A 144,179-nucleotide genomic window follows, 5' to 3' on the forward strand; every position below is an offset into this window, starting at 1 on the left:
AGCAAATCAGTACTTGCGCGGCGCAAATCACACTTGTTCCCGCGCAAGTGCTTCTTGAATCTGGGCCAGTATGTGTTCCTATATTCTTTTTTTTTTTTAAGGTTCTCAAATTCCTTTCAATATATCTCTTCCCGCATGGACAATGAATTAAATGTATAGCTCCACAGTGATCCCTCAGGACATAATGGCCTCAGGATTGGTCTTTTCTGACCCATCGTAAGTTGAAACTTGACTTAACAATGGTCATCCTGGAACCAATTAATGTTGTAATTTGAGGGGACCACCGTACTGGTGCAGGTAAGTTGCTGTTCTATCTTCTATTCAGATTCAGTGTGTGTGTGTGTGGGGGGGGGGGGGGGGGGGGGCAGTGGGATTTTGAAAATAGCCAATCAGGAAGGAGAGAGGAGTATACTTCAAAATACTTTTGGTGTATGTTGGTATTTAGACTGGAACGGGTCTGTACCTGAGCAAGAGTCCAATATTCCAGATCATATTACATCTATGGGAGTGTAGATGTAATGTGACAACCACCCACCCGCCAATCCCGTTGTACTATGCCACAGTTGCCATACAGGTCTCGTCCATTAGAGACTTCTGGAGGCGAAGCCACTGTGAGCACAGTAAACATTTATGATTGGTTGGTGTGCCCTTACATGATACAATCGTGATTGTATGTACAATCGGTAAAATAAAATTATCGATTTTGTGCGGGTAACCAACTTAATTTGCTGCCACCACTCTTCGTATTAAATCGGGGTGAAGAGACCCCGGCTAGCTATTCCTAAAGGGAAGAAATGGTTATTTGCAACCTAGCTAACAAATCAACAATTTATAAAAATAAGACAATGCGGTAGTATGTCTCTTCTGAGGACAGAGTTCTTAGCGTAAACCAAATAATCAGGCAACAAGGGCAAAACTGGAACTATTAAATCATTCGTTTTATTATAAAAACTACACACAGAAATATACATTAAAACTGACAGGTAAATATACTTGCCATTCGAACAGATTGGTTGGATAGAAATAAGTAAGAGATGAAAGGGAATAGAATGTCTGTAAGTTCAGAATTACCGTGGTAAAGTCCAGTAAAAGATAAAGTCTTTGCAAGGAATAATCCAAGATGGCGGGGTGCCCGTGTCCAGTGGGTGGTCGTGATGTTATTGGACTTCAGATGGTAGATGAAGGACCAGGACCTGAGTCGGACACGGTGTTTTACCCACTCTGGAGCTGGGAGTGACACGCACAAGTCCAGCCTTGGGTAATTGGAACATGGGGCAGTTTCTGCCTCAGAGAGAGAATATCTGGCAGAATCCTTGCTTTGCCAGTTTATCTGTACCCGTAGGTCAAATTAAGAAATAGAATTCATATTTATAATCAGTTGAACTTTACGAATCATCTGATACCAAATACGACTGGAAGACAATATCCTGTGCCTGAGAACCTTTATATCTCGAAGTGGGAATCTCCAATTTGCTTGCGGATTTCCTGGAAGGTGTGTTATAATAACCTCAGCCATTTCGGAAGAGATTGTTGCGTCAATTTGTACGATAAACTGACGGGAGAAGTCGGGAGCTTGAAGGACAGGAGTGCTGTCCAGCGCTTCCTTCAAGGCCCAAAATGCCTCTTCTAGTTCTGGGTTACACATGACCTTGTTGCGTTGTTTTTTACACGTTGCATCGGTCAGTGGTTTAGCCAGAGTACTATAGGACGCAACAAACTTCCTATAGTATCCTGCCGTTCCCAGAAAAGTCAGTATTTGTTTTTTGGTGACAGGCTGCGGCCATGCCACAATGACATCGACCTTCCCTATCTGAGATGTGACGAATACCACGCCTCGTGCCCGCTTGACGTCACTTACGTCGAGCTCCCGAGACGTAGTATGGTCACTTGTTACCAAAGCGTGATGTTACGCCCTCCAGAGGAGCAGGTAAGGTCAGCTTGGTACAGTTTACACAGACACCTCTTGTTCACACGGAGGAAACAAGCTGAGAGAGCCTTTTCACTGCCGCAGTGAAAACAGCGCTGTCTGAGCCCGGGTATCTGCCACCAGCTTCTCATTTGATATAAGCCCGGTCCGCTAATGGGATTAAATAGGGTGAGAAACCAACCCGCAGTAGCGTATAACTAGGCCGAAACACGTGGGGATTCGTGATCGAGATACAAGACAGCACAAGAATAAATTATATATTTAATCGCCTTAAGGGCACACTGGATATACCACAATATACACACAGAATATATACAGTGGTCTGAGGTTACAGATACAAGTGATATAGGTACAACAGGGTTAAGCAGAACAATAAGTCAGTTTACCAGATATATGAGTCCTTTGGGTAGTGATGAGTTCTTAGCTGTATTCATGTCAGAGGCAGTGATGTCAGCTGGTTGCAGGTCCCTCCAAACACATTGCACGATGTGACCCCCTTTCAGAGAAAGACACTCCCGCTTGCTGGCACAAGCCTTTTAACCTGTAGCCGGCCCCTCCCCTCCCAGGCTTTGGGAGGGGTCCACCCCCCCTCTGCTGGACTGGCAGCAAATGACCCACAAAACCCTTTAGGGTTCATAGCTCCAGACCAGAAGGTCACATGGAGATGGTTCTGGGACCAACGGATCCGCCTGGGTTTTGGATACCAGTAGAGTCCAAGCATGGTACTGTTATTTGGTTTCTGTGGGGAGATATGTATATCTCCCTTCCCTGGCCTCCCACCACCACACTAAGACCACGGGCCTGTTCAATATGGCTACAGGGACACAAATATGTATCTGGTTTGTGCTTGTGATGGCCGGGCAATTCAAAAATTTCTTATAAATCGCTGGTTCCATGCTGTCTGCTAGATTTGATTGAACTGGGGAATGGACTAGACCTCATGCTGAGAGATTCTTCCTGTCACATCATCTTGGTTCCTTGCTGACTAGTTGAGGTGTGAATTCGTACGCATGTAGCCTCCTTGAAGCCAGAACCCCTGTGGAGTTCACTACCTCCGCTATCTGACAAGCAGAGGGTTGAAGTGAGAACTTATTTTGCATGTACACTGACAAAGGTGAATCAGATGAAAATCATGGCTGCCAGTAAATAATGATCCATATTCCTCACAGGCGGGCATTATGGAGGTTACTGTTAAGGGGGCAGGGGACTGTGGAGGTCACTATTTAAGGGACAGCCCCTGTGGGGGTCATGGTTAAGGCAGTGTGGTACTGTAGAGGTCACTGTTAAGGGAGCGGGGCACTGTGGAAGTCACTGTTAAGGGAGCAGGGTACTGTGGAAGTCACTGTTAAATGGTGATGGAGAACACTGTAGATATTTTTTAACCGCAAATGGATAACTTCAAAGTCAAAAACAGGCACTCACCTGTTGACTGTATACTAACTACTAACCATCATTAATCACCAGCAACTTCAATTTGATATGTGGTGGAATTGACGTATGCTTACAAATTCCTCAATTTTATTTGTCTGTGAAGGTTCTCATTTATCCAGGTCATGGTGTATCTGTAAATAGAGTTGAGCGAACACCTGGATGTTCGGGTTCGAGAAGTTCGGCCGAACTTCCCGGAAATGTTCGGGTTCGGGATCCGAACCCGATCCGAACTTCGTCCCGAACCCGAACCCCATTGAAGTCAATGGGGACCCGAACTTTTCGGTACTAAAAAGGCTGTAAAACAGCCCAGGAAAGGGCTAGAGGGCTGCAAAAGGCAGCAACATGTAGGTAAATCCCCTGCAAACAAATGTGGATAGGGAAATGAATTAAAATAAAAATTAAATAAATAAAAATTAACCAAAATCAATTGGAGAGAGGTCCCATAGCAGAGAATCTGGCTTCACGTCACCCACCACTGGAACAGTCCATTCTCAGATATTTAGGCCCCGGCACCCAGGCAGAGGAGAGAGGTCCCGTAACAGAGAATCTGTCTTTATGTCAGCAGAGAATCAGTCTGCATGTCATAGCAGAGAATCAGGCTTCACGTCAGCCACCACTGCAACAGTCCATTGTCATAAATTTAGGCCCAGCACCCAGGCAGAGGAGAGAGGTCCCGTAACAGACAATCTGGCTTCATGTCAGCAGAGAATCAGTCTTCATATCATAGCAGAGAATCAGGCTTCACGTCACCCACCACTGTAAGAGTCCATTTTCATAAATTTAGGCCCAGCACATAGGCAGAGGAGAGAGGTCCCGTAACAGACAATCTGGCTTCATGTCAGCAGAGAATCAGTCTGCATGTCATAGCAGAGAATCAGGCTTCACGTCAGCCACCACTGCAACAGTCCATTGTCATAAATTTAGGCCCAGCACCCAGGCAGAGGAGAGAGGTCCCGTAACAGACAATCTGGCTTCATGTCAGCAGAGAATCAGTCTTCATATCATAGCAGAGAATCAGGCTTCACGTCACCCACCACTGTAAGAGTCCATTTTCATAAATTTAGGCCCAGCACCCAGGCAGAGGAGAGAGGTCCCGTAACAGACAATCTGGCTTCATGTCAGCAGAGAATCAGTCTGCATGTCATAGCAGAGCATCAGGCTTCACGTCAGCCACCACTGCAACAGTCCATTGTCATAAATTTAGGCCCAGCACCCAGGCAGAGGAGAGAGGTCCCGTAACAGACAATCTGGCTTCATGTCAGCAGAGAATCAGTCTTCATATCATAGCAGAGAATCAGGCTTCACGTCACCCACCACTGTAAGAGTCCATTTTCATAAATTTAAGCCCAGCACCCAGGCAGAGGAGAGAGGTCCCGTAACAGACAATCTGGCTTCATGTCAGCAGAGAATCAGTCTTCATATCATAGCAGAGAATCAGGCTTCACGTCAGCCACCAATGCAACAGTCCATTGTCAGATATTTAGGCCCAGCACCCAGGCAGAGGAGAGAGGTCCCGTAACAGACAATCAGGCTTCACGTCAGCCACCAGTGCAACAGTCTATTGGCATATATTTAGGCCCAGCACCCAGGCAGAGGAGAGAGGTCCCGTAACAGAGAATCTGGCTTCATGTCAGCAGAGAATCAGTCTGCATGTCATAGCAGAGAATCAGGCTTCACGTCACCCAACATTGGAACAGTCCATTGGCATATATTTAGGCCCCGGCACTCAGACAGAGGAGAGGTTCATTCAAATTTGGGTAGCCTCGCAATATAATGGTAAAATGAAAATAAAAATAGGATTGAATGAGGAAGTGCCCTGGAGTACAATAATATATGGTTAAGGGGAGGTAGTTAATGTCTAATCTGGACAAGGGACGGACAGGTCCTGTGGGATCCATGCCTGGTTCATTTTTATGAACGTCAGCTTGTCCACATTGGCTGTAGACAGGCGGCTGCGTTTGTCTGTAATGACACCCCCTGCCGTGCTGAATACACGTTCAGACAAAACGCTGGCCGCCGGGCAGGCCAGCACCTCCAAGGCATAAAAGGCTAGCTCTGGCCACGTGGACAATTTAAAGACCCAGTAGTTGAATGGGGCCGAACCATCAGTCAGTACGTGGAGGGGTGTGCACACGTACTGTTCCACCATGTTAGTGAAATGTTGCCTCCTGCTAACACGTTGCGTATCAGGTGGTGGTGCAGTTAGCTGTGGCGTGTTGACAAAACTTTTCCACATCTCTGCCATGCTAACCCTGCCCTCAGAGGAGCTGGCCGTGACACAGCTGCCTTGGCGACCTCTTGCTCCTCCTCTGCCTTGGCCTTGGGCTTCCACTTGTTCCCCTGTGACATTTGGGAATTCTCTCAGTAGCGCGTCTACCAACGTGCGCTTGTACTCGCGCATCTTCCTATCACGCTCCAGTGCAGGAAGTAAGGTGGGCACATTGTCTTTGTAGCGTGGATCCAGCAGGGTGGCAACCCAGTAGTCCGCACAGGTTAAAATGTGGGCAACTCTGCTGTCGTTGCGCAGGCACTGCAGCATGTAGTCGCTCATGTGTGCCAGGCTGCCCAGGGGTAAGGACAAGCTGTCCTCTGTGGGAGGCGTATCGTCATCGTCCTGCCTTTCCCCCCAGCCACGCACCAGTGATGGACCCGAGCTGCGTTGGGTGCCACCCCGCTGTGACCATGCTTCATCCTCATCCTCCTCCACCTCCTCCTCATCCTCGTCCTCCTCGTCCTCCAGTAGTGGGCCCTGGCTGGCCACATTTGTACCTGGCCTCTGCTGTTGCCAAAAACCTCCCTCTGAGTCACTTCGAAGAGACTGGCCTGAAAGTGCTAAAAATGACCCCTCTTCCTCCTCCTCCTCCTCCTCCTCCTCCTGGGCCACCTCCTCTTCCATCATCGCCCTAAGTGTTTTCTCAAGGAGACATAGAAGTGGTATTGTAACGCTGATAACGGCGTCATCGCCACTGGCCATGTTGGTGGAGTACTCGAAACAGCGCAACAGGGCACACAGGTCTCGCATGGAGGCCCAGTCATTGGTGGTGAAGTGGTGCTGTTCTGTAGTGCGACTGACCCGTGCGTGCTGCAGCTGAAACTCCACTATGGCCTGCTGCTGCTCGCACAGTCTGTCCAGCATGTGCAAGGTGGAGTTCCACCTGGTGGGCACGTCGCATATGAGGCGGTGAGCGGGAAGGCCGAAGTTACGCTGTAGCGCAGACAGGCGAGCAGCAGCAGGATGTGAACGCCGGAAGCGCGAACAGACGGCCCGCACTTTATGCAGCAGCTCTGACATGTCGGGGTAGTTGTGAATGAACTTCTGCACCACCAAATTCAGCACATGCGCCAAGCAAGGGATGTGCGTCAAACTGGCTAGTCCCAGAGCTGCAACGAGATTTCGCCCATTATCACACACCACCAGGCCGGGCTTGAGGCTCACCGGCAGCAACCACTCGTCGGTCTGTTGTTCTATACCCCGCCACAACTCCTGTGCGGTGTGGGGCCTGTCCCCCAAACATATGAGTTTCAGAATGGCCTGCTGACGTTTACCCCGGACTGTGCTGAAGTTGGTGGTGAAGGTGTGTGGCTGACTAGATGAGCAGGTGGAAGAAGAGGAGGAGGAAGTCGAGTAGGAGGAGGTGGCAACAGGAGGCAAAGAATGTTGCCCTGTGATCCTTGGCGGCGGAAGGACGTGCGCAAAACAGCTCTCCGCCTGGGGCCCAGCTGCCACTACATTTACCCAGTGTGCAGTTAGGGAGATATAGCGTCCCTGGCCGTGCTTACTGGTCCATGTATCTGTGGTTAGGTGGACCTTGCCACAGATGGCGTTGCGCAGTGCACACTTGATTTTATCGGATACTTGGTTGTGCAGGGAAGGCACGGCTCTCTTGGAGAAGTAGTGCCGGCTGGGAACAACATACTGTGGGACAGCAAGCGACATGAGCTGTTTGAAGCTGTCTGTGTCCACCAGCCTAAATGACAGCATTTCATAGGCCAGTAGTTTAGAAATGCTGGCATTCAGGGCCAGGGATCGAGGGTGGCTAGGTGGGAATTTACGCTTTCTCTCAAATGTTTGTGAGATGGAGAGCTGAACGCTGCCGTGTGACATGGTTGAGATGCTTGGTGACGGAGGTGGTGGTGGTGTTGGTGGTACATCACCTGTTTGCTGGGCGGCAGGTGCCAACGTTCCTCCAGAGGCGGAGGAAGAGGCCGAGGCGGCAGCAGCAGAAGAGGCCGAGGCGGCAGCAGCAGAAGAGGCCGAGGCGGCAGCAGCAGAAGAGGTAGCAGGGGGAGCCTGAGTGACTTCCTTGGTTTTAAGGTGTTTACTCCACTGCAGTTCATGCTTTGCATGCAGGTGCCTGGTCATGCAGGTTGTGCTAAGGTTCAGAACGTTAATGCCTCGCTTCAGGCTCTGATGGCACAGCGTGCAAACCACTCGGGTCTTGTCGTCAGCACATTTTTTGAAGAAGTGCCATGCCAGGGAACTCCTTGAAGCTGCCTTTGGGGTGATCGGTCCAAGATGGCGGCGGTCAGTAGCAGGCGGAGTCTCTTGGCGGCGGGTGTTCTGCTTTTGCCCACTGCTCCCTCTTTTGCTACGCTGATGGCTCGGTCTCACCACTGCCTCTTCCTCCGAACTGTGAAAGTCAGTGGCACGACCTTCATTCCATGTGGGGTCTAGGACCTCATCGTCCCCTGCATCGTCTTCCACCCAGTCTTGATCCCTGACCTCCTGTTCAGTCTGCACACTGCAGAAAGACGCAGCAGTTGGCACCTGTGTTTCGTCATCATCAGAGACATGCTGAGGTGGTATTCCCATGTCCTCATCATCAGGAAACATAAGTGGTTGTGCGTCAGTGCATTCTATGTCTTTCACCGCTGGGGAAGGGCTAGGTGGATGCCCTTGGGAAACCCTGCCAGCGGAGTCTTCAAACAGCATAAGAGACTGCTGCATAACTTGAGGCTGAGACAGTTTCCCTGGTATGCATGGGGGTGATGTGACAGACTGATGGGGTTGGTTTTCAGGCGCCATCTGTGCGCTTTCTGCAGAAGACTGGGTGGGAGATAATGTGAACGTGCTGGATCCACTGTCGGCCACCCAATTGACTAATGCCTGTACCTGCTCAGGCCTTACCATCCTTAGAACGGCATTGGGCCCCACCATATATCGCTGTAAATTCTGGCGGCTACTGGGACCTGAGGTAGTTGGTACACTAGGACGTGTGGATGTGGCAGAACGGCCACGTCCTCTCCCAGCACCAGAGGGTCCACTAACACCACCACGACCATGTCCACGTCCGCGTCCCTTACTAGATGTTTTCCTCATTGTTATCGTTCACCACAACAACAAAAATATTATTTGGCCCAATGTATTGTATTCAAATTCAGCTGAATATAAATTTGAGGCCTAGTATTTAGGCGCTGGGTGACCGGTATAGATTTACTGACAGAATTAGACTTGGAAATGCACAGTAGCGTGTGTGTGAAGTTATTCTGAATGACCCTATGTGCACCTTGAATATTATATACCCTTTTAGGGATAGATTTCAAATAGCTCTGATATAGCAGAAACCACTAAATTATGAAATTGCTAAATTGGGAATTGTATTTCAACCCAGAACAAAAAATGTGCTTTGACGGACACTAAATAACTTGCCCAGCCAGAACAGTACAGCGGTAACGACAGATTTAGCGGGATATAAATTTGAGGCCTAGTATTTAGGCGCTGGGTGACCGGTATGGATTTACTGACAGAATTAAAATTGGAAATGCACAGTAGCGTGTGTGTGAAGTTATTCTGAATGACCCTATGTGCACCTTGAATATTATATACCCTTTTAGGGATAGATTTCAAATAGCTCTGATATAGCAGAAACCACTTAATTATGAAATTGCTAAATTGGGAATTGTATTTCAACCCAGAACAAAAAATGTGCTTTGACGGACACTAAATAACTTGCCCAGCCACAACAGTACAGCGGTAACGACAGATTTAGCGGGATATAAATTTGAGGCCTAGTATTTAGGCGCTGGGTGACCGGTATGGATTTACTGACAGAATTAAAATTGGAAATGCACAGTAGCGTGTGTGTGAAGTTATTCTGAATGACCCTATGTGCACCTTGAATATTATATACCCTTTTAGGGATAGATTTCAAATAGCTCTGATATAGCAGAAACCACTAAATTATGAAATTGCTAAATTGTGAATTGTATTTCAACCCAGAACAAAAAATGTGCTTTGACGGACACTAAATAACTTGCCCAGCAACAACAGTACAGCGGTAACGACAGATTTAGCGGGATATAAATTTGAGGCCTAGTATTTAGGCGCTGGGTGACCGGTATGGATTTACTGACAGAATTAGACTTGGAAATGCACAGTAGCGTGTGTGAAGTTATTCTGAATGACCCTATGTGCACCTTGAATATTATATACCCTTTTAGGGATAGATTTCAAATAGCTCTGATACAGCAGAAACCACTAAATTATGAAATTGCTAAATTGGGAATTGTATTTCAACCCAGAACAAAAAATGTGCTTTGACGGACACTAAATAACTTGCCCAGCCAGAACAGTACAGCGGTAACGACAGATTTAGCGGGATATAAATTTGAGGCCTAGTATTTAGGCGCTGGGTGACCGGTATGGATTTGCTGACAGAATTAGACTGGGATATGGCCAAAAAATAACCACACTATTGCTGGTTAAATGCACTTGGTGTGACAGCTTGACCAACCACACTACTGAGGGTTAAATGCACTTGGTGACAGGCGCAGCTTGCCCCTGATGTAGTATATGGCCAAAAAATGAACACACTATTGCTGGTTAAATGCACTTGGTGTGACAGCTTGACCAACCACACTACTGAGGGTTAAATGCACTTGGTGACGGGCGCAGCTTGCCCCTGATGTAGTATATGGCCAAAAAATGAACAGACTATTGCTGGTTAAATGCACTTGGTGTGACAGCTTGACCAACCACACTACTGAGGGTTAAATGCACTTGGTGACGGGCGCAGCTTGCCCCTGATGTAGAATATGGCCAAAAAATGAACAGACTATTGCTGGTTAAATGCACTTGGTGTGACAGCTTGACCAACCACACTACTGAGGGTTAAATGCACTCGGTGACGGGCGCAGCTTGCCCCTGATGTAGTATATGGCCAAAAAATGAACAGACTATTTGCTGGTTAAATGCACTTGGTGTGACAGCTTCACCCTGATGTAGGCTTTAGCCAAAAAACAACCACACCATTAAGGGTTAAATGCACTTGGTCGCAGCTTGTGCTGGCGCACCACAAGACACAAAATGGCCGCCGATCACCCCAGAAAAAAGTGACTGACAAACGGTCTGGGCAGCCTAAAAACAGTGAGCAATTGAATTTCAGCAGCTCAATGACCCACAGCTGCAGATCGATCAATAATCAAGTCCTTTGGAGGAGTTAATCAGCCTAATCTCGCCCTACTGTCGCAGCCGCAACCTCTCCCTACGCTAATCAGAGCAGAGTGACGGGCGGCGCTATGTGACTCCAGCTTAAATAGAGGCTGGGTCACATGGTGCTCTGGCCAATCACAGCCATGCCAATAGTAGGCATGGCTGTGACGGCCTCTTGGGGCAAGTAGTATGACGCTTGTTGATTGGCTGCTTTGCAGCCTTTCAAAAAGCGCCAAGAAAGCGTCACAAAAGCGCCAAGAAAGCGACGAACACCGAACCCGAACCCGGACTTTTACGAAAATGTCCGGGTTCGGGTCCGTGTCACGGACACCCCAAAATTCGGTACGAACCCGAACTATACAGTTCGAGTTCGCTCATCCCTACCTGTAAAGAATAAATCAAGGCATCTGGACTTACTGTAGATTTCTTGAAAACATTTCACTCGTTCTTCCAACGAGCTTTCTCAATTCTGAGTGTCAATTTTATTTGAACATTTAAAGGGCTATTTTTATATGGTGTTTTATATGATATTTTATTTATACTCGTTTACTTATAATTCTTGTGTACTCTATGTTAATAAATGTGATGTTTTACATACAAATTTTGCTATACAGATGGTGAGTTTTTCACTTTGAATTTATCCATTTTAGTTTCTTTAGTCACAGAAAAAACAGAGCACCTCCACCGTAGTGTAAGGAAGGATGAGCCACTATATACCAATTACCTATCTTTTAACCTCACGCACAAACATTAAAATGAAATAGATGAAATATACCCATGTGAAGCCGGGTCCTTCTGCTAGTATACATATAACTGGCCCTATAGATTCTAGAATAGCTTCCCAGCCTCTTACTCTCTGTATTTCCAAAACTTGGGTGTAAAAACTTTCTCAGCAGAAGTTGAAGATTTTTCAATAAGATGACCTCAAGGAATAGCTATAAAAGTTTATTGGCATATAAAATATCACATTGGATCTCAGCACTAGAGTGAAAATAGAAAAAAGGTGGAGGGGATTTTACAGTTCAGGGCTCTATGAAGAACATCCGTTAATCTCCAGATTTTCAGCAAGTTCAAAGAAATCGTTACACTGATTAAGGTTTTCCCGATTTTGGCATTCTCTCTCGTTTGGCCACCATTCGATCCATGTATCTCTCCCAATAATATAAGAATAGCTGAAAGAAAAGAAAAACGTCATTTATAACATATATATTTATGTGATCGTATTCAAATCTATAGTACATTATAAACCATATGTGTTACAGTCCAGAGCTCCATTCTGTAGGCTTCAGAGCTGTACAGCCTTTGCCTAGAGCTGATCATATGCATGCTAGGAAGTGTTGCCTTTCTGCAGTGACCAGGTGGTTCACTGCTAAATGGGGTTGTGTAACTTTGCTGTGTGTATTATGTCCCATAGGCTGTATAAGGTAGAAATAGTTAGTTTGCCTTGCCTCAACTCAGTTGCTAGATGTGGGCTGGCCCCACCTTTTGAGCTGGGAGCTGTAGCTGAGAATTTACAGCTAGCAGCTGATGTATGAGCAGCAAAGGTTGCAAGCTAGTGCCAGAGAGAAGCATCAGACAGGGTTACAGCAGTCCTGCAAGCTGACAGTGACCAAAAAAGTGAGTGAAGACCAGCGCCAGCCTCTTAGAAAGTAGCACTGAAATTTTCCAAAAACTGAGGGCCATTATAAAGGGCCATTAACTTACATTGTGAGCCCCATTGGAGACAGCTTGATGCTAATGTCTGTAAAGCGCTAGGGAATATAGTACTGCTATATAAGTGCATAAAATACATAATTAATAATAATAATAATAATAATTACAAGGGGACAGTGCATGGACAAAATGTCAGTGAAAGCTAACACATGTAATGAGGTTATGGACTTTACTGCATTTGGTTGTGTAGAAGCTTCAGGCACCCTGCCATACTACTGAGATTAACGGATCATCTTTTGAAGGACTACACCCTGCAGTTATGCTGTGTAGTGCTACACTTAAAGTGAGAAGTTATTGTGAGAGAGACTTTGCACCCCTTATCCGAATTAGGACATTTGCTTGATTAATTGAAGAGACTCAGAGAGGCATTTATTGTAAGGCCTATATCCCCATATACAGCCTTTGGAGAACTCTGCATGTAATCCAGAGAGACTGAGCTTGCTCTGCAGTTGTCTATGTGTATCATCTGCCTCAATTGCTTCAGTAAAGTCCAGTGGAGTGGTTACCGCCAAATCCAGCCTCTTCATTGCCTGCACTCTGTCGTATCATCACTCCTTGTTACTCTGAAGGAGCCCTGCCTTGTACCCCATCACTAAGTGCACCCCACGTACCTCCAAATCAGAGTGTGGCCCGAAGGGAAGAAAAAGTGCACCTCTCCCATTACGGCACAGAGAGCAAGGTGTGCGAGAGTGAGGACTACTACCATACTACTACTTCTATCCTCCCAGGTTTGTTGCATTTATACCAGGCACTAATGTAATCTGATACAGGAAAAAACTAAGGGTCTTTTTATGTAATGCCCTGATGCTCATTTTTACATGGACCATTGCAAACTGAATGTTTGTCTCTCATATAGTTTGCCTTTTGTCTGAAGTACAACCTGGTGTAACAGGGAGATGGTCATTTTTGCCAGAATAAAACATCTGATTAGCTGACAAATTAGCATTTTGCATGGCCCAGTGATCAGGAACACACTTTCCTTTTGGACGATTATTGGCCCATGTAAAAGGCCCCTAACTAATCCATTGCATTATAAAAACTCCATTAAGATGTGAGGGTTGTGTCCAGTACTGTTCCTAATACTAATTGGCAGTATAGTGAGTGCAGCTCTGGAGTATAATACAGGATTTAACTCAGGATCAGTACAGGATAAGTAATGTAATGTATGTACACAGTGACTGCACCAGCAGAATAGTGAGTGCAGCTCTGGAGTATAATACAGGATATAACTCAGGATCAGTACAGGATAAGTAATGTATGTACACAGTGACTGCACCAGCAAAATAGTGAGTGCAGCTCAGGAGTATAATACAGGATGTAACTCAGGATCAGTACAGGATAAGTAATGTAATGTATGTACACAGTGACTCCTCCAGCAGAATAGTGAGTGCAGCTCTGGAGTATAATACAGGATGTAACTCAGGATCAGTACAGGATAAGTAATGTGTGTACACAGCGACTGCACCAGCAGAATAGTGAGTGCAGCTCTGGAGTATAATACAGGATGTAACTCAGGATCAGTACAGGATAAGTAATGTATGTACACAGTGACTCCACCAGCAGAATAGTGAGTGCTGCTCTGGAGTATAATACAGGATGTAACTCAGAATCAGTGCAGGATAAGTAATGTATGTACACAGTGACTGCACCAGCAGAATAGTGAGTGCAGCTCTGGAGTATAATACAGGATGTAACTCAGGATCAGTACAGGATAAGTTATGTAATGTATGTACACAGTGACTCCTCCAGCAGAATAGTGAGTGCAGCTCTGGAGTATAATACAGGATGTAACTCAGGATCAGTACAGGATAAGTAATGTATGTACACAGTGACTCCACCAGCAGAATAGTGGGTGCAGCTCTGGAGTATAATACAGGATGTAACTCAGGATCAATACAGGATAAGTAATATAATGTATGTACATAGTGACTCCACCAGCAGAATAGTGAATGCAGCTCTGGAGTATAATACAGGATGTAACTCAGGATCAATGCAGGATAAGTAATATAATGTATGTACATAGTGACTCCACCAGCAGAATAGTGAATGCAGCTCTGGAGTATAATACAGGATGTAACTCAGGATCAATACAGGATAAGTAATATAATGTATGTACATAGTGACTCCACCAGCAGAATAGTGAATGCAGCTCTGGAGTATAATACAGGATGTAACTCAGGATCAATACTGAATAAGTAATGTATGTACAGAGTGACTCCAACAGCAGAATAGTGAGTGCAGCTCTGGACCAGCTGTTCCTGAGCTGCGATTACCTGTGGGTGTGGTCGCCTGTGGCTGTGTGTAGCTGCTGCTGCTGCTGCTGCTCCTGAGCGTTTGGAGGAAAATCTATCCACCTGAGGCCGGCTCTCTCCTCCCCAGGGGGAGAGTGGGTTCTCAGGCATGAGCGAGGGAAGCAAGCCCCAGGCTCCTGTTCCCAGCGGCAGGCCTTCAGGGGACAGGAGAAGCCAGCGTTTGGCCTGCATGGAGGACTCAGGGGTAAGAAGATCTGGCAGGAGTCGCAGTAATGTGGCTTCTGTCTCCCCTGAGTCTGAGGGTAGTAGGAAGAGCCGCAAGGCTGGATCCGCTAAGGAGGACCCGAATGCCAGCATGGGTGAGAGTGGCCCTTCCGGGGCCCAGCAAAAGCCGAGTGTTCACGGAGGTGAAGCAGATCTTGAGGAGGAAGGCTGGGGCGTACTGAGGGCCCGGGAGTCCATTTCCACCTACGGATCCCGGGTCATGAGCCACCTCCGTGAGTACGAAGACGCGACTAAGACCCTGAGGAGGCTCCGGGAGGAGCTGCGCGGCTTGAGGTCTTGTGTTGGAGTGGCCCCAAAGAGGAAGAAGCAGGGGCTGGAGAGCCAAATAAAGCAGCTACAAGCTGACATTGGCGAGATTGAGCAAAGGCGGACTGTACTCCGAGATAAAAGCGGCCCGTTTAAGGAAAAACTCCTAAACGAGGAACGTTTTCGGAAGATGGCGGAGGAGAAGGGGCAGATAGGGCAGCAGCCTGACAGCCAGGTGGAGAAGGAACCAGTCGTGCAGGAGGAGGATGATGATGATGACCAGCAAGATCCACCTGGCAGCCTGCAGGAGCAGATTCCGTACAGTGGGCCCCCTGCACGCCAAATAGCAAGGTCACCCAGCTGCGGCTCGGGGGATGAGTATGAGACCTGCGGCCCGGGAGGGGCCCTAGTGGAGGAGATCCAGCTCCTGGAGTCCCCAATGCGTTTCCAGGACTTATGCTTTGGTGATGAGTTGCCACCGGAGACGCCTGGGGAAGGAAAGAAAAAGGCTAAGAAGACCAAGCTCCAGGAGCAGGTAAGATATGTATACACCCCCCTCCCTGGGACCCCCGGGTCGACCGCAGGGCCGGCTCACTGTATTAGCCCCTCTTCTCAGCCCAGCCCGTGTCCTGCAGTGGACTCGGTGCAGGAGAGAGGGGAGAGCGAGGTATCCGATATGGTGGTGAGCTCCGTCTCTGTTTGCAGTAACGGGGATGGAGCTGGTGCGACACCGGCTGAAAAGCCGGACAGGAAGGTTACTGCGGAGGATGAGAGAAAAATCTCTGGCGCTGGAGTTTGCTCCCTGATGGGAGGAGGGGGTGGCTCCACGCCACAGATGGCTGCAGGAGCTCCGATGGCTCCAACCGCTGATGACGCTGTTCCCTCGGGCCAGCAGAGGCATGAAGGAGCTGTCGGAGCTATGACGGTTACGCCTCCCAATGAAGGTCAAGAACTGAGGCCAAAGCCTTTGTTTTGTATTGGCGCTGCTGGTCCAGATGAGCGGCGCCATGAAAGAACAGATCAGCAGCGTTTGGATCAGCGGCACCCGGTAATGGATCAGCGGCGCCCAAAAGTTGTAAATGGTGGTACTGAGGAAGCGGAGGGCAATGATAAAAGTGGGGTTGGGGCTGTGGTCTGTCTTTTGGGGGCAGCTCCGACCCCAGGGCCCAGTGATGCTGAGGTACCAATAATTACACCAAAACACACCGGTTCAGCCAGTATGAGTGAGGGAGCAGGTGGGGGGCAGAAAATTATTTTTAATAAAAATATGTCTGGGGGTTTGGATGGTGGAGTGAATGGTGTTAGGAGGGAAGGAAGGGAGGTCGCAGAATCTGTTGTAAGTAAGGCTGGTTTGGGGATGGAAGATATGGAAGTGGGTGGTGGAGGGTCTTTGGTAAGCGGGGAGGGTGTGGAACCTGGTCCGGTTGCCCCCCCGGCTGTGGCAGCCCCTGTGCGCAGTTTTGCTACTGTCACGGCCGGGGTGAGTAGGGGACCCTCCTTGTCCTCTGGCTCTGGGGACGGCGTTTTGCAGCGGCGTCTTCTGGAGGCTCTAAAGAGAGGGGAGAGCACAATCAATGTAGAGGGGAGGGAGGTTGATCTATCCTTTTGGATAGATAGGCATGGCCTCTCAGCCTTCCGAGAGCAAAGGAGCGGGGAGACCACGTGGTCCCTCCCGACAGCTGGGCAGGGTGCTCTCCGTAGGAATGTGGTCTGTCTGAGGTGGAGGGGCAGTGATACATGTCCTTCAAGATCAGAAGTTGTTGAGCTCCTTCTAAAGATGGGCTTCAAGGCGACAGACATCTACGCCTTGATACATCCCTATGGGACCCCTGAGTTCGATGTCAGCTTTGTTCGGCCGGAGGGACTTGAGCTCTTCTGGTCGAACTATGAGATGGCAAAGGACGAGCCCAGCTGGCGAGATTTTGCCGTCCAGGCAGTGTCTCGTCAGAACAATGTGAAGAGGGTGACCGTTCTAACCCGTAACGAGTCACTCTCGTGTATTGACATCATGACGTGGCTCGGCCGATATGGGGAGGTGGTGGAGGTTCCCAAGAAGAACAGGGATGAACATGGCATCTGGTCTGGGGCCTGGACGTTCATGGTAAAACTTAGGCTTTTAGGAAACACAGTTACTCACATACCATCTGCCACCTTCCTTGGAAGGGATCGCATCCAGATTTTCTACCAGGGTCAGCCGAAGCTCTGTCACAGATGCGGCAGCCCCACACACTTCAGTGCTAACTGCACTGTACAGAAGTGCGCGCTGTGTGGGGAGATTGGCCACCTCGCTGCATCATGTGCAGAGATTAGGTGTCACCTGTGTGGTGACTTAGGTCACTCATTCAGTCGCTGCCCTCATTCCTTTGCCAATGCGGTCAATGCCCCGGCGTGAGGAAGCCGTGAGGCCAATTCTACTGGGGCAGGGGCTGGCAGAAGTGAAGGAACAGAGGGGCCAGGGAAGAAAAGTAAGCAAAAGACGCCTGCCCAACTGAGGCGTCAGGAAAATCGCCGAAGGGAGAGGGAGATGGGTGAATCCCGGGAACCTCAGGCAACTGGGGAAGCTGGGATGACCCCTGATCTCACCCCTGAGACTGCTGCTACTGCTGAGGCCCAAAGGGACAGTGAGCTGGATGAGGAAATTAGGAGGATCCAGGAAGAGGAAGGTGCCATCTCCTCATTATCCCCCCATGACGGGGGAAGTGGGGGATGGCAAAAGCAGGGTAATAAACGTACAGGGAAAAAGGGAGATTTAAGATCTTCTCCCACCCGCCAGATGCCAAAGGAAGGTACAACCAACCCCCCTCTGATTAGTCTCTCAAACCGGTTCCAAGCCATTGGTGACACCTCCCCCTCCTCAGGGGAGGGAGCCGGTGGGGAGGTTTCGGGAGTCGCGGTGACACCTGGGCCTGCGGGGGACGCCGAGCCTCCTTCTACTGGGGAAAACATGTCCTCAGGGGTGGGGGCTGGCTTGGAGTCAGAGCACAAGGGCAGAGGTGAAATGGACACATCTGTTTGTTTGAAGAGGGGTAAGCCATCATCTGATGAAAAAGTTGGTGGGGGCAGTGGGAAAAGAAAGCCATCTAATTCAATCACCCATGATGGCGGCACTCACTCCGTTGACGCTGGCGTCCATTAATGTCGCCAGCATTAAGTCAGATACGGCTAGATTTGCGGCCTTTGATTTTTTCAGCCGGGTTGAAGCTGACATTTTGTTTTTGCAGGAGACCAGGCTGCCAGATTTGGCATCTGTATTTAAAGCTAAAAGGGAGTGGCGACGCGGATCCTCCTACTGGTCTCTTGCGGCCGAGCCGTATAGCGGGGTGGCAGTCCTTTTTACTGCACCGGTAGAATGCCGACGGGTTATGGAATTAGAAATGGGGAGGTGCCTGATCCTGGATGTCCTCATGAGGGGACAAGAACTTCGTCTAATTAACATCTATGGTCCCCAGTCCAAGTGGGACCGTAAGTGTCTCTTCATGAGGATCAAGCCCTATCTTTTTACAAGTCGGCAGGTGGTCTTTGGAGGGGACTTCAATACTGTCACGAGGCCCCAGGATAGGGGAGGTTCCAGGGACAAGCTGACTTACGACAGCATTGCGCTTAATAAAATAGCTAGTGAGGCTCGTCTGGTGGATGTCCACATCCGGCACACCCCAGGCCACCCGGGGTTCACCTATCATAGGGCTAGTTGTAGGTCTAGAATAGACAGGTTTTATTTAAAGGAGGAAGCCGTCTCTTCAGCCGTGTCCGCTGTGGAGGTGGAGTTCTCCGACCACTGTATGATTTTGTTTTCTCTGAATGTTGCAGAGACCCCCCGAATGGGAAGGGGCTACTGGAGGCTCAATTCGTCTCTCTTGGAAGAAGCGGAGATAAGACAGTCCTTTGAGGATTTCGTTCAGAGCCAGGTACCATTGCTGGATCTCTGCGGCAGTAAGTCTGAGTGGTGGGAGATCTTCAAGGAAAGGGTGGGGAGATTCTTCCGCCAGCTCTCGAGCCTCAGGAGTCTGAGTAAGTATCGCCTGTATCAGGGCCTGAGGAGGAAACTCGAACGTCTTGTCTCGACTGGGGGTAGCCGTGAGGAAATCTCCAGAGTGAAGTCTTTGCTTATGAGGTGTCAGTACGATAGGCACGCATCTTTGGTTTTTGAGAGGGATTACGGGAAATACCGCTCGCCCGACCCTTACAAAAACTGCAGGATGTCAGTGAGTAGTAAGATTGTGTCAGGACTGATTGATAGTACGGGTTCTCTGAGAAGGTCCAGATCAGGGATCCTGGAGGTTGTCAGATCCTTTTACTCACATCTCATGGCAAGGAGGGATCTTGATCGTGATAAGATATCGGCTTTCCTGACTGAAACTGTCCCTGAACCAGGGGTAGACCCCTCTCTTGACGGTTTGACGGAAATGATCAGTGAAGAGGAAGTCAGTCTGGTGATTGAGGGGCTTGCTCCCAAAAAATCACCTGGTCCGGATGGCTTAACATCTGAGTTTTACAAGACCTTTAAGGACACCTTAGTTCCCCTCTTGACTGAGGTATTAAATGAGTGTCTCTCCTCGGGTACTCTACCAAAGTCAATGAGGAGGTCGGCCCTGATCATCCTGTCAAAGGGTAAAGATCCTTTCCACATTGAGAATTGGCGTCCCATAGCGCTCCTCGGTGTGGACAGAAAGATTTTGGCAAAGGTGCTATTTAATCGGCTGGTGAAGTTTGCACCCCAGCTCCTTTCTGGGGCCCAGCATTGCTCTGTTCCCGGCCACAGTACTTTTAGTGCTGTGCTCAGTGTCCGGGAGGCCGTGGAGCAGGGCAGGGCAGGTCACTGGAAGGGGTACATGCTGTCCTTGGATCAGGCAAAAGCATTTGATCGTGTTAACCACGAGTACCTCTGGTCTGTCCTTCTGAGATATGGCCTGCCCGGGGGGTTTGTTGATTGGCTTAAGACCTTGTATGCAGGGGCAGAGAGTTTCCCGCTTGTGAATGGTTGGATTGGGCGTCCTTTTGGGGTGGGATCTGGGGTTCGCCAGGGTTGTCCTCTGAGCCCGCTTTTGTACGTGTTCGCGATCGATCCCTTTCTTAGAGGGGTTGATTGTGGGCCGTTGGCGGGCATCGGGATGGACCGGGCGGCTCCGGAGACTACACTGAGGGTGGTGGCGTATGCTGATGACGTAACTATCTTTGTGTCTTCGAGAGGGGAGGCAGAGTGGGTACTGTCTGAGGTAGAGCGCTACTCAGAGTCATCTGGGTCCAAGATCAACCGAGATAAGTGTGAGAGTCTCTGGCTGGGAGGTGGAGATCCTGGTTTTGATCTCCCGGACACCCTTCCAGAGCCCCAGGAATCTACAAAAGTCCTCGGCATTGAATTTGGCCAGGGGGATTACCCCCATCAAAACTGGGATAGCAGGCTTAAGATTGCCGCTCAGAAGGTGGACCAGTGGAAGGGTTGGTCTTTAACCCTCAGGGAAAGGGTGAACATTATCAAAACCTACCTGATCCCTTTGCTGTTATATCTGGGCAGTGTGTGCGTCTTGCCGGAACCTTTCTGGACTCGGGTCTACAGTCTGTTCTTCCAGATGTTATGGGGAAACAGACTGAACCTTGTCAAGAGGGAGGTTACTTACCGTACGAGGAGACTAGGAGGGTTGGGTATGGTCAACCCTGTGGTGTTCCTGGTGAACATCTTTATTAAGATTAATCTCTCGAACCTCTGGCAAGAGAGGGCTCCTCTGTGGGTAGCCTCCTGTCGGGGATGGTTTCGGCCTTTCTTCCAGGAATGGGAGACAGGGGGGCAAGTGAAGGATCTCCGCACACCACATGGGCATCTCCCGGCTTATGCTGCCCTGGTTCTGAAGGTATTACGTCGGTGGGGTCTGGGGATGTGGGAAATCAGGACTCAGTCAAGGAGACTCCTTGACCAGAGGGTTCTGTTGACCCATTTCCAGAAACCTCTGGCCCTCAGGGACTGCCCAGGTCGGGATCTGAGGGTTGGGTTACGGCTTTTAAATTCCAATAGGATCCCCTTGAAGTTCTTTGACTTGACTTGGCGCTGCTTCCATGGGAAACTGTGTGTGAGGGACAATCTGAAGTGTAGGAGCTCTGAGGACAGGGGGTGTCCCCGTGAGGAGTGCGGTGGTGTGCTGGAAAGCATGGACCACTTCCTGCTTCATTGTCCCTTTAACACAGAGGTTTACACCAGGGTGGGGACCTCCATTGGCTGGCCTAGGCTGGTCACTCTCTCCTATGCGGAATGGGCCTATGGAGCATTCAGACACCTGGGTGGTAGGGACCTTTGCACTTTATTCCTAGTCAGCTCAGTGGTCAGGTACTACACGTGGCATGCACGGTGTTTAGTTTCGACGCAACGCAAAATCCTCCCCGAGGATGAGGTGGTTAGGAACATTCTCGGAGACCTGGTGAAGGTGCGCTCTCTGGAGTACGAGAGGTTGGGGGCGGGTAGAGCCTCTCTCCTCTGGAGGGGTTTTGCCTTTAGGGTACCCTAGCCTGTTGTCTCCCCTCCCGGTGGTGGGCTGAAGCTGACACTGTAGATTTTTGTTTTGTTTTGGTGGCTGTATGAGGACATAGGGCTTGCAGGCGCCAAACTTGGGCTTTAATGGGTTGTGTGTGGCTGAAAAGCCTCACGGTGGGTGGTGAGGTTAAGGTCTACTATGTAATGTACTATGTAATGTAGTTTATATGTCTTTATGTCTATATATATTTGTATAGGTTGAGTTGTCGGGTGTAGTGTTAGGTTGGGTGGTGGGTAAATGGGGGGAGGGTTCCATGGAACATTGGGGACTTTGGGACATATAAGAAAATCCTGGGCTGGTTCATGGACGTCTATTATCATGTACTGGGGGCATGGGATGCGGGACCAGCTCAGGGACCCAAAAAAAAAAAAAAAAATATATATATATATAATATAAAAAAATAAAATAAATTGTGTGTTGCATTGGGGTGGTGGTGGGTGGGCTTTGTAAGTTTAACTTCTGTATTTGTTAAGTGTAGGTAGGTGCAACCGGATCAGGAAGGTTAGTACATGTACATAGGTATTGTAAATATTGTACATAGCTGGTGTTCTGTGGCGAGTGGGCTGGACCGGTGCTGTCTGCGCCGCGCTGAGGAGCATCATGTCCTGTATGGTTGGTTTGGTCTCTGTTTTATATATTTATTTATCTGTTTGTTTTTAAAATTTTAATAAAAGAAATACAGGATGTAACTCAGGATCAATGCAGGATAAGTAATATAATGTATGTACATAGTGACTCCACCAGCAGAATAGTGAATGCAGCTCTGGAGTATAATACAGGATGTAACTCAGGATCAATACAGGATAAGTAATATAATGTATGTACATAGTGACTCCACCAGCAGAATAGTGAATGCAGCTCTGGAGTATAATACAGGATGTAACTCAGGATCAATACTGAATAAGTAATGTATGTACAGAGTGACTCCAACAGCAGAATAGTGAGTGCAGCTCTGGAGTATAATACAGGATGTAACTCAGGATCAGTACAGGATAAGTAATGTATGTACACAGTGACTGCACCAGCAGAATAGTGAGTGCATCTCTGGAGTATAATACAGGATTTAAGCCCCCTCCTAATCAATAACCAAACACATGTTGCAGTAATATCTGTCTGCAGAAACAAAAAATATATAAAGTATTAAAAACAACATTTAACATTTAAGTGAGTTTGAAACAACCCCGCCTCTCAGTGGGACCTGTCAAGATTGGCCTATTTACTCCCTCCCCGATGCTTGGTTCGAGCTCTGTGGGTCTACCTCTGTCTTCACTGTGCTTTGGTCCCCGCATGTAAACTTACGTCACGGTCGGGGGTCACATGCTCTGCTGCAGCCAATGACTGGCCACAGCAGTGGTGTATCCCCCAAGTGGCATATGACTGCAGTGACAACAGTGTCCACATGGAGCCGGAACCTAGCATCTGCGAGCAGGTAAGTATGCTTTCCTTGACAGGTCCTACACCTAGACATTGGACTACCCCTTTAGGGGATTTTTCAGTTTTATAGCTATGTACTACACAGACTGATCTCTGCTGAATGAACCCTCTGCAGGTTTGTCTGCTCCACGAGAAGAGCTATTCTTTAGATCAATATGGTATTGTTGCCTAGTAGTGCTTGGAGCCTGTGTTCCAATCTGACCAAGAAGAAGTTCTGCATAGAGTTTCTATAGGTTTTTCCAAAGCGCTCTGCTTTCCTTCCACTCTTGAAAACACATACAGATAGGTCAATTTGAAATTTTGATTATGAGTCCCAATTGTGAAGGGACCAATGTGATAACAATGTCTGTACAACGCTGCGGAAAATGTAAGCGCTATCACTCACCCAGATGGCTGGTTCCAAAGGTCAGTTCTTATTCCCCAGATCAGGTAATCTCGACCTTCTTTCAGATCTAAGGCTTTGCGACATTTTATGTGACTGACAAAATTCCTCTGTTTGTCCAAAACATTTTCGTCTGTACCTAATAATGGGAAAAAACATGGAGAATAATACATCAACCCAATGAGGGTATACACCTATGTTTTTGTAGCTCCACCACCAATTCTATCAGATCCGACACAACAACAGAGTTTAGACATTCTCAATTGATGGGCTCCATTTGCATCCGCTATGCAATGGTTCCGGAAGCCATGATACACATGTGACTTGATGTAGATATTAATGCCAGGTTTGGACATAATGATTTTCTTCTTTCATGTGTGGCTGACCGTAGTCTATTTTTGGGTGTGGATCTCCACCAGTCGGTAGAATTAAGGAGCTCATGTAGATACAGTTATGCCTACGTCCTAGTGACTGGTGCTACATCTCAGGCCCCAGCTAAGATTCATTCTCTTGCAACAGAGCATTATAGTTGGTGTTCCAGGAGTCGGACCACTATGATCAGTGTCGGACTAGGATGCTTAGGGCTCACCAGTAAAATTTATTTTGGGGGCCCACTGTACATTCAAACATTACCTGCTCACACAGCAGCAAGATGATACCATATGAATGAATATGGGGGTCACTGTAGCAACTTTGAGAAGGTAGATCTTGGGGAGAAGAGGACACTGGTAGCTTTCCTCAATAGCTAGAAGTCATCTCAGCTCTGATCGTGTCTATAATAATAAACTGGGAAGTTTCTTTAATAATCTATCCAGTTTTTTTATGAACATAGGCTGGTTGAGGTGCTGTACATTGAACGTATGTAGCGCAGTAAGTCTACTGTGTTATGTGCCACTTGTGCAGGGGGTGGGAGAGACTAGGGGCCCACCTTGCTCATGGGCCTACGGGGGGATTCACCTGTACCCCTGTGGGCCAGTCCGAGCCTGACTATGATCACACACTTGTAAGGGTCAGGCTCTGCACACAAACACTGCGAGGAGTATCATCACACCACTGAGACAACACAGAAATAAAAATATCTAAGTTCTGGGTAATGTCAGCCTCTCCAATAAAAAACAACAGCACAAAAGACTCTAAAACACTTGCCAGGAAGGCTGAGTTCTTCTGTCTGTACAAATTCTTACTTTGGGCTATTCTTGCTGGGGCCATATCCAATTTGCTGCAGGTTCCCAAGCCAACGCAACAGCTCAGAGCAGTAGCATCCCAATGGTGGCCACAAAAGCCATCTAGACATGACACTATCTTTCCCTGTCAATAATAGTGGCTGGGGCCATTGCTCCCAAGTGCCATAGTGACTGGACATTTCTCTGTCCTCATTCACTATGGTGATTGGACTCCTTCCAAATATCCCTGACTTCCACGTGATAATAAAGTAAATGAGTGCCATACCGAGCTACTAAAATGTGTCTGGGTGAGCTGCAGTTATCATGATCGTTTGACTCATCTCTACATTGTACTAATTACATACATTTATAGTACATCCTCAGATGTACATTTTTCTCCTGACACTTATCTTCTCCTGGGATTACCTTGCTTGATGATGCTGATTATCTTCATCTCATAGTTATCAAAGTTGTTGTTCTTCTCTATCTTGACCAGGTTAGCCTTGTACACTAGAAATGTTGGAAGTAACATAGAATTAATAGGAGTTTAGATTGATCACCAGACGCCCTCATATTTTTACAAGGAGACAAATCTGTACAGAAGAGAGTATGTGCTCCTCACCATAGTCCACTCCTGGTGTACATGCCATGTTCATTCGTTCTACTGCCCCAATTTTACCTTCCAGCTGCTGTTGCAAGAAACAATTCTCTAAAAGACAAAATCCAGATTAAATCAATGTCAGAAGATCTAGAAGCCAACACTTAAGATTTGGTTTTCCTATATTTTAATCATGTACAGATGTGGCCTATGTATGATGGACTTCACAATGAATGTTTTTTTGAGTTTTGTCTTCTCCACATTTGAAAGTATAAACTTTTTTTTTATTTTGCCATTATCAGTGATCAGTTTTTCACAAGATAAGATGCAGATTTAATTATCATCATTTCGGTGTATAAATTATGTATTGTTTGTATATGCTTTTTTTTTGTTTTAGTGGGGATAATGTGAGTTAGTGACTGTACTGAATTCCACAAAATGTATATATTTTATCTTAATTTGTTTGTCTACTTTTGTACAATAAAACACTTAATGATAAAAATAGTGTATGAGGGCTTGTTTTAGTTAGGACAACTTGTGGTTTTCATTGGTGGCATCTTGGAGTACATACAAATTTTTGATCACTTTTTATTGTGTCGAATAAATAAAAGACAGCCATTTGGATTTTTTTATGTTATTTATAAAAAAAATGTATGACGTTCTCAGTATGGGCTAAATAATGTGTTCAATTTATGGTACAGGTCATTACAGATGCACCAATACCAAATATGTCTAGTTTATTTATTGTTTTATGCCAATTAAAAACATTGTAATTGACAAAAGGATTTTATTTTTAAAAAATCCAAACTTTTTTGTTGTAACTTTTATGTGAAAAGTAATGTGAAAAGCCAATTACCACCCATATATATCCCCTCTCTCACTGATGGCCCTTCTTGGAATCAGTGGGGGACCCATTGATTGCACCTCCATTGTTTACAACAGGGATGCCCAACCTGCGGCTGTCGCAAAACTACAACTCCCAGCATGCCCGGACAGTGTACAGCTATTGGCTTACAGCAGGGCATAATAGGAGTTGTAGTATTACAACAGCTTGAGGGCCGCAGGTTGAGCATCCCTTGTTTAGAATGTTAGAGGTCAATGTCAGAACCATACTGCTGAACCTCATTTGGGTAAATCTACAATGACAAATATATTTTATTGCATAAATGAATTTTATATTTTACAGCTGGTAACATATACAATGTGTCTGTCTATACCATTTTCCTTGGCTCATCTTATCCTTAGATGTTGGTGGGAGATGAACTTCTTTAATTAAAAAAATATGATTCTGCAATACTCTGTCACAAGATGTCTACAGTATATGTGTCTATATGTGGTCACTCAGTGGCTGTGTTGTGAATTGCAGCATGTCAAGAGTTTTGCTAGCTTGCTGAGATGTATTAAATTTTTTTAGTGTGAAAATGGTCCAAATTAACCAAATTGTGGCTGCTTATCATAAATCCTTAGAGTATTTTAACTACCTTATTTTTAGACTGTAAGACATACCTTTTACCAAGAAATGTTCTTGCTAAAAATTTCCGGCATCTTATAGCTCAATGACAGGGGGAATCATTAGCTACTAAGAGCTCTATCTCAGGCTTTATAACAGTTTGAAATGTGAGATATTGTGTTAAGGCTATGAACCTAAGCTTTCAAACAAGAACTGGCTCACATTTCTAGCTGTTATTCAGCCTGAAATAGAACAGGTCAAATTAGTTCCCTATACAGCCCACAAAACCTTAGAAACCATCACTATGATCACACTCTTCTTTTAACGCATAGTTCCTTAGCTTTAAACAAGACTTACATTTCTAGCTGCAATACAGCCTGAGATAGAGCAAGTTGAAATAGCTTCACATTACCCAGCTCCTATGTCAGTCAGCAGAGATGGGGGAAAGGAGGGAAAGTGTAGGTCCCTGTATAACTGTACGTGACCACAGGGGGAGGGGTAAAATATAATCAACCCCTACCATCAATCAGATTTTTCATGTGTGTGGGGTTGCTTTTTTGTGTTTTTTGTAATAGAACATAAAAACCTATACATAGTTGGTATTGATATAATTGTACTAAGCGATAGAATAAAGTTAATATGCTATTTTTTCTGAGCTACTATAAAATATTCTTTTCATTTTTTTGTTGTCTAAAAACTAGGTGAATTCTGTAGTCAGGTGCATCTTATAGTCTGAACACTACAACATTTATAGATCGGGCCTCATCCTATTTGGTAGTATATGCTCACACATTTTTACTGTATGGTGACCTTACTTATTCAATCCTTTTTTCTGTTACGGTTATTTGGGGACTTACCCTCAGAACACCGACATACATCCTTTTGACAGATCATGCCCAACAACTTGCTGTCATTGTCCACGTGGTAAAATTTAGTGCATCGGTTTTCTACAAAGCCATAAGATGTAAAATATGAATATATGCATATGTAAGACTCACATATCAGGTCAGTAGACAATGTATCACCTACCAGGGGTGTAATAGTCATAAACAGTGACAGATGCAGGTTGGATGAGACCAACTTTAAAGATCTGGTGAGCATTGAATATGATGCATTCATTTCGTTCGTGTGAGATCTGTTCAAATTAAGAGAAGAGAAGTTAACAGATTGTTGACAAACTGATAAAAATGAACTGATGTAGAGTTTTATCTATAGTACTAAAGCCATATTTTCCAGGCTGATCACAATTCAATGAGGATCATTGGTTTGGCCACTCAGTCTCAATATCTCATCATCTTCAGAACATTTAGTGAGTATATTCTGCATGAAGCCTATATCTGCCCTTGATAACGTATAATGGCAGCTGCAGCAGTGTTGGACTAAGAGTTCAGCTTAAATCTTTAGAAGCATATGCCTAGCCACCTTAAAGGGGTTTTCTTATTATGCTGATGGGTATACTTCTAGGTCATCAGTATCCGATTGGTGGGGGTCCGCCACTGCACTCTTTCTCCTAGGTCAGTGATGTCACAGTCATCAGTCACATGACCTAGGAGCAGCTCAGTCCCAATTAAGGGTATGGGGCTGAGTTGCGATTTCAAGCACAGCCACAATATAATGTAAGTCTCTGTGCTTAGTAAGTTGTGAGGAACCATCAGCGCTCTCTGGAGCACCACAGTCTCCTCAAACAGCTGGTCCCGGGTGTCGGACCCCTGCTGATCAGATACTGATGACTTATCCTGAGGATAGGTCATCATTAAAAGAGAGTTGGAAAACACCTTTAAATTGCATCAGTATTTGTAAATCAGCCAATAACAATCAAGCAAATTACCAAGTAGGTGGCTCTAAGTCCACCTCCAAATGGGGTTGTCTTATGCTTAACCGTTGGAGCGATTATTGTCTAATTCATGAAGTGTCTTGTTATTCTGGTGGGCCACTGTGACGCTGAATGGTTTTAGAGAAACTTATGATCATTGAAGTTACACTAGTAACATATGGCAGTAGCGGCATGTAGGTCTTGTATCAAGTGTTTCAAGTTTGTCATTTTAATATGGTTTTACTATAACTATTTGTGATAATGATCATTGGATCTCATGGCAAAGTGTTCCCAAATACCTGAAGCTCCATAGCTAAACTGACAAACAAGCATTGAGGACCTGGTTTATATTTTGAAGATGACCTGTGTATGGCTGATCTCAAACCTGACAGTAGCTGATATATCATACCTTATCCAGGTAGATGACAAGTGTACCCTTCTCTGTTGATTCCTTGTTAATCTCAAACTTGGAGATGTACTTGTCCACTCCCTTCATTAGCTGCGAGGAAAAGAATATGTTATTTCTCATTCATAAGGAGTTTATAAAGATGTTTAAGAAATATTTAAATAATCTTACTTTATTAAGACTTTGAACATCGGGGGCAAATCCAGTCATCATTGAAACATCCAAGATAGACATGGTGGCATCAGTGTTTTTCAGATGTCTACAGATAGATTACAATAAGAGGTTGATAGCAGAAAGCAACATCAACATTTAGAAGAGTGCAGATGTTTCCAGGATAGATTTGCTTGAAAGATTGTGAACCGTTAAGAATTTTTTATATTTCTGCATTCATTTTACCTAAAACTACAGTAGATAACATTTTCACACAAGTCCTAAAGGTAGATAAAGATAACAAATCAAACGAGTCAAAGATATGTATGTGAACTTTTGCTTTCAGTATCTGGTGTGACCCCCTTGTCCAGCAATAACTAAGGCCTCTTTCACACTTGCGTTGTCCGGATCCGGCGTGTACTCCACTTGCCAGAATTACACGCCGGATCTGGAAAAACGTGAACTGAAAGCATTTGAAGACAGATCCGTCTTCAAAATGCGTTCAGTGTTACTATGGCAGCCAGGACGCTATTAAAATCCTGGTTGCCATAGTAGTAGTGGGGAGCGGGGGAGCAGTATACTTACAGTCCGTGCGGCTCCCGGGGCGCTCCAGAATGACGTCAGAGCGCCCCATGCACATGGATGACGTACCATGCGATCACGTCATCCATGCGCGTGGGACGCCCTGACGTCACTCTGAAGCGCCCCCGGGAGCCGCACGGACTGTAAGTATACTGCTCCCCCGCTCCCCACTACACTTTACCATGGCTGCCAGGACTTTAGCGTCCCGGCAGCCATGGTAACCATTCAGAAAAAGCTAAACGTCGGATCCGGCAATGCGCCGAAACGACGTTTAGCTTAAGGCCGGATCCGGATCAATGCCTTTCAATGGGCATTCATTCCGGATCCGGCCTTGCGGCAAGTCTTCAGGATTTTTGGCCGGAGCAAAAAGCGCAGCATGCTGCGGTATTTTCTCCGGCCAAAAAACGTTCCGGTCCGGAACTGAAGACATCCTGATGCATCCTGAACGGATTTCTCTCCATTCAGAATGCATTAGGATAAAACTGATCAGGATTCTTCCGGCATAGAGCCCCGACGACGGAACTCTATGCCGGAAGACAAGAACGCAAGTGTGAAAGAGCCCTAAAACTAAACGTTTGATTAGTTCTGCACATCGGCTTGGAGGAGTTTTAGTCTATTCCTCTGCACACAACAGCTTCAGCTCTGTGATATTAGTGGTTTCCTTTCATGAACTGCTCTCTTCAGGTTCTTTCACAACATTTCTATTGGATTAGGTCAGGACTTTAACTTGGCCATTCCAAAACTTTAACTTTATTATCTTTAAACAATCTTTGGTAAAATGAATTGTGTGCTTAGCTTTGTTATCTTACTGCTTGACCCATGTTCTCTTGAGATTCAGCTCATGAACATTTGTCCTGATGATGGCAAGCCCTGCTGAACCAGATCCAGGAAAATAGGCCCAAACGATAATACCATCACTGCTGTGCTTTACAGATGTTATCAGGTTTTTATGCTAGAATGCAGTGTTTTCCTTTCTCTAAACATAATGCTTCTCATTTAAACCTAAATGTTTTAATTTGGTCTCATCCACCCATCATTCTTGCCAAGGTTATCTTTAGCAAACTGCAGATGGGCAGCAATGTTCTTTGTGGAGAGCAGTAGCTAACTCCTTAAAGTCCCCCCATGCACACCAAGTGTCATCTGGATGGTGGACTTGTGAACATTAACATTAGCTAATGTGATAAAGTCTTTTAGTTGATCTTTGTTGGTCAACTACTCTGTCTAAGGGTAATCATGGTCTTGAATTTCCCCCATGTGTATATAATCTGTCTGACTGTGGATTGGTGGAGTCAATAACCATTAGAGATTGCTGTATAAACTTTTCCAGCCTGATGAGCATCAACAACTCTTATTTTGAGGTCCTTGGAATTCTCCTTTGTTCGTGCAAGATACACTTCCCCAAACATGTGCGTGATGACCAGACTTTCATAGATTCTTGTTCTTTAACCCCTTGAATCCTACTGCTATACTTGTAGGGTGGAAGGAGGGGTTTTAAATATGCGCCTCGCGAGCACAGCAGGCGCCATAGCCAGCAGGTCTCTGCTGTTTCAAACAGCAAAGACACAGGGATAATGTCTGTGACTGGCAATAATGCTTATTCCAAGAATTTAACCCTACATGGCAACCCCCCCCAGAAGAGCGCACTTCGTTAGGACCACATGCGGCGATCGGGGGAGTCGTTTCTTTTCTCTGATGCGCTGTGCCTATCTGAAGTGACCCAGCATATCACAGCTGCAGGTAGCAGGCCTCCATAGGAAAACCATAAATGGAGCTTAGACTAAACAAAAATAAATAAATCAAAGTATTGCATATTGTAGCATTCTTGTTTTTCAACATCTAAAAATTTTTAATCACCCCCATTTCCTCAGAATTAGAATAAAAAATAAAAACATAATGATCATGCGCATGTACCAAATGCCTCAACTGTTAAAATATAAAAATATGTATCCTATCTGGCTAATCGCGTAATGGAAAAAAAAAAATGTAAATTTTTCATTGCTTCCCTACCAAAACAAATTTAATAAATTGTAATAAAAAGTCACATACACAACAAAAATGGTATCAATAAAAACTACACATCGTCTACACAGCTCCATAGACACGTGGTGAGAATATGGCGATATAAAGATTTTTTTTCAGTATTAAAACACAAGAAAAACTATATAAATGTGATATCCTTGTAATCATACTGACCCATGGAATGAAGGGCTCAGGTCAGTTTAACCGCATAGTGAACACTGTAGAGACAAAACCTGCCAAACTGTGGTGGAATTCGATTATTTTTTTCAGTATCACCCCATTTAGTATTTTTTTCCAACTTCCCACTACATTGTATGTCATATTAAATGATGGCATTAGAAAGCGCAACTTGTCCCACAAAAAACAAGCCCTCATACGGCTATTTGGACTGAAAAATTATGTCTCCAGGGAGAAAAATAAAAATGCAAAAATAAAAAAACTCCTGTACTGAAGGGATTAAAAAAAATAACTTCCACTCCCACCTAATTGCAATCCCATTGATTGGAAACACCTGACAGTAATTTCACCTTCAAATTATCTCCTATTCCTAAGGGTTCACAGACATGATATTAGATCATTTTCCTCAAAAAAATAAATAAGAAAATGAGCAGGCCTAATATTTTTGGCTCCTTTGTTTGATTTGGTTATCTTTATCTACTTTTAGGACTTGTGTCAGAATTTTAGGTCAAATTTATGCAGAAAATTAGAAAAATTCTGAAGGGTTCACAAACTTTCAAGCACTACTGCATGTGAAAGATGGATATTTATTAGATAGATATGTGATATATAAATTAGATCCATGAGAAACATTTCTTACCTTGCACAGATCTCAATCGATACTCCTGGCAACTCACCTTCTTTAACTGTGAAATACAAAACATATTTAGAAGTGGGATTCTATTTTCAATCTACACTTAGCACCTATGGGGGGAGATATATCCAACTGGTGTAAAGTAGAACTGGCTTGGTTACCCATAGCAACCAATCAGATTCTACGTTTCATTTAGCAAAGGAGCTGTGAAAAATTATAGGTGGAATCTGATTGGTTGCCATGGGCAACTAATCCAGTTCTACTTTACACTAGTTTGATAAATCTACCTCCTAATGCCCAATATGTGTGGTGTATACTTAAAAGTACTAGTCTCCTCCTGCATGCCTATGCTCCAAGTGCTAACCATATTATGACCTAAGATTCCTACAAACCTGCTGTGACAAGTCCATGAACTCTACATTTTAGGTCAGTTTGGGAGAAAGGGGTAGTTGTCCTTGCACTATATACTTACCCTGTGGTAGGTCTTTAACTGTAACTGAAAGATCAAAGTTTTGGCAATCCTTTTCCTTTTCTGACTCAAGAGCATGGTAAATGGACACCACCTAAGAAGCCAGAGGAGAATAAGACAGAAATAATAAAAAAATTAACCCCTTTAATGACCAGGCCTGAAAATGTAAAAGAAGACCTTAATGACCAGACACTTTTTTTTGATTTTGCGCTACCAAAATTGTTTACCAAAATATGTCCCCCAGAAGCTCATTAAAAGATCTCTGGGGTACATTTACAATTTTTTCTGCACTATATCACTGCAACGTGGGCAACCAAAAAACTTCAGGGGAAAACCGCACCTTCTAGGGTGCATTGAACAAAGCAGAGCTGATCAGGGTCTGCTAAGACCCAGCAGCTTTGCTCTGCCCAAGACACCCAGTGATCATGCCCAAGACATCTGGGGATTCGGCCTGCTTCTGCTAGACAGCATTAAAGGGGTTATCCAGTGATAGCTAATGATGACCTATCCTCAGGACAGGTCATCATTTTCAGATCAGCAGGGGTCCGAGTCCTGGCACCCCCATCGATCAGCAGTTTCAGGGAAGTGCTGCGCTCCCTAGAGCTCTGGAAAGTGCAGCCAGCTGCTGGTATCTTTCCAAGCACAGAGCACATAGTACAGTGGCAGTGCTTAATGTTTATGTTCAAGCCATATATATATGATGCTCCAGATTAAAACCCAGCACCAATTTCCATACATGTACAGTGCTTGGTTTTAAAGTTAAAAGGGTTTAAAAAAAAAAAGTAAACCATACTCCTCTTCATAGATTCCCTGCTGGAGACCATGATTTTCCCTCTATACCGGCTGTTGACCACATAGCCATTGGACATGTAAAGGAAAGGGAGCTTGGAGCTGAACCACGAACTCCAACGTGCTGAGTTTTTTGTGACCAGTTCCTTGAGGAGTTGTGTTTTGGATCTACTTCCCTATAGGTGACTGAAACTACCAAATCACTTGTTTTGATTTTGGCATGGGGCCAGCTCTACTCAGCTCTACTCAGTATTCTTCTGTGGATGGACCTTAGGGGTAGTATATGTAAACCTTCTCATTGTAATGATCTCTCTATGGGCTATAAAATGGCAGGGGAGACCATTTTGACTTCTCTCACTCCTCAGATTTTTTGTTTCACAGATAATATGGTTAAATTCTTCAGGGTTGTATTTAGCCAATAGTTAAGATTCAGAAATGGTGTTATGTGACTGAAAGAAAGGACCTTACCGTCATGATACCTTGACCTTTGCCTGTGGCTTTAACAATAAACTCCTTATTCAATCTGGTCTATAAAATAAAATTATAGAATGAAATGTATTAGTAAGTAAAGAAGATGACATGGCAGTACCTTCCAAAGTACTATATGTAGGTGGTGGAACCCGGGATGGAAATTACCAATATCTACTCCATTATTGCATCTGTTATGCATTTTGGGACCACAACAGGTCCCCTTGTCAGATAATATTACAATGTTGTAATATTGTCCAACAAAGGGACCAATAATGGCCCTAAATGCATAACAAATACAACAATAAAGTGGATATTGGTTATTTCCATCCCGGGTGGCTCTTTGAGGTAATGCTGTGGTCAAGTCCTGTTCTTTGCCTATTACACTTTATTTCAGTACTGTACCAACATCGTGCTGTAACAGGAGGACCCGGTGTTGTGTACTATTGAGCACAACATATACAGGTGAGTGGCAATTGCCTTCATATTTACTGACTTTCCTTATGGTTCTGCTATGCTCACAACCCACTTAAAAAATAGCTGAAGTATAAGTCGTTTCGCGTAGAGCGAATAGGGAACCCCTTCATGACCACCTGAAGACTTTTACTAAGGTAAAGGGAACAGCAAGCTAGCTAGCAGTTTTCAGAAATTCTTGCCTATTCTTACCCGAAAACCATCCATGTGTGGCTCAAAGGGGTATTCCCGCCTTAGAAATTAAGGACATATCATATGAATATGTTATAAATGCGTTGTACATGTGGGTCCCACCTCTGGGATCCACACCTATCTTCAGAACACGGGTCCTCTTGTCTGGTGGGCTTTCTCTGTTCGTTTGAGCAGAGTATACTGAACATCTTGAACATCACAATGCTCACCTCAGCAGAACGTGCCAGCATGGCATTATTATGATCTATGCGATAACTTATTGGTTGCTGTCTTTCTGGGAGTCTGAGGGACACATCCATATTTAACTCATTTAGAGATGGGATGTCAATCTGATATTGAGCCAAAGCTTGGAACATCACAATTGTAGCCTACAGAAGACAAGAGCAGGTATGTTTTAGACAATTTTGTACAAAGTTAATGTACAGTATAAAAAAGATTGAAGACATTATACATAATAGGAAGGAATAGCGAAGAAGCATCACATTATTGTCATCACTTACTTGAGTGGAACCATAGACTGCTCCATAATATCTTTGATCGTTTATCCAGCGCACAATTGGTCCAGCTAGATCATACTGTTTCAAGCGCAAGATAGCCAGAAGAGCGTAGGATGTGGCCTCAATAGTTATGAAACGGGACCCTGGTTCCTCCCAATGAACTTTGTCTTGTGAAGGAAAAAAAAGTCAGTTACTCCTAATGAAAGACATATCTAATTTGAACTTTAGTTCCTAAAATCTGTCATTTTAAAACATGAATTTACTGCCAGACATTATTTATGTCTTGTAAGGCCACATATAGACTATCAAAAGCATTAGTTGAGCCTCAGTACCTGTGGTTGCAGAAAGCAGCTTCTCTGCATTGTCTATTGCCCCAGCCATAGCAAGAGCGTATGTGGTAATAGCTATGGTGTATGGTTTTTTGAGACCTGGGAGCTGACCCACCAGGAAGCTGGATGCCTTCTCAATATTCATCTTCAGATTCTATAATGAGTTATTGAAGACATAGATGAATACTGGCATATACTGGATTGTAATTCTATTACAAGATGATCAAGATCATACACTCACGTTCACGTGTGCAGTGCAGGTCTTCTCACTTTCCAGCATAGCAATGAGAACAAAGGCTGTAAGTGCAACATCTTCTGAAGACCCTTTAATTGCTCCCTAGGAGAAAATAAAATGAATACGTTTAAGAAAATTTGACAGAGCAAACTAAAGCTAATCAAGTTACTGTGAAAAAAGTTCTCTGCTGATACATACCACCATCTCCTGATGAATAACTGGGGCATCTTCTTTGAACATTCCATCTGGTTTCTGTTTCTGGAGTGTCAACCATTTGATTGCACCACACAAAACATTGCTTTCAATGTCCACCAGTGGTTGAGCCATTGCAAAGACTTTAGCTACATAAGCAGTTAGCCTGATCACAAAGAAAGGGTATTATCCAAACAGGTACATATTTCCAGTGTGAATTTGAATGTAATCCTAAAGCTAATTTACAATTACTTTTGCAATTTGAGAGCATTACTTACAGTTCAAGGACTACACACCCTGTTTATTGAGATGTAGAGTGCAGTGCCTCTATTTCAATTATAGTATGTTATAGTAGTGGGTGTGGAACCATTGTGTCAACAGATTTGATTTACGGCTAATCATTTACAGATTATCCTAGCAGTACCCTGGTATTCACACTTTAAACCCTATACAGGGATCTCTTCACTGCAGGGGAACCACCAGGCCGCTACCTCCTGGAATAGTCTGTGTGATATTATCAGCTGACCAACGAAGTAAGGCTACTTTCACATCAGCGTTTTGGCATTCCAGTTTTCAGATCCTGTGCATTCTGAATGGCGTATGTTCTGTTTAGGATGCATCAGTATGCATTTCGGCAGCATTCGGTTTTGTGACCGGACACAAAACTGCTGCAAGCCGCGGTTTTGTGTCTGGTTATTAAAACAGAACAAATCAGATCCATCATTATAATCAATTTAAGTCAATGGCGCTGGATCAGTTTTTTTTGGATCCTAAAAAAACATATCCGTCACCCATTGACATGTTGTTTTTAGTGAAGGATCTAGTTTGTTCCATTTTGACTACGTTGTTTTTAGTGAAGGATCTGGTTTGTTCCATTTTGATTTAACACAACCACATTCTAATGGAACGGATGCATCTTGATGTGTTTAATGAAATGGACTTCAAAGATTACGAACAAGACAGCATTACTCACTGAATCCTTCCAGCTTTTCCGTTTCGTGGCAGTGACCACAGTGTTGAGTCCTGGCCTCCAGAACTCCTTAATGGCTTGCAATACTATAGAAAACTGCGGCACTCCAATGTCATAGAAAACTTCACCTTTTATTACACCGAAATCTGTGACGTTTCGACCTGTTTGGTCTTTATGAAGCTTATAAATTCATACCAATAGTGAACATATATATATATTCACCAGATCATAACAATTGGTCAAACTTAGCTCCACCTTAATTAGATATAAATCCCCCCCCCCTTCAAGCTAAAAAGCTTATCCTTTGTGGGTAGAGTGGATTGAAGTACGGGCAGTGGATTCATATAACTGGAAAGTGACCTAACCCTAATAGGGAAAATGGAATATAATTGCATACCTTGTGAAAGGAGGCAGAGGTCATTTAGGTTATATGGACCAAATGAACAGAAGGGCAGATGACTATGACATTGGAGTGCCGCAGTTTTCTATAATATTTAAATCAAATCGAACAATTTTGGTCCGGTTTCGAGATCCTCTGTCAGATCTCAAAACCGGAAACCGAAGCGCAGATGTGAAAGTAGCCTAACTCATCTAACGAATGGTTGAAAGAGAAGATTTGTGTTTTGGAATATGCTATGATAACAGAGGCACATGCATGCATTCACCCATGATATATTGATAAACTGAAGCACATTTGCAGGGAGAAATGGTCCAAGATTCTCCCTCATTATTGTGAAAGTCTTATTCGCAACTACAGGAAAGGTTTTGTAGAAGTGATTGGTGCTAAAGTGTAACCTAATGGTTATTAAACTCAAGTGTTCACATTCTTTTTCTCCCTGTTCTATGGACGTTTACTCGGCATGCTCAATAAAAGACATGGATAGTACAACTGTTTGTGCGTTTTTAGTTTGATTAGATTGTGTTTGTCTGTGTGAAGAATGATATGGTTGCTATGATCTGATATTTTTTCATATAGCACCTAATGTCCACGATAGAATACATTTTTATGGTGATTGAATAACTTTGAATACTCTACACCAACAGAGATGACGCTTACCATGTGCTTGCTGGTCTGTCTTTGAAAGCTGCATAAGAACTATCTGGTTTACGGTAGACTAGTTGCTGTACATAACCTGCAAAATAAAGTTTCTAATTATTCTACAGTACAAATAGTAAATATTTGGGGGCACATTTATTAAGGACAGTATTTTAGGCCGATCTTAATAAACAAAATCACAGAAATAAGATAATAATGCACTTAGTAAAGTAGATGCAAGCATTATATATGGACAAAGTCCTCACTCTGATATGATAATATCTGAGACACTTAGCCAATATATTTTGATCAAAACACATCGGAGCCCGCCTACCAAGCGCCAAGGTGGTCTTAGGTCAGGCGGGTCCTACGCTAAACCTACCTAAGCCATTGGGCTTCTATGTTCAGGAGCGCACACGCCGCACATATGGTGTGCTGCTCCTAGTCACCTCCATGTGCATCAAGCAACCAATGGGAGGAGGAGCAAGCACACCCATATGTACCACCTAATCAAGGCGCTCTATTGGATAGGAAGGGCAAAAGTGCAGAGGAATGCTACTCCCAAGATAAAATAGGTGCGCATTCACACTTGAAGGTGCCACTCCCTCAAGCATATACTACATAGACAAAAAAAAGGTAGGTTTAGCGTAGGACCCGCCTAAGTGCATTATTATCTTATTTCTGTGATTTTCTTCAATATTATGGCCAGGGACATCCGCACATTTGTATATCATACTGTGCAGGATGTTTCTATCTTAGTTTTTTCTGCGATCTTAATAAACCCCTAAACTGGCGGTGGATCCGCTGGAGTTATGAAGAGCCGCCGGCTTCTACATAACTTGAGTGGATCCTCTGTCAGTTCTAAATGCAAGACATCTTCTGTGCTGTCTCATATTTAGACCCTTTTCTATGCCTAAAACAGGTGTAAAAAATGGTTAATGAGATGGGCCCTTCCCCGCCTACGCCATGCCCACTTATTTAGACCTGCCGTGAGTGGGAAGAAGTCGCAGATTGCGGTGCAACTAGCTGTTGCGCCTCAATCTGTGCCTGAAATACACCTGATATAGGCATATTTCTAATTATTTTCATCAGGTAATCATACTATCATATGGTCATGGCCTAGATCATAAATCTGTAATCTTCTGTAAATGACAAATTGTACTTGCTTAATTTACAGATGTAAAAATGTAACTCCCTAATTTTTTATACCATTTATATACTGATAAGCTTACTTTTATGGCTTACTTGAAGATATTTGGGACCGTCAAATAAAAATCAGGATGAAACACTCAAAAACATCGAAGGGTCTAATAATAAAACTTTTCCAAATTAAACTTAAAAAATTCTAATGTCTTTTTTAAGCCTTATCTTTTTTTGTTGTTGTTGTTGCAAATTTACGCCCAATACATTTGTAAATCCTTTCTATAAATTCTTCTTCTTAAACTCTTTAGTCGAAGCAAATATGACCACACCTTTATCTACTGCCAGACATAGACAAACCATTTAATCTAGTCTTATAAATGAGGAAGGATCTATAAACATCTGCCCCTACAGTACGCTACATCTTTCTAAGGAAATAAAGATTAAGATTTCCTTCTTATATTAGTGATTTTATTTTTATTGAAAACAAGCTGTATCATAGAGGCTAAAAATATAAAAAATTTGAATTTCCACAACTTTTGCTATGGAGTTAAGAGTAAGAAGTCTAATAAAAACTAGAACGCTAAAGAAAAAAAAGAAAAAATACAGTTAAAAATACAGAATATCTAACATTTAGAAATTAATATTTAGCTTTTTTTCCCTTTACTTACCCTGCTTTATGTTCTTGATGGCTTCACTTCTTCGGTTCTCTCCAATTCTTTCCCACTGGTTGGTTGCATCAAGGTAAAAGGTTGCAATTACACTGGGAGTCATAGTGATCATATTTTGTTCTCCACAACCACGTGGAATAACAATCAAAGTATTCATATTGGAGCCATCAATCGCATTCTCCACCATTTGGCTAATTGGGTTTCCTAAATGGATTTTTAAAACATCATTTTAGATACAAGATATAATACTCAAATCTAAAAATTATTGAGTTGAAGAATGACACTTAAAAAGGTTATTCGGTAAAAATATAGAGCTGCCATCTGAGATTTTGTCTTCTTTAAGCTGCTCAACCCATTTTAAACAGGTATGAAGATTGTTGTTTCTTTATTTTTATGTTTTTGGTTTTCATTGTTTCAGGCTTTTATTTTAGGAGGCCAGATCTAAAAGTTTAAGCAGGTTAAAGTTGACACACAAGATATTTCACAAGACTGGCCAAACAGTAGATCATGATGTACTGGTAGACCTGTGGAGAATAGTACCTCTTGATGTTAGGTTACCAGGCTATTCTTTTGCTGGCTTCAACCCAATTGGCAGAACTGTCTCCTCATAGGTTTCACCAACATTTGCATGTTATTGGAGCACCATAGGGCACTTTTTAGTTTGACAAAATGCTATGAGCTGGACTAGATTTTACCTACCTCCTTATGGCTAGTGTCCATTTTAGCAGCAGGGCTCTGGGGAAGAGCAGCATGGTCATGCATGCCCCATGGTTGTGGCACAAGTGTAATAAGTGATATGTTTTTTTTTTTTACCTTGGAAAGTCACAATTGTTTCAACATCCGATTTAGGTACAATGTTTTTCTCATTCAGTGGAGACACAAGCACTTCCTGAACACCATCTATTGGAGATAGACAACAGATGGAAAATACATCATGTATAATGCTTCATTTATGAACACAGGGAAGTTTAATGACTTAGGGGGAAGAAACTGGTGTAAAGTTGAACTGGCTTAGTTGCCTATAGCAACCAATCATATTTCACCTTTCATTTTTCACAGCTCCTTTGGAAGCTAGGCCAGTTCTACTTTACACCAGTTTGATAAATCTCCCCCTTAATGTTATCATTGGTAGATTTAAGAATAGAAAAGAGAAAAAAGTGTCTCAGGACTATTATTTCATATGACAATATTTTATTGCGGCCTACAGTATAAAGCAATATTTGCCAGGAGCAATTCAACTTTTGCTCTTAGTAATCTAATGTAACACTAAACATCATAGGCGTGTGCACGGGGTGTGCCGGGTGTGCCTGGGCACACCATAATCATCACCTCCGTGCTGCACTGCCATCTGCCAACTCCTGATGCGATCCTTCACATAGGCTTCAGGCTAGTGGTCTGAAGCCTATGAGACAGTAGAGCGCTAGAATGGAGTTGCTCCAGGGAGGTATGATGTCAGAGGAAGAGGCAGAGTCTCATCATACAGGGGGCAGGGACTCAAGATGTGCAGGAGATTTAACAGAGCACATTGTTGGAGAGAGGAGCAGAAGCTGCAGGTCAGTATGTGAAGGCGAAGATTGACTGTTATGTGTACTTGGGGGCTTTTTGCAGGGGCTGAAGGGAGGAGGAATAATCCTTGTACTGGAGACTGTATGTTAGAGGGGTCTGAAGAGAGGGGGTGAAGTGATACTATTTACATGGGGACTGTATGCTGGAGGGGCTGAAGGCAGAGAAAATGATGTTTTTTACATGGGACTGTATGCTGGAGGGGCTGAAGGCAGGAGGGGTGATATTATTTTACATGGGGACTGTATGCTGGAAGGGCTGAAGGCAGGGGGAGTTTTGTATTTTACATGGGACTGTATGTTGGAGGGGCTAAAGGCAGGGAGTGGTGTATTTTACATGGGACTGTATGCTGGAGGGGCTGAAGGGTACCATCATTATTACTATTAGGGTCCATTCACTTGTCTGTAGTGTTTTGCGGATCCGCAATACACCCGGCCGGCACCCCCATAGAACTGCCTATTCTTGTCAGCAGCAAATGCGGATGCGAAGAGCACAATTGCGGAATGGACGCGGACACATTCTGCGGACGTGTGCATGGAGCCTAATACAGAGGTGGCCATTATAATATTAAGAATAATAATAACACATAGGGGCCAGTATATATTATAATTATACAGAGGGCATTATACTTATGGGCACTACGGGTGGAGGGGAGGTCTGTTATCTGAGCATTATAGTAAAGTGAGAAATCTAAAAAAAATTCTGTGAAACTATGCAGAGACGCGGCTTAACCTCTTCAGGACACATGACGTACCGGTCATGATGTCCTGGTACTTAAATCATTGAGCAGGCACCTAGGCTAAATGCGCCGGGGGGTCCTGTGACCCCCCCATGTCGGCGATCGCAGAAAACCGCAGGTCAATTCAGACCTGCGGTTTTCTGCGTTTCCGGGTTATTCGGGTCTCTAAAGGCCTGATAACCCGGAACAGGATGGTGATGGTGGTGTGATTTCACCCCACCAATCACCATCCAGCGACCCTGAGTGGTGATGGTGACATCACCACTCAGGATCGCTTCTGATTGGTCTGTGGGCGGTCCGGCGGCAGATTCAAAAGAGGCAGGCGCTCCTCTCCTCCTCCTTTTGTGTTCTGGAGCCGAGGAGAGAGGAGCTGCCTGCACGTGTGTCCGCCATCGCTGCCAGCACCCCGATATGTGCCCCCAGGACCCGATCTGTGCCCCTAGCACCCCATCAGGTACATGGGGTGCCCCCATCAGGGACAGCATAGGGAAAGTTTGGGTTAGGCAGGGGAAAAAAAGGGAAAGTTAGTTTCTGAACTTTTAATTGCATCACCCTAAGTTAGGGTGTCTGGGGTCCACAGCACAGCTGTGTGACCCTAGACCCCCCGGGGGTGCTGCCTCTTGCCCCCCCTGCCCTTCCCCCCCACTTTTTTGGGGTGCAGGATTTTTATTTTTTTTGTGTACGCTGACTGTTGCCGGCACTCTTAGCCTCCGGCCACTGTTAGCGCATCGCACACCCCACTGCTAATCAACTTCGGACGGTTGATCAGTGGTTTTTATTTTTTTATTTTTTTTTGGCCTTTTTTTTATTTATTTTTTGTTTTTTTTTAGTTTTAGGGTTAAGTCCGCGAACACACACGCACACAAAATAAAGATTTCCACACACGCACATACACACGCAGACACACACTCCCCTATGGCCCGCTGGACGTTCTCGGCTGAGGAGGCACACGCCCAGCTTGCCTCCGACTCCGAGAGTCCCAGTGAGGACGAGGATGACCCCACATTCCTGTTATCATCAGCATCCTCTTCATCATCTAGCGATGATGATGAGCCCCCAAGGCGGCGGAGACGCCGCCAGGTGGAGCAAGGGGACCGCCATGTTAGGGACCCTGTGGCCCAGCCTAGTACGAGCAGCTCTGGGGCTCGTACTGGTTTCCCAGCCCACCAGTTAAATCCACCGGAGCACCCTGCCGGTGAACTTGTCTGGTGTAGCCCAGAGCGATACAAGCCCGTGATTCCTGATTTTGTAGGCCAATCAGGAATCCAGATTTCCACAGTGGGCTACACTAAATATGACTTTTTTTGTCATTTTTTCAGTGACCCACTGGTAAATCTGATGGTGGAGCAGACTAATCTGTACGCCCAACAGTTTGTCGCTCAACACCCGGGCTCCTTTTTGGCCAGGCCCTGTGGCTGGACGCCGGTCAGTGCAGCCGAAATGAGGAAATTTTGGGGCCTCGTGATGCATATGGGCCTGGTCAAGAAACCCAGTGTCAGGCATTACTGGAGTGGGGACGTCCTCTACCAGACCCCACTTTACAGTACGGCCATGACACGCTCCCGGTTTGAGGCCATCCGTAAATGTCTACATTATTCCGATAATGCAGCATGTCCCCCCCGAGGTGATCCTGCCCATGACCGCCTGTATAAGATACGGCCGGTCATCGATCACTTTGGGGCCAAATTCATGGAGGCCTATGTACCTGGAAGGGAGGTCGTGGTTGATGAGTCTCTCATTGCGTTCAAGGGGAGACTCATTTTCTGCCAGTATGTGCCCTCCAAGCGGGCGAGGTATGGCGTGAAGCTATACAAAATTTGTGAGAGTACCTCAGGGTACACTTACAAATTTCGTATATACAAGGGGCGAGATTCCCGGATTCAACCCCCAGAATGTCCCCCCACTCTGGGTGTTACCGGGAAACTTGTGTATGTACCCACTGCTGGATAAGGGTTACCACCTGTACGTGGATAACTTTTATACCAGTATCCCCTTGTTCCAGTCCCTTGCCGCCAGATCCACGTTCGCTTGTGGGACCGTGCGGAAAAATCTACGCGGCCTACCTGCCCTCCCCCTTCAGGTACCTATCCCCAGGGGTGAGACCCGTGCCCTTACCACTGGAAACCTGTTGCTGGTTAGGTATAAGGACAAGAGGGATGTCCTTATGCTGTCCACAATTCATGGTAACGGCATCACCCCTGTCCCTGTGCGAGGTACTGTGGCAACGGTCCTCAAGCCCGATTGTATCGTCGCCTACAATCGGTATATGGGAGGAGTTGATCTCTATGATCAAGTCCTCAAGCCATATAACACCATGCGCAAAACCCGGGCATGGTACAAAAAAGTTGCGGTCTACTTGGTACAGGTTGCCATGTACAACTCTTTTGTACTATCCCGAAGCGCTGGCAGCACAGGGATATTCCTCCAGTTCTATGATGCAGTCCTCAAGGCCCTGATCTTTTCGGACCGGGAAAGAGCAGGCCGGAGTACCTCGGGAACTGTAGGCGCCCGGATCGTCCCTGGCCAACACTTTCCAGGTGTGGTCCCCCATACTGGAAAGAAGGGACGAACCCAAAAAAGGTGCAGAGTGTGTCACAGGAGGGGGATACGGAAGGACACCACTACTCAATGTGACACGTGCCCCGATCATCCGGGCCTCTGTATTATTGGTTGCTTCAGGGAGTATCTCACTTCCATGGAGTACTAAATTTATATCCCAATTTAGCACTGACATCGGATAAAAAAACTGGTTCTCAGACTTGAGACACCCAAAAAAAACTAAAATAATTTATTAAAAGTAGACATATTAGGTATCGCCGCGTCGGTAATAATCTCCTCTATAAAAATACCCCATGACCTAACCCCCCAGATTAACACGGTCAAAAAAAAGGGTGCAAAAAAAGATTTTTTTGTCACCAAACATAACAAAAAATTTAATAGCAAGCGATCAAAAAGTCATATAGCCCCCAAAATAGTGCCAATAAAACCGTCCGCTCGTCCTGCAAAAAATGAGCCCCCACATAATATAATCGGATAAAAAATAAATAAAAAAATGACACTAAGACTTTAGAGATACAAAAAATTTATTTTTGTATCAAAAAGGATAATATAGTCAAGAACCTAAATAATTGTAAAAAAAGTAGACTTATTAGGTATCGCCACGTCCGTAAGAATCTCCTCTATAAAAATATCCCATGACCTAACCCCCCAGATTAAGACGGTTAAAAAATAAAAAAAAAAGGTGCCAAAAACACAATTTTTGGCACTTTTCCATTTCAATCCGTTTATTCCGGTAACAAAACAAGGGTTAACAACCAAACAAAAGTTAATATTTATTACCATGATACTGCAGTTTACAGAAATGCCACATTTGTGGTCGTAAACTGCTGTATCAGTAAAAGGGAGGCTGCAAAAGGAAAGGACCGACATGGTTTCTCAAAAGCCGATTTTGATGGCCTTTTTTATTGACACCATGTCGCTTTTGAAGCCCCCCTGATGCCCCCCTAGAGTAAAAACTCCCTAAAAGTGACCCCATCTAAGAGACTACACCCCTCAAGGTGTTCAAAACTGATTATACAAACTTTATTAACCCTCAAAGCTCAACAGTTAATGGCAAATGGAGATGACATTTCAGAATTTCAATTTTTGGTAACCTTGCCTCACATATACGTAATATGGAGCAACCAAAAATCATATTTTCCCTAAAAATAGTCCCCCAAAAATGCCACCTTATCCCATAGTCTCCAAAATGGGGTCACTTTTAGGGAGTTTCTACTCCAGGAGTGCATCAGGGGGGTTGAAACAGGACACGGTGTAAATAAATCGGTCCATAAAAAATCAGCCCTCCAAAAACCAAACGGTGCACCTTTCACTCTACGCCCCGCAGTGAGGCCGTACAGTAATTTACGGCCACATATTGGGTGTTTCTGTAAACGGCAGAGTCAGGGCAATAAAGATACAGTCTTATAACAATAAAAGTATATAGTGGAAAAACCGGCACTCTACATCTATCAATAATGCTAGGGAGGCAGTATGTGGGATAGTAAAATATATATTTATTTTTGTAAGGGTACGTTTTTTAGGAATGGGAAATAAAGAGGTAGCCTCTTTATTTCCCATTCCTAAAAAACGTACCCTTACAAAAATAAATATATATTTTACTATCCCACATACTGCCTCCCTAGCATTATTGATAGATGTAGAGTGCCGGTTTTTCCACTATATACTTTTATTGTTATAAACCTCCTCCTGATTGGGTGAATCAGTCCAGAACCAGAGCACCTACACATTGTACTGACCAGGTGAGCCACCAATAACCTACCTTCTCTCCTTAAAGATACAGTCTTGTTTGGCTGTTAACCCTTGCTTTGTTAGTGGAAAAAATGGGTTAAAATGGAAAATAAGGCAAAAAAATGAAATTTTCTAATTTCATCCCCATTTGCCAATAACTCTTGTGCAACACCTTAAGGGTTAACGACGTATGTAAAATCAGTTTTGAATACCTTGAGGGGTGTAGTTTCTTAGATGGGGTCACTTTTAGGGAGTTTCTACTCCAGGGGTGCATCAGGGGGGTTGAAACAGGACACGGTGTAAATAAACCGGTCCATAAAAATCAGCCCTCCAAAAACCAAACGGTGCACCTTTCACTCTACGCCCCGCAGTAGTTTACGGCCACATATTGGGTGTTTCTGTAAACGGCAGAGTCAGGGCAATAAAGATACAGTCTTGTTTGGCTGTTAACCCTTGCTTTGTTAGTGGAAAAAATGGGCAAAAATTGAAAATTAGACAAAAAAATGAAATTCTCAAATTTCATCCCCATTTGCAAATAACTCTTGTGCAACACCTAAAGGGTTAACAACGTATCTAAAATCAGTTTTGAATACCTTGAGGGGTGTAGTTTCTTAGATAGGGTCATTTTTGGGTGGTTTCTATTATGTAAGCCTCGCAAAGTGACTTCAGACCTGAACTGGTCCCTAAAAATAGTTTTTTTGTAAAATTCTGAAAAATGTCAAGATTTGCTTCTAAACTTCTAAGCCTTGTAACATCCCCAAAAAATAAAATATAATTCCCAAAATAATTCAAACATGAAGTAGACATATGGGGAATGTAAAGTCATCACAATTTTTGGGGTTATTACTATGTATTACAGAAGTAGAGAAACAGAAACTTTGAAATTTGCTAATTTTTCCAATTTTGGGGTAAATTAGGTATTATTTTGTGCAAAAAAAATTTTTTTTACTTCATTTTACCAGTGTCATGAAGTACAATATGTGACAAGAACAACCTGGATGAGTCAAAGCGTTTTAAAGTTATCAGCACTTAAAGTGACAGTGGTGATTTGGGGTGAGCTGGACCGCAGAGTGAAGGCAAAAGGGCCAACAAGTGCTAAGCATCTCTCGGAACTCCTTCAAGACTGTTGGAAGACCATTTCAGGTGACTACCTCTTGAAGCTCATCAAGAGAATGCCAAGAGTATGCAAAGCAGTAATCAAAGCAAAAGGTGGCTACTTTGAAGAACCTAGAATATGACATATTTTCAGTTGTTTCACACTTTTTTGTTATGTATATAATTCCATATGTGTTAATTCATAGTTTTGATGCCTTCAGTGTGAATCTACAATTTTCATAGTCATGAAAATAAAGAAAACTCTTTGAATGAGAAGGTGTGTCCAAACTTTTGGTCTGTACTGGATGTGTGTGTGTGTTGTGTGTATCTGTATATAATATATACACATACATACAAACATACACACTCGCCTGGCGTGTGTTTGTGCTTTAGGGTGCACACCCTAATGCAATAGGCTGCGCATGCCTATGCTAAACATACAGAATGTACACTCTAGAAACCAATTCTATTGTTCCAGTGCATCTGAAATAATAAAATGAAGCAATTCTGCAAAGAGTCTTCATCAAAAGTATCCTACTCTCTTGTGAATACAGCTCCTACACAGACCCATGAATCTCCATGGTAACAGACTACACCCTATGTGTAGTCTGACTCTACAGTCCTGGACTTACCTATTCCTTTGATCTGTGGTTCCAGTATCACTGATTTTACATATTTTGTAATACGAATGCCTTCAGCCTGAAAGACAAAATAAGAATTTTAAAAAATTGTCTTTGAGTGTGTGAGCGATGCATAGAGATATGTCACGCTAGCCTACTATACACAATAATTTACTCGTACACTATATAGTTACATGACTGCAATTAATCTTGAATTAACAACTGAAGGAAAGGCGTTGTTGTGTAAAGTGCCAAAAACTTTTGGATACTGTATTTTTTAGAACTGTCAGACATCTTTGTTGAGGTAGAATATAGAAATCACACCCATCTTGTTGCTTGTCTAAATTATTAAAATTAAGTTTGAGTGTTTATGGCACAAACAAATAGGTTTAAAGATGCTAATTGCAAGTTTCTTTCAATTGAATTTCTATTTTATCAATTATGAAAAGAGGTATTTCCCAAGAAAGAGGGCGAACCATCTTGCCAGCGCCACCTATTGAAAGTGGCTCCCTACAAGCCAAGATCCGACTTTCCGACAAGCCTTGGAATTTGACAGGCGAATATAGCCAGTCCAAATATCCATCTGTGGACAGCTATTTCTAGGTGCTTGCTCCTCATCAGTACAGAGTAGGATTCTGGCTGGCTCATTGAGATGCCTTGGAAGTGGCTTAGGCAGGGTGCTGAATCTTAAAGAGACCAGTCCTGTATGGACACTTACTGGAATTACTTAATGATATGGAGATTTATTGGCAATGCTCCATGGGAAACAAATATGCAAAGAGGTATCTCCCAAGAAAGAGACCCATGTCTCCACCATGGCACCACCTATTGGAAGTGGCTTCCTATGAATCTAGATCCGACTTTCCAATAAGCATTGATTCTATTCTTTAAGTTTATAATAATTGATGTTTTCCCCACATAGATATAGACATACTTCACCCTTACTTACCACAACTTTCAGTTTCTTTTTGACACCATCTGACACAAACTGTCCAAGAACGGCAGCCTTCACCTCCACATAATGAAAACCCGTGCTCAATGGGACAAGAATAAAAGGAACAGCAGTAGAAGACTGAGGGCGAATCTCGATAGTCTGCCGAAATTTTGCCTTGGCCGTAGCCAGGCTACAAAATTCTGGATTGTGAGTAAGGTCCACTCGTACCTAAGATTAAAAAATTTGAGGTTAATACAATGAGTAAAGGAATATGGAAATACAGATACTGTACATATGGAATATTTGGAATAGACTCAGTTATGAAGAATGAAGAAGAAGAATGAACCTATTCTAATGGAGCTGTGCCAAAGGATATGTATTTGAGTACAATTTTTTAGGGAAGGTGATGAAATGTCAAAAGCCGATTGGATGGAGTTTAGTGATAATCCATGATATTCTATGATTAATTTAATAAAGACAAACAGACTCATGAAAGTTATGAATTGCTCATGTAGTTGGAGGAACTTCAAAAGTCATTTCTCACCTTGATCTTTTGAGTGCCATAGTTGTAAAGTATGGCTCGTATTTCCACCTGTTCATTTCTCACCACGGAATATGGAAGCTTCAGGTCAATGAAGAATTCCTTCATTACCTGGATTTCATAAGGCTTGGCTACACAAAGACCTAAGTACAAGACAGAAACCCTCTTTATTTCTCATTTTATACATTAGATTGTATTAACTCCTAATGTTGCATAATGTACACTATGGTTTCTGACCATGACCTTTAAAGGGAGTCTGTCACCAGGAAATTCACTAATAAACCAGGCACAATGCCTTGTACGGCCAGATCAGCTGAATGCAATGATCTGTTGCTTCATTCTGGAGAAAAAGTACTTTGAATCCATATGCAAATGAGTAGTCAAGCCAATCATGAAGGAGAAGGAGGGGCTGGCAGAGGAAGCAGGAGGAGCAATGGTGCACAAGTGGCTTGGGCCTGCCTTTGGTGCACTTAACAACTCATTTGCATATGGATTAAAAGTACTTTTTTTCCTGAATGAAGCAATGGATTGCTTAGTGAAAGGTATCATTATTTTGTCAGTGAATTCCCTGGAAACAGACTCCCTTTAAGAAATTAGGCATTTCTTGGATGGAACAAGACAGGTGAAACATGATAAGTTGGCCATATTATTTTATCTAGGATGAATGTGACTAAAATAAAACTGGGAACATTTGTAATAACCATGATATTTAGTGGATCTTGTCCTGTCTACAAGTAGACACTTAAAATGCGTTGATATAATATCTCTGAAAAAAAAAACAGAAGATGGGAGCTTTCAAGACAACTTAGGTTATTTCCTCAGACATTGTGTGGCCTGATAACTGATCATAGAAAATACGGAAAACTTTTTATTTTTAGTTAGTTACCTTTATTTTGAGAGAGACTCACAGCCAGGATCTCCCAAGTAGTAATAGAATCTTTTAAGAAGACGTTAAGAATCTTGGTAGAAATTCTAAAGAGATTAAAAAATCATCAGTGGTTATGAGGTAGAGTTATCAAAACTGATAAAAAAAGAAAACTGGTTTAGTTGCCCAAAGCCACCAATCAGATTGAACCTTTCATTTTCCAAAGGAGGTCTGAAAAATGAAAGGCCGAATCTGAATGGTTGCAATAGGCAACTAATCTAGTTTTCCTTTGTACCAGTTTTGATCATTCTCCCCCTATATCATATAATGTTTTATCATTCTCATGTTCTTAAATATTGACTTCTACATGTACCAACTAACAAGTTGAGGGCCACTTGGTAGCTCTCAGGGTGAATCTGGACAACAGCAACCATGGAAGCATCTCTTTTGCAGGATATATCACATGCATTATTAATAGCCATAGGACACATCAGTGGCCTTGTAGCAAAACAGGAGCTGGGGTCAAAAAAGAGGGATTCTCAAATTCAAGCCACTGAACCCCCCACCTATAGGGTATGTACCATTGAGGTAGTCCATGCACCTGCTACAAGTCCCTTGGAATGTCCCTCTATAGTTGGTCCCATCCCCTGTGCCACTGGGTTGTAAGAACCTATGCAGGATTCTATGGAGAAACTGCAATCTTAGCAAAGTGCAGCATTGGAAATTGACCCAAGGTTCATTAAAGGTGTAGGGTGGTGAAACATACACAAACTACTTCTGGGGTAGCGCCACCCTGGGTTTCTTTGCACTCGGTTCATTCAGGTGAGCTCTGGTCCCCCATTGCCCCCCGCTGGCTGTGTGGTCTTTTTTGTCCACCTGCACTTTGCCTCTTACGCTATATACTTCCATCTTTATGCGTCTGCATTTGTTCCCAGTGGGGGTGCATGAGTTGACCTCGCTTTACCTGATATTGTATGGTTTCATTATCCATCTACTTATTTCATGGGTTGGGCACTGTACCCAAGATTCTCTTTTCCCATGTTAGATATCATTGTATATTAGATCTTTCTATTTTTATATCCGTGTGCTTTTTCCTCCCAGGGTGGCGCTCTTTTTGTTCTCCGCTCTCATCACCTTGCTTTACGGCATCTCATGTATTAACCTACTTCTCTCTTTTTTCTGTTATTTTTAACATATTGTAATAAAATTTATATATTTTTGGTAATATGAGCTCTCTCTCCATTTGTTTCTGCTATTTCACTCGGGAGCTTTTACCGAGTTACACTTTAGGTGTATCCCCTGTGGCTATCAAGGGTGGGCACTGTTCCTTACCCGCCCTGGGGATACCCTGGGTCATTTTTGTTTATCTACTTCTGTTTGAGTAGCAAAAACTGTCACCATAATGCGGAACAATATTTGGCTACTGCTACAGGCTGGAACCGATTGGCCATAGACCTTACAGGGAAATTTCCTGGTGGGCCAATGCCCAGGGGTCCGCCCAAGCCCCCATCTCTGCCGCTGGCTGGTTCAGGTAATTAACTCCTGGCCAGCGAAATGCCCTCTTGAATTCAACTATGTCCCGCATCTCACAACTAAGCATCCTGTTCCATATCTTAATCAGAGACAACTGGAAGAGAAGGAAAGAAAAGGAACTATATTTTTGGCCAGCTTTTGGGACAATATGCCGTGTGGCACTGTGGTATGTGGTATTTTGCGCTATGGTGTAGCTGACCCTCCTACTTTTGTTGCCCTGTCCCCTGTCAATTTAGACCCTCCTAGAATATGGGGCCACTTTTAGGTATTTTTTTCCAGGGCCACATTAGGTTCCCAATCTGCCCCGGCAACAGGACTTCTCTCTTCCATGTTCAACATCTTATTTAATTCTCTTTTGTGGAAAAATGACTGTATCTCCTAGATCCCATATAGAAGTAGAAGAGAATTACACCTTCATAGTATATCATGACTACTTTACTATTTAAAAAAATGTATGTGATATATCCTTTATGTGAGTCAATCATTCAATTACCCATTATTATCAGCTTTTTCTGTCATTAATTCTATTTTCCAGAACCATGACTCTGGAAACTCTGTTCTTGAGATAATATCAGCATCTGGCATATATTCGTCATCCTCATCACCTGAAGAAGAAAATGCAGCATGTTTGAATCTAGATATTTTGGAAGTAATATTTCAGCTAAATCTTTATTAGCAAAACTAATTCACCGGAGAGAGATAGGCCTTGTATAGGGCAGCATTTATACTATGACATTTACAACCTTCGGCTGTGCTAGTAATTTTAAAAAATATTTGGAGAGAGCAAAGCTTGTTGATCATTGAGTCTATCTGCTGTAAATGGCAGCAACCTTTAAATGTCATGTACTGGAGATATATTTAAGTCTTGTGAAAAAATATCTTCATTGATGCTATTCCATTTAAAATATTTTTCCAAGATTTTGAAGGTGATGTCTCCAATGTACATCTCACCCATCATATACAGAAGAGAGTCTTATGACTCAACAACTCTCTGGTGCTTTTGGAAAAACCAAAACCATGTTCTAGAAAATGAATAAAAACCCACCCTGAAGAAGCAATAACAAGTAACAACCAAAGAAACAACATGGAGAAGAACAAACAAGTGTATTATAACAGATGTTATAAGCTAGGAAGGCCCTTATAATAGATGGCCTCTTACAGTGGATATAACTTTATAAAGGGTCTACATTCTACTGTACATTTTCCAAATTCCATGGAATTTGCACTTCTTACTTCTGCCTAGTTCATCTTGTACTTTTAGATCTCCCTCCTCCTTCTTCTTCCGTTCAATGTAGTTGCAGCAGTCCAAGAAAGCGTCCACGCATTCTTTGCCTTCCAAGATGTTCAATGCTCGTATTTCACAGCTGTGTCCCATTGGATTAGTATGCATGCCATCAATACAGCATTTCCTCACTGGCTCATTATACTTGGAGGCTGAAAAAAGTAAGTTTTAATTTCTAATCAGAACACATCTAAAGCTGCATCCACATAAACTAAAGAGATGATTCATTTAATAAACCATGACTAAGGAGGAGAAACGCCAACCAACGTCGAGGAAGCTGTTAGCTTAAGAGTAAATTCTTGATATTTGATGTGAAACTGATATTGCTGATGCCATCAACGATTTACCTTTATCAAAGACTCTTAAGGTGATTAATTATATAGTGATTAAAAAGGAAGGTTGAAAAAAGTTAGAAAAAATGAAAAAGTCCATCTAGGTTAACCTACTATCCTGCAGTGCTGATCAGTAGGAAAGCAGAACAAACCCTATGTAGTGGAAGCCATATTTCCTAATTTCAGTGATGCTGTTTTTTTACTATAGGTTACAGAGTTGAACTCCCAATTTGTAATTATATTTATTTTTAGTTTAATGGCATTAGAGGCAGAGTTTGTTAAGCATCTCTTTTCCCCAGAATTCCAGAGAAGCATGTATGGCCTATAAGTCTCTTCACGTTGATTAAGGTGCTCTCCGGAAGGAGGGATAGTACCCCCCTAATTTTATTTATGCATTAATAGTCTGAACTAAGATGCCAGTTAATATGACAAACAGAAAAACAATTAAATGGATGTTCATTGTTTATTGCTCTTCATCTCACCGTATGTAGTTTTCTGTTCAAGCAGTTGTGCAGAGGAGCGGCGCTTTCGAGCAGCACGGACTTCACATTGTAGTTCTGATGGAAAAAACATAGGTAAAAAGGATAAACATATGATGTGGAAAATACACCTGCCGTCATCAGCACACAAAATTCAATTAATTTGTTGACATTGACAACTTCTAATGTGAATGATCAGGTTTATTTTAGGGACTTCTCTTATGTCTCTCCCCTACACTACTCATTACCCCTTCATGTTCATGACTTGTCACTTTATTTTTCTCACCTCTACTTGTATACTCTTTGTATTCCTAAGACTCTTCTCTTTACAACCCATGAAATTCTCACCTTTTAGACTTCCCCCTTGATTCTTCCCACTACTTACGCAAATGTCACTCTTTTGTCCTTAGGACCTCTCTCAAGCTCCCTTTGTATTTTCTCTTTCAGGACTTTCCATTTATTTTTCCTCCTTTACTCGTACCACCTCTTTCTATTTTTTCCTTCAAGACTTCTCCCTGGATTCTACGCTCTTCTGATCTAATCATCTTTCACACGCTTACCTTCATATGTTCTCCCATACATCTCCTCTACTAACACTTCATAGTCTATCCTTCTGAATTTCCCCCATGTCTGTACCTTCCACTACCTATCCCCTTTTCATACAATCTCTTTTAGGACTTCTCTTTTGTCTCTCCGGCCTTTTCATTCTATTGGTCTCTTGACACTCTCCTACTCTACAAGCCTTCAAATTAAAAAAGTACGTCTCATCTGAAGAAATAACATAATAATTTAATTAGGATCTCCATTACCTGATCTCTGTTGGGTTGTTGCTTTGAAACTTGATTGCAGGGCCAAACCAGCATCATAAAACACCTCCATACTATTGGCTCCACTTCCAGATGTGCAGCCAATGTCTGATTTCTCCACGGCATCCCACACCTAGTAAGGCAGACATGAGTACGTTTGATCAGGAATGGACTAGTTGTCTCACTTTCATATGATGAATATTTCTTATGTGGTTTATGATAACTTCCTCACCTTCTTTTGGGAGATCTTAAATTTTTTGTTCAGCACATATACACCTTTGTCTACAGCCACCAGTCCCACACTAGCCCTGTGATCTGCTTGCAGTTTCAGTTTCATGGATGAACCAGGGCTTTGGACTTTGTTGTCTCTTTCTGTATGACCTGTCACCAACAGCTGTTTCAAGGTATAACATATTTGAGTTAGCAAATATACTCTTAGCGCAGGTGACAATTTTACTCTGCATATATTATAAGGCAACTACTTTTATTACATGACCAACAATATTTTTTATTATGGATATGTTTCCTCACCGTTCCCATGCATGAGTCGGTTACATCCACCCAAATAGAATCGGAGACAATCTCGTTTCCAACAATGTAATAAGCAATTAGACGGAAGGATGGAATGAATTCTTCCTTGATAGGGAGAGACATAGTAACCAAAGCCTGTCCAGGAAACCTAGGTTGTCTGTCAGCTTTCAGTATCCTGCCCTTGTTCATGATCTAAAAGGATGAATACCGTAGGTAGAGATTCAGACTTGGATACAACTGGTCACAAAACAGATCTCACATTGCAAAAGATGTAAGCAGCATAATCCCTTAATTATCCCAGCGTATAGCTGGGTGCAAGACAACAGTGTCCTGGTCTATTGGACTTCAGTGCATACTGAAATCAAAGTTCTCCAAAAATATAAATAGCAGCAACATTTCAACCCAACATTCTACAATTTCTGTCAACGATGCAGAGTTACTATGTTGATAAATATTCCCGAGAATCCACCCTGAGTATAACAGTGTTTTGTTGTGCAAAATGTTGAAACTTTTTACCAGGTAGGTGAAGTGTTGTATCTGGTTCTGGATGGCCGGGTTCACATTACGAATATTGAAATTTACAACAAGATTGTCCCCGGGTTTGACTTCTGAAGCAGTGATACCAATGTGGAGATAATTTCCACCTGACTGATAAGCTTTGGCTGTCATTAGTGCAGTTGCTTGCTGAACAGGAGGGATGTCACGATGTGCTGTTTTCACCTGTAATCAAAGACATATAAAGCATATTCAGTGACCAGGTGAAATAAGAAATATGCCTTGATAAAAAGATGGTAAATAAATGGTAGATAAAAAACAGATCCACCATAAATCTGATCTTGAGGAACATCACATGCTAAGAGCTTAAGAACCAAATTTTTCTCCAAATACATGATCACTGGACACCATACAAAGCAACACTGAGCTTCTAGACACCAGACTAAGACTCCAGACTATTGGATCTCTGAAATGGAGACCTTTCATGAAAAATGTCGTGATGGTCTATCATGCAACATACACACTACCATTCCAATGACTTCCAATGAGGGAGAGATATCAGAATAAAGCCCCATTCACACGACAGTATTTTTGGTATGCATTCCATCCGCATTTTTTGTGGATTGCATGTGGACCCATTCATTTCAATGGGGCTGAAAAAAAAAGCAGACAGCACACTGTGGGCCAGATTTATCATTAGCTCAAGTCAAAATAATGGAATGAAAAAGTCGCAAATTTTTGCCCAATCGCTAAAACTGCGCAAGAATTTACGACTTTTTTGGCTCTGCGCTATGCTCGCCAGTTTTCTGAAAGTGGGCGTGTTTTCTTATTTAAATGAATTTCTAGACAGATTTACTATTGCGACAATTTAAAAAAGTCGCAAAAAATTGCGCAATTTCACCCCAGCGCTGATCATGCTTATGTTATGCGACTTTTTAATAGAACATGCGGCTTTTTCGTAAAGACGTGCGACTTTTGTAAAGCCGCTTACTGAAGGATGAACTTCTACCGTCAAACCACATTTATCAAAGGACCATTAATAAATCTGACTTAGCCAAAAGTGACTTTAGACATATGTAAAAGTGGAGTAAGATGTAAGTGTAATGATAAATCTGGCCCTGTGTGCTGTTCGTGTCAGTATATCTGTTCCGTAGTTCCACGAAAAAGATTTTGCGGACAAGAATAGGCATTGTTTCAATGGGTCTGCAAAAAAAATGGATGTGACAAGGACATCACATGGATGTCATACGCATTTTTTGAGGAATCCATTTTAACGAACCCACCATATAAATGCATCCTAACTCCGAAAAAAGGAAATCTTGGCATTAAAGTGGTTGTTTAATTTGGATAATCCCTTGTTAGGAGGTCCCTTGACCATTAGCTGATCACAGGTTGTTGGGCTGGTGGGAGCTTCAACAATCAGCTGTAATCTGTGAGGGATCTTGGCAGAAAATATTTTTTTCCATACAATATCACCGCTGGAAAAATCAAGAACTATACAATGATCATTGGAATCTGTGGCATGTCCATATTATCCTCTAGAGCTTGCTTCACTCTTTTTTGCCGCTATCCACTTTGGATAATATATATTTTTGCAGAGATACTCACAGTAATAGGAAGGATATTTATATTTGAAGCAGTGTTGATTGTCAGCCGAGCTGTCCCCTCTGCTCCTGTTAGACCCGCCACCTTTCCTGGTTCAGCCACCACTGGGATTCGAATGGCTGGAGAACCATCAGGGTTGGTCACAAACACCTTTGGAATAAAGAAAAAGCATGGTCCATACCATATTCAAGTGAAGGCACATAAGAATGTGAAAATTATGCCTGCAAATTCACCTTGATCAACCTTAGAGAAAGTGGCTAACAAGCTATATTATATTTAAAAAATTGCATTTGAAATTCTCTAAGCTTTATCTACTATATGGTGATAGAGGATTGACAACCACTCTGAGCTAATTTATGGAACAGAATTGTAAATGTCCTCCTGCTCCATTACCAGTCAGTCACTCATTCTTTATTTTCAACTCTTCCTGATGCCCATTGATTCTACATAATCTCTACCAAAAGTATGATTTTCATGAGTGTAGACATGCTTTAATAATAACAAATAATGGGGTGGACCAGAGGTCTCAAACATTTGGCTCTCCAAATCTTAAAAACCACAAACCCATCATGGCCTTGTCAACCTGTAAAAACTGGAGATACATTGGTTGGTGTACACTTCTATGGTGATATAGATATGGGAAATATGAGGGATATGTAAGATAGTAGGAGAGGTGATGTGATGTACCAGTGGATCATCATGCACATACAGTACATCTGTATTATGGACTTTCATAGACCTATTTCACATACCATAAGGTCAAATGGCATTCCAGGCTTGAAATATTTGGAGGTTTTGGTAAAAAGAATTTGAAATGGTGATTTCACAATAGAGATATCTTCCAGTTCACTTTCCACAATTTCACTCCCTAAAAGGAAGAAAGAATCCATATAGTGAGTATAGAAGCAAAAGTAGGACTGCATATCTATGTACAGTAGATAATGTATGACACAATACTGTCTTCTGTGTGTGAATTTTAGGTAATTTTAGGTAAAGTCTAACCTGAAGCCAACAACAGTGCTTTTTATATGAAAGTAAATCTTTCTCACCACTTTTGTTACAGTTCAGTGGGTGTTGTGGGGACTCGCTCTGGTAGACAGGATTAGCGGACGCAGTATAGAGGCAACAACAATTTTTTGGGATCAAACAGTTCAGTGTTTTATTCACACTTTAGGCAAGTGACAAAACAAACAAACAGTCATATTTAAACAAAAAGTCACCTTGCGGTGTTAGTGGTAATTCACACCATGCAGCAATTCTGCCTCAAAGAGTCCTTGCTGACAGCAGCACCAACCTGTTTCATGCCAAACAGGTAGTAAGCCTTCATACAGACATCAGGCTCCCAGATCCCAACACAGAGACCTGGCTTCTGAGCCCAGCTGCCTATTTAAGGAAAGCCAGGTGCTGCCAAAACCCAGACCGGCATTTAAAATCCGGTCTGGTATTTGACCTCACCTTGCTGTAAATCAGCCCAGCAGCACATGTTGGGAGGAAAATACCTGTTTTCCCAGACCAAACCTCTTACTGTGTCACAGTGTACATGCACTGTGCCAACTAACTGGTTTGGCTTTGTGCTCTGGACTTCGCTGCAGGGGAACAAACAGACTGCCACCTCTTGGAATAGCCCCAGTGTCATTGGCAGCTGACCTACTAGGGCCAGGGACCCTGGTAAGCAGCAGCTGCTCAGGATAACAAGAAATGCACCAAAATCGCAAGCGTAGTCAGACACAGGCTGGGGGTTTACAAGAATACAGATAAGTGCTGACGAACTGGGTTAACTCAAAATACAAACAAAACTGAAAGTGCAGGTTCACATATGCAGGTCAGGTCAGGACTGGAGACACATTAGATACAGAGACAAGAAGTAACATAGGCAAATCTCTGACAAATTGCTAAAGCACTAGACTTAAATACACCTTTGCTGGTCACAAAAGAACCTTGAACCTCAGGCTCCCTCAACCTAAATTCCCAGGGACATCTAGCTATTGGCTGGGGAAGGATCAGAAAGCACATGTACTGACTTTTTAAGAGATGGGAGGTGAGTGCATGCATGCCCTAAGGAGACAGACTGGAGCACTGGGCAGCAGCATTAAGAGGGAAGCTTGCAGGGAACACCTGAGGCCCGGCCGTCAGATGGCATGGTGAGTTGCACGGCTTCTGTGGCCATGGGGTACAGCAGGACTGTGGTGGGCAGGGATTGTGAGCCTAACAGCTTTCATGTTGGAAATGTGAAAATGCCAGTAAGGCTCACAATCCTATTCCTCTATCTCGCTTTAAGTCAATTTCATATGAAGCCAATTATGCAACTATTCGTAGTTGTAGAGTGTGGGGTACCTCAGGGATCTGTTCTGGGACCCATATTGTTTAATATCTTTATCAGCGAAATTGCAGAAGGCCTCGATGGTAAGGTGTGTCTTTTTGCTGATGACACAAAGATTTGTAACAGGGTTGATGTTCCTGGAGGGATACACCAAATGGAAAAGGACTTAGGAAAACTAGAGGAATGGTCAAAAATCTGGCAACTAAAATGTAATGTTGATAAGTGCAAGATAATGCACCTGGGGCGTAAAAACCCAAGAGCAGAATATAAAATCAGTGATACAGTCCTAACCTCAGTATCTGAGGAAAGGGATTTAGGGGTTATTATTTCAGAAGACTTAAAGGTAGGCAGACAGTGTCATAGAGCAGCAGGAAATGCTAGCAGAATGCTGGGGTGTATAGCAAGAGGAATTACCAGTAGAAAGAGGGAGGTGCTCATGCCGCTCTACAGAGCACTAGTGAGACCTCACTTGGAGTATTGTGCTCAGTACTGGAGACCATATCTCCAGAAGGATATCGATACTTTGGAGAGAGTTCAGAGAAGAGCTACTAAACTAGTACATGGATTGCAGGATAAAACTTACCAGGAAAGATTAAAGGACCTTAACATGTATAGCTTGGAAGAAAGACAAGACAGAGGGGATATGATAGAAACGTCTAAATACATAAAGGGAATCAACAAGGTAAAAGAGGAAAGAATATTTAAAAGAAGAAAAACTGCTACAAGAGGACATAGTTTTAAATTAGAGGGGCAAAGGTTTAAAAGTAATATCAGGAAGTATTACTTTACTGAGAGAGTAGTGGATGCATGGAATAGCCTTCCTGCAGAAGTGGTAGCTGCAAATACAGTGGAGGAGTTTAAACATGCATGGGATAGGCATAAGGCCATCCTTCATATAAGATAGGGCCAGGGGCTATCCATAGTATTCAGTATATTGGGCAGACTAGATGGGCCAAATGGTTCTTATCTGCCGACACATTCTATGTTTCTATGTTTCACCTCGTAAACAATGGCAGAACATACAGATTATGCCCTTGGATGGATTCAAGTTCAGGACCCAGTGCTAAAAGACTGCAGTGCTAACCATGGGGTCACATAAACTCAAAGGGGGTGATTTACTTCATACACTTTTGTTGCGTATATCTGGTGCAGATTCTGTCGCACGCCATGTTGCAGCAGAATCTGCGACTTCTTCCCCGCTCATGCCTGGTCTAAAAAAGGGGACGTGGTATGGGTGGGGAAGGGGATGGACCGGTAATTTTCTATGCCTGTTTTAGGCATGGAAAAGGGTGTAAATGTAAGACAGCTTCGTCTTAGAATCAGCAGTGGAGCCTCTACATAACTTCAGCAGATAGTTGACTTAGAGTCAGAGAAAAGTCTCTATCCATGCACGACATTTATCATCTAGCCTGAGCCTCTGTGATAAATCCGGGGCAGGTCTAGACAATCTCTTAGTTTAAGCAATCTTTAGGATTTGTAGATCTGGGCCATTGTCCTGTCACAATGAATACTGTAACATCTCAAAGAGATTTTGCTGGAGTTTTACACTGATGACCTATCCCCTAGAAAGGACATCAATATCTGATTGATGGGGGTCCGACAACCTGGACCCCTTCTGATCAGCTTTACCCAGGCCATGTAATACAGATGTGTCCTTACCTGATCTCCAAACTGGAAGTGGTGTCAAATTTGTCCTGACAGCAAAACAACATCGTATCGCAAGACTGTAGCTAAATTCTAAAAAGCTGCAATACACATCACAACCACTGGGCGGTGAGTTGTCCACATTTAGCCTATTGCTTAAGCTGCAGAGAAGCTAGCCTCAAATGCACACATATATCAATGCCAAGAGTGGCCTAGACCTATCTTGACCCAGGTGTAAAGTGTGTATTAAAACTTCACTTTTAATTTGACATAATGATAAAACGGCTGTGAGCCATAACAATAAAAACACTTTGTTTCCATCCCAAAGAGTTGGCGATTTAGTTGCTACCAGGGTGAGGGAGATGTGCACTAAAAAGTAAGGGAAATCAAGACATGTCCGATGCGCATATCCTGCGCCGGCAGCCGGGCATGTCTTGATTTCCCTTACTTTTTAGTGCACATCTCCCTCACCCTGGTAGCATGTTTTTATTGTTTGTTATGGCTCACAGCCGTTTTATCATTATGTTGAATTAAAAGTTTTAATACACACTTTACACCTGGGTCAAGATAGAACTAGGCCACTCTTGGCATTGATATATGTGTATACAAATACCTTTACCCAGGTTAGGTTCTCTCCCCCCTTTTTTGTAAACGATAACCTCAAATATGAGATATTTAGCGTCAGACCTAGCTAGATTTGGTGAGATCTATTGAGAGTATTAAATGTGCGAAAGTCAAACACATGAGAATAAAGGAACATCCAGAATCCAAATATCATGTGTGATACTGCCTGCTTAGCTGTGTATCTAATCCTATTGTGTGTGTGATACTGCCTGCTCAGCTGTGTATCTAATCATACTATGTGTGATACTGCCTGCTGAGCTGTGTATCTAATCCTATCATATGTGATACTGTCTGCAGAGTTGTGTATCTAATCATATCATGTGTGATACTATCTGCGGAGCCGTGTACCTCTTTAATTCTACCTTGTGTGATACCGCCTGCTCTCCTGTGCATCTAAACCTATCATGTGTGATACTGTCTGCAGAAGTGTATCTAAGCTTATTGTGTGTGTGATACTGCCTGCTGAGCTGTGTATCTAATAATATCATGTGTGATAATGTCTTCTGAGATGTGTATCTAATCCTATCATGTGTGATACTGTCTGCAGAGTCATGTATCTAAGCCTATTGTGTGTGATACTGCCTGCTGAGTTGTGTATCTAATCATAGCATGTGTGATACTGCCTGCTGAGCTGTGCATCTAATCCTATCAGGTGCGATACTTTTTGCTGAGCTGTGTATCTAAACCTATTATGTGTGATACTGTATGCTGAGCTGTGTATCTAATCCTATCAATTGTGATACTGTCTGAAAAGCTGCGTATCTAATCCTATCATGTGTGATACTGTCTGCTAAGCTGTGTATCAAATCCTATCATGTGTGATACTGCCTGCTGAGCTGTGTATCTAATCCTATTCTGTCTAATACTGTCTGCTGAGCTGAGTATCTAATCCTGTCGTGTGTGATACTTTTTGCAGAGCTGGGTATCTAATCCTATCATGTGTGATACTGTCTATGAAGCTATGATATGTATGTGTATAGAGTGTGATACTGCCTGCTGATCTGTGTATCTAATCCTGTTGTGTGTGATACTGTCTGCTGAGCTGTGTATCTAATCCTATTATGTGTGATGCTGTCTGCTGAGCTGTGTATCTAATCCTGTTGTGTGTGATACTGTCTGCTGAGCTGTGTATCTAATCCTATCATATGTGATACTCTCTGCTGAGCTGTGTATCTAATCCTGCCATGTGTGATACTGCCTGCTGAGCTGTGTATCTAATCCTATCCTGTGTGATACTGTCTGCTGAGCTGTGTATCTAATCCTATTATGTGTGATACTGCCTGCTGAGCTGTGTATCTAATCCTATTGTGTGTGATACAGTGGCTCAATTTACATTCCCAGGTTTTCTGTCTCTATCCTTCTTGCAATTCCCTCTAGAGAGGAAGGTTTTATGTTAAGGAACAGATCTGAGCAGTTGGTCAGATGGAGGGAGATAAGAAGCTCCTTGCTGGGTGCAGGGGTTTTCATCAGTGCAGGAAAATGGGGGTGATAGTTGTGGAAAGCAGAAACCTTGTTTGCAGTGTATATTTCATTAGTTACAATTCTGGTATAATTAGATTTTGTGCACTTAGGAGGTTTGCTTTTTGGATGAAGACCAATGTCTCAGAAGAAGTAAAGCCTTCCATTTCCACTTCTAGGTGTGAACAATAGAGGAGCGGCGGCGGGATGTAACTGAATCCGGGACTAATCACAGGACCGCGGGATACAATGGTGACTAGTCAGAGCAAACAGACAGATAATACAGGGACGGGGCCCGGAGCCTGGACATGAGCAGGAAATATGAGGCCTGGACACTGAGATGATGGGACCTCTGTGAGACGCTGTAATGGTACATGCTAACATAGTGCTAGAAAAGAAAGGCCGCGCCGCTGGCATGTAACATTCTGTATCACTGAAGCTTCTCATGTTAGCCATGGAGGAGTAAAGGGCAGACCTCCTGTGGATCCATGATGTGGTCCTGGACTACAGCGGCACCATTGTAATTCATTGGGATTGGGAAATGTTGCAAATGAAAATGGTGCAATTGTTATTTTCTGCATTAAACCCATAATTCAAGTTTATTAAAATTAAACCCTGAATCAGGAGAACTTTTTCTAAAGGTCCACATACCTGGGTCTGCCACTGGATGAAGGTCCAAACCGCCCCAAAAAAATGTAAGCGGGACAAAACCAGTGGCATGTAGTGCTCTGTGGAAAGTGAGCACGACCTCAGGGACCCAAGACAATAAGAATGTTTTGTGTAATGTTTTCCAACAGCAACATGAATCGGCTTCTATCACTTATCTAACATCCACAAGACGGGAAATACAGGGACTGGAATCCATCAGCACCTCCCCCGCAGTGGCTGCAGAGTCCAGCATGTACACAGAGAAGAGCTCCTTATATCTGTATCACACTCTATACACATACATATCATAGCTTCATACACAGTATCACACACAACAGGATTAGATACACAGCTCAGCAGGCAGTATCACACAGGATAGGATTAGATACACAGCTCAGCAGGCGGTATCACACTCTATACACATACATATCATAGCTTCATACACAGTATCACACATGATAGGATTAGATACACAGCTCAGCAGGCAGTATGACACTCTATACACATACATACATTAGCTTCATACACAGTATCACACATGATAGGATTAGATACACAGCTCAGCAGGCAGTATCACACAGAACAGGATTAGATACACAGATCAGCAGGCAGTATCACACCTAATAGGATTAGATACACAGCTCAGCAGGCGGTATCACACTCTATACACATACATACAATAGCATCATACACAGTATCGCACCTAATAGGATTAGATACACAGCTCAGCAGGCAGTATCACACATAATAGGATTAGATACACAGCTCAGCAGGCAGTATGACACTCTATACACATACATACATTAGCTTCATACACAGTATCACACATGATAGGATTAGATACACAGCTCAGCAGGCAGTATCACACAGAACAGGATTAGATACACAGATCAGCAGGCAGTATCACACCTAATAGGATTAGATACACAGCTCAGCAGGCGGTATCACACTCTATACACATACATATCATAGCTTCATACACAGTATCACACATGATAGGATTAGATACACAGCTCAGCAGGCTGTATCACACTCTATACACATACATACAATAGCATCATACACAGTATCGCACCTAATAGGATTAGATACACAGCTCAGCAGGCAGTATCACACATAATAGGATTAGATACACAGCTCAGCAGGCAGTATGACACTCTATACACATACATATCATAGCTTCATAGACAGTATCACACATGATAGGATTAGATACACAGCTCAGCAGGCAGTATCACACTCTATACACATACATATCATAGCTTCATAGACAGTATCACACATAATAGGATTAGATACACAGCTCAGCAAACAATATCACACATGATAGGATTAGATACACAACTCAGCAGACAGTATCACACAGAATAGGATTAGATACACAACTCTGCAAACAATATCAACCATGATAGGATTAGATACACAGCTGAGCAGACAGTATCAGACATGATAGGATTAGATACACAGTTCAGCAGATAGTATCACACATGGTAGTATTAGATACTCAGACCAGCAGACAGTATCACACATAGTAGGATTAGCTATGCAGTTTAGCAGACAGTATCACACAGGATTAGATTAGATACACAGCTCAGCAGGCAGTATCACACAGAATAGGATTAGATACACAACTCTGCAAAGAATATCACACATGATAGGATTAGATACACAACTCAGCAGACAGTATCACACAGAATAGGATTAGATACACAGCTTAGCAGACAGTATCACACATGGTAGGATTAGATACACAGCTGAGCAGACAGTATCACACATCATAGGATTAGATACACAGTTCAGCAGATAGTATCACACATGGTAGTATTAGATACTCAGATCAGCAGACAGTATCACACATAGTAGGATTAGCTATGCAGCTTAGCAGACAGTATCACACAGGATTAGATTAGATACACCGCTCAGCAGACAGTATCACACATGATATGATTAGATACACAACTCAACAGGCAGTATCACACATAATAGGATTAGATACGCAGCTTTGCAGACAGTATCGCACATAATAGGATTAGATACACAGCTCAGCAGACAATCAATAATCAATACGTATTTTAAATGTCATGCAAAATTGCGGTATATACTGACACCCAATGTGTCTGAATTGTATTATGTAAATTTGTAGCATGCTATGGGACTGTTAAAAGTATATAATAATCTCTGCATAATACTGTAGTTGGTGTGTGTTATTTTGAATATAATAAATATAATACTAGACTAGCACTGTATACTGACACCAAGTGTGTCTAAATCATAGTATACAGCATATAGAATTGTAGTGAACAATGGCACAGGTCAAAATATATGGTAATCTTTCGTTGGAGGGATTTGTTTAATGTATACAATATATTTGTATATATGTTAAATGTAAGACAAAGACCTGATGTGAACCCAGCCAAATTTTACAATTGTAATTCCATTACCAGGTCTTTACCTTAAAGGGAACCTGTCATGTGGATATTTGATTATAATCTAACTAATTATATACAATCATTAACTACCAAAAAAGTACCTTAGATGTATTCACTTACCGCTGCGACAGATGGTTACCTCATAATATACACACAAAGATGCCAAATGCCGCATGCTAATGAGCTGATTTGAGTCCAGCGTGATGTCAGCAAGTCCAGCGTTTATTTAATTAGCAGCTATAGCCACTCCCCTGCCCACCTGCTGCTGATTTATATGGAAAAAAACTGTCATTCAGCAGCAGGTGGGCGGGGAGAGTCAGGAGCTCATGAATATTCAGGACTCATCATTATGAGCTGAACTTTTCAATACAAGATGTTGGCAGATTGACAGGGTCAATTAACCACCTCCGGACCGCCTAACGCGCCGATGCGTCCGGAAGGTGGTTGCTTTTCTCCTCCTGGACGCATCGGCGCGTCATCTCGCGAGACGCGAGATTTCCTGTGAACGCGCGCACACAGGCGCGCGCGCTCACAGGAACGGAAGGTAAGCGAGTGGATCTCCAGCCTGCCAGCGGCGATCGCTCGCTGGCAGGCTGGAGATCCGAATTTTTTAACCCCTAACAGGTATATTAGACGCTGTTTTCATAACAGCGTCTAATATACCTCCTACCTGGTCCTCTGGTGGTCCCTTTTGTTAGGATCGACCACCAGAGGACTCAGGTAGGTCAGTACAGTCCCACCAAACACCACACTACACTACACTACACCCCCCCCCCCCCCGGTCACTTATTAACCCCTTATAAACCCCTGATCACCCCATATAAACTCCCTGATCACCCCCCTGTCATTGATCACCGCCCTGTCATTGATCACCCCCCTGTCAGGCTCCGTTCAGACGTCCGCATGATTTTTACGGATCCGATCCATGTATCCATGTATCCGTAAAAATCATGCGGACGTCTGAATGGAGCCTTACAGGGGGGTGATCAATGACAGGCGGGTGATCACCCATATACACTCCCTGATCACCCCCTGTCATTGATCACCGCCCTGTCAGGCTCCATTCAGACGTCCGCATGATTTTTACGGATCCGATCCATGTATCCATGGATCCGTAAAAATCATGCGGACGTCTGAATGGAGCCTTACAGGGGGGTGATCACCCATATACACTCCCTGATCACCCCCTGTCATTGATCACCCCCCTGTCAGGCTCCATTCAGACGTCCGCATGATTTTTACGGATCCGATCCATGGATCCATGGATCCGTAAAAATCATGCGGACGTCTGAATGGAGCCTTACAGGGGGGGTGATCAGTGACAGGGGGGTGATCACCCTGATTACCCTGATCACCCCCTGTCATTGATAACCCCCCTGTAAGGCTCCATTCAGACGTCTGCATGCGTTCTGTGGATCCGATCCATGTATCCATGGATCCGTAAAAAATCATGCGGATGTCTGAATGGAGCCTTACAGGGGGGGGTGATCAGTGACAGGGGGGTGATTACCCTGATCACCCCCTGTCATTGATAACCCCCCTGTAAGGCTCCATTCAGACGTCCGCATGCGTTTTGTGGATCCGATCCATGTATCCATGGATCCGTAAAAAATCATGCGGATGTCTGAATGGAGCCTTACAGGGGGGGTGATCAGTGACAGGGGGGTGATCACCCTGATTACCCTGATCACCCCCTGTCATTGATAACCCCCCTGTAAGGCTCCATTCAGACGTCTGCATGCGTTCTGTGGATCCGATCCATGTATCCATGGATCCGTAAAAAATCATGCGGATGTCTGAATGGAGCCTTACAGGGGGGTGATCAGTGACAGGGGGGTGATCACCCTGATTACCCTGATCACCCCCTGTCATTGATAACCCCCCTGTAAGGCTCCATTCAGACGTCCGCATGCGTTTTGTGGATCCGATCCATGTATCCATGGATCCGTAAAAAATCATGCGGATGTCTGAATGGAGCCTTACAGGGGGGGTGATCAGTGACAGGGGGGTGATCACCCTGATTACCCTGATCACCCCCTGTCATTGATAACCCCCCTGTAAGGCTCCATTCAGACGTCTGCATGCGTTCTGTGGATCCGAACCGTATATCCATGGATCCGTAAAAAATCATGCGGATGTCTGAATGGAGCCTTACAGGGGGGTGATCACCCTGATTACCCTGATCACCCCCTGTCATTGATAACCCCCCTGTAAGGCTCCATTCAGACGTCCGCATGCGTTCTGTGGATCCGATCCATGTATCCATGGATCCGTAAAAATCATGCGGACGTCTGAATGGAGCCTTACAGGGGGGGTGATCAGTGACAGGGGGGTGATTACCCTGATCACCCCCTGTCATTGATAACCCCCCTGTAAGGCTCCATTCAGACGTCCGCATGCGTTTTGTGGATCCGATCCATGTATCCATGGATCCGTAAAAAATCATGCGGATGTCTGAATGGAGCCTTACAGGGGGGGGTGATCAATGACAGGGGGGTGATCAGGGAGTCTATATGGGTGATCACCCCCCTGTCATTGATCACTCCCCCCTGGTAAGGCTCCATTCAGCCATTTTTTTTGGCACAAGTTAGCGGAAATTTTTTGTTTGTTTTTGTTTTCGTTTTTTCTTACAAAGTCTCATATTCCACTAACTTGTGTCAAAAAATAAAATCTCACATGGACGCACCATACCCCTCACGGAATCCAAATGCGTAAACATTTTTAGACATTTATATTCCAGACTTCTCACGCTTTAGGGCCCCTAAAAAGCCAGGGCAGTATAAATACCCCACATGTGACCCCATTTCGGAAAGAAGACACCCCAAGGTATTCCGTGAGGGGCATATTGAGTCCATGAAAGATTGAAATTTTTGTCCTAAGTTAGCGGAAAGTGAGACTTTGTGAGAAAAAAAACAAAAAAAATCAATATCCGCTAACTTATGCAAAAAAAAAAAAATTCTAGGAACTCGCCAGGCCCCTCATTGAATACCTCGGGGTGTCTTCTTTCCAAAGTGGGGTCACATGTGGGGTATTTATACTGCCCTGGCTTTTTAGGGGCCCGAAAGTGTGAGAAGAAGTCTGGGATCCAAATGTCTAAAAATGCCCTCCTAAAAGGAATTTTGGCCCCTTTGCGCATCTAGGCTGCAAAAAAGTGTCACACATCTGGTATCGCCGTACTCAGGAGAAGTTGGGGAATGTGTTTTGGGGTGTCATTTTACATATACCCATGCTGGGTGAGAGAAATATCTTGGTCAAATGCCAACTTTGTATAAAAAAAATGGGAAAAGTTGTCTTTTGCCAAGATATTTCTCTCACCCAGCATGGGTATATGTAAAATGACCCCCCAAAACACATTCCCCAACTTCTCCTGAGTACGGCGATACCAGATGTGTGACACTTTTTTGCAGCCAAGGTGGGCAAAGGGGCACCTTTCAGATTTCGCAGGCCATTTTTTACACATTTTGATTTCAAGGTACTTCTTACACATTTGGGCCCCTAAATTGCCAGGGCAGTATAACTACGCCACAAGTGACCCCATTTTGGAAAGAAGACACCCCAAGGTATTCCGTGGGGGGCACGGCGAGTTCCTAGAATTTTTTATTTTTTGTCACAATTTAGCGGAAAATGATGATTTTTCTTTTTTTTTTCTTTTTTCCTTACAAAGTCTCATATTCCACTAACTTGCGACAAAAAATAAAAAATTCTAGGAACTCGCCATGCCCCTCACGGAATACCTTGGGGTGTCTTCTTTCCAAAATGGGGTCACTTGTGGCGTAGTTATACTGCCCTGGCAATTTAGGGGCCCAAATGTGTGAGAAGAACTTTGCAATCAAAATGTGTAAAAAATGCCCTGCAAAATCCGAAAGGTGCACTTTGGAATATGTGCCCCTTTGCCCACCTTGGCAGCAAAAAAGTGTGACACATCTGGTATCGCCGTACTCAGGAGAAGTTGGGGCAATGTGTTTTGGGGTGTCATTTTACATATACCCATGCTGGGTGAGAAAAATATCTTGGTCAAATGCCAACTTTGTATAAAAAAATTGGAAAAGTTGTCTTTTGCCAAGATATTTCTCTCACCCAGCATGGGTATATGTAAAATGACCCCCCAAAACACATTCCCCAACTTCTCCTGAGTACGGCGATACCAGATGTGTGACACTTTTTTGCATGCCAAGGTGGGCAAAGGGGCACCTATTCCAAAGTGCACCTTTCGGATTTCACCGGTCATTTTTTACACATTTTGATTGCAAGGTACTTCTTACACATTTGGGCCCCTAAATTGCCAGGGCAGTATAACTACGCCACAAGTGACCCCATTTTGGAAAGAAGACACCCCAAGGTATTCCGTGGGGGGCACGGCAAGTTCCTAGAATTTTTTATTTTTTGTCACAATTTAGCGGAAAATGATGATTTTTCTTTTTTTTTTCTTTTTTCCTTACAAAGTCTCATATTCCACTAACTTGCGACAAAAAATAAAAAATTCTAGGAACTCGCCATGCCCCTCACGGAATACCTTGGGGTGTCTTCTTTCCAAAATGGGGTCACTTGTGGCGTAGTTATACTGCCCTGGCAATTTAGGGGCCCAAATGTGTGAGAAGAACTTTGCAATCAAAATGTGTAAAAAATGCCCTGCAAAATCCGAAAGGTGCACTTTGGAATATGTGCCCCTTTGCCCACCTTGGCAGCAAAAAAGTGTGACACATCTGGTATCGCCGTACTCAGGAGAAGTTGGGGAATGTGTTTTGGGGTGTCATTTTACATATACCCATGCTGGGTGAGAAAAATATCTTGGTCAAATGCCAACTTTGTATAAAAAAATTGGAAAAGTTGTCTTTTGCCAAGATATTTCTCTCACCCAGCATGGGTATATGTAAAATGACAGCCCAAAACACATTCCCCAACTTCTCCTGAGTACGGCGATACCAGATGTGTGACACTTTTTTGATGCCAAGGTGGGCAAAGGGGCACATATTCCAAAGTGCACCTTTCGGATTTCACCGGTCATTTTTTACAGATTTTGATTGCAAAGTACTTCTCACACATTTGGGCCCCTAAATTGCCAGGGCAGTATAACTACGCCACAAGTGACCCCATTTTGGAAAGAAGACACCCCATGGTATTCCGTGAGGGGCATGGCGAGTTCCTAGAATTTTTTATTTTTTGTCGCAAGTTAGTGGAATATGAGACTTTGTAAGGAAAAAAGAGAAAAAAAAAAAAATCATCATTTTCCGCTAACTTGTGACAAAAAATAAAAAATTCTAGGAACTCGCAGTGCCCCTCACGGAATACCTTAGGGTGTCTTCTTTCCAAAATGGGGTCACTTGTGGCGTAGTTATACTGCCCTGGCAATTTAGGGGCCCAAATGTGTGAGAAGAACTTTGCAATCAAAATGTGTAAGAAATGACCGGTGAAATCCGAAAGGTGCACTTTGGAATATGCGCCCCTTTGCCCACCTTGGCAGCAAAAAAGTGTCACACATGTGGTATCGCCGTACTCAGGAGAAGTTGGGGAATGTGTTTTGGGGTGTCATTTTACATATACCCATGCTGGGTGAGAAAAATATCTTGGTCAAATGCCAACTTTGTATAAAAAAATTGGAAAAGTTGTCTTTTGCCAAGATATTTCTCTCACCCAGCATGGGTATATGTAAAATGACACCCCAAAACACATTCCCCAACTTCTCCTGAGTACGGCGATACCACATGTGTGACACTTTTTTGCTGCCAAGGTGGGCAAAGGGGCGCATATTCCAAAGTGCACCTTTCGGATTTCACCGGTCATTTCTTACACATTTTGATTGCAAAGTTCTTCTCACACATTTGGGCCCCTAAATTGCCAGGGCAGTATAACTACCCCACAAGTGACCCCATTTTGGAAAGAAGACACCCCAAGGTATTCTGTGAGGGGCATGGTGAGTTCCTAGAATTTTTTATTTTTTGTCGCAAGTTAGTGGAATATGAGACTTTGTAAGAAAAAAAAAAAAAAAATCATCATCATTTTCCGCTAACTTGTGACAAAAAATAAAAAGTTCTATGAACTCACTATGCCCATCAGCGAATACCTTAGGGTGTCTACTTTCCGAAATGGGGTCATTTGTGGGGTTTTTCTACTGTTTGGGCATTGTAGAACCTCAGGAAACATGACAGGTGCTCAGAAAATCAGAGCCGTTTCAAAAAGCGGAAATTCACATTTTTGTACCATAGTTTGTAAATGCTATAACTTTTACCCAAACCATTTTTTTTTTGCCCAAACATTTTTTTTTATCAAAGACATGTAGAACTATAAATTTAGCGAAAAATTTATATATGGATGTCGTTTTTTTTGCAAAATTTCACAGCTGAAAGTGAAAAATGTCATTTTTTTGCAAAAAAATCGTTACATTTTGATTAATAACAAAAAAAGTAAAAATGTCAGCAGCAATAAAATACCACCCAATGAAAGCTCCATTAGTGAGAAGAAAAGGAGGTAAAATTCATTTGGGTGGTAAGTTGCATGACCGAGCGATAAACGGTGAAAGTAGTGTAGTGCCGAAGTGTAAAAAGTGGCCTGGTCATGAAGGGGGTTTCACCTAGCGGGGCTGAAGTGGTTAAAGAAAGCGACCCAGCATTTTGCTAAGAGAATCAGTCACTTATTTATGTTGCCCTTAGTTAGGACATCATAAAACTGGTGACAGGTTCCCTTTAAGTTCAGGTATTTAGCTAGTAACACAATGCGCCACCTGCTGTCTGAACGTTGTATTGCAATTTATCCAATTTAGATATAGCGTCATTTCGTGACACACATCTCAGGACATGTTGAGCCAAGTGATCAGTTAAGTGGGGACTCATCTGTATCATGTTCATCGGTCATATGGCCTAGGTGCAGCTTAGCGCCATTAAAGAGAATGGTACTGATCTGTAATACCAAGCACAGCCACTATACAATGGATGGCGCTGTGCTTGGTGAGCTGAGAGAAGGCCGTGGTGTCACTGCAATTGCCGGTGCCTTCTCAAACAACTCATCAGTGGGGGTCCCGGGTGTCAGACTACCACCGATCAGATACCATATCCAGAGGATAGGTCATCAGTTTTATACTCCTGCAAAAGCCCTTTAAATAAATAGTTATTTTTTTTACAATAGGTGACTCAAGTATGAAATATAGTATTTTTAATGCTCTACTGACCAATACTGAAAATGTGCTAATAATAAAGACATTGCCTGATACAATTCCTCGATACTCTTTACTTAGAAACTCATACATAGACTATACTCATGCATAAATAACTCAAGGATATAATAGGACTCACCAGATTCAGTGATGAGGGTAACTGACATATATAAGGTATATTGCAGCATGTCTTCAACATTGTTAAATCTTTTTACGAGATCGCCTCTCAACAATTCAGCGGTTGCTTCTCCTTCGTCTTTAAGCTAATGAATTAAAATGGTCACCAAGAAAATTGTCAATAATGACGAGTGGTAACAAATCAAAATATATATAGAATTCAAAAATATATAATTTTCCTACTTGAAATCGCCTCAGAGTCTCTGGTAGACTGGTCTTTACACCATCTTTCTTCAACCCAAACATTACAAACCCAAAGCCTTGTACAGGCTGCCCATAGAGGAATCTAAAATTTTAGACAAAAAACTGAAACATCAGATATCATGAACAGTAAAGTTATGGAACGCATAGTCTTCTGCTATGGATATAACTGATCACTGGAACACATTGGCCCCTCTGGTATAGATATACAGGTATCACTGATCAAAAGTTGTCACAGCAATGGATTGAAGACATGAGATGGCTATCCATCCACAACTCCACCATTTAGACTCATGTTTGGTTAAGGTGGAAGCAGCAAGTCCATCTTTATGGGACTTAGACCAGCACCAAGCACCTCTGATATTGTTCAGCTTTGGGGTAAATAGGGTGGACATTGATGGAGTGTCTGCCAGGCACCATAGGCAGTTTTTCCATGGATATTAAAGTAGCCATAGTAGGACGTTTCCTCTGATCAGTCTACAGTTCTATATATCAGAGGCACTCTTGAAATTCTCAAGGCCATCTACATTACAAGATATATTGTATCAGCCGGAAAGTATCATACTCTTTGTAGCCTTACAGAAAAAAAGGCTATGAAATTTTGTGGGAATTTCCACTAATTCTCAGATTTTCATCAGGATATGTGCTATAATAGTTTGAATCATATCTCTTTTTTTTTCAGAACTGTTTATTTCATAAAGCTTGTGGACTTACTTTGCTTTGATGTCCACTACAAATTCAGGATCATCAATGTAAAAATATGTCTTCTCTGGAATCAGCTGAATCTCAAATGTGGGTAAGACTATTTGGGAGAAAATTGAGAAAATTTAGAAAACATTAGAAAACGAACAGCAAAGTGACATTACCAGTATGTCCCATAATAATGGTCTCCTACCATATTCCTTCACTTCAAAGTTTGTGGTGTAATTTTGCAGAGGAGAGTCTTCGTATTTTGCTGATATGGTCCATACACCCACACTGTAGGGACAGATTTACATGACATTATAAGAGCACTGTATGGCTCCAGACTGGCAAGACCATCAAGAAAGAGGGGGCATTGCTCTTCAAGAGAAGAATAGGCAATACATGGTATGTATGTATAGTTCAATGACATAACAGTTATATTTGGCTTGTCATGGCACCTGGGAAAGATCCCACATTTGTGCATCGATTATGTAGTGAATTAAGATCAGACAATTTTGTACATACCATTTAAAGCTATATAGGACTTGGCTTGCTTCCTGTTTGAAGGACAACTATCCTAGCATGATGTTCATATCTCTTGTGCACAGTAAATGGGAGTTTTGAGATGTTTGAGTAGAGTATGAAATGTGATCTTTACCTCACTAGGTCTGGTAGTTTGTGGGATAAGCTGATGATACCAGAATCTCCATCCGTTTTGACTGTATCTCTCTTAACAATTATATTTTCAGGTGTCTATACAGACAAGAAATGAAGGTGAAACATGCAATAGGCATAAAAAACATATGAATTGTGGATATTTGACTCCTAAACTAGGTTCAACTATTTGGTTACTATTTCTCCTTATGGAGACTGCAAGTAGGCTTAAGGAGTTTTGTAAGCCAGACAATTATATGCAAATTAGCTCTCTTTCCAAAAAACTAAAAGAAAGCTGACCTTTTAAACAAGTCTTGAGGCATAACCTGGATAAGACCTAAGACAGTACCTCATCTGCAGACAGCTGTTGAGGGAGATTGCCCACTCACCATTGCCTTTCTTTTCATTTTAGAGAAATATATTTAATTTGCATAGGTGAAAATTGTTGCACATCAGGTGGAAGTTGTACTTTTGGTGAAGTAGGGCAGTGTTTCCCAACCAGTATGCCTCCAGCTGTTGCAAAACTACAACTCCCAGCATGCCTGGACAGCCTTTGGCTGTGCGGGCATGCTGGGAGTTGTAGTTTTGCAACAGCTGGAGGCACACTGGTTGGGAAATACTGAAGTAGGGTATGTTGGACTTGAGGTAAGATGAGGCCTGGAATAAAATCTACATAAAGGATTCTGAAAGAAGATTTCAAGAACTGAAGACACCACCTCTCCAACTTGCAGGCTAGTCTTTCATCCAACTCAAAGATCTCAATCCGACCATAAGCTATTTCAACAATGATCCAGCAGTATCACAGAGTGACCTAAAAGAGTATTCATATCTCATAGTGAGTAAGTTATAGTACCAATAATTTATGATTGGTAGGGTATGACCTCCGCTACCCACATTCCTCTTGAGAATGAAGTGGCACAGCCCCTTAATAGTTTTTTTTCCTTTCCAGTGGAGCAATGGCCACCCACTGTACAGGGGAACAATAGCACAGCTCCATTCGCGTGAACCGGGTGGGATCCTGACTCCAGCACAGCCAGGTGCCAAGAGCACCACTGTGCAGAGAAAAAAAAAACATTCTTAGCTCCATAACTCCCAGGATCTACTGGGTCTGACCTCTGATAATATGTCATCAGTTTATGAGATAAAAAAAAACTTCTTTATTGGAGTAGTGAATGATTTGTTATATCTTTCTAGTTGAGGTTTCTAACACATTAAAGGGTTATGTGACTTGTTAAAAGGCATATTTTAGCAGGATGAACAATATTAAATCAGCCATAATGCATGGTAAGGTTGACCCTGCTGATTAAGAATCTACCTTTCTTCCCTCAATCTATTTTTAAATATGTCAATTATTAAATGCATCGAGGACCTGCCCTAGCTTCTTGGACCACCTTAGCTCCTCTGCTCTATTTTTTTGTCCACTCCCTTCCACTTGATAGACAGGGCCAGTTATCCAGGGAAAGGGGAGTCCGGGAAAGCAGAGCAGAGGAGCTGCCCACCATCAGTGCACTTAAGCCCTTATTTCTCCTAAAAGTGGCAGCAGATTGGGGAAAGAAGAGTGTGTTTTAAATAAGCTCAGGTCAATCCTACCAGGCATTATGACTGTTGACAGATGCCCTTTACTTTTTTCTAGAATCTGCATTCTTATATTATTTTGTGGTCTTCCACTTTCCCTTTAATTCCAGTGGGGAAAACCAAGATATGACTTCTACATTGTGGTATCCATACACAGTAAAGTTTGGTTCTAATTTTAGAATTGGTTCTAATTTTGGTAAAATTTCCTACATTGTGAAATTCCTTGCTTTAATTTATTTGGTAAAATATGTAAGATGCATAAAAGTTGCCTTACCAAAAATTCTATGATCACTGCTTTATTCGTAGGAGACATCTTGGAGTTCATAGAGAAGATGCGATAGAGAACTGTGGGATGAAGAGAAAATAAGTTAGACAATTCTACAAAGTTGAAAATACCCATGTGAAAAAACTGTGTGCTCTTTGTAGTGCTTGCCATAAACTCCTCATATGTCTACAGCAGAGCTCCAAAGATCACATTCTCAGTTTGCATTGTAGCCTCTACTATGACTAGTTCAGGAAACTGAATGCCAAATACATGGCCAAATCATCCATGGTGATACCTGTAGACCCCGGTGTGTAGATTGTCTTGTCAGTTTGAATAAAAACATATCCACTTTGATAGCCCAGCAGAACAACTTTTTCCATATTGCAAATGGGAGACTTCACAGTTACGTAGACATATTGCTTGACTTTTGGATCCTTAGAAAAATCTTTAGCTGGAATCTGAAAAGAAAAAGTAAGAAGAAAATGACAAATCATCCAAAATCAAGAAGTGATAGAAACATGTGTGATATATTTTTTTGCTCATTGGGTTATGCCATGATTTTACCGTGACTTTAGCAGTGCCCAGGAAGTTGTTGGCACTATTCAGGGGGATATTCTGCTTTGCTAAACTGGAAGTTTTCCTAGGAAAGTCCTGAATCTCAACTTCAGCATCAAAAGCCTTGTTGTGCCCATCTACAATGATGGTTTCTTCACTCTCAATGCGTAGCACATTGGGTGTAATGAGAGTACATCTATAGGAAATAAAAAAGGGGCATCAGCCAAACTATTGAGAACAGACAACAAGGTCAGATAAAGGTTTTCAAGGCCCCTGGATAAAACTTGCTGGTGCCAGCCTTTTAACTGCTTTCTTGGTAAGAAGCTAAACTGAGGTTGATACCACCATACTCTTGTCACAGTTACTATTTTGTACATTTCCTAATTATAGCATGTTTTGAAATATAGTGCCTAAATAATATTACCACAGAGTGCCTACAACATGGTTCCATATACTTCCTAGAGCCATACCATACATAGCGTTGGCATACATTTCTATGTAGTGTCAAAATAATTATGATACAGAGCTCCTGAAGAATACAAGAGAAGGCACCATGAACTGAGCGTAGAACATCGTGGTGGAAATGTTCTACGCTCAATGCCAAGTTAAAACATACACAGGTTCTGTTTTTTGGTTTAGAAATGGACAATGTTTGATCAGTGTTTCTAAATTCTAAATATTGACTTGCAGACCTCCCAAATGTCTCTCTTTTGGAGAGACAGTCCCTCTTTTTGATCCAAATCCCTCTGTCCCTCTTTGCTCCCTAAATGTCCCTCTTTTTCATCTGGAGTATAGATTTTCATTATTACAATCACAATATTGACCTAGAAAGTGTTTCTCTGGTGCATCTTTGTATATTAGAGCCTGTCTTTTGTATTATTTAATGCAGTTGGGATTTTTGAAATTTCTATATTCAGATTATTTTTGCACTATTTCGCAAGAGAAAACTATTGAAGTCTATAGATATGCAGGAAAAATTAATTTTAACCATAAATGTCCCTCTTTGATCATCCAAAAAGTTGGGAGGTATCGTTTGGAGGGACAATCCCAACTGTGGTCTTAAATCCAGAAATGTCCCTCACCCTGAACTCATCAGGAGGTTTGTACTGCAAAGGTATTTCTGCATTGAGTTGAAAGCACTGTTCAACTTCATAAAAGGGGTTATACCATGAGTCATAAAACAGAGCTAGAACCAGCTCTGTACCTCACATGGATCCAGAGATCTCCTCATTCATTGTTCCGTCTGCTCTACTAGATGTTTTTCAAGTTGGTAGCTCAAGGGGGTGTTCTATAACTATCACAGCTTCTAATATCCACAGAGAGAGGAGCAAAGGAACAAACGGAAGGTGGCGCTATACAGATATATTTTTATTGAATACCTCAGATATGCAATTACAAAAGTATTCAGGTCCAGGTGCTTGTCTGAAAAATGTAGAATATTTTTTTTGGTGGGACAACCCCATTAAGTGAAAATAACCACAGAACTTAGAGTCCACTGTCTCATATAATGAACAGGTTATGGTGACATCTCATTACAGATATGATAATTGACATAATGACGACCAACAAAGTGGGTCAGATTTACAGAAAATCAGATGCCCCTTTACTCGCCATATTTTGACTATAGCTATTGTAATTTCAGCTTCCACAATGAAATCATACTGCCAAAACAATACTGCCAAATACAGCCTATATAACAACGGTAAAATAACTCCAAAAGTAGCTCCACAAATTACAATAGTAGAAAACGAAAATAATGACTTATGGCTCATATGACCATACAATACAATTAATACAATTTATACAGCTTATACTTTTTGCAGCAAAGTGTCATTCCAATTCCCAAATAATGCTTACAGTCTACTGACTATTCAGATGCCACCCAACAAAATAGCTTGCCCATACACATAATTCAGATGTGGCTTCTTTCTTTTGTACTTAAGAGTAAAGGGAACAGAAAATAACTGTACTCACGGTTGTCCAAGGCAACCAGCCAGTAAGGCGAGCAGGGTGAAACAAAGAACTCTACACCCCATGGTGTATCCAGCATGGAATGCTCTTTCTGCTGGGTGCTGGGGCTTTATAGTATCTAGGCAATGGACAGAGCAAACAGTCTCTGTAATCAGTAACAGGGAGGATCTAAAGAGATTTGGAAACTCTGTAATTTCCAGTAAAAGCAGCAGATATGGGAAAGAACACACAGCAGATGCTGACCTGTAAGGATTAATGAAATCAGGAACATCCAAACAAAGATAGAACAGTGCATAGTAATGAGGGCTATGGGCCCCGAGACAAGATCTGTACTGGGGGCCTCAACTGCCATGCTCCCTATTATGTTGTAGAGGGGACCCCTTAGATACAAGGAGGACATACAACCTTGGCATCCCCTATTGGTACTATAGTCGCCTGATTCCTCTATAGATAGTATACAGTCGAGTAAAATTACTCTGACCACTTCTTTCTTCACTCTGGAAGAAGGTAGTCCTTGTATCCTGGTTTGCAGGCCCATACATCCAAGTTGAAGTGTATCAGCACTCACTTTTTGATGCTGAAAATCTTCACTTTATTGCCATAAACAAAATACAGGCATGTCACCATGTCCAGCATGCTACATATATTTAGCAAAAAGAGGCATAAGCAAGATGCAGTTCTAGCATAAGGACACTCTCCTATGTGGTGTATAAACCCTGACTGGTTCCATAATAACATGTGACTAAACCCGAGCATAGATCGCATGCTTAATGTCGCTTTGTAAACATAAGATATGATATATCTTTTTGCCCAAACATGTCCTCTTTTTGGGACCTAAAAAAATTGCCCGGTAGATATTTTTTAAATGACCAGGAATTTCTGGGATTCTCAAAGGGAAAGGGGGTACAACATAGGCGTGCGCAGCCTAATGCATTAGGGTGTGCACCCTAAAGCACACACACACACACGCCCCGCGCACGTGTGTGTGTGTATATGTATATATATATATATATAGTAGACGAAAAAACGAGGCAGCACTTCCAGCTTCTAGTGTACGGGTGAAGACCCCAAACTTTAATCCAAGCGACGTTTCGGCCTACTCAATGAGGCCTTTATCAAGCTACATAACAGTGCAAATAACTGGGTATATATACCCACACTACATAGACAAGTGAGTGACAATCAGTGATTACACCTGTTAACAATCAAGTCACATGACCTGGGACTGCATAGTCACATGGTGTTCAGATATAATAAACATAATACTTATACACATTTACGTGCATCAAAGGTGTACATCTTGTTCATAAAAACATAAGTGATGTGCACAGCAATTATAGTGCATATACAATACGTAATGTATAGAGGATCCAAGCCCCTTTTATACAGTGACCATTATACAGTGCAGTACACACAGAGTTAAAATCATATGCTGCAGTTGCAGCTGAACCATATTAAAAATTGGAGGGAGCTCACCATCTACGCACATTATGCTTGTCAACATCGCCATGCCTTCAGCGTTAGCGTCCCCCAGTCGGCAGTGCGCATGCGCCGGACCCGACAGCTCTGGCCGCGCCCCCGACGGCGCCACGCCCCCACGTCACGCTTCAATGGACCGCAGCGTCATCCACCGGAACGCACGCAGGAGCCGCAGCTGCTGAGGGAGGGAGGCCAGACCATGTGGTTCAGCGCACGTCACGTCGCAGGCGGGACCCCGCCGTCACCATGGCGACGCAAACAAGCCTAGACCAGCGGACAAGCCCAGCGCGGCCAGGGCAAATACATGCGCACAAATCCAGAATAACAGTATGATTGGAAATGGCCAAGGGGGAGGAAAATCAAGCCCAGCCATTAGCTCAGGCGATAATGTCGTCTCCCTTTGCCATCACCAATAACTTCATGTAGTGTGGCTGTCATGGGACACACTCATCCCATCAGCATACACAAATTCAAGATAGCGTGTATGTCAAGTCACTGACCCTCAAATGTGTGGTCAGAGACGCGCATACATCAGCAGTCTATAAGTACAATATAAAACAGTGTTGGACAAATAGTGCAATCATGTACTGATCCCAGGCCGTCTGACGTCGTCCCATATGCGTCCACATGTAATTTCAAAATCAGATCCTTATCCAAGGACTAGGGTGGCTCCATCCAATACCAAGATAAAAGTTCATCAAGTTAATCAAAACATCCTGGAATAGAAAAAATACAGTGTCAGTATATCATATTAGTATGTTCAAAAAGGCGTGCACTGTTATGTTTCTCATACACCAGACTGAACGAACAAGAAACCCCCACGTTGATGAGCTATACACATATTTCCTTTATCCATATAGTTCCCATCTACACTCCGCATTGAGGCCATCTGGCTTCAGTGTGTGTAGTCTGTGTATCCACAAGATCTCACGTTGTTTCAACAATTTCTCCCTATTGCCTCCCCTTTTAAGTGGGGGGATGTGGTCTATGACCCTGAATTTAAGATCCTTTTCTTTGTGTCCTGCTTCAACAAAGTGTTTGGGCACCGGAAGGTCTCTCCTCTTCTGTCGGATCGAATACCTGTGATAGTTCATTCTGGTCTTGACCTCGCAAATTGTCTCCCCCACATAAAGTAGATTGCAGGGGCAAGACAGGAGGTATACCACGAATGAACTATCACAGGTCAGAAAATGTCTGATTTCAAACCGGGTGTTCAGTACCGGATGTACGAATTTATCCCCTTTCAACATATAGTTGCAGTTAACACAGTTTAGACATGGGTAGCACCCATTTTTCTTGCGGCCTATGTAGGTTTGAACTGGGGCCTTACCCCCGGTAACATCAGCCCTCAGACTGTCCGCTCTCCTGTACGACATCAAGGGGGGCACAGCAAACTCCTTCACCTTTTTGAAGCTATTGTTCAATATCGGCCAATGTTTCTTAATGGCTCCCGCTATCTGGTAGCTGCCCTCATTATATGTGGAAATGAAAGGCACCCTACTCTGTTTGGTAACCTCACTAGTCCTCCTAGTTCCGATCCCATCCAACTGTCTGCATACCAAACTCCTCGGATATCCTCTCTGGGTAAATTTGTCTGCCATCTGCAACAACCTAGTCTTACACAATGCTGGATCTTTCACTATGCGTTGCACACGGAGAAACTGACTCCGTGGCAAAGTCTTAACCATAGATCTCGGATGGCAGCTCTCAAACCTCAATAGCTTGTTACGGTCAGTTGGCTTTGTGTATAGGTCAGTGACCAGTGAGGTACCCTGTTTTCTTACCATGGTATCCAAAAATTGGACCTGCTCGGTGGAGTATACAAGCGTGAACTGGATCTCAGGATCCATATTGTTCAGAAACGTGTGGAACTCTGCCAACTCATCCTCAGTGCCCTCCCAGATGACAAAAACATCATCTATGTATCTCCACCACCCCCGCACTCGGCTGTAGTGGTGGGATACATAGACGTGTTCAGCCTCTAGGGCAGACATGAACATGTTGGCATAAGTAGGCGCCATATTTGAACCCATTGCGGTTCCCCGCTGTTGTAGGTAATACCCATCCTGAAATGCAAAATAGTTGTATCTTAAGACTACACCGAGCAGGTCCAATATGAACTCCCTACATTCATCAGTGTATGGGGATTGAGCCAGAAACCTTCTGACTGCCTCCACACCTCTATCATGGTTGATAGAGGTGTAGAGGCTCACCACATCAAAAGAAACCAGCAGCGTATGTGTCGTCACTTGTACATTAGCAATCTTATTCAGAAAATCACCAGTGTCTCGTACATATGATTTTGCCCCAACAGCATAACATCTCAGTATCTTATCTAAGAAGATGGCCAAATTTGAGAACACTGACTCCCTCCCGGACACTATGGGTCTCCCAGGGGGATTCTGTAAGCTTTTATGAACTTTAGGTAACACATATATCAATGGTGTCTTGGGCTGTGTGATCAATAGATATTTGTAAAGGGCTTCATCAATCAGACCCCTTGATAGGGCTCCATCCAATAATCCTGTGATGACCTTAATAACCTCAAACTTGGGGTCATGATTGAGTTTCCTATATACCAGGGAGTCTCCTAATTGTCTCAATATCTCGGAGATGTACCATTGGGTGTCCAACACAACCACGGCTCCCCCCTTGTCGGCCGGTTTGACCGTGAGGGAGCCGTTGCTGCAAAGTTCACCCAACGCACACATCTCCGCAGACGTCATGTTAGGATGTCTGAGGCCTCCCACAGTTATGGACTCCTTCAGTGCCTCAATGTCAGCCCTCACTGCATTGATATATGTGTCAATAGCTGGATTCTTAATCTGTGGTGTGAAGTCCCCCTTGGCGTATAAGCCTACACCGCGAAGGGAGAGTTCACACCCACGCTGGGTATCGACATTATTCATTTGTCTATCGGTTTCAGAAAACCACACCTTTAACTTAAGACTTCTAAAAAATTTTGCAGGTCTACTTCCAGTTGAAACCAGTCCACTCCCACCGCGGGACAAAAAGATAGACCTTTAGATAGAAGATCGGTCTGTGCACTGGTCAGTTCATGGGAAGATATATTTACCACTATGGATTCTTTTTCCTTGCTGGCCGATTCCTTACACTCCGTTGTTCTTTTTCTCCATTTGAATTGTCTCCGCCCACCACGTCTGGTCCTTTTGGATCCATAGCAGGGCCTAAAAAATCATCATGCTGCTGTGTGACTTGAGTGGCTCCTTCATCATTGGTAGGTACCATTTTCCTCCTAGGGTTGGAGTTATTCCATTTGTTGTTATTGGAATTACCAGAGAATGGTTGACGTCTCTGTCCTTTTGGTTCTTGCCAGGTATAGACATTACCTCGTCTATAGTCCTCTTCATCCCGCTGCCATTTGCGTCGTTTGATCGCTTCTTGTTCTTTCTTGTATTTATCCAAATAGGTGGAGCAACTGGTCAAATATGTATCAAAGTCCTGTACAGGGAGGGCTTCCTTGAGCCTAATCAGAGCTCCTTCAAAGTGCTCACGTACCGTGCCCAATTCATATTGCAGGAACTCCAAATTCAATAGTATCACATCAAGGGCGTATTTGTTTGAAATTTGTGTAAATTTATGCGCAAACTTACTGTCCGCTGGAAACAGACTTGGTTTCAATTGGGAGCGCATACCCCTTGGGATTCTGTGCGACTTATAGTATTCCGCTAGAGTCGCCAGATGCAGCTCCATAGATGCCAGTAGTTTACCATCCGCCTCATAGCCTTTTTTCAGCTCTGTAACTGACGGGGTGGACAAAAACGTGCAGTCGCTCACCAGATCGTGGAGGATCCTCTCTTCATCCTGCCTGGTGTAGGAGAACACATCAGCGGGGTCTCTCTCAGTAGTTTCCATGTTTAGGTCAATACAGTGCTAAGCTGCCAAGTCCTTATATACAAAACACAAATAGTGCAGCAGCACAGTCAGAGCCAATGGACTGGGTGCAAATCCCCACAGAGGCAGGCCGCTCCTCCACGGTATATAGTAGACGAAAAAACGAGGCAGCACTTCCAGCTTCTAGTGTACGGGTGAAGACCCCAAACTTTAATCCAAGCGACGTTTCGGCCTACTCAATGAGGCCTTTATCAAGCTACATAACAGTGCAAATAACTGGGTATATATACCCACACTACATAGACAAGTGAGTGACAATCAGTGATTACACCTGTTAACAATCAAGTCACATGACCTGGGACTGCATAGTCACATGGTGTTCAGATATAATAAACATAATACTTTACACATTTACGTGCATCAAAGGTGTACATCTTGTTCATAAAAACATAAGTGATGTGCACAGCAATTATAGTGCATATACAATACGTAATGTATAGAGGATCCAAGCCCCTTTTATACAGTGACCATTATACAGTGCAGTACACACAGAGTTAAAATCATATGCTGCAGTTGCAGCTGAACCATATTAAAAATTGGAGGGAGCTCACCATCTACGCACATTATGCTTGTCAACATCGCCATGCCTTCAGCGTTAGCGTCCCCCAGTCGGCAGTGCGCATGCGCCGGACCCGACAGCTCTGGCCGCGCCCCCGACGGCGCCACGCCCCCACGTCACGCTCCAATGGACCGCAGCGTCATCCACCGGAACGCACGCAGGAGCCGCAGCTGCTGAGGGAGGGAGGCCAGACCATGTGGTTCAGCGCACGTCACGTCGCAGGCGGGACCCCGCCGTCACCATGGCGACGCAAACAAGCCTAGACCAGCGGACGAGCCCAGCGCGGCCAGGGCAAATACATGCGCACAAATCCAGAATAACAGTATGATTGGAAATGGCCAAGGGGGAGGAAAATCAAGCCCAGCCATTAGCTCAGGCGATAATGTCGTCTCCCTTTGCCATCACCAATAACTTCATGTAGTGTGGCTGTCATGGGACACACTCATCCCATCAGCATACACAAATTCAAGATAGCGTGTATGTCAAGTCACTGACCCTCAAATGTGTGGTCAGAGACGCGCATACATCAGCAGTCTATAAGTACAATATAAAACAGTGTTGGACAAATAGTGCAATCATGTACTGATCCCAGGCCGTCTGACGTCGTCCCATATGCGTCCACATGTAATTTCAAAATCAGATCCTTATCCAAGGACTAGGGTGGCTCCATCCAATACCAAGATAAAAGTTCATCAAGTTAATCAAAACATCCTGGAATAGAAAAAATACAGTGTCAGTATATCATATTAGTATGTTCAAAAAGGCGTGCACTGTTATGTTTCTCATACACCAGACTGAACGAACAAGAAACCCCCACGTTGATGAGCTATACACATATTTCCTTTATCCATATAGTTCCCATCTACACTCCGCATTGAGGCCATCTGGCTTCAGTGTGTGTAGTCTGTGTATCCACAGGATCTCACGTTGTTTCAACAATTTCTCCCTATTGCCTCCCCTTTTAAGTGGGGGGATGTGGTCTATGACCCTGAATTTAAGATCCTTTTCTTTGTGTCCTGCTTCAACAAAGTGTTTGGGCACCGGAAGGTCTCTCCTCTTCTGTCGGATCGAATACCTGTGATAGTTCATTCTGGTCTTGACCTCGCAAATTGTCTCCCCCACATAAAGTAGATTGCAGGGGCAAGACAGGAGGTATACCACGAATGAACTATCACAGGTCAGAAAATGTCTGATTTCAAACCGGGAATCCATAGTGGTAAATATATCTTCCCATGAACTGACCAGTGCACAGATCTTCTATCTAAAGGTCTATCTTTTTGTCCCGCGGTGGGAGTGGACTGGTTTCAACTGGAAGTAGACCTGCAAAAATTTTTTAGAAGTCTTAAGTTAAAGGTGTGGTTTTCTGAAACCGATAGACAAATGAATAATGTCGATACCCAGCGTGGGTGTGAACTCTCCCTTCGCGGTGTAGGCTTATACGCCAAGGGGGACTTCACACCACAGATTAAGAATCCAGCTATTGACACATATATCAATGCAGTGAGGGCTGACATTGAGGCACTGAAGGAGTCCATAACTGTGGGAGGCCTCAGACATCCTAACATGACGTCTGCGGAGATGTGTGCGTTGGGTGAACTTTGCAGCAACGGCTCCCTCACGGTCAAACCGGCCGACAAGGGGGGAGCCGTGGTTGTGTTGGACACCCAATGGTACATCTCCGAGATATTGAGACAATTAGGAGACTCCCTGGTATATAGGAAACTCAATCATGACCCCAAGTTTGAGGTTATTAAGGTCATCACAGGATTATTGGATGGAGCCCTATCAAGGGGTCTGACTGATGAAGCCCTTTACAAATATCTATTGATCACACAGCCCAAGACACCATTGATATATGTGTTACCTAAAGTTCATAAAAGCTTACAGAATCCCCCTGGGAGACCCATAGTGTCCGGGAGGGAGTCAGTGTTCTCAAATTTGGCCATCTTCTTAGATAAGATACTGAGATGTTATGCTGTTGGGGCAAAATCATATGTACGAGACACTGGTGATTTTCTGAATAAGATTGCTAATGTACAAGTGACGACACATACGCTGCTGGTTTCTTTTGATGTGGTGAGCCTCTACACCTCTATCAACCATGATAGAGGTGTGGAGGCAGTCAGAAGGTTTCTGGCTCAATCCCCATACACTGATGAATGTAGGAAGTTAATATTGGACCTGCTCGGTGTAGTCTTAAGATACAACTATTTTGCATTTCAGGATGGGTATTACCTACAACAGCGGGGAACCGCAATGGGTTCAAATATGGCGCCTACTTATGCCAACATGTTCATGTCTGCCCTAGAGGCTGAACACGTCTATGTATCCCACCACTACAGCCGAGTGCGGGGGTGGTGGAGATACATAGATGATGTTTTTGTCATCTGGGAGGGCACTGAGGATGAGTTGGCAGAGTTCCACACGTTTCTGAACAATATGGATCCTGAGATCCAGTTCACGCTTGTATACTCCACCGAGCAGGTCCAATTTTTGGATACCATGGTAAGAAAACAGGGTACCTCACTGGTCACTGACCTATACACAAAGCCAACTGACCGTAACAAGCTATTGAGGTTTGAGAGCTGCCATCCGAGATCTATGGTTAAGACTTTGCCACGGAGTCAGTTTCTCCGTGTGCAACGCATAGTGAAAGATCCAGCATTGTGTAAGACTAGGTTGTTGCAGATGGCAGACAAATTTACCCAGAGAGGATATCCGAGGAGTTTGGTATGCAGACAGTTGGATGGGATCGGAACTAGGAGGACTAGTGAGGTTACCAAACAGAGTAGGGTGCCTTTCATTTCCACATATAATGAGGGCAGCTACCAGATAGCGGGAGCCATTAAGAAACATTGGCCGATATTGAACAATAGCTTCAAAAAGGTGAAGGAGTTTGCTGTGCCCCCCTTGATGTCGTACAGGAGAGCGGACAGTCTGAGGGACAAATTGGTGAGGGCTGATGTTACCGGGGGTAAGGCCCCAGTTCAAACCTACATAGGCCGCAAGAAAAATGGGTGCTACCCATGTCTAAACTGTGTTAACTGCAACTATATGTTGAAAGGGGATAAATTCGTACATCCGGTACTGAACACCCGGTTTGAAATCAGACATTTTCTGACCTGTGATAGTTCATTCGTGGTATACCTCCTGTCTTGCCCCTGCAATCTACTTTATGTGGGGGAGACAATTTGCGAGGTCAAGACCAGAATGAACTATCACAGGTATTCGATCCGACAGAAGAGGAGAGACCTTCCGGTGCCCAAACACTTTGTTGAAGCAGGACACAAAGAAAAGGATCTTAAATTCAGGGTCATAGACCACATCCCCCCACTTAAAAGGGGAGGCAATAGGGAGAAATTGTTGAAACAACGTGAGATCCTGTGGATACACAGACTACACACACTGAAGCCAGATGGCCTCAATGCGGAGTGTAGATGGGAACTATATGGATAAAGGAAATATGTGTATAGCTCATCAACGTGGGGGTTTCTTGTTCGTTCAGTCTGGTGTATGAGAAACATAACAGTGCACGCCTTTTTGAACATACTAATATGATATACTGACACTGTATTTTTTCTATTCCAGGATGTTTTGATTAACTTGATGAACTTTTATCTTGGTATTGGATGGAGCCACCCTAGTCCTTGGATAAGGATCTGATTTTGAAATTACATGTGGACGCATATGGGACGACGTCAGACGGCCTGGGATCAGTACATGATTGCACTATTTGTCCAACACTGTTTTATATTGTACTTATAGACTGCTGATGTATGCGCGTCTCTGACCACACATTTGAGGGTCAGTGACTTGACATACACGCTATCTTGAATTTGTGTATGCTGATGGGATGAGTGTGTCCCATGACAGCCACACTACATGAAGTTATTGGTGATGGCAAAGGGAGACGACATTATCGCCTGAGCTAATGGCTGGGCTTGATTTTCCTCCCCCTTGGCCATTTCCAATCATACTGTTATTCTGGATTTGTGCGCATGTATTTGCCCTGGCCGCGCTGGGCTCGTCCGCTGGTCTAGGCTTGTTTGCGTCGCCATGGTGACGGCGGGGTCCCGCCTGCGACGTGACGTGCGCTGAACCACATGGTCTGGCCTCCCTCCCTCAGCAGCTGCGGCTCCTGCGTGCGTTCCGGTGGATGACGCTGCGGTCCATTGGAGCGTGACGTGGGGGCGTGGCGCCGTCGGGGGCGCGGCCAGAGCTGTCGGGTCCGGCGCATGCGCACTGCCGACTGGGGGACGCTAACGCTGAAGGCATGGCGATGTTGACAAGCATAATGTGCGTAGATGGTGAGCTCCCTCCAATTTTTAATATGGTTCAGCTGCAACTGCAGCATATGATTTTAACTCTGTGTGTACTGCACTGTATAATGGTCACTGTATAAAAGGGGCTTGGATCCTCTATACATTACGTATTGTATATGCACTATAATTGCTGTGCACATCACTTATGTTTTTATGAACAAGATGTACACCTTTGATGCACGTAAATGTGTATAAGTATTATGTTTATTATATCTGAACACCATGTGACTATGCAGTCCCAGGTCATGTGACTTGATTGTTAACAGGTGTAATCACTGATTGTCACTCACTTGTCTATGTAGTGTGGGTATATATACCCAGTTATTTGCACTGTTATGTAGCTTGATAAAGGCCTCATTGAGTAGGCCGAAACGTCGCTTGGATTAAAGTTTGGGGTCTTCACCCGTACACTAGAAGCTGGAAGTGCTGCCTCGTTTTTTCGTCTACTATATACCGTGGAGGAGCGGCCTGCCTCTGTGGGGATTTGCACCCAGTCCATTGGCTCTGACTGTGCTGCTGCACTATTTGTGTTTTGTATATATATATATATATATATATATATATATATAAATAATATACATACACACACAGGCCGGGTCTCACCCTAGCGTTGTCGTGACTCTGCCTCTGCGCCTAGTAACAATATATAGGGGGGCACATAAGATACCAAAGTCAAAAATGAAGGGGTCACTAATAATTTTCACCACTTAATCATACTACTGAAAAAAAACACGAAATAAGTATATATAAATAAGATTACAAAATACGAGAGTATTGCTGTACTGCAGAGATACCTTTTTATTGTACTATCCTAATACTTAAAAGACAAGCTTTCAAGAGTTTTCCTTTATTCCTCGGTATTGCTTCAGACCTGAGAAAGAGAGAGACTGAGTGCCCAAACTGAAACCCAAAGCCCACTTATTTATTGCCAAGTGCCAAGCCAGCAATTTAACCTGAATAGCAATATAGTATATCTTCCATCTTCCATGTATCATTTAGCTATAATAGCCTGCCTACATTTAATGCACTGCCTGTGCCATTCATAGTACGGGCTGCGCTGATGAAGGACAGGAAAAATCAAAGGTATATTAGTACGCCAAATACTTTTTCAAGGGTGCGGGTCCCCACAAAATAGGGCTCCGAGTGCCGCCTCTGGCACCCGTGCCATAGGTTCGCCAACTCTGAGCATGGAGGGATTGAAACAATTGCTAGACAAACAGTTATGTACAAACCCGTATCTTCCTTTTATTTAGCTCCTTTGTCTTAATTAGCCTCACCGCTGTCCAGTGCTCTGGCAAGATGGAAGGTTAATATTCCGAGATTAGAGCATAGACATGAGAAGGAGTTAGGCTACTTTCACACTTGCGGCAGAGGATTCTGGCAGTCAGTTCCATCGCCGGAACTGCCTGCTGGATCCGTCAAAACGCATGCAAACTGATGGCATTTGCAGTGGCGTGCCCAGGGTGTTTGGCACCAGGGGCGGGTCATTTCTCTGGCACCCCCCCCACAAATTCTTGACCACTTACCTCTTACATCCAGGGACATCTCCTGTCATGTAGACCTTCTCTTTCCTCTTCTCCTCCGTTAGACCGCCATGAGAAATTCTTTCAGCCGCATCCTGTCTCTACAGAGTTTGTAACACAGAAACATTAGATTTCTCAATTTTTTCAACCTCCCCATCCTAGTGACCCCATAGTGTCATCCTACTGCCACCCCCAATACCTGTGCCCGTTGTGCCCCCCAATGCCCCAGGTATATACTGCTGAAAAAATTGTGACCCTAATAGACATAATTCGGGTCCTTTATCAAACTGGTGTAAAGTAGAACTGGATTTCCAAAAGAGCTGTAAAACATGAAAGGAGGAATCTGATTGGTTGCTATGGGCATCTAAACCAGTTCTACTTTGCACCAGTTTGAGAAATGACCCCAAATGTTTTTATAGTGTCTACACCCTATATTGTGCTCCAGGTAATAATCCCTGTATAGTGTCCCCAGAAATAATAGAATGGGCCCTACAGTGCCTCCCCAATAGAAAGGCCCCCATGCTTCCCCCCCCACAGTAATTTCCCCCACACTGCCCCCACACAGTAGTGTCCCCCACACTGCCCCCCACACAGTAGTGTCCCCCACGCTGCCCCCACACAGTATTGTCCCCCACGCTGCTCCCACACAGTAGTGTCCCCCACACTGCCCCCCACACAGTAGTGTCCCCCACATTACCATCCCTCCCATAATAATTTTCCCCCACTGTGCCACACAGTATCCCACCATATTCCCCCTCCACGTTCTCCTGTGTGCACCCCCCTCATGTCCCCCAAAGTTGGCACATTATAATATAAAATAAAAGTTTGCCCCCACACAGCATCCCACCATATTTTCCCCCCACACGTCCTGTGTGCACCCCAGCCCCCTCATGTCCCCCAAAGTTGGCACCTAAAAGAAAAAAAAGGAAAAAACTCTAAAAGCTAAATACTTACCTGCGCTTGCTCGCAGAGTCCCAGCACTGTGCTGCTGAGTCCCGGCACAGGCGCGCGCGATGACGTCATCACTCTCTCCATTCAGAATGCATTAGGATAAAACTGATCATCACTTTTCCGGTATTAAGCCCCTAGGACAGAACTCAATGCCGGAAAAGAATAACGCTAGTGTGAAAGTATGTATAGTGATGGATCATGTGATGGACCATGTGATGAACGTAGTGACGTCATCAAAGGTCCTATTCTTCACAAAAGAAGTCAGAAGAGATGCCGGCTGCGCGAACAAGTGGATTAAGGTGAGTTAAATTTTATTTTATTTTTTCTAACCCCTCCAGCGCTGTTTTACTATGCATTCTGTATTCAGAATGCTATTATTTTCCCTCATAACCATGTTATAAGGGGAAATAATACAATCTACACAACCTTGAACCCAAACCTGAACTTCTGTGAAGAGGTTCGGGTCTGGGTACCACAGTCAGTTTTTTATCACGCGAGTGCAAAACGCATTGCACCCGCACGACAAAAACTGAACATCGGAACGCAATCGCATTTAAAACTGACTGCGTTCCTAATTTTGCCGGTTTGCCGCAATGCACCGGGACGCATCCGGAACTAATCCGGACACGCTCGTCTGCAAGGGGCCTTAAAGTGCCGTGGCGGCAGGATCCCTGGTGTTCGTGACGCCAGCACTGTTAGCTGCAAAAGAATAGTAATAAATTGAGTTCAGACCTTGTGTCACGTTCAATAACAGCTTTACTTTGGATAGACATTTTTCCAACAGTTTACAGACTTTATCTTGGCTCCAGCAGGCTTTAGCATCAGCTGGGGCAAGCAAACTAGTCTCTGCTACATCTGCTGCTCTTCTGACTCTGCTGTACTAACAGGCTCAAATGGGATCTTTGCTTTCTGCTTTGGGCTGCAACTTCTCTCTCTGTAGTCTTACTCTAGCTTAATCCGGGGAACTTTTCCTTTTGGCTTCTGAGGCTCCAAGCTGTGTCCTCCACATCCAGCAGAGCCTAGGGCGCTCTAGCTGGCTTAGGCAAGGCACGTCCAACAGGGACGTGCACTTGCTGCACACCCTCCCTTGGCTGGCGGTAAACTGCAACTAACTCTAACTAACTAGTCCCTCCTCTCTTTAGAGAGGGAGTGTAGAATGGAAGGAAGGGTTCCATTCTCTCTAAGTGTAGCTCTGCCATGTTTGCTGCCACCTACTAAGATGCAGCCATCCAACCTGCTCCATATCTCCTCAATTGGTGCTAGAAACTTCTGGCTTCATTCTTCAAACTACATTTCCACTGCTCCGATCTCTAGGGAGCAATAGCCCGAGGGAGTACACCGTGACACATCATATCATCAGGACCATTGCCACTCTCATCCTCTGCATCAGGGCCTCCAGGGCTTGCTGCCTGTGCCAAAACTGATGTGTAGCTTGGTCTAGCTACTCTGTCATGGAATCTGAAGCTGTGAATACTTAGTACATCGGTGACATGCTACCCATGTGCCTCAGCAAAGGGAGCAGATCTAAATAAAAGAAACAGTATCAAGAAACATTCTCTACATACCATTCTTCAAGCCTTACAATTGTATAATGACAAAGCTGATACTGCACTGATAATTCCAGTTGTGTATTATTGGTGCAGTTTCTGAGGCCAGGAAGGGTGAAGGAGCTGCAGTGTCATCATGGTTACATGACCACAGGTTCAACACCCATTGTTTTTCAGCTGAAGCCTGGAGACCAGAACTTAGCTACAGCCTGCAGAGGAGTTAACAGAGTAGCTTCTTCCCACCACTTGTGCTCCTACCACACTAAGGCCTCACGACAGTTTTTTTTCACGGTCCGCAAAAACGGGGTCCGTGGGTCCGTGATCCGTGACCGTTTTTTCGTCCGTGGGTCTTCCTTGATTTTTGGAGGATCCACGGACATGAAAAAAAAGTCGTTTTGGTGTCTGCCTGGCCGTGCGGAGCCAAACGGATCCGTCCTGAATTACAATGCAAGTCAATGGGGACGGATCCGTTTGATGTTGACACAATATGGTGCCATTTCAAATGGATCCGTCCCCATTGACTTTCAATGTAAAGTCTGGAGTTCTTTTATACCATCGGATTGGAGTTTTCTCCAATCCGATGGTATATTTTAACTTGAAGCGTCCCAATCACCATGGGAACGCCTCTATGTTAGAATATACTGTCGGATATGAGCTACTTCGTGAACCTCAGATCCGACAGTATATTCTAACACAGAGGCGTTCCCATGGTGATGGGGACGCTTCAGGTTAGAATACACTACAAACTTTGTACAAGACTGCCCCCTGCTGCCTGGCAGCACCCGATCTCTTACTGGGGGATATGATAGCACAATTAACCCCTTTAGGTGCGGCACCTAAAGGGGTTAATTGTACTATCATATTCCCCTGTAAGAGATCAGGGCTGCCAGGCAGCAGGGGGCAGCCCCCCCCTCCCCAGTTTGAATATCGTTGGTGGCACAGTGTGCCCCCACCATCGCCCCCCCTCCCTCCCTCTATTGTATTAAATCGTTGGTGGCACAGTGTGCCAACCACCATCGCCCCCCCCTCCCTCTATAGCAGTAACATTGGTGGCAGTGTGCGGTCTCAACAGTAGAAGATTCATACTTACCTGCTTGCTGCTGCGATGTCTGTGTCCGGCCGGGAGCTCCTCCTACTGGTAAGTGAAAGGTCTGTGCGGCGCATTGCTAAAGAACTGTCACTTACCAGTAGGAGGAGCTCCCGGCCGTTCACAGACATCGCAGCAGCAAGCAGGTAAGTATGAATCTTCTACTGTTGAGACCGCACACTGCCACCAATGTTACTGCTATAGAGGGAGGGGGGGGGGCGATGGTGGTTGGCACACTGTGCCACCAACGATTTAATACAATAGAGGGAGGGAGGGGGGCCGATGGTGGTTGGCACACTGTGCCACTAACGATTTAATACAATAGAGGGAGGGAGGGGGGCCGATGGTGGTTGGCACACTGTGCCACCAACGATTTAATACAATAGAGGGAGGGAGGGGGGGGCGATGGTGGAGGCACACTGTGCCACCAACGATATTCAAACTGGGGAGGGGGGGGGGGGGTCTGCCCCCTGCTGCCTGGCAGCCCTGATCTCTTACAGGGGAATATGATAGTACAATTAACCCCTTTAGGTGCCGCACCTGAAGGGGTTAATTGTGCTATCATATCCCCCTGTAAGAGATCGGGTGCTGCCAGGCAGCAGGGGGCAGTCTTGTACAAGTTTGCAGTGTATTCTAACTAGAAGCGTCCCCATCACCATGGGAACGCTTCTGTGTTAGAATATACTGTCGGAAATGAGTTTTCACGAAGTGAAAACTTAGATCAGAAAAAGCTTTTATGCAGACGGATCTTCGGATCTGTCTGTATGAAAGCAACCTACGGCCACGGATCACGGGCACGGATGCCAATCTTGTGTGCATCCGTGTTCTTTCACGGACCCATTGACTTGAATGGGTCCGTGAACCGTTGTCCGTCAAAAAAATAGGACAGGTCATATTTTTTTGACGGACAGGATACACGGATCACGGCCTCGGCTGCAAAACGGTGCATTTTCCGATTTTTCCACGGACCCATTGAAAGTCAATGGGTCCGCGAAAAAAAACGGAAAACGGCACAACGGCCACGGATGCACACAACGGTCGTGTGCATGAGGCCTAAGAGTGGTAGGAATGTGGAAGAAGAAAAATAGTGCCATTGTGGAGGTATATTGTGCTGCACTATAGCATTTGGTGCTTCTTGGGAGGTATTTTGTGCTGCACTGCAGTTCTTGGCAATTCTGGAGATGTATGTATGTGTGATTATTTGGCATCATCTGATTGCTACAGCCAATCACTGGCATCACTGGTGATTGGCTGCATCTCTAACTTGTTGATGATGTGATGTAATGGCTGCAACCAAGTATGCAGAAGTTGTAACTGGACAACCACTAAAGAATCCATGGGTAAGTTGCCCCTTTTGCCAATGCTATAACCCAGTCCTGTCTACAATGCCAGTAACATGGCTGATCACTGTCCCCAAGCTTGTTTTTATTTTGGAGACATCCATGTTACATAGTTAATACGGTTGAAAAAAGTTCAATATCAGATGAAAAAAAAAGAAATCTCTTCCCACCTTTCACCATAGTAAAAAAAAAACATGATAAGGTCAGAACAGGGACTGCTGTAACTTTTTCCCAAGAGTGGCAAGGTGGTTGTTTACTGGAATGGGCTGCAGCTGAAGGGTATTCAGGATTTTTGTCTGAAAAGGTTTGTTAATGGTTGAGGTTTCCCAAAGTTGCTCAATGTTTACTCACTGGCCAGTGAACCTGCGATAAAGATTAAGCAGAATCCACAGGAGAGGTTACACAATGAGGCCATCCATCTCATGTGTTTGTGCTTTGAATGGGGATTTATAGCTTCAATTAGAAGGAAATTCTTAAACAAAACATTATGGTAATCCTTCAAGGCTGAGTGTCCAGGACTGCAAAGTATTTAACCCCTTAAGGACCCTGCCATTTTTCACCTTAAGGACCAGGCCATTTTTTGCAAATCTGACCAGTGTTACTTTATGTGGTGATAACTTTAAAACGCCTTCACTTACTGTTTTCTTATCATTGTACTTCATGACAGTGGTAAATTTGAGTCAAAATATTTCATTTTTATTTATAAAAAAATATCAAATTTACCAAAAATTTGGAAGAATTTGCAATTTTCAACATTTCAATTTCTCTGCTTTTAAAACAGATAGTGATACATCCTAAAATAGTTATTAGTTTACATTTCCCATATGTCTACTTTATGTTTCGATTATTTTGTAAATTACATTTTCTTTTTTTGGGGACATTACAAGGCTTAGAAGCAGGGGCGTACATAGAAATCACTGGGCCCCATAGCAAGCATCTGAATTGGGCCCCCTAACCCTGCCCATACCCGCCCCTGGCCCATCCCACCTCCTGTCCTGGCTCCTCTCATGCCACACCCCCATTAAATAATCCCTAATGCCCCCCAAAATGCCTGGGGGGGGGGGAGGAGGAGTAGGAGAGCACACTGTCCACTATGAGCCTCCCAAACCCTTATTGCCCCCCCCCCCCCACAGTGTGCTTTCCTTCTACTCTTCCCCCCCTGGGCATTTTGGGGTAATGGGGGCATAAGGGGGGCTCATAGAGGATTCAGGGGGGGGGAGGCTCATACAGGACAGAGTAGGAGGAAAGCAGACTGTCCTCTATGAGCCCCCCAAACCCTTAATGCCCCCCAAAATGCTCAGGACAGTGTGCTTTCCTTCTACTCTACTCCTCTCCCCCTGGCATTTTGTTGGGGGGCATTAGGGGTTGGGGGCTCATAGAGGACTCGGGGGGGGGGGGGGAGCTCATAGAGGACAGTGTGCTTTCCTCCTACACCTCCCCCCCATTTTGGAGTAATGGGGGCATTAGGGGGGCTCATAGAGGATTCGGGGGGGGGGGGGGGGGTATACAGGACAGAGTAGGAGGAAAGCAGACTGTCCTCTATGTCCCCCTCCCTATGAGTTATCTTGCTGCTGCCTGGCAATGCTGCAGCCTGCATTAACCTAACAAACCACTGGCACCAACCGCGTCCGGTCAGGAGTGGGCAGGCAATCCTTCAGTCTGGGGCTGGGATCGATGCAGGGTGCAGCCAGGCAGATGCCTACTTCACTCGTCGCTCAGGTCAGACAGACTCAGAGAGTCAGAGAGAGAATCAATGTGTACAGTGTATGTCCGGCGCCCGCCCCTGCTGCCCGCAAACACTGGCCAATCAGCAGCTGCCTCTTTGTGCTGCTGACTTGCGCTGATTGGCCAGTGTGAAAATTCGAACACACCTGCAGGCTGGCCGGGCGGGAGAATCAAGTGAGGCAGCATGATGAGCAGGTTAATAGGGGAGGGGGAGGAGAAGGGGGGGCCCGCCGATCAAAGGCAAGTGCCGCGGGCCCGGCGCCGCCCACAGTGTGTGTTTGATTGTACTAGTACTGCTTACTTAGCTAAAATAATCAGAGGGGGCGGGGCCTTCCGTGCGGTCCGGGCCCCCCTGCGCTGCGGGCCCCATAGCAACGGCGTGGTCTGCCTATATTGGCGGTATGCCAGTGCTTAGAAGTTTAGAAGCAAATCTTGAAAATTTTTAAGAAAATTTCCAAAACCCACTTTTTAAGGGCCAGTTCATGTCTGAAGTCACTTCGTGGGGCTCACATAATAGAAACTTCCCATAAATGGCCCCATTTTGGAAACTACACCCCTCAAGGTATTCGAAACTGATTTTATAAACTGTGTTAACCCTTTAGGTGTTCCACAATAATTAAAGGAAAATGTAGATAACATTTTTTAATGTCATTTTTTTGGCAAATTTTCCATTTTAAATCAATTATTTCCAGTAACAACGCAAGGGTTAACGGCCAAACAAAACACGATAGGACAGATTTATCATGACTCTGACAGCTCACTCCACTTTAACATATGGCTAAAGTCAGTTTTAGCCAAGTCAGATTTATGATCGGCCCTTTAAGACTGTAATAAATGTGGTTTGACGGTAGCAGTTTATCCGTCAGTAAGCAGCTTTACAAAAGTTGCACATGTTTACGAAAAAGTCGCATGTTTTTATGAAAAAGTCACATGTTCTATTAAAAAGTCTCATAAGATAAGCATGGTCCTCACTGGAGTGAAATTGCGACTTTTTTACGACTTTTTAGTATCTAGAGATTTATTTACATAAGAAAACACGCCCACTTTCAGAAAACTGGAGAGCATAGTGCAGAGCAGAAAAAAGTCGCAAATTTGTGCGCAGTTTTAGCGTTTAGGACTTTTTGGGGACTTTTTCACTCCATTATTCTGACCTGAGCTAATGATAAATCTGGCCTAATATTTATTGCGCTGATTCTGTAGTTTACAGAAACACACCATATGTGGTCGTGAACTGCTGTACAGGCACACAGCAGAGCGCAGAAGGAACAGAACACCATATGGTTTTTCAAGGGCAGATTTCACTGGGATAATTTTAATTTGCCATGGGCTGCCTTCCCTGCCATCGGGTCCCAGTCACAGCAGAGTGGGCACCCGATGGGCATCCCGCACCCGGCATGATCCCGCACGTGCTGCGGTCAGCACTGACCATGGCAGTGCAAGGGTCAATGTGCTGGCATCAGTGTTTTCCCTGATGCTTGCGCATACAGCAGGAGTGACTGCTGGACCCCTGCCGCTGATCGGGTGGGAGCAGCTCCTGCACCCGCCCGATCAGCCCGCCGTACATGTACGGCGCTGGTCTTTAAGTTATGTCCACCAGCGCCGTACATGTCCACCAGCGCTGTACATCCTTAAGCCCCACGAGTTTTAAGAAATTCTGTTGGATGGCCATTCTTTAAAATTAGCATCTTTAAGATAACCTATTAAGCGAGGTCTACACGACGACATGTGTTGTACGACATTCATTGTAATAACTATGACACTCGCAAAAAATCCATCCAAGTTGGATTTCTGTGTGACTGTTGTGTCGTATTCTCAGCATGTTGCAGTACGAAAACATAGTAACATAGTACATAAGGCCGAAAAAAGACATCTGTCCATCCAGTTCGGCCTGTCATCCTGCAAGTTGATCCAGAGGAAGGCAAAAAACCCCTGTGAGGTAGAAACCAATTTTCCTCACTTTAGGGGAATAAAAATACCTCCCCGACTCCAATCAGGCAATCAGAATAACTCCCTGGATCAACGACCCCTCTCTAGTAGCTATAGCCTGTAATATTATTACGCTCCAGAAATACATCCAGGCCCCTCCTGAATTCCTGTATTGTACTCACCATCACCACCTCCTCAGGCAGAGAGCTCCATAGTCTCACTGCTCTTACCGTAAAGAATCCTCTTCTATGTTTGTGTACAAACCTTCTTTCCTCCAGACGCAGAGGATGTCCCCTCGTCACAGTCACCGTCCTGGGAATGAATGGATGATGGGATAGATCTCTGTACTGACCCCTGATATATTTATACATATTAATTAGATCTCCTTTCAGTCGTCTTTTTTCTAAAGTGAATAACCCTAATTTTGATAATCTTTCAGGGTACTGTAGTTGCCCCATTCCAGTTATTACTTTAGTTGCCCTCCTCTGGACCCTCTCCAGCTCTGCTATGTCTGCTTTGTTCACTGGAGCCCAGAACTGTACACAGTACTCCATGTGTGGTCTGACTAATGATTTGTAAAGTGGTAGGACTATGTTCTCATCACGGGCATCTATGCCCCTTTTGATGCAACCCATTATCTTATTGGCCTTGGCAGCAGCTGCCTGACAGTTTTTTGCAGCTTAGTTTGCTGTTTATTAAAATTCCTAGATCTTTTTCCATGTCAGTGTTACCGAGTGTTTTACCATTTAATAAGTACGGGTGACTTGCATTATTCCTTCCCATGTGCATAACTTTACATTTGTCAGTGTTAAACCCCATCTGCCACTTATCTGCCCAAGCCTCCAATCTATCCAGATCGCTCTGTAGTAGTATACTGTCCTCTTCAGTGTTAATTACTTTACACAGTTTAGTGTCATCTGCGAAAATTGATATTTTTACTATGCAAGCCTTCTACAAGATCATTAATAAATATATTGAAGAGAATAGGGCACAATACTGACCCCTGAGGTACTCCACTAGTGACAGTGACCCAATCTGAGTATTTACCATTAATAACCACCCTCTGTTTTCTATCATTGAGCCAGTTACTTACCCACATACAGACGTTTTCTCCCAGTCCGAGCATTCTCATTTTATATACTAACCTTTTATGTGGTACAGTGTCAAATGCTTTGGAGAAGTCCAGATACACGACATCCATTAATTCGCCGCTGTCAAGTCTAGAACTTACCTCCTCATAGAAACTGATTAAATTTGTTTGACATGACCGATCCCTCACGAAGCCATGCTGATATGGTGTTATTTGCTTATTTCCGTTAAGATGCTCTAACATAGCATCTCTCAGAAAACCTTCAAACAGTTTACCCACAACAGATGTTAAACTTACGGCCTATAGTTTCCAGGCTCTGTTTTTGGACCCTTTTTGAATATTGGCACCACATTTGCCATGCGCCAATCCTGTGGGACATTCCCTGTCAATATAGAATCTTCAAATATCAGAAATAAGGGTCTGGCTATGACATTACTTAATTCCCTTAGGATACGGGGGTGTATGCCATCCGGTCCTGGCGATTTGTCTATTTTAATCTTTTTAAGTCGCTGTTGTACTTCTTCCTGGGTCAGACAGGACACTTTTAATGGGGAATTTATTTCAACATTCGGCATGTCATCTGACAGTTTATTTTCCTCAGTGAATACATTGGAGAAAAAAAATATTTAACAGCTTTGCTTTCTCCTTGTTGCTCTCTGCGACTCCCCCTCATTACTCTTTAACGGGCCGACACCTTCAGATTTATACTTTTTGACATTTATATAATTGAAGAACATTTTAGGGTTAGTTTTACTCTCTTTGGCAATTAATCTCTCGGTCTCTAGTTTGGCCGCTTTTATTTGTTTTTTACATGTTCTATTTTTTTCCTTATAGTTTCAGTGCTTCCGTGCTACCTTCCTGTTTTAGTGTTTTATATGCTTTCTTTTTGTCATTTATTGCTTTCTTTACAGTTCTGTTTATCCACATTGGTTTCTTTTTGTTCCTTAACCTTTTATTCCCATACGGTATGTACCTCTCACAATGAGATTTTAGGATGCTTTTAAAGATATCCCATTTAGTGGCTGTATTTTTATTTGTGAGGACTTTATCCCATTTAGTTAGGCCTATGGCCTCTCTTAGTTGGCTAAATTTAGCTTTTTGGTTTGGTATTTTTGTTCCTCCCTGTAGAAACGCTCTTTTAAATGATAATTGGAAGGTTATTGCTTTGTGGTCACTATTTCCCAGGTGTCCCCCAACCTGCACGTCTGTTGTTCTGTCAGGCCTATTGGTTAATACTAAGTCCAGTATGGCCGTCCCTCTAGTCGGGTCCTGAACCAGTTGGGAGAGGTAATTGTCTTTGGTTATTGCCAAGAACCTGTTTCCTTTATGAGATATACAAGTTTCAGTTTCCCAGTCTATATCTGGGTAGTTGAAGTCCCCCATAATAACCACCTCATTATGATTTGCCGCCTCGTCTATCTCGTTTAGTAGTAGATTTTCTGTGGACTCTGGTATATTAGGTGGTTTATAGTAAACTCCTATTAGTAATTTATTATTATTTTTAGCGCCATGTATCTCTACCCACAGTGACTCCACATGTTCATGTCCCTCACTTATATCTTCCCGGAGTGTGGGCTTTAGACAGGACTTTACATAAAGGCAGACCCCTCCCCCTCTCCGGTTTTGACGATCCTTTCTAAACAGGCTGTAACCCTGTACATTAACTGCCCAGTCATAGCTATCATCCAGCCATGTCTCAGTTATTCCCACTATGTCATAGTCCTCCTCACACATCAATAATTCCAGTTCACCAGTTTTATTAGTCAGGCTTCTGGCATTAGTATACATATACATTTGAGAGGTTTATGTATATTTTTTACTCTACACCTTTCCTTCTGAACTGTTCTAGTTCCTCCCCCAGTCTCACTACCTTGCCCCCGGTCTCTATCTGCACTATCTTCCCATTCTATAACATAATTACCCTCAGGGCTGGTGCAAGGATTTTTGCCATCCCTAGGCAAGAGGCAATTTTGCCGCCCCTTGACTCCGCCCCTTGACCACGCCCCCTTTTCGGACACCTATTGCATGCAACATTTTACTTGACCAGCTAATTTTAGATATTCTACAGAAGTCCCATTACAATCCCCCTCCCCCCAATTTGCCTTTTGAGCAAATAAAAATAGTAAAATAGAACATTTAAAACATTTTAATTGCAAACATTTCCTCATATGTAAAACATAAAACAGCAGCATTGCACATATATCAAGTGCCAACAAGATTTTCCAACATAACATAAAAATTACAATATAAATAGAAATATTAAAACAGTATAGAATGGTAAAATAAATAACCCAAAAATGAAAAACACTTTGATACAGGAGAGATATTAAAGACTAATATTCCAAATCTGAAATACAGTATAAAAAGGTCAATAAACTGAAGTACAAAAGTGCAAATTGCGATTAAATTATAGTGCAAAACAACAAAGTGCCAACTAACATAACAGTGCATAACAGTACAAACCTAAATACAATCAATAATGCAAGTGCCAATCTGTGATCTTTATGCTGTAAAAGCATAATGTCACCAAGGCCATTGGGTCTACAAAAAATTGACTTTTCTTGCTTTAGCGTTAGCAAAGTCCTTCAGCAATATTTCAAAATCAATATCTTGAGCAATGGCATTCTCAATAGAAAGCATGGCAAGTCCCACCAGCCGTTCTTGAGACATTGAAGACCGCAGATAATTTTTTAGGATTTTCAGTTTTGAGAAGCTTCTTTCACCTGAAGCCACTGTGATGGGGAGTGTCAGCAGTATTCTAAGTGCTATTGCTACATTTGGAGCAAAACCATTCCTGACGGCATAGGCCAGAACGTCAATTGGCTTCATGCTTGGTGATACAACAGGAGCCAAAATACTGAGCTCTTCATACAGCTGCATTCCATCAATATCTTCATCCTTTGAATTTTTATCAGTTAATACTGTTTGTAGCGCCATACAGCTCTTTAAGAGTTGCTCCCTATCCATGTCTTTAAGCTTCCTAATGTCATACAAAAATTGAAAGTTGTTGCTATGATCTTTAAGCTGTTCAAATCTCTCTTGAACAGATTTGATTACAACATCCAAGATGGTATAGAAACACTCAACCTTAAACTGTTTTTGGGGATCTTGGATTGGTTCATCTTGTCCCTCGTAGGAAAAAAGTCTCTTTTTTTTTCTGTGCCTATGCAATGTAGAAGGGAACACAGGATCAATTTCCATTTCTGATGCCATCGTTTTTGCTTCTGTAAGCAACTCCTCAAATCCAGTGTCAGAACGATAATTTTCTAAGTAGCTCTTGCTGGCTTCTAAAAGCTCCACCACATCTGGCAAGTAAACAGTTTGACTTTGAAGTTTGCTTACTCTGTTTATGCGATTTAATATGCTATACCACATTGCTGTCAAACACACAAATGTAAAGTTGTTTATCTCTTGTGCCAATGATGCAGCCTCATTTCTTGCAAGAGAAGAAAATGCTGCATCTTCCTCAATTTCTATAAGTGTGTCATATATTTCTGACATTTGAAATCTAAAAGGACGAATGGCATCAATTCTGCTAGACCATCTTGTGTCTGATAGTGGCTTCACAGTCAGCCTACTGATGTTCTTCTTTAGAATGTCCCAACGATTTGTTGAGCCAGACAAAAACACATATATTTTCTGCAAAATACCAAAATATGAACTGGCTTGCCTACAACTCATAGCAGCGTCATTGACAACAAGGTTTAAAGAATGGGCACTGCAAGGAACATAGAATGCACGCGAATTCAAATCTCTGATTCTTTTCTGGACGCCAGATTGCTTGCCTTTCATGTTAGACCCGTTGTCATAACCTTGACCTCTCATATCCTTTAATGGTATTTTAAGTTTCTCAAGCTCTGCCAGAATTGATTCAGTCAAACTTTCTCCAGTTGAACTATATACTGGGATGAATCCTAGAAACCTTTCTTCAATTTTCACTTCAGGGCTTGCAGTTATTGAGTCCCCTTGTGTGATCGACACAAATCTAACAATGATGGTCATCTGTTCCACAAGAGCAACATCTGGGGTGCAGTCAAGGATAATAGAATAGTATTTGGCATCTGTTAAAAGTAACACAATCCGTCTTGTTATTTCTTTGGAAATGATGCCAATCAATTCATTTTGGATATCCTTTCCCAGGTAATGGCAATGAATTTCTGCATTCGTTATTTTTGTAAGGTGGTTCTGCATCACGGTATCAAAGGTAGCCAGCATCTCCACAAGTTGCAAGTAATTGCCATTGTTTTCACTGTAAAGTGTATCATTGCTTCCTCTGAAAGCCAAGCATTGCTTACCAAGATATTGAACGATGGCTACAAGGCGCTGGAGAACATTTTGCCAGTGCTGAGTTTCTGCTGTTAACAATCTCTGGTAAGACTGGTCAATAGTTCTTTCTGATCCAAGCCTCATCAATAACTCATTCCACCTTCCCACAGAAGCAAGATGAGCTGCAGACTGTTCATGTGCGTTCAATATATGAGATATATTTCTCCAGTCATCGACACCTCCATCAGTCAGACTTATTTGTTGCTTTGCAAACAGTTTGCAACAAAAACAAAACACTCTGTTTAGCGTGGTAGAATAAATTAGCCAATGTCTGTTCTGCACTTCTCCATTTCCAAGGTGGCGTTTGTAATGGACTGCTGTAAAACGTCTCTTAGATGCATCTCTTGGAAATGCAAAGTCTTTATTTGGCTTTGCTGGGCCTTTCATTACGATGGTATCCCGAAACGAGGTAGTAATGACATCTGGCCAGTTCGCTGGATCAGAGATATCCAGTGGTAATGCAGTGATCTCCTTTTCTTGTTCTATTGGTTCTGATGATTTTAGAGAGGTCACTTCTTCAGTATCTGTGCAACTTTTCTCTATAACAGATTGATCAATAACAGTTGTTGATGTTGAAGCAACCACTGTCATGCTTGTTGAAGGTCCTTCATCTGTGTCCATATGCACTGGATCGTCTTCAGCTACACAATACGATTCCTCATCAGCTTGTGTGGCTTGCTTTTGACCAACACTAAAGAATTTGCTTAACGATCCAGCCATTTTTTTGGCTTCTTCTTCTTGAAGTTTTATTTTCCTTTTGAAACCTGCACCCGACAACTTCTTACGTGGTGGTCCAGACTTTGCTCAGCATAAATCAGTCTACTGCAAAGGTAGCGTCGGCCCTAACCTATCCACAGGATAAAGGATAACAAGTTAATAGTTGGGGTTCGGACTGCAAGATCCTTCACTAATCACGGAAATTGTCTCCCATGGAGTGCCCAATTATGAGCTCATCTATGTTTGGAGCCCCCATAGAGAATGAATCGATTGCTGGCTGCGCATGTGCACTGCCGCTGCATTCTTTCAGGAACAATTGTCTTCCATTCTAAGCACCTAAGGGGGATCCCAGTGGTTATATATATATAAAAATAAAATAATCTTTAATAGTTGCCGCTTGCCACAGAGTGCACTTTGAAAAGCTAGTAAGCGAAACGGACATCGGGCCATTCCTCCAGCCAGGTTTGTCATCAGTCATTTTTTATGCTTGACACGGCTGTTTATGTGTTTGTACCAGGATTTATAGCGATACTTTACTTCTATGCTGGCTGTTCTCTTGACTCTGTATAGGCTCTATTTTGTATATGCCTTTGGGCGCATCTATGTATTTGCAAATAAGACCAGCCAACACATTCGTTTTTTAACCTTTTTTCAAAAATTGGTTATCCCTTGGTGTATCACACATGCAGCGGAGACTTTATGGAATCATCACTATTGTTATATTTACTGGGTTGGAGGCTTTTTTTATCCACACTCCTCTGCATGGGTTTTATTATATTATGTATGGTAGCATATTTGTTCAATACAGATTTACATGGTCATCATCCGCGGGTTTGTTTTTAGTTTTTATAGGAGGTTTACGGACCGGTTGTTCACCGTGCAGGGTATATTTGCTTGGTTCAGCTATTGTTGGTATATTGCCGCCGAGTAAGTCGCCCCAGATGCGGCGCATGTAGTCACGCTTCCTCTGCTCTCCTCTTAGCCTCTCCTGCTTGATTGACACTCTGAGTGTGCACCCTGAAGCACATGTTGTGATATGGTCCATATCACAATATACAAGAGGATGATATACAGTATAACATCTTCCTGTATATAGTGATATAGTGGATCACGCTGATATAACCTGGGTATCTCTGGTATATTATTATATGTACATCTGGTATAAGTCATTCATCTTAATATATCTTAATATACCAGAAGATGTATAACTTACGCCAGCTCACATATAATAATATACAGAATATACAAGGTTGTTAACTCTGCCGGATAGTAACTCTTACCTGATCTTGCTCTGGCTGAAAGCTGCTGAACCGACCTGCTGAATGCTGGACTGGCTGGGCTCAGTGTGGGCTCTGGCTGCCTGAATAAGTGCTGCTCCTGGACCTGGCTCAGGCTGGCAGAAATGTCTGGCAGAGAGAGAGAGAGAAGGAGGTGGGGTGAGTGACTGTAGTATAGAGTCAGTCTACTGGGCAAGTGGGCAGTGGCAGACTAGCAGTGGCTCCAGTCACACGCCCCTCTGTTCCCAACTTCCTGCCGGACCTGCAGCACTGATAACTTTGTGACGTCACATAAGCGCGCAGTGTGATCCGGCGTGACTGTCCGGCCTAAAACCGGACGTCTGGCCACCCTAAGAGCAGAAGTGGCAGAGATAGTGAGGCCAGCAGCAGCCATTTCATTCAGATTAGAGACAAAGCTGTAGTGGCTGTAATCTGACTAAGGGTCCATCCACACGTCCGTTGTTTCTTTCCTGATCTGTTCCGTTTTTTGCAGAACAGATCTGGACCCATTCGTTTTCAATGGGTCCTGAAAAAACAGCACAATGTCTGATTTTTTTTCAGGACCCATTGAAAACGAATGGGTCCAGATCTGTTCTGCAAAAAACGGAACAGATCAGGAAAGAAACAACGGACGTGTGAATGGACCCTTAGTCAGATTACAGCCACTACAGCTTTGTCTCTAATCTGAATGAAATGGCTGCTGCTGGCCTCACTATCTCTGCCACTTCTGCTCTTAGGGTGGCCAGACGTCCGGTTTTAGGCCGGACAGTCACGCCGGATCACACTGCGCGCTTATGTGACGTCAAAAAGTTATCAGTGCTGCAGGTCCGGCAGGAAGTTGGGAACAGAGGGGCGTGGGACTGGAGCCACTGCTAGTCTGCCACTGCCCACTGGACCCTAAAATGGATGTTCCTGGCCTCAGTGAGTGAGTAAGAGACCTCATATCAGCCAACTCACCCCCCAGTCAAACCTCATATTAGCCCGCCCCACAGAGCCCCCGATCAGACCTCAGATCAGCCCAGTCAGACCCCCCACACTGTCCTCCATTATGTATTTGTGTTTGCCTCCCAGTGCCCCCACTAAGTAATATTGCCCCCAATTATGTAATTTGCCCCCACATACAGTGCCCCCTAGTATGTAATTTGCCCCCTTAGTGCCCCCACATACAGTAATACTGCCCCCACATACAGTGCCCTCCATTATGTAATTTGCCCCCAGTGCCCCCACATACAGTGCCCTCCATTATGTAATTTGCCCCCACATACAGTAATACTGCACCCACATACAGTGCCCTCCATTATGTAATTTGCCCCCAGTGCCCCCACATACAGTGCACAGTCAGACTCTATTATGTAATTTGCCCCCACATACAGTAATACTGCCCCACATACAGTGCCCTCCATTATGTAATTTGCCCCCACATACAGTAATACTGCCCCACATACAGTGCCCTCCATTATGTAATTTGCCCCCACATACAGTAATACTGCCCCACATACAGTGCCCTCCATTATGTAATTTGCCCCCACATACAGTAATACTGCCCCACATACAGTGCCCTCCATTATGTAATTTGCCCCCACATACAGTAATACTGCCCCACATACAGTGCCCTCCATTATGTAATTTGCCCCCACATACAGTAATACTGCGCCCCAATGCCCCCACATACAGTAATATTGCCCCCACATACAGTGCAGTCAGACTCCATTATGTAATTTGCCCCCACATACAGTAATACTGCGCCCCAATGCCCCCACATACAGTAATATTGCCCCCACATACAGTGCAGTCAGACTCCATTATGTAATTTGCCCCCACATACAGTAATACTGCCCCCACATACAGTAATACTGCGCCCCAGTGCCCCCACAGACAGCGCACAGCCATACTCCATTATCTAATTTGAAATTGCCGCCAAACCCCCCCCCCCCCCTACATACTTGTGTCACTCGCTGACGTTGATGATCCTGTTCCTGTGAGGTGTCTTCTTTGTCTAGTGATCTTTCCCTACCCCCGTAATATTTGTATGCCTTCAGTCGTCACTTCTGGTTGTGACGTCCCGCCGGATGTGACGATGGGATCGTGTGTATTGGAGCGAGATCCCGCGAGACCCGTGACCTCCTCCGGTCTCGCGGGATCTCGCGCTGAATCAACTTAACAGGGGCCGGGCAGCAGGCCAGCAGCACATCCAGTATGAAGATCCGGCCGGCGGCGGCGGCAACTACTCCAACTAGGAAGGAACACCCAAACAGGAGGAGGAGTCAAGAAGCCGGCGCAGATCATTAATGCAGAGGAGGCGCAGCAGAGTCAGATGATGTCAGCATGGATCACAGGTAGGGGGCGTGGCGCGGGCGGCGGCTAGTAGGAAATTGGATGGATGATCAAGTCACAAGAAGGGGGGCGTGGCACGGCGGCGGCGGCTAATAGTACTCGGGATTCGGACTCCAGAGCGCCGGCGCCCCCAGGCAGAGTGCGCTCTACGCGGTGGCCTACTCTGCTTATGGGTGGCGCCGGCCCTGATTACCCTCCCCCAGTCCCTAGTTTAAACACTCCTCCAACCTTCTAGCCATCTTCTTCCCCAACACAGCTGCCCCTTCCCCATTGAGGTGCAGCCCGTCCCTACGATAGAGCCTGTAGCCGATAGAGAAGTCGGCCCAGTTCTCCAGGAACCCAAACCCCTCCTTCCTACACCAGTTCTTGAGCCACTTCCCTAATCTCCCGCTGCCTCTCTTGTGTGGCCCGTGGTACAGGTAGTATTTCGGAAAATACTACCTTTGAGGTCCTTGCCCTCAGCTTTTGACCTAAATCCCTGAAATCATTTTTAAGGACTCTCCACCTACCCCTAACTTTGTCATTGGTTCCGATATGGACCATGACCGCTGGATCTTCTCCAGCCCCTCCCAGTAATCTGTCAACCCTATCCGCGATGTGTCGAACTCTAGCGCCAGGAAGACAGCACACTGTTCGGCGATCTTTGTGACAGATTTCCCTATCTGTTCCCCTAATAATTGAGTCTCCCACTACCAGCACCTGTCTGGCCTGCCCTGCTCTCCTGATCCCCTGCTTACCGGAGCTGGCATTCCTCTGATTGGCAGAGGAAGTGTCTGGCTGCGGCAGTGCCATCCCTGGACTGACATCCCCCTCATCTGCCAAACGTGCAAACTTGTTGGGGTGTGTCAGATCAGGGCTAGCCTCCCTGGCACTCTTCCCTCTACCCCGCTTTCTAACTGTTACCCAGCTAGCTACCTCACTTTCCTCAGCCTCCTCTCTGTCACCCTCCCCCTCATCTACCCCAAAGAGTTCTTGCTCGGTGAGAAGCAAACTCTTTTGCAAATTGTCAATGCCTCTCAGTGTTGCATTGATTATCATTACTAGAGATGAGCGAATCAAAGCTGACGAAGTGTAATTCAATCCGAATTTCAGGAAAAATTTGATTTGCAACGAATGCGAATTTCCTCACGTGGTAACGAATCACATTTTTCCTAAAAATAGCTACTCAACGTGTCAGGACATGGAGAAAGGAAGTCTGGGAAGGCGGGATCACCCAGACTGACATGCATGCAGCCAATTAACAGACAGCCCTATAAATACGGCAGCCATCTTAGATCCAGACACTTTCCAGCGTTCTGAGTGCAGGGACAGAAGTGAGAAGGCGCTAGGGACAGCAATTGGAAAACCTAATTGTGAAAAAACAAACAAACTGAACAATGATTTATAAGTGCAGGGAAAGGGTAGGGAGGAATCATTTCACAGCATCTTTGAGCAGGGAGAGACGTCAGAAGGTGCTAGGGACAATGCTAGAAAAGCGATCTAGAAGTGCAGGGAAAGATTATTTGGGGATGCAATTAGCCATTATACAGCTCTGTCATTCCAGCAATTTGTTCTTGTTATTGGGGTGCAAGTGTTATGTTGAAAAGCCTTTAGTGGCCTATTTTAGTACAGAAAGAAAAATATATACGCATTTAACTTCTGCAGTTATTTGTGGTGAAATCGTTTCGTGCCCTATTTTAGTAGTGATGGACGAACATCGTCCGGGACGATTCGCGAACGCTATTAAATGTTCACGAACAGCAAGTTCGCGGCGGGTCCCTTTCACTTTAATGGCAGGTGAACCTGAAAAACCATCAGGTCATTATTGCAACCACATAATACTTACAAGAAGTGCACAAATCGTCCCACAACATGGACAGTGACATACCATAGGGGGATCAATGGCAAAAATTCCCACAAAAAATATGTATTTTAATCAGGGGCCATTCTTAAAGGGAAACTGTCAAAAATGTGGCCTGCTGGAGCCTAGAATTTTTTTATTTTAGGCCACGGGAGTACAGGCCCCAAAAATTAAGCATTCACCTGTCAGAAAACATCAAGTGATTATGTGGCTGGAGGTATATTAGACGGTCATTGGATAGCAATTTTACTGCAGTCCAGTACAAATAGATGTCAAATACATATGTTTAACCACTACAGGACCGCCGTACGCAGGATTGCGTCTTTGCGGCGGCCCTGTTATTCCTCCTGGACGCGCCGGGGCGTCATCTCGCGAGACGCAAGCTTTATTTGTGAACGCGCGCACACAGGCGCGTGTGTTCACAGGAAGTGCAGGTAAACTAGCTGATCTACAGCCTGCCAGCGGCGATCGTTCGCTGGCAGGCTGTAGATCCGATTTTTTTAACCCCCTAAAAGGTATATTAGACGCTGTTTTGATAACAGCGTCTAATATACCTGCTACCTGGTCCTCTGGTGGTCCCTTTTGCTTGGATCGACCACCAGAGGACACAGGCAGCTCTGTAATAAGTAGCACCAAACACCACTACACTACACCCCCCTGTCACTTATTAACCACTTATTAACCCCTGATCACCCCATATTAGACTCCCTGATCACTCCTCTGTCATTGATCACCCCCCTGTCATTGATCACCCCCCATGTGTTTTGCGGATCCGATCCATGGATCAGCGGATCTGCAAAACACATACGGACGTCTGAATGGAGCCTTACAGGGGGTGATCAATGACAGGGGGGTGATCACCCCATATAGACTCCCTGATCACCCCCTGTCATTGATCACCCCCCTGTAAGGCTCCATTCAGACATCCGTATGTGTTTTACAGATCCACGGATCCATGGATCGGATCCGCAAAACACATACGGGCGTCTGAATGGAGCCTTCCAGGGGGGTGATCAATGACAGGGGGGTGATCACCCCATATAGACTCCCTGATCACCCCCCTGTCATTGATCACCCCCCTGTTAGGCTCCATTCAGACGTCCGTATGTGTTTTGCGGATCCTATCCATGGATCCGCGGATCTGCAAAACACATACGGACCTCTGAATGGAGCCTTACACGGGGGTGATTACCCCATATAGACTCCCTGATCACCCCCCTGTCATTGATCACCCCCCTGTAAGGCTCCATTCAGACGTCCGTATGTGTTTTTCGGATCCACGGATCCGCAAAACACATACGGACTTCTGAATGAAGCCTTACAGGGGGGTGATCAATCACAGGAGGGTGATCAGGGAGTCTATATGGGGTGATCACCCCCCTGTCATTGATCACCCCCCTATAAGGCTCCATTCAGACGTCCGTATGTGTTTTGCGGATCGGTGGATCCTCAAAACACGGAAACCGCGGATCTGCAAAACACATACGGACGCCTGAATAGAGCCTTACAGGGGGGTGATCAATGATAGGGTGGTGATCACCCCATAGAGACTCCCTGATCACCCCCCTGTCATTGATCACCCCCCTGTAAGGCTCCATTCAGAATTTTTTGGGGCACAAGTTAGCGGAAATTGATTTTTTTTATTTTTGTTTTTTCTTACAAGTCTCATATTCCACTAACTTGTGACAAAAATTAAAATCTCACATGAACTCACCATACCCCTCACGGATTCCAAATGCGTAAATTTTTTTAGACATTTATATTCCAGACTTCTTCTCACGCTTTAGGGCCCCTAAAATGCCAGGGCAGTATAAATACCCCACATGTGACCCCATTTCGGAAAGAAGACACCCCAAGGTATTCACTGAGGGGCATATTGAGTCCATGAAAGATTTAACTTTTTGTCACACAAAAAAATCTTCTATGAACTCGCCATGCCCCTCATTGAATACCTTTGGGTGTCTTCTTTCCAAAATGGGGTTACATGTGGGGTATTTATACTGCCCTAGCATTTTAGGGGCCCTAAAGCGTGAGAAGAAGTCTGGAATCTTGAAATGTCTAAAAATGCCCTCCTAAAAGGAATTTGGGCCCCTTTGCGCACCTAGGCTGCAAAAAAGTGTCACACATGTGGTATCGCCGTACTCAGGAGAAGTAGGACAATGTGTTTTGGGGTGTCTTTTTACATATACCCATGCTGGGTGAGAGAAATATCTCTCTATAATGACAACTCACTATGCCCATCAGTGAATACCTTAGGGTGTCTACTTTCCGAAATGGGGTTATTTGTGGGGTGTCTGGGAATTGTAGAACCTCAGGAAACATGACAGGTGCTCAGAAAGTCAGAGCTGCTTCAAAATGCGGAAATTCACATTTTTGTACCATAGTTTGTAAATGCTATAACTTTTACCCAAACCATATTTTTTTTTTTACCCAAACATTTTTTTTTAGCAAAGACATGTAGAACAATAAATTTAGAGAAAAATTTATATAGAAATGTAGTTAAAAAAAATTGCAACTGAAAGTGAAAAATTTCATTTCTTTGCAAAAATTTGGGTAAATTTCGATTAATAACTAAAAAGTAAAAATGTCAGCAGCAATGAAGTACCACCAAATGAAAGCTCTATTAGTGAGAAGAAAAGGAGGCAAAATTCATTTGGGTGGTAAGTTGTATGACCGAGCAATAAACCGTGAAAGTAGTGTAGTGCAGAATTGTTTAAAGTGATCTGGTCATTAAGGATGTTTAAGCTAGGGGAGCTGAGGTGGTTAAAAGAACAAAAAATATAAAATTGGTTTAAAAACATGGTTAACGAAATCCGCCTCTTGAAAAAAAAAAATTATAATAGTTGAAATTTGATAACATGTGGTCGTCGTCAACAGGTGTTGAATTCCTCCGAGGTCCCAAACATTAGGCATTCCCCGGACAGAAAAGAACAATTGATAATGTGGCTGGAGGTACATTAGGCGGTCACCGTATAACAATTTCTGTTGGCTAGTTAGATTATAGACCCCAAAAATTATGCATTTACCGTACATAAATGATCGAGTGATTATGTGGCCGAAGGTATATTAGATGGTCAATGGATATCAATTTTACTGCAGGCCAGTGGACTACAGGCCCCAAAAATTATTTAATCATCGTACAGAAAAGCACAATTGATAATGTGGCTGGAGGTAAATTAGGCGGTTACTGTAGAAACAATTTTACTGTTGGCCAGTTAAATTACAGGCGCCAAAATTATACATTCACCATACATAAAAGATCCCTGCCCGTGTTTGAAAGACCAATTATCTGTGGTCAGATGTATTTTACTGCAGGCCAGTATAGTACAGGCCCCAAACATTAGGCATTCACCAGACAGAAAAGAACAATTAATAATGTGGCTGGAGGTACATTAGGCGGTCACCGTATAACAATTTTACTGTTGGCCAGTTAGATTACACACCTCAAAAATTATGCATTTAACGTACATTAATGATCAAGTGATTATGTGGCCGGAAGTATATTAGACAGTCAATGGATATCAATTTTACTGCAGGCCAGTGGACTACAGGCCCCAAAAATTATTTATTCATCGTACAGAAAAGCACAATTGATAATGTGGCTGGAGGTAAATTAGGCGGTCACTGTATAACAATTTTACTGTTGGCCAGTTAAATTACAGGCCCCAAAAATTATGCATTCACCGTACATAAAAGATCAAGTGATTATGTGGCCAGAGGTATATTAGAAGTTCAATGGATATCAATTTTACAGCAGGCCTATGGAATACAGGCCCATAAAAATTATTCATTCACCGTACAGAAAAGCACAAATGATAATGTGGCTGGAGGTAAATTAGGCGGTCACCGTAACTGTTTGGCAGTTAGATTACAGGCCCAAAAACTTATGCATTCACCATACATAAATGATCAAGTGATTATGTGGCTGGAGGTATATTAGACGGCCATTCAAAATCAATTTTACTGCAGGCTAGTGTAGTACAGGCCCCAAACATTAGGCATTCACCGGACAGAAAAGAACAAGTTATTATGTGGCTAAACGTATATTAGACGGTCAATTTTACCATCTTTTTGGGGGGGCAACTGAAATATCACACCAGTAATATCACACCAGTTGCAATTAGTTGTTCCAATGGCTTTTGACCCTCTGTATAGCTGCGGTATCTCAGCAGAACCGCACACAAATGCTGCACTATACAAATGCACTATATAGAAATTATATTATAGGTATATCACACCCCTGCCTCAATCTGATTTTTTGGGGGACAACTGGTATATCACACCAGTTGCAATTAGTTGTTCCAATGGCGTTTTTCCCTCTGTATAGCTGCGTCATCTCAGCAGAGCCGCACAGAAATGCTGCACAATACAAATGCACTATATAGAAATTATATTATAGGTATATCACACCCCTGCCTTAATCCTATTTTTTTGGGGGTAACTGGTATATCACACCAGTTGCAATTAATTGTTCCAATGGCATTTGTCCCTCTGTATAGCTGTGGTATCTCAGCAGAACCGCACACAAATGCTGCACTATACAAATGCACTTTATAGAAATTATATTCTAGGTATATCGCACCCCTGCCTCAATCAGATTATTTTGGGGCAACAGGCATATCACACCAGTTGCAATTAGTTTTTCCAATGATGTTTGTCCCTCTGTAAAGCTGCGGTATCTCAGCAGAATCGCACACAAATGCTGCACAATACAATTGCACTATATAGAAATTATATTCTAGGTATATCGCACCCCTGGCTCAATCAGATTTTTGTGGGCAACTGGTATATCACACCAGTTGCAATTAGTGTCACGGTCCCTCAGGTGACTGATGTCAGGAAATCAAAGAGATTGGCTGAGCGTGGAGGAATCTAACAGCCTCCTTGATTTCTGTTGATTCTGTGTTGATAGGGTTAATGAGACCACTTCCCTTCTCTCAGCTGTTGCTCAGTGGTAATCACTTCTACCATTTATAGTCTGACCTCACCCTTCTGACTATGTGGTAGATAGCTCCATTTGGGTTTGGCTGAGCTGGTGTGAGTTTGTCTCTGGTGTGCCTGCTCGTCCGTCTCTACGGAAGTCAAGTGTTGCGTTTGTTTGTGTTTGTTATATTCCCTGTTGTTTGTATCTGGGCCTGAGACAGAGACTTCGATTCGTCCATCTGGGGAGAAATGGGTTGTCTCCTAACCTAACCTAACCTAACCTTTTTCAGGGCCTTATAGGGATATACAGGCCTAGGTATCCTGCATATGAATATTCCTACCTTCATGGTCTATTCATATTGATAGATAGTTAGGGCCTGGATTAGGGTTGTCTAGGAGGTGACCTGTTTCTTCCCTAGTTTCAAGGCCCAGTTACTGTTCCCCTTCCCTCCTGTGTTCAGTGTGGAGTTTCCCCCCATACTGATCATGACATTAGTTCTGCCTCAATCAGATTTGTTTGGGGGGCAACTTGTATATCACACCAGTTGCAATTAGTTGTTCCAATGTCGTTTGTCCCTCTGTATAGCTACGGTATCTCAGCAGAACCGCACACAAATGCTGCACAATACAAATGCACTATATAGAAATGATATACTAGGTATATCGAACCCTTGCCTCAATCTGATTTTTTTTGGGGACAACTGGTATATCACACCAGTTGCAATTAGTTGTTCCAATGATGTTTGTCCCTCTGTATAGCTGCAGGATCTCAGAAGAACCGCACACAAATGCAGCACAATACAAATGTACTATATAGAAATTATATTATAGGTATGTCAGACCCCTGCCTCAATCAGATTTTTTTTAGGGGCAACTGGTATAGCACACCAGTTGCAATTAGTTATTCCAATAGCGTTTGTCCCTCTGCATAGTTGCAGTATCGCAGCAGAACTGCATACAACTGCTGCACAATACTAATGCACTATAATATACTTTCTATGTTAGAAAGTATAAGTATATTACACCCCTCAGTATGTCACACCTATCGATAGCACACCTATACCAGTCCTTAAAAGGACTTTTGTGTCCCTATTAGCTAGCGTTTGGTGTCTCTAACAGTCTGTCCCTGCTCCACACAGCAACCTCTCCCTACACTGGCAAAAGACTGAATGTAAAATGGTGGCCAGATCAGGTTTATTCATAGGGTAGGGGGTGTGTCCATGTGCTGAAACATCTCAATTGGCTGTTCTGTCCCACCTGATGTATGTGTCATGGGTCAAAGTTCTGCACGGCCAATAGCAAACGAGCAAAGTTTGCAGCGAAACGACTACCGGGTGAACCGCAAGGCCATCTCTATATTTTAGTGCAAAAATAAAAATATATACACACTTCGTTTTTGCGGTTATTTGTGGTGAAAGCGTTAAGTAGGCTATTTCAGTGCAAAAAGAAAAGTATATACTCATTTCACTTTTGCAGTTACTTGTGGCCATCTCTATATTTTAGTACAAAAAGAAAAATATATACACACTTCACTGTTGCAGTTATTTGTAGTAAAAGCGTTTCCTGGCCTATTTCAATACAGAAATAAAAATATATATGCATTTCACTTCTGCAGTTATATGTTTACAGAGTTTAGTGGCTTATTTCAGTACAGAAAGAAAAATATATACACAATACACTGTTGCAGTTATTTGTGGCTAAAGCGTTTAGTAGCCTATTTCAGTACAAAAAGATAAATAAATGCGCACTTCACTGTTGCAGTTATTTGTGGTGAAAGCGTTTAGTGGTCTATTTCAGTACAAAAAGAAAAATATCGACACACTTCACTGTTGCAGTTATTTGTGGTGAAAGCGTTTAGAGGCCTATTTCAGTACAAAAAGAAAATAAATATGCATTTCACTGCTGCAGTTATTTGTGGTGAAAGCGTTTAGAGGCCTATTTCAGAACAAAAAGAAAAATATATACACACTTCACTGCGGTTGTTATTTGTGGTAAAAGCGTTTAGTGGCCTATTTCAGTACAAAAATAAAAATATATTCTCAGTTCACTTCTGCAGTTATATGTGTTGAAAGTGTTTAGTGGCCTATTTTAGAAAATAAAGTAAAATATATACGCAGTTCACTGTTGCAGTTATTTGTGGTGAAAGCGTTTAGTGGTCTATTTCAGTATGAAAATAAAAATATATACGCACTTTTCTGTTGCAGTTATTTGTAGTGAAAGCGTTTAGTGGCCTATTTCAGTACAGAAAGAAAAATATATAAGCATATCACTTCTGCAGTTATATGTGTTGAAAGAGTTTAGTGGCCTATTTCAGTGCAGAAAAAAATATACACTTATTTCACTTTTGCAGATATTTGTGGCCATCTGTATATTTTAGTACAAAAAAATATATATATACGCACTTTGCTGTTGCAGTTATTTGTGGTGAAAGCGTTTAGTGGCATATTTTAGTACAAAAAGAAAATATATGCGCAATTCGCTGTTGCAGTTATTTGTAGTGAAAGCGTTTAGTGGCCTATTTCAGTACAAAAAAGAAAAATAAATACGCATTTCACTTCTGCAGTTTTATGTGTTACAAGTGTTTAATGGTCTATTTCAGTACAGAAAAAAATACACATGCACTTCTCTGTTGCAGATATTTGTGGCAAAAGCATTTGGTGGCCTATTAAAGTACAGAAAGAAAAAATATATACACATTTAACTTCTGCAGTTATATGTGGTGAAAACGTTTAGTGGCCTATTTCAGTACAGAAAAAATATATATACGAGATTCACTGTTGCAGTTATTTGTGGTGAAAACAGTTAGTGGCCTAATTCAGTACAAAAAGAAAAATTTCTACGCACTTCACTGTTGCAGTTATTTGTGTTGAAAGCGTTTAGTGACCTATTTCAGTACAAAAATAAAAATATATTCTAAATTCACTTCTGCAGTTATATGTGTTGAAAGTGTTTAGTGGCCTATTTTAGAACATAAAGTAAAATATATACGCAGTTCACTGTTGCAGTTATTTGTGGTGAAAGCGTTTAGTGACTTATTTTAGTACAAAAAGAAAAATATATTCTCAGTTCACTTTCGCAGTTATTTGTGGTGAAAGCGTTTAGTGGCCTATTTCAGAACAGAAAGAAAAAGATATACGCACTTCACTGTTGCTATTTGTGGTGACAGCGTTTAGTGGCATATTTCAGTACAAAAAGAAAAATATATTCTCAGTTCACTTTTGCAGTTATTTGTGGTGAAAGCGTTTAGTGGCCTATTTCAGTACAAAAAGAAAAATATCTACGCACTTCACTGTTGCAGTTATTTGTGTTGAAAGCGTTTAGTGACCTATTTCAGTACAAAAATAAAAATATATTCTAAGTTCACTTCTGCAGTTATATGTGTTGAAAGTGTTTAGTGGCCTATTTTAGAACATAAAGTACAATATATACGCAGTTCACTGTTGCAGTTATTTGTGGTGAAAGCGTTTAGTGGCCTATTTCAGAACAGAAAGATAAATATATACGCATTTCACTTCTGCAGTTATTTATGGTGAAAGGTTTTAGTGGCCTATTTCAGTACAAAAATAAAAATATATACGCACTCCACTGTTGCTGTTATTTGTAGTGAATGCATTTAGTGGCCTATTTCAGTACAAAAAGAAAAATACTGTATATACGCACTTCACTGTTGCAGTTATTTGTGGTGAAAGCGTTTAGTGGCCTATTTTAGTACTGAAAGAAAAATATATACGCACTTCACTGCTGCAGTTATTTGTGGTAAAAGCATTTGGTGACCTATTTTAGTACAAAAAGAAAAATATATACACATTTCACTTCTGCAGTTATATGTGGTGAAAGCATTTAGTGGCCTATTTCAGTACAGAAAGAAAAATATATGCTCACTTCACTGTTGCTGCTATTTGTGGTGAATGCATTTAGTGGCCTATTTCAGTACAAAAAGAAAAATATATAAGCACTTCACTTTTGCAGTTATTTGTGTTGAAAGCTTTTAGTGGCCTTTTTTAGTACAGAAAGATAAATATATACGCATTTCACTGTTGCAGTTATTTGTGGTGAAAGCGTTTAGTGGCATATTTCAGTACAAAAATCTAAATATCTACGCATTTCACTGTTGCAGTTATTTGTGTTTAAAGCGTTTAGTGGCCTATTCCAGTACATAAAGAGAAATATATACGCACTTCACTGTTGCAGATATTTGTGGTGAAAGCGTTTAGTAGTCTATTTCAGTACAAAAAGTAAAATATATATGCACTTCTCTGTTGATTTTATTCATAGTGAAAGCGTTTAGTGGCCTATTTTAGTACAAAAAGAAAAATATATTCTCAGTTCACTTTTGCAGTTATGTGTGGTGAAAGCCTTTAGTGGCCTATTTCAGTACAAAAAGAAAAATATCTACGCACTTCACTGTTGCAGTTATTTGTGTTGAAAGCGTTTAGTGACCTATTTCAGTACAAAAATAAAAATATATTCTAAGTTCACTTCTGCAGTTATATGTGTTGAAAGTGTTTAGTGGCCTATTTTAGAACATAAAGTAAAATATATATGCAGTTCACTGTTGCAGATATTTGTGATGAAAGCCTTTAGTAGTCTCTTTCAGTACAAAAAGTAAAATATATATGCACTTCACTGTTGATGTTATTCGTAGTGAAAGCGTTTAGTGGCCTATTTTAGTACAAAAAGAAAAATATATACGCACTTTGCTGTTGCAGTTATTTGTGGTGAAAGCATTTAGTGGCCTATTTTAGCACAAAAAGAAAAATATACATGCACTTCGCTGTTGCAGATATTTGTAGTGAAAGCTTTTAGTGGCCTATTTCAGTACAGAAAGAAAAAATATATACGCATTTCACTGTTGCAGTTATTTGTGGTAAAAGCATTTAGTGGCCTATTTCAGTACAGAAAGAAAATCATATTCTCAGTTTACTTCTGCAGTTATATGTGTTGAAAGTGTTTAGTGGCCTATTTCAGTAGATAAAGAGAAATATATACGCACTTCACTGTTGCAGATATTTATGGTGAAAGCGTTTAGTAGTCTATTTAAGTAAAAAATGAAAAATATATACGCACTTTACTTTTGCAGTTATTTGTGGTGAAAGAGTTTTGTGACCTATTTCAGCACAGAAAGAAAAATATCTACGCACTTCACTGTTGCTGTTATTTGTGGTGAATGCATTTAGTGGCCTATTTCAGTATAGAAAGATAAATGTATACGCATTTTACTGTTGCAAATATTTGTGTTGAAAGTGTTTAGTGGCCTATTTCAGTACAAAAATAAAAATATATTCTTAGTTCACTTCTGCAGTTATATGAGTTTTAAAGAGTTTAGTGGCCTATTTCAGTAAATAAAGAAAAATATATACGCACTTTACTGTTGCTGTTATTTGTGGCAAAAGCATTTGGTGGCCCATTTCAGTACAGAAAGAAAAATATATGCACATTTCACTTCTGCAGTTACATGTGGTGAAAACGTTTAGTGGCCTATTTCAGTACAGAAAGAAAAATATCTTTGCACTTCACTGTTGCAGTTATTTGTAATGAAAGCCATTAGTGGTCTATTTCATTACAAAAAGAAAAATATCTACGCACTTAACTGTTGCAGTTATTTGTGTTAAAAAGGGTTTAGTGACCCATGTCAGTGCAAAAATAAAAATATATTCTCAGTTCACTTCTGCAGTTATATGTGTTGAAAGTGTTTTGTGGCCTATTTCAGAACAAAAAGAAAAATATATATGCACTTTTCTGTTGCAGTTATTTGTAGTGAAAGCGTTTAGTGGCCTATTTCAGTACAAAAAGAAAAATATATACGCATTTCACTGTTGCAGTTAATTGTGATTTAAGTGTTTAGTAGCCTATTTCAGTACAAAAAGAAAAATATATACGCACTTTGCTGTTGCAGTTATTTGTGGTGAAAGCATTTAGTGGCCTATTTTAGCACAAAAAGATAAATATATATGCACTTCGCTGTTGCAGATATTTGTAGTGAGAGCGTTTAGTGGCCTATTTCAGTACATAAAGAAAAATATATACGCATTTCACTTCTGCAGTTATATATGTTAAAAGAGTTTAGTGGCCTATTTCAGTACAGAAAGAAAATTTTATACGCACTTCACTGTTGCAGTTATTTGTGGTAAAAGCATTTAGTGACCTATTTCAGTACAGAAAGAAAATCATATTCTCAGTTTACTTCTGCAGTTATATGTGTTAAAAGTGTTTAGTGGCATATTTCAGTACAGAAAGAAAAATGCATACGCACTTTACCGTTGCAGTTATTTGTGGCAAAAGCATTTTATGGCCTATTTCGGTACAGAAAGAAAAATATATACACATTTCACTTCCGCAGTTATATGTTCTGAAAACGTTTAGTGGCCTATTTCAGTATAGAGAGAAAAATATCTACGCACTTCACTGTTGCAGTTATTTGTGGTGAAAGCAGTTAGTGGCCTATTTCAGTACAAAAAGAAAAATATCTACGCACTTCACTGTTGCAGTTATTTGTGGTGAAAGCAGTTAGTGGCCTATTTCAGTATAGAGAGAAAAATATCTACGCACTTCACTGTTGCAGTTATTTGTGTTGAAAGCGTTTAGTGACCTATTTCAGTACAAAAATAAAAATATATTCTCACTTCACTTCTGCAGTTATATGTGTTGAAAGTGTTTAGTGGCCTATTTCAGAACATAAAAAAAATATATACGCACTTCGCTGTTGCAGTTATTTGTAGTGAAAGCGTTTAGTGGCCTATTTCAGTACAGAAAGAAAAATATATGCACATTACACTTTTGCAGTTATATGTGTTGAAAGAGTTTAGAGGCCTATTTCAGTATAGAAAAAAATATATATACTCATTTCACTTTTGCAGTTATTTGTGGCCATCTCTATATTTTAGTACAAAAACCAAATCATTTACGCACTTTGCTGTTGCAGTTATTTGTAGAGAAAGCGTTTAGTGCCCTAATTCCGGACAGAAAGAAAAATATACAGTATATGCATTTCACTTATGCAGTTATGTGTTGAAAGAGTTTAGTGGCCTATTTCAGTATAGAAAGATAGAAAGAAAAATATACAGTACAGACCAAAAGTTTGGACACACCTTCTCATTCAAAGACTTTTCCTTATTTTCATGACTATGAAAATTGTAAATTCACACCGAAGGCATCAAAACTATGAATTAACACATGTGGAATTATATACATAACAAAAGAGTGTGAAACAACTGAAAATATGTCATTTTCTAGGTTCTTCACAGTAGCCACCTTTTGCTTTGATTACTGCTTTGTACACTCTTGGCATTCTCTTGATGAGCTTCAAGAGGTAGTCACCTGAAATAGTCTTCCAACAGTCTTGAAGGAGTTCCCAGAGATGCTTAGCACTTGTTGGCCCTTTTGCCTTCACTCTGCGGTCCAGCTCACCCCAAACCATCTCGATTGGGTTCAGGTCTGGTGACTGTGGAGGCCAGGTCATCTGGTGCAGCACCCCATCACTCTCTTTCATGGTCAATTAGCCCTTACACAGCCTGGAGGTGTGTTTAGGGTCATTGTCCTGTTGAAAAATAAATTATGGTCCAACTAAACGCCAACCGGATGGAATAGCATGCCGCTGCAAGATGCTGTGGTAGCCATGCTGGTTCAGTATGCCTTCAATTTTGAATAAATCCCCAACAGTGTCACCAGCAAAGCACCCCCACACCATCACACCTCCTCCTCCATGCTTCACGGTGGGAACCAGGCATGTAGAGTCCATCCGTTCACCTTTTCTGCGTCACACAAAGACACGGTGGTTGGAACCAAAGATCTCAAATTTTGACTCATCAGACCAAAGAACAGATTTCCACTGGTCTAATGTCCATTCCTTGTGTTCTTTAGCCCAAACAAGTCTCTTCTGCTTGTTGCCTGTCCTTAGCAGTGGTTTCCTAGCAGATATTCTACCATGAAGGCCTGATTCACACAGTCTCTTCTTAACAGTTGTTCTAGAGATGTGTCTGCTGCTAGAACTCTGTGTGGCATTGACCTGGTCTCTAATCTGAGCTGCTGTTAACCTGCGATTTCTGAGGCTGGTGACTCGGATGAACTTATCCTCCGCAGCAGAGGTGACTCTTGGTCTTCCTTTTTCTGGGACGGTCCGCATGTGAGCCAGTTTCTTTGTAGCGCTTGATGGTTTTTGTGACTGCACTTGGGGACACTTTCAAAGTTTTCCAAAGTTTTTCGGACTGACTGACCTTCATTTCTTAAAGTAATGATGGCCACTCGTTTTTCTTTACTTAGCTGCTTTTTTCTTGCTATAATGCAAATTCTAACAGTCTATTCAGTAGGACTATCAGCTTTGTATCCACCTGACTTCTCCACAACGCAACTGATGGTCCCAACCCCATTTATAAGGCAAGAAATCCCACTTATTAAACCTGACAGGGCACACCTGTGAAGTGAAAACCATTTCAGATGACTACCTCTTGAAGCTCATCAAGAGAATGCCAAGAGTGTGCAAAGCAGTAATCAAAGCAAAGGTGGCTACTTTGAAGGACCTAGAATATGACATATTTTCATTTGTTTTACACTTTTTTGTTATGTATATAATTCCACATGTGTTAATTCATAGTTTTGATGCCTTCAGTGTGAATCTACAATTTTCATAGTCATGAAAATAAGGAAAACTCTTTGACTGAGAAGGTGTATCCAAACTTTTGGTCTGTACTGTATATGCACTTCACTGTTGCAGTTAATTGTGGCTAAAGAGTTAAATGGCCTATTTCAGTACAGAAAGAAAAATATAGACGCATTTCACTTCTGAAGTTATATGTGATGAAAGTGTTTAGTAGCCTATTTCAGTACAGAAAGAAAATGTATATGCACTTCACTGTTGCAGTTAATTGTGGCTAAAGCGTTTAGTGGCCTATTTCAGTAAAGAAAGAAAAATATATACGCATTTCACTTCTGAAGTTATATGTGATGAAAGTGTTTAGTGGCCTATTTCAGTATAGAAAAAAATATATATACGCACTTCACTGTGTCAGTTATTTATGGCAAATGGTTCTAGTGGCCTATTTCAGTACAAAAAGAAAAATATATGCGCACTTCACTGTTGCTGTTATTTGTGGTGAATAAGTTTCGTGGCCTATTTCAGTCCAAAAAGAAAAATACTGTATATACGCATTTCACTGTTGCAGTTATTTGTGGTGAAAGCGTTTAGTGGCCTATTTCAGTATAGAAAGAAAATCATATTCTCAGTTCACTTCTGCAGTTATATGTGTTGAAAGTGTTTAGTGGCCTATTTCAGTACAGGAAGAAAAATACATACGCACTTCACTGTTGCAGTCATTTGTGGCAAAAGCATTTGGTGGCCTATTTCAATACAGAAAGAAAAATATGTACACATTTAACTTCTGCAGTTATATGTGGTGAAAGCGTTTAGTGGCCTATTTCAGTACAGAAAGAAAATTATATACGCACTTCACTGTTGCAGGTATTTGCGGAGAAAGAGTTTAGTGGTCTATTTCAGTACAAAATAAAAATATATATGCACTTTACTGTTGCTGTTATTTGTGGTTAATGCGTTTAGTGGCCTATTTCAGTACAAAAGGAAAAATATTGTATATACGCACTTCACTGTTGCAGTTTTTTGTGGTGAAAGCGTTTAGTGGCCTATTTCAGTACAGAAAGAAAAATTAATATGCATTTCATTTCTGCAGTTATATGTGTTGAAAGTGATTAGTGGCCTATTTCAGTACAGGAAGAAAAATAGAAACGCGCTTCACTGTTGCAGTTATTTGTGGCAAAAGCATTTGGTGGCCTATTTCAATACAGAAAGAAAAATATGTACACATTTAACTTCTGCAGTTATATGTGGTGAAAGCATTTAGTGGCCTATTTAAGTACAAAAAGAAAAAATATCTACGCACTTCACTCCTGCAGTTATTTGTGGTGAAAGCAGTTAGTGGCCTATATCAGTACAAAAAGAAAAATATATTCTCAGCTCACTTCTGCAATTATATGTGTTGAAAGTGTTTAGTGGCCTATTTCAGTACACAAATAAAAATATATACGCACTTCACTGTTGCAGTTATTTGCGGAGAAAGCGTTTAGTGGTCTATTTCAGTACAAAAAGAAAAAAATATATGCGCTTTACTGTTGCTGTTTTTTGTGGTTAATGCGTTTAGTGGCCTATTTCAGTACAAAAAGAAAAATACTGTATATACGCACTTCACTGTTGCAGTTATTTGTAGTGAAAGCGTTTAGTGGTCTATTTCAGTACAGAAAGAAAATCATATTCTCAGTTCACTGTTGCAGTTATATGCTTTGAAAGTGTTTAGTGGCCTATTTCAGTACATGAAGAAAAATACATATGCATTTCACTGTTGCAGTTATTTGTGGCAAAAGCATTTGGTGGCCTATTTCAATACAGAAAGAAAAATATGTACACATTTAACTTCTGCAGTTATATGTGGTGAAATCGTTTAGTGGCCTATTTCAGTACAGAAAGAAAAATATCTACGCACTTTACTCTTGCAGTTATTTGTGGTGGAAGCAGTTAGTGGACTATTTCAGTACAAAAAGTAAAATATTTACATACTTTACTGTTGCTGTCATTTGTGGTGAATGCATTTAGTGGCCTATTTTTTTAGTATAAAAAGAAAAATATATTCTCAGTTGACTTCTGCAATTATATGTGTTGAAAGTGTTTAGTGGCCTATTTCAGTACATAAATAAAAAAATATATGCACTTTACTGTTGCAGTAATTTATGGTAAAAGATTTTAGTGGCCTATTTCAGTACAAAAAGAAAAATATATACGCACTTCACTGTTGCTGTTATTTGTGGTGAAAGCGCTAAGTGGCCTATTTCAGTACAGAAAGAAAATCATATTCTCAGTTCACTGTTGCAGTTATATGCCTTTAAAGTGTTTAGTGGCCTATTTCAGTACAGGAAGAAAAATGCATACACACTTCACTGTTGCAGTTATTTGTGGCAAAAGCATTTGGTGGCCTATTTCAATACAGAAAGAAAAATATACATACTTTACTGTTGCTGCTATTTGTGGTGAATGCATTTAGTGGCCTATTTCAGTACAAAAAGAAAAATATATTCTCAGTTCACTTCTGCAGTTATATGTGTTGAAAGCATTTAGTGGCCTATTTCAGTACATAAAGAAAAATATATACGCACTTCACTGTTGCAGTTATTTGTGGTGAAAGCGTTTAGTGGTCTATTTCAGTGCAAAAATAAAAATGCATACACATTTTACTATTGCTGTCATTTGTGGTGAATGCATTTACGGCCCTATTTCAGTACAAAAAGAAAAATATATACGCACTTCGCTGTTGCAGTTATTTGTGGTGAAAGCGTTTAGTGGTCTATTTCAGTGCAAAAATAAAAATGCATACACATTTTACTATTGCTGTTATTTGTGGTGAATGCATTTACTGCCCTATTTCAGTACAAAAAGAAAAATATATACGCACTTCGCTGTTGCAGTTATTTGTTGTGAAAGCATTTAGTGGCCTATTTCAGTACAAAAAGAAAAATATATACGCACTTCACTGTTGTTATTTGTGTTGAAAGCGTTTAGTGGCCTATTTCAGTACAAAAAGAATAATATATACGCACTTCACTGCTGCAGTTATTTGTGGTTAAAGCTTTTAGTGGCCTATTTCAGTACAAAAAGAAAAATATATACGCACTTCACTGTTGCTGTTATTTGTGGTGAATGCATTTAGTGGCCTATTTCAGTACAAAAAGAAAAATATATCTGCACTTAACTTTTGCAGTTATTTGTTGTAAAAACGTTTAGTGGCCTATTTCAGTTTAGAAAGAAAAATATATATGCATTTGACTGCTGAAGTTATTTGTGGTGAAAGCCTTTAGTGGCCTATTTCAGTACAGAAAGAAAAATATAAATGCATTTCACTGCTGCAGTTATTTGTGGTGAAAGCGTTTAGTAGCCTATTTCAGTACAAAAAGAAAAATATATTCTCAGTTCACTTCTGCATTTTTATGTGTTGAAAGTGTTTTGTTGCATATTTCAGTACATAAAGAAAAATATATATATGCACTTCACTGTTGCAGTTATTTGTGGTGAAAGCGTTTAGTGGCCTATTTCAGTGCAAAAAGAAAAATATATACACACTTCACTGTTGTTGGTATTTGTGGTGAAAGAGTTTAGTGGCCTATTTCAGTACAAAAAGAAAAATATATACGCCCTTTACCTTTGCAGTTATTTGTGGTGAAAGCGTTTAGTGATCTATTTCAGTACAGAAAGAAAAATGTGTATGCTTTTAACTACTGCAGTTATTTGCGGTGAAAGCGTTTAGTGGCCTATTTTAGTATAGAAAGAAAAATATATATACATTTCATTGCTGCAGATTTTTTCTGGTGAAAGCGTTTAGTGGCCTATTTTAGTACAAAAAGAAAAATATATACACACCTCACTGTCGCAGTTATTGGTGGTGAAAGCGTTTACTGGCCTATTTCAGTACAGAAAGAAAAATATGTACATATTTCTCTGTTTCAGTTATTTGTGGTGAAAGCGTTTAGTGGTCTATTTCAGTACAAAAAGATAAATATTTTCGTCGCTTTTAGGGGTGTTTTAATTTTATTTTAATTTATTTAGTTCAGCTAAAGGTTTGTCAGACAGAGAAGTGCCATACCATGAGGAGTGGCAGAGGCCTAAATGTTTCTTGTGCAGTCAGAGGTCGCAGCAGAGTAAGCGAGCATGGCAGCAGGAGTCGCAGCGAGAGGCCTGAGCTCCCGGTGTCATCTAGAGGTCGTGTCTTGACCGGCAACCCATCGGTTCTTGATTCATTTACTCGGTCATCCACTTCATCCCAAGTGAGATCAGACACCCCCAGCCAACAGTCGGTGGGTTCGTCAGGCACAACCCTCATTTGCCATGGCCCCGAGCAGGCCCTGTGCCCTCACCTGTCCTCAAATTGCCTCTGTTCTTTTCTGTTCCCTCAACCACAGAAGTATTGTATGCTGTAGGCTCAGGTCCACTATACAGCGAGGACGAGCTACTGGAGGACATTCAGCAGCTACTGCCCAGCCAAGATCTGGAGGAGACGTCCGTCGCTCCCTCTGCTAGGCAGGCAAGTAGTGATGAGGAGAGTGGCTTGGGATGTGGTGTTGCGAGCGGTCAGGCTCCTGACCCAGAGACCGCTGAGGAGAACATCAGTGACGTGCAGATACTACTTGATGATGATGAAACCAATCACACTTGGGAGCCGGGTGCAGAAGGGGCTTCATTATCATCAAGATAAGAGGGTGGCAGCTTGCCTGTGAGGCAGCGACTGAGCTGAGCCAGCAAGGTGGTAGCATGGCTGGGAGTCATCAGGGTGGCAGCAGTGGGAGATCGGGAGCCAAACATGCCCTTGGTAGACCACCTGCTTCGCAGAAGCCTACCTGCCCGGGAAATAGTGGTGCAGGGGTTCACGAAGGCAGCGGCGGTAGCAGTCAGTTAGTGCGAACTGTTGGCGGGAAAATCACCTAATTGACGGTGTGGCAGTTTTTTGTTAAGCCGCTGGAGGAGGTTAACATGGCAATATGAAGAATATGTGGGCAGAGGGTGAAGCGTGGCCAGGGTGCCAATGTTGGCCTAACGGCCCTGCGTCAACATATAGAGCATCACTATAAAGTAGCCTGGGAGAACCGTGGCTCTGTTGTGATGGTCTAGACTGCTGCAGCAACCATTGCATCACCCAGTGGCATGACCCCAGTTTCAGCCAGTCAAGGCTCCACCACCTCAGCTGAAGGGAGCTGTCTGTTATTCCCATCTTCTGATGGTCCAGATGCTCCTGCTCCTCCTCCTCCTAGTCAGTCATTCCATCAGCAATTAATCACCGAAGCGATTGCCAAAAGACAGCAGTCCGAGTGCACGCATCCAACAGCGCAGAAGCTGAACGTCCAAGTTGCTGGTGCTGCAGTCCCTCCCTTTTTTCAAGTGGTGGACTCTGCACTGTACAAAGAACTGATGGCTTGTGCCGAGCCGAGGTGGAGAGTCCCAAGCCGTCATTTCTTTGTGAAAAAGGCAGTTTCAGCCCTGCACAAATATGTAGAACAGAAGGTGGGCCAGTCCTTGAGCCTGTCTGTCTCTGCTAAAGTGCACGGCAGCGCTGACGTGTGGAGCTGTAACTATGGTCAGGGACAGTACATGTCCTTTACAGCCCACTGGGTGAATGTGGTTCCTGCACAGCCACACTAGCAACTTGGCCAGGTCATGCCTCTTCCGCCTGCAAGTTTTCACACCGTTGGTCCTGCAAATAGAGTTGAGCGGACACATGGATGTTCGGGTTCGACGAGTTCGGCCGAACTTCACAAAAAAGTTTGAGTTCTGGACCCGAACTTGACCCCAAACCCCATTGAAGTCAATGGGGACCCAAACTTTTGAGCACTAAAATGGCTGTAAAAATGTAATGGAAAGGGCTAGAGGGCTGTAAATACCAGCACAATGTGGTTAAGAGCATGGCAAGTGCTCTGTAAACAAAAGTGGATAGGGAAATGACTTTAACCACTTCAACCCCCCTAGCTGAAACACCCTTAATGACCAGGCCACTTTTTACACTTCTGCACTACACTACTTTCACCGTTTATTGCTCGGTCATGCAACTTACTACCCAAATGAATTTTACCTCCTTTTCTTCTCACTAATAGAGCTTTCATTTGGTGGTATTTCATTGCTGCTGAAATTTTAACTTTTTTTGTTATTAATCAAAATTTAGCGATTTTTTGGCAAAAAAATGAAATTTTTCACTTTCAGTTGTAAAAAATTTTTCAAAAAAAACGACATCCATATATACATTTTTTGCTAAATTTATTGTTCTACATGTCTTTGATAAAAAAAATGTCTGGGTAAAAAAAAAAATGGTTTGGGTAAAAGTTATAGCGTTTACAAACTATTGTACAAAAATGTGAATTTCCACTTTTTGAAGCAGCTCTGACTTTCTGAGCACCTGTCATGTTTCCTGAGGTTCTACAATGCCCAGACAGTAGAAAAACCCCACAAATGACCCCATTTCGGAAAGTAGACACCCTAAGGTATTCGCTGATGGGCATAGTGTATTTTGTCACAAGTTAGAGGAAAATGATGATTTTTATTTTTTTTCCTTACAAAGTCTCATATTCCACTAACTTGTGCCAAAAAATAAAAACTTCCATGAACTCACTATGCCCATCACGAAATACCTTGGGGTGTCTTCTTTGATGAAGGAGGACGTAGCACGGCGAAACGTACGTCGGGGAGATCCAGTGCCTATTTCTTGACCCCTCTTGATAGGTTCAACACTTCATCATACGGTTAGTAGCTTTAGACTTCAGCTCCATTAATCTGCATAATGCCCACGGTCTAGGATTGGTAATAGTCTCTTTTATATTGTTATATGGGTGACTGCTTCTAGTATAATATTTCTAGTGCACCCCAGATATATAGCTTCACTGAGTCTACCATCCTGCAGTGATTTGACCTTGATGATCCCTTTCCATGAGAATAGTCACACTTAATAAATAGGCTCATTAGCTATTAGCTATCTTCACTTTAATGGCTTGGTACTACTTTTACAATTTATTTATTGTTATAAGTGATGTAATCATGTTTATATTTTGATTTTCTAATAAAGACTACATAAATTTTAAAATTAAATGGGATTCATCGTACTCATTAATTTAAGGTGTTTATTGATATTTCTGAGTACCCCAGTAACAGCTTAGTTACTATTTTTCTGACCGATTAGGTATTATTAAGGACAGAAATAGCGGGTTATTCCACTCCTGCTACAAACACGACATCTTTTTCGGGGTGACGGTTGGGTTGAGGTACCAGCAACGACATTGGGGAAATGTCACTCGTGTAGACGGCTAGCTACACTGGTGGATGGGGCCACGGAACCTCCTGGATACAGGAGGTTCTCAATGATCTCTTCCTGAAATTTGAGGAAGAATCGTCTTCTCCCAGCCTTACTGTAGAGAACAAAACTATTATACAGAGCCAATTGAATTAAATATACAGACACCTTCTTATACCAGCGTCTGGTGCGTTGGGAAACTAAATACGGAGACAACATCTGGTCATTGAAGTCCACCCCTCCCATGTGAAGGTTATAGTCGTGGACTGAGAGGGGCTTTTCAATGACACGGGTTGCTCGCTCAATTTGGATTGTCGTGTCTGCGTGAATGGAGGAGAGCATGTAAACGTCACGCTTGTCTCTCCATTTCACCGCGAGCAGTTCTTGGTTACACAAGGCAGCCATCTCCCCCCTTGCAAGATGGGTGGTAACGAGCCGTTGGGGGAAGCCCGCGCGACGAGTTCGCGTGGTGCCACAGCAGCCAATCTGTTCTAGAAACAAATGCCTGAAGAGGGCCATACTTGTGTAGAAATTGTCCACATAAAGATGGTACCCCTTGCCAAATAAGGGTGACACCAAGTCCCAGACTGTCTTTCCACTGCTCCCCAGGTAGTCAGGGCAAACGACCGGCTCCAGGGTCTGATCTTTTCCCTCATAGACACGAAATTTGTGGGTATAGCCTGTGGCCCTTTCACAGAGCTTATACAATTTGACCCCATACCGGGCGCGCTTGCTTGGGATGTATTGTTTGAAGCCAAGGCGCCCAGTAAAATGTATTAGGGACTCGTCTACGCAGATGTTTTGCTCTGGGGTATACAAATCTGCAAATTTCTGGTTGAAGTGGTCTATGAGGGGCCGGATTTTGTGGAGCCAGTCAAAAGCTGGGTGGCCTCTGGGACGGGAGCTGGTGTTGTCGCTAAAGTGCAGGAAACGCAGGATGGTCTCAAATCGTGTCCTGGACATAGCAGCAGAGAACATGGGTATGTGATGAATTCGGTTCGTGGACCAATATGACCGCAATTCATGCTTTTCAGTTATACCCATGTTGAGGAGAAGGCCCAGAAAAAATTTAATTTCGGAAACTTGGACTGGTTTCCACCGGAAAGGCTGGGCATAAAAGCTTCCCGGGTTGGCGGTTATAAATTGTGTGGCATACCGATTTGTTTCTGCCACAACTAAGTCCAAGAGCTCCGCAGTCAAGAACAGCTAACAAAAATCCCAGGGCCGAATCGATCTGAGCTGTCTCAACCCGAACTCCAGACAGGGCGGTGAAAGGGGGAACTACAGGTGCGGCTGAAGTTGGGGTCTGCCAATCAGGGTTTGCCAGCACCTCAGGGATTCTAGGGGCTCTACGGGCCTGTCTGTGCGGTGGCTGCGACGGGGTAACTACTGCACGTGCCACCGTACCAGCTTCAACTGACCTTCTGGTGCTCGCCACTTCACCATGTTGTACGGCAGTGCTGGTACTAGGTCCAGGATGGGCTGCGCTGCTGGTGTATGCCTCGCCACGTAATCGACAGCGCCAGCCCCACTCTGCTGCCCTTGAAGCGGATCCTGCGCAACCTGTGGTCTAGCGACACGGGGCCGGGTACGCCTGGTGCTATCAGGGACCTCAACCTCCTCGTCCGAACTTTCAGTCAGATTGCCACTGCTTTCTACAGGTTCATATTCTGACCCACTAGATTCATCAGATGAGGGTTCCCATTTCTCATCCCACTGGGTCAGAAGCCTGTAGGCCTCTTCAGCAGAATACCCCCTGTTTGACATTTGGGCAACTAAATTTAGGGGTTAATCCCTGAGACTACCCAAGAAAAAAAGCCTGTCTTACAAATGGGAGGCTAGTGAAGTACCGGAGGCCGCTGTGGTTGATAAAAAGTGAAGTGAATGTGCAGTGATAAAAAATAAAAAAATTTGTCACTGCGGCGGGGCGGGCGTGGGTGAACGCACGTGTGGGCGACCGATCAGGCCTGATCGGGCAAACACTGCGTTTTGGGTGGAGGGCGAGCTAAGGTGACACTAATACTATTATAGATCTGACTGTGATCAGTTTTGATCACTTACAGATACTATAAAAGTAAAAAAAAAAAAGTGACAGTTTACACTGATTGACAGGGGCAAGAAGGGGTGATCAAGGGGTTAATTGGGGTGCAGGGGGGGTGATCTGGGGCTATGTGTGGTGTTTGGTGCTAGTCACTGTGAAGCCTGCTCCTCTGCTGGAACCAACCGACCAAAAGGACCAGCAGAGGAGCAGGGAAGCCATTTAACACATCATATTTACTAATATGATGTGTTAGATGGCTTGTGATTTGACATTTTAAAAATCGCCAGCCCGCCAGCCACGATCATTGGCTGGCAGGCTGGTGACGAAATTGTTCTCGTTTATTTGCCGGCCCGGGATGCGCATGCGCGGGCCGGCTCAGTCCGAAATCTCGCGTCTCAGGAGATGACGCACGGATGCATCCAGGAGGAATGAATCGACCGCCTCCCGGACGCATCCGTGCGTTAAGCGGTCGGGAGGCGGTTAAATAACATGAAATATGTAAAAATAAAAATAATAATCTTGATCTAGGAGGACGAAGTCCATATGGAGTAAGAAGGTTGAGGAGGTGGTGGATGCGGCGGTGGAGGAGGTAGCCTACACTGCTTTTTGGTTTTAAATTTATTTTTATCTTTTTAAATGAGGGTACACCCCAAAACATTGGGAAATATAACCTCTGATAGCCCCCTCCAGTCTTGCTAAACACACGTTCAGACAATACACTGGATGCATGGCAGGCCAGCACCTCCAAGGCGTAATGGGCAAGCTCAGGCCATGTGCCCAATTTGGAGACCCAGAAGTTGCAGGGGCAGAACCATCAGTCAGTTCGTGTAAGCGTGTGCAAACATACTGCCCCGCCATGTCGCACGTCCCCGTGATGTTCACGATCCAATTGGATATCTGCTCTATCAACTTTCAAATGTTTTATTCTGCACCTACCATGTTGATCACGGTTATTGGCGAATCAGGGTTCCACCCTGGAGAGGGAGCATGAGAAAGAGAGACCACATCCAAGGGAGATCAATGCATGAAATTTAATTGTTATCGAGCGGAAATGTGGGAGAAGCTATTAAAATGGAAGAATTGAAGGAAAGGAGGGGGCGCGCGGCAATTACCTACTCCCGACTCGGGAAGGTAGTGACGATAAATAACAATACAGGACTCTTAAGATGCCCTGTTATTGGAATGATTAATACAAAATTATAGGGAATGTCACTGGGGTATTTTGGATTTGGAAATGTTAGCCAGGAGAGGCCCTGCTGCCTAGATAACTTCAAAGCGCAAATGTGGGACAAATTATTAAAGCACAAATGTGGGACAACTTGTTAAAGTTTAAGCATTGAATGAAAGGAGGTGGCGCACATCAATTAAAGAAGAATTTCTGAAATTTTATTCCCCGTTATCTATGCAGAGCAGGGGTTTCTATCCGGCAAAATTAGCAAAATGTCACCTGAAAATATAACAGATGATTTTTTGAAATTTATGTTCCTGTCACCTATGCAGAGGTGCCCCCGTGATTTCCACCATCCATTTGGATATCTTCACTATGAACTTTCGATATTCTTTTCTGAGCCTACCATGTTGATCACGGTGATCGCCGAATCAGGGTTCCACGCCAGAGTGGTATATCACATCCAAAAATTGGTGACTTTCACCCGAAAAATTTAACACACAAATTAGTGATTTTTTTTTTTTACCTGTCTACTCGGTATAGCAGTGGTACATCACACCCAATAATTGGTGAATTTCACTCAAAAATTTAACAAACAAATTTGTGAAATTTTTTAACCTGTCTACTAGGTATAGCAGTGGTATATCACACCTAATAATTGGTGAATATCACCCAAAAATGTAACAGACAAATTTGTGAAACTTTTTTTACCTGTCTACTATGTATAGCAGTGGTATCTCACACCCAAACATTGGTGAATATCACCCGAAAATGTAACAGACAAATTAAAGATTTTTTTTACCTGTCTACTTGGTATAGCAGTGGTATATCACACCCAAAAATTGCTGAATTTAACCCTTAAATGTAACAAACAAATTAGTGAAATGACATAAAATAAAATGCGTACAAATAAAAAACAACAACTTGATTTATGAGGTGGAGGTCCATATTGAGTAGGAGTTTAAGGAGGCGGTGGATGTAGCGGTGTAGGTGGAAGCAGCGGTGGAGGAGGACGAGGTAGCCAACACTGTTTTTTGGTTTTAATTTAATTTTTTTAAATTAGGGTACACTCCAAAAGAGTATGAAATATCCAAAATACAAGAATGAGCAATTGCGCTGTAGTATAACAATGGCTGGTTAAGGCCGGTATACATGTCTATTCTGCACAAGGTACAGACAAGTCCCGTGGGATCCATTCCTGGTTCATTTTAATGAATGTGAACTTGTCCACATTGGCTGTGGACGGGCGGCTGCGCTTGTCTGTGATAACGCCCCCTGCTGTTCTAAACACACGTTCAGATAATACACTGGCTGCAGGGCAGGCCAGCACCTCCAAGGCGTAAAGGGCAAGCTCAGGCCATGTGCCCAATTTGGAGACCCAGAAGTTGAAGGGGGCAGACCCGTCATTCAGTATGTGTAGGCGTGTGCACCCATACTGCTCCACCATGTTGGTGAAATGCTGCCTCCTGCTAAGACGTTCCATATAAGCTGGTGGTGCTAACCCTGCCTTCTGAGGTGCTCCTTTGCCTTAGCCTTGTGCTTCCACTGTGCCCCCGCTGTGCATCAGCAGTGCATCTACCAGTGTGGGCTTGTACTCGTACATTTTACGATCACGCTCAAGTGACGGAATTAAGGACGGTACATTGGTGGTGAAGTGGTGCTGTTCCACACGCAGAGCGACTCACCCATGCGTGCTGCAGCTGAAACTCCACTATCGCCTGCTGCTGCTCGCACAGTTTGGCCAGCATGTACAAGGTGGAGTTCCACCTTGTGGGCACGTCGTGTATAAGGCGGTGAGCGGGAATGCTGAAGTTACGCTGCAGCGCTGACAGGCAAGCTGTCACGGCAGACAAGAACTCAGATACACAGACAACCAAATACACAAGTGTCTAGGCTAGATGCTGGGGACAGGTCACCTCCTAGCACATCCCTGACTTCTCTCCCTATGCTGCTAAGCCCACATTCAGACCTTGATGGTAGGTATGAAGTGTCCTCGTACCTGGACTGCAAACACCCTAGAATCCCTAAGATGGTGAAAGGGGAGAAGGGGCAGAAGACACACAAATAGCCTAGACCACAAACAACACAAACAGAAACGAAACTTATCTGAGCTGGAACAGACAATCCTTCCTTCCTGAATCCAAGACCAGAATGAATTGTATAACCCGCACAGCCCTCTGGGATTGAAGGCAATTTAAGCCAATGACCCCACCCAGAGCACCTGAAGGAAGGCAGATCCAGCATGATTCCAAAACAAACAAAAGGTTAGACACGTGCTGCCAATCTGACAGACCTCCGCACACCATCCGAGCAGGGCATGACAGTACCCCCCCTTCTACGGGTGACCTCCGGGCACCCCGGACCAATCTTATCCGGGTGGGCTCTGTGAAAAGCCCTAACCAGTCGGCTGGCGTTGAACTCCAGTGCCAAAACCCACATCCTCTCCTCGGGGCCGTATTCCCCCAGTGTACCAGGTACTGAAGGGAACCCCGAAGAACTCTAGAATCAAGAATTCTGGAGATCTCGAACTCTAAATTCCCATCGACCAGAACAGGAGGAGGCGGCAATGGCGATGGTTCCACTGGTCTCACATATTTTTTCAATAAAGATCTATGGAACACATCATGGATCCTCCAAGTCTGCGGAAGATCCAGTCGAAACGCTACTGGATTGATCAGCGCAGATATTTTGTACAGGCCGATAAATTTTGGACCCAGTTTCCAAGATGGCACTCTCAATTTAATGTTTTTAGTGGACAACCACCCCAGATCACCCACACACAGGTCCGGACCAGTCACACGTCTCCTGTCAGCCATTTGCTTATATCTCTCACCCATCGTCTCCAAATTCACTTGTATCCTCCGCCAGATAGAGGATAAGGTAGAAGAAAACCTTTCCTCCTCTGGCATCCCAGAGGAAGTAATCCCAGAAAAGGTACCAAACTGAGGATGAAAACCATATGCGCCAAAAAATGGCGACTCACCCGTGGATTCCTTCAGGTCTCACACGCTGCCACGTAATCCTCAATGCTCCTACGTAACCCGGGCCACCAGAACCTCCGAGACACAAGGTCACAGGTGGACTTACCACCAGGATGTCCGGCAAGGACAGTATCGTGATGTTCCTTGAAAACCTTGTATCGCAGTTCTTCGGGAACAAACAACCTCCCTGGGGAACAGGAACCAGGAGCCCCCTCCTGGGCTCCCAACAACTCCATCTCCAATTCGGGATACAGAGCGTAAACCACAACCCTGTCAGTCAAAATCGGAGCAGGATCCTCTGAATCACCTCCCCCAGTAAAACTGAGAGACAACGCATCTGCCTTGATGTTTTTGACCCCCGGACGAAAAGTAACAACAAAATTGAACCTGGTAAAAAACAGTGACCTGTCTAGGGTTCAGACGCTTGGCAGGTTGCAGGTAAGCCAAATTCTTATGATCCGTATAAACAGTAATGGGGTGAGAAGCCCCCTCTAACCAGTGACGCCATTCCTCAAAGGCCAACTTTATAGCCAGCAACTCTCTATCTCCCACATCATAGTTCCTCTCGGCTACCAAGAGCTTCTTGGAAAAGAAAGCACACGGGACCCATTTGCCAGGAGAAGAACCCTGCGACAGTACCGTTCCCACCCCCACTTCTGATGCATCCACCTCCACCACGAATAGTTGAGACACATCGGGCTGCACCAGAATGGGAGCAGACGCAAAACACTCCTTAATAGTCGAAAAGGCCTGCAATGCCTCCTCCGACCAAACAGAGACGTCAGTGCCCTTCTTTGTCATATCAGTCAGAGGTTTAACAATGGTGGAATAGTTTACAATACATTTTCTATAATAGTTAGTAAACCCCAAAAACCGCATCAAAGCTTTCTGATTCTCTGGTCGGTCCCATTCCAGAACCGCCCGGACTTTTTCGGGGTCCATACGAAAACCAGAGTCGGAAATCAGATATCCCAAAAATGGAAGCTCCTGCACAGAAAACACACATTTTTGCAATTTGGCATATAACTTATTCTCCTGAAGGATTGTCAAAACCTGTCTCACATGATCCTGATGGGTCTTCAGATCAGGAGAGTAAATTAAAATGTAATCTAAGTAAACTACCACAAACCTTCCCACCAAGTGATGAAAAATGTCATTGACGAATCGCTGAAATACCGCTGGCGCGTTCGTCAACCCAAAAGGCATAACCAGATTCTCAAAATGACCCTCGTGGGTATTGAAGGCCGTCTTCCACTCATCCCCTTCTTTGATTCTGATCAGATTGTAGGCCCCTCTCAAATCTAACTTGGAGAACACCCTGGCACCAACAATCTGATCAAAAAGGTCGGAGATCAAAAGAAGGGGATATGGATCCCGGACCGTAATACGGTTACAATTCCCGAAAATCCAAGCACGGTCTCAGTGATCCATCCTTTTTCTTGACAAAGAAAAAACCTACTGGCACCGGAGACTTAGATGGCCTAATATGACCTTTTGCCAAACTCTCAGCGATATACTTTCGCATGACCTCTCTTTCAGGTTGGGAAAGATTGTAAAGGCGAGACTTTGGCAACTTAGCTCCTGGGATGAGATTAACTGGACAATCATAGTCACGATGAGGGGGCAATTCCTGGGTCCCACCCTCTGAAAAGATATCCGTAAAGTCTTAGATATTGATATTGATATTGATATTGATAAAGATATTGAGGTAGAACCGCAGTGGACACCCCAGAGATAGATGTGCCAAGACAATTCTCCGAACAAAATTCTCCCCAACCAATAATTTGTCTTGCTTGCCAATCAATAATTGGATTATGTTTTGTCAACCACGGTAAACCTAGTACTATAGGAGCAGGCAAATCCCTTTTATGACAAAACAAGATATAAGCTCTACATGTGAATCACCCACCCTCAACTGAATACCATGTGCAATATGAGTGAGACTCCTTTGAGAAAGAGGTGAAGAATCTATTGCAAACACCGGAATCTCCCTATCTAAAGTGCACGTACTTAGACCCAGATTTTGAAGAAAAAGAAAGTCAATGAGCTTTAACCCAGCACCACAGTCAATGAATACCTCCACAGAGAATTTTCTTGAGTCTAGCACCACCATAGCTGGAAGGAGAAAACGAGAATTACAGGGGCCTTGCATACCTGCTTGTTCCACTACTCCATTCATGCTACCAAGAGTCAGGACGTTTTTTTTTTCTTTCATATCATCATGCGGTTTAACAAAAGGACAAGCAAAAACAAAATGGTCACTTTTTCCACAGTAGTAACATAGTTTATGTAATATCCTAAAGTATTCCTATCAGAACGAAAAGATATTTGACCCAACTGCATGGGTTCCTTCCCTACCCCAGAGTTATAAGTAATATCACCCTGGGCAGCAGGTAAGACGAAACCACACGAAGAAGGGATCCCTTGCGCGGAGGGACCCTTACACCTCTCTCTGATATGTCTATCCAACCGTATAGCCAAAGACATGGCATTCTCTAGAGTATCCGGGTACTCATGAAAAGCCAGGGCATCTTTCAACCTCTCAGATAACCCCTGACAAAACTGACTACGTAACGCAGGGTCGTTCCAACCTGACTCAGTAGCCCATCTCCTAAACCTCTGCAGTATGTTCACCCTGTAATGAGTTATGCAATTTAGATTCTGTCATCGAGACACGATCTGGGTCATCGTCAATCAATCCTAGGGCTTTGAAAAATTCCTCCACCGACCGGAGGGCCAAAGAACCGGGCGGCAGAGAAAAAGCCCAGGATTGCGCGTCCCCTTTAAGCAGAGACATGATGATACCAACCCTCTGACTTTCATCACCTGACGAAAATGGTCGCCGTCGAAAATACAGTTTGCATGACTCTTTAAAGCGATTAAAATCATCCGCACCCCCTGTAAATTTCTCGGGAAGAGCGACTTTAGGCTCCCCACCAATTTGACCTGCACCTGATGCCAGAACACTCTGACACTGTGTGACTGAACTACGCAGATCCGCAACCTCTAGGGATAATCCCTGCATGCGGTCAACTAGTGCACCAATTGACACCATCAAAAAAACACTGAGTAATGGCAGTCACAGTATGGTGGGTTATAATGTCACGGCGGACAGGAACTGAGATACACAGACAACCAAATACACAAGTGTCTAGACTAGATGCTGGGGACAGGTCACCTCCTAGCACATCCCTGACTTCTCTCCCTATGCTGCTAAGCCCACATTCAGACCTTGATGGTAGGTATGAAGTGTCCTCGTGCCTCGACTGCAAACACCCTAGAATCCCTGAGATGGTAGTAGGGGAGAAGGGGCAGAAGACACACAAATAGCCTAGACCGCAAACAACACAAACAGAAAACTTATCTGAGCTGGAACAGACAATCCTTCCTTCCTGAATCCAAGACCAGAATGAATTGTATAACCCGCACAGCCCTCTGGGATTGAAGGCAATTTAAGCCAATGACCCCACCCAGAGCACCTGAAGGAAGGCGGATCCAGCATGATTCCAAAACAAACAAAAGGTTAGACACGTGCTGCCAATCTGACAGACCTCTGCACACCATCCGAGCAGGGCATGAGACAAGCATCATCAGGGTGAGAACGCCGAAAGCATGCACAGACGGACTGCACTTTATGCAGTAGCTCTGACATATCGGGGTAATTTTTAAGGAATCTCTGCACCACCAAATTCAGCACATGTGCCAGGCAAGGGATGTGCGCCAAACCGGCTAGTCCCAGATCTGCTACGAGAATTCACCCATTATCGCACACCACCAGGCCGGGCTTGAGGCTCCCTAGCACCAACCACTCATCGGTCTGTTGTTCAAGGCCCGTCCACAGCTCCTGCGCGGTGTGGGGTTAGTCCCTCAAACAGATACGTTTTAAAACTGCCTGCTGTCGTTTACCTCTGGCTGTGCTGAAGTTGGTGGTGAAGGTGTTGCGCTGACCGGATTAGGATCCGGTAGAGGATGAGAAAGCGGAGTAGGAGGAGGAAGCAACAGGAGGCAAACTGAAGCGCCCTGCAATTCTTGGTGGTGGAAGGACATGCGCCAAACTGCTATCCGCCTCAGGCCCAGCCGCCACTGTAGTTACCCAGTGTGCTGTTATGGAGATATAACGTCCCTGACCGTGCTTACTAGTCTGGAATTACAGCATTTCAAAGGCCAGTAATTTAGAAATGCTGGCATTCAGGGCCAGGGATCGCGGGTGGGTAGGGGGGTACTTCCTCTTCCTCTCCAGTGTTTGGGAGATGGAGAGCTGAACGCTTCCGTGGGACATTGTGGAGATGCTTGGTGACCCAGGTGGTGGTGTTGCTGGCAGATGCTCTGTTTGCAGGGTGGCAGGTAGCACTGTCACTCCAGAGGTGGATGAAGAGGCCAAGACTGCAGCAGAAGAGAAAACAAGAGGAGCCAAAGACCTTTCTTGGTTTTTGAGGTGTCTACTCCACTGCAGCTCATGCTTTGCACTTAAATGCCTGGTCATGCATGTTGTGCTGAGGTTGAGAACGTTTATGCCTCGCTTCAGGCTCTGATTGCACAGCGTGTATACCACTCGTGTCTTGTCGTCAGCACATTGTCTGAAGGACTGCCACACCAGGGAACTTCTTGGAGCTGGGTTTGGTATGCTCGGTCCCTTGCTGCAGTGGGCAGTAGCAGGCGTACTGTCTAGGGGACGGCCGCTCTGCTTTTGCACCCTGCTCCCTCTTCTGCTGTGCTGGTGGCTCTGTGTGACCACCGCCTCTTCCTCAGAACTACACAGGTCACTCGCATGACCTTGATTCCATGTTGGGTAGAGGACCTCATCATCCTCCACAGAGGACGTGCTGCAATGGTCCTCCCATGTACTCATCTTGAAACATATGTGGTTGGGCATCGGTGCACTCAATCTCTTCCACTTCTGGGGCAGGGATAGGTGGATGACCCTGGGAAACCCTGCTAACAGAGTCATCAAAAAGCAGAAGAGACTGCTGCATGACTTGGGGCTCAGACTGCTTTGCTGATTTGCAAGGGGGTGAGGTGAAAGACTGATGGACATCGGCTGCAGGTGGCAACTCTGATCTTTCAGCAGGAGACTAGATGGGAGACAATGTGAAGGAACTGGAGGCACTGTCAGCAACCCAATCTATTATCGCCTGTACTTGTTCTGGC

At 43.4% G+C, this 144,179-nt stretch overlaps 1 protein-coding gene across 1 annotated transcript; it reads right to left on the bottom strand.

Annotated features, from left to right (window-relative positions):
• Positions 1-11,720: 11,720 nt before the first annotated feature.
• Positions 11,721-80,294, bottom strand: C3 (complement C3). Its single transcript, XM_044278751.1, has 41 exons — positions 80,143-80,294; positions 78,178-78,364; positions 77,909-78,071; positions 77,623-77,693; positions 75,778-75,872; positions 75,331-75,413; positions 75,150-75,237; positions 74,418-74,520; positions 74,197-74,320; positions 58,540-58,655; positions 57,791-57,937; positions 56,204-56,407; positions 55,688-55,879; positions 55,389-55,550; positions 55,160-55,289; positions 54,354-54,428; positions 53,491-53,691; positions 52,751-52,862; positions 50,746-50,831; positions 49,863-50,002; positions 49,334-49,546; positions 48,397-48,463; positions 40,891-40,977; positions 40,078-40,281; positions 38,288-38,363; positions 36,267-36,426; positions 36,075-36,170; positions 35,837-35,987; positions 35,508-35,671; positions 35,217-35,375; positions 34,342-34,401; positions 33,088-33,178; positions 32,622-32,667; positions 29,225-29,312; positions 29,057-29,146; positions 27,864-27,969; positions 27,692-27,781; positions 25,409-25,495; positions 25,213-25,296; positions 23,627-23,762; positions 11,721-11,962 (listed from the first exon to the last, which is right to left on the bottom strand). The coding sequence occupies exons 1-41, from the start codon at positions 80,202-80,204 to the stop codon at positions 11,821-11,823; spliced, it is 4,938 nt and encodes a 1,645-aa protein (XP_044134686.1). The 5' UTR covers positions 80,205-80,294; the 3' UTR covers positions 11,721-11,820.
• Between the last annotated feature and the right edge of the window lie 63,885 nt (positions 80,295-144,179).

Source organism: Bufo gargarizans, chromosome 2 (genome assembly GCF_014858855.1).
Source record: "Bufo gargarizans isolate SCDJY-AF-19 chromosome 2, ASM1485885v1, whole genome shotgun sequence".
Lineage (NCBI taxonomy): Eukaryota > Metazoa > Chordata > Amphibia > Anura > Bufonidae > Bufo > Bufo gargarizans.

What these genes read in the sequence shown, in the direction of transcription:
- C3 (XM_044278751.1), bottom strand. Translation starts at nt 80,204, where the DNA reads ATGGGGTGTAGAGTTCTTTGTTTCACCCTGCTCGCCTTACTGGCTGGT. An exon ending in ACCACAGATCAAAGGAATAG is followed by an intron (nt 40,978 to 48,396) that starts GTAAGTCCAGGA and finishes TATCTCCAATAG; the next exon opens with ATGGTGTTCAGGAAGTGCTT. An exon ending in AACAATTGTGACTTTCCAAG is followed by an intron (nt 40,282 to 40,890) that starts GTAAAAAAAAAA and finishes AAATCCATTTAG; the next exon opens with GAAACCCAATTAGCCAAATG.